This window comes from Abramis brama (genome assembly GCF_963993115.1).
Source record: "Abramis brama genome assembly, chromosome: 24".
In the NCBI taxonomy this organism is placed as follows: domain Eukaryota; kingdom Metazoa; phylum Chordata; class Actinopteri; order Cypriniformes; family Leuciscidae; genus Abramis; species Abramis brama.
In genome coordinates, this window is record NC_139986.1 from 16,745,123 (window position 1) to 16,889,301 (window position 144,179).

General features: G+C 37.3%; 2 protein-coding genes across 2 annotated transcripts; one reads left to right on the forward strand and one right to left on the reverse strand.

Annotated features, from left to right (window-relative positions):
• Positions 1-4,533: 4,533 nt before the first annotated feature.
• slco5a1 (solute carrier organic anion transporter family member 5A1) lies at positions 4,534-49,055 on the forward strand. Its single transcript, XM_084102457.1, has 10 exons — positions 4,534-4,610; positions 5,054-6,325; positions 29,751-29,883; positions 30,088-30,302; positions 33,392-33,556; positions 41,717-41,915; positions 43,472-43,631; positions 44,704-44,945; positions 45,430-45,494; positions 45,761-49,055. The coding sequence occupies exons 2-10, from the start codon at positions 5,371-5,373 to the stop codon at positions 46,204-46,206; spliced, it is 2,580 nt and encodes an 859-aa protein (XP_083958583.1). The 5' UTR covers positions 4,534-4,610; positions 5,054-5,370; the 3' UTR covers positions 46,207-49,055.
• A 5,657-nt stretch (positions 49,056-54,712) lies between these two features.
• On the reverse strand, positions 54,713-73,916 carry csrnp1b (cysteine-serine-rich nuclear protein 1b). The gene is made up of 5 exons (XM_084102606.1): positions 73,740-73,916; positions 61,634-61,836; positions 58,952-59,211; positions 58,564-58,860; positions 54,713-57,937 (listed from the first exon to the last, which is right to left on the reverse strand). The coding sequence occupies exons 2-5, from the start codon at positions 61,815-61,817 to the stop codon at positions 56,975-56,977; spliced, it is 1,704 nt and encodes a 567-aa protein (XP_083958732.1). The 5' UTR covers positions 61,818-61,836; positions 73,740-73,916; the 3' UTR covers positions 54,713-56,974.
• Between the last annotated feature and the right edge of the window lie 70,263 nt (positions 73,917-144,179).

Sequence of the window (144,179 nt, forward strand, 5' to 3'; positions counted from 1 at the left end):
AAGAATGATGAGTACCATCCCAAGAACACCATCCCTACTGTGAAGCATGGGGGTGGTAGCATCATGCTTTGGGGTGTTTTTCTGCACATGGGACAGGGCGACTGCACTGTATTAAGGAGAGGATGACCGGGGCCATGTATTGCGAGATTTTGGGGAACAACCTCCTTCCCTCAGTTAGAGCATTGAAGATGGGTCGAGGCTGGGTTTTCCAACATGACAATGACCCGAAGCACACAGCCAGGATAACCAAGGAGTGGCTCTGTAAGAAGCATATCAAGGTTCTGGCGTGGCCTAGCCAGTCTCCAGACCTAAACCCAATAGAGAATCTTTGGAGGGAGCTCAAACTCCGTGTTTCTCAGCGACAGCCCAGAAACCTGACTGATCTAGAGAAGATCTGTGTGGAGGAGTGGGCCAAAATCCCTCCTGCAGTGTGTGCAAACCTGGTGAAAAACTACAGGAAACGTTTGACCTCTGTAATTGCAAACAAAGGCTACTGTACCAAATATTAACATTGATTTTCTCAGGTGTTCAAATACTTATTTGCAGCTGTATCATACAAATAAATAGTTAAAAAATCATACATTGTGATGATTTTTTTTGATTATGTCTCTCACAGTGGACATGAACCTACGATGACAATTTCAGACCCCTCCATGATTTCTAAGTGGGAGAACTTGCAAAATAGCAGGGTGTTCAAATACTTATTTTCCTCACTGTATTCATATTATTTGTAATGAATTGATTGAGGAATACTAAAAAGTCTAACTTTAAAAAATGAACGAGGAGGAGGGTAGTGATTGACGTCCTGGGTCAAAAAGACCCGAGGTATGCATTTAAGGGTTAACTTTGAAGTGTTTTTTTTTTTATAAATTAAAATTTACAATGCAATGAATTTACATTAAAAAATATGTAGGACACTGCAAATTAAAGTTTTATAGCTTTTTGCAATGTACTGTAAAATAAACAATTGTATAGTTCATGTTTCTATCTGGTGTAATTTGGGTGTAGAAGGTGCTTTTCTGCCTTCCAGAATCCTACAATGATAAGAAAATTAAGTAAAGGTATGTCCATATGATGAAAATGCACTTTTTTTCTTTGTTCTTTCATATGTGTCATGCTTGTGGACTTCTTATGATTAGTTTTATCCTTTCTAGACAAAAGTTGTTTTTTCTCTCTCGGCATGCTCTTTATTAGGCCCTGCGTGTCCTGGGCTGAGTGCTTTGCTTGACAGCCATTAGTAATATTCTGTCAAGAAGTCCTGAACAGGCTGCTGGCATTACTCTACAAATGCCATTAATTTTCCCTATAAATATGTACACTCCAGAAAGGCAGCAGTAATTTTTGTATTATTATTATTATTGTTTAACCATAAACTCTGGCAATATACAATTTAAACAGTTGCAGTGGTAATAATTAATTTTAATATAGCTTATAAATTGTGTTAATTAAGATTGTAGTAGAAAGGATTCAATCTGCTTGATTCCAGGCACGTCCTGATTTTGCGAGTTACACACATTCCTGGGCGAACATATTTTGTTGATCCAGGAACAACATTCCTTTCTGAAAATTTAGTACCTCAAAACCCAACGCTACCAATAGGTTATCCCTACAATCAGATTTGATTGTACAGATCCCTACAATTATGTAACACAGTAAATAACACTGATGAAGCCTAAACTTGATATAAATTGTAAACTTGTCCCTTAAGTCTGATTGGTTGACTGGAATGTTGTTCCAGGAGCAACAGAGATGATGATCCAGGAACATGTTGCTGATGAAATCAGGTTCTGCTGATTGGCACAGTTTAAACCCTATGCCTAATTTGAGCTATTTTCAAATATTAGACATTAGGCCTTCCTGCAATTAGATTTTTTTACACGCTGATTTTAACGAGCTATGTTGCTCGTTCGTTTATTTTTTACAAATTCTGAGTGTTGTTGCTGAAGCGTTTTCTATAGTTGAAGTAATAGTAATCTACCATTAGAGGGCAGCACTTTAGTTTGTCTAAACCTGGAAATGATCTTGATTTGGGGTTTCATTACTCATTTTTTTCAAAGTATAGTTTTGCTGAAGGTGTAGGATGGTATGGTTTTAATAATTTTTTTAAAAAACAATGCAATGAAAAGTCTCGCCTACAAAAATAAAAAATAAAAGCCATTTTAATAACATCACGATGTTGAAAAATGAATTATTATCATAATCATATTTACAGCGTTCTGAGAAATGTCGATGTAGTAGACGAATCTGCCCACCAGGAGGAGCCACTGTAATTCTTCCACAAATTAATGAGAGAGCGGGGCACAACCTAACGCTTTTTGACTAAATCTATAGGCTACTTAGGGTTCGGAGTATTTATTTTTTCCCACATTTTTTTCCCACACGTATAGTACAATTATGTGGTATTGTTTTATTTATACAGTGTTTACTTTTTTCTTGATATACCCCGAAAGAATGGGAGTGAAATGTGACAACATGCCCCATAGGTGGGGTACATTGTAACATGACCATTATGACAGCTTAAAATGCTGATCTAATAAATAAAAAAATAAAATAAAAATATATATATATATATATATATATATGTATATATATATATAGCTTAATATTTAAATACAATTAAAATACAGTAAAATACAATTATTAACTTTTTCATATAAAATAATGGCATTTTTTTAATAATTAAAAATAAAATATTTTTTGAGTTTGACAACAAACACACCAGAAAACACAGCTATACAACATAGTTCAAAACATAATAATAATTAATAATTTCTGAACATTGACTCTCAGTGTTTATTCACATTTTTCCTCATGTTTTCTCAATATAATTCATAAAAGTATAGAATAGAATAGCATATTTCTAATAGGGGCTCATTGTAACGCAGTGTTACAACGTTCCCCACCTGCACAACTGGGATTTAAACTCTGCTAGTCTTCTGCTGTTAGCGAAGCATTAAAGAACCATATCAACTGTTATAACATATTGGAGATTAAAATAATATCAGATTTGTCTAATTTGAAATAAACACCAAAAATAGAGATGAAAAATTTGACTTTTGCTATAGTTAAATAAATGTTCAGTGATATCTTCCAGAGATTTCTGAATTTTGGTGCAATTTTTGCACTATATTAGTATATATATTTTCTCTATATAGTGTTGATATGGCTACTAATGGGAAAGTTATAAGGGGTGGTTTGCTTTCCTCATCGGAGGACACAAGACCGAGACATGACTCGGACAAAAAACATTCCTAGAAGAACAATTAAACAGTGATGCAAGATTTTTTGTATGAAGCTACAATATATTTTATGATAATAAACATGCTTCTCATAGACTTTCATTGAAAACTCCTTAAGCTGGACAAACACTGGCACATGCTCATTCTACGACTTTTTCGGTGAGTAGTGTGGTGATGAACACTAAAAAAGAGTGGCACTGTCTATAGACATGGGTCAAAGGTCAGCTGGACATCTGGGTAAGAGAGACCCCTGAGGAAGACCATAAAGTTTAGGTTTGCCTCTATTATTACACATTTGTCTAAGGGACAAACCATGTTTTAGAAGTTAGTTTTTATTATTTAATAATACATTCATTATAAACTTATATATTTGCAGACAAAGGTCTCCACTAATGAACCATGTAAGGGAACAGGTTTTTCTGAAAATGTTTTTTTCTAAAAATGTACATTTATTATAACTTAATTTGTGTCAACTCCGTCAGACGCATTAAAAAAAGCAAGCTATTTTAATTTGATTCGTCCAACAACAGTGTAAAGTCTTCAAATATGTAATAGCCTACTGGTGTTCAGTAAAGAAGCTAAGTGAAAAAAATACATTCTCTAAATTTTTCCTGGGTTAGGGTTATTATGAACAATCCAGTTCCTAAATTCCTTAAATCTCTACACTCCTTTTTAATATTAAACATGACCAACAACAAAACTTTCAGGACTATGTGCTGTGAGATCCACAATGAGCAGCAAATAGGAAAGGGGTCCTCGGAGTTAATGATGACCATGACATTGCCTGACTTATTCAGAATAAAAAAAAATCCTGACGGAGTTTGATAGCCATTTTTTATGGAAAATATAAGATACAAGATTTACTTTTTGTATTGTTTGATATATTACAGATCTCTGCCTTTCAATTTAAATGTAGGACTATATTTTTGAATTTGTTGCACTTTTAAACACTTTGTTTGGAAGTTTTACATTGTGACCTCAGCATGGACAGGTTAAATTGCATGTATTTAAAATAAAACGAAATTATTTAAAAAATAAAAAAGCAATAAATGTCCTGAGGTTGCAGATTAGATGTAACTTTAAGCATTTTTATTTTGATGAATTTCTTTATTTTTTATAATTATTAAAGCTTTTGTGTGACGTGTAGTCCCTTATCTCAAGAATCAGTGATATATATGTATAGGCTATGTATGAGCATGAAAAATAGAGACTGATGATTTTGTTTTAGAAACAATGGTATTTGGGAAATACATTTCCCAGAATGCACTTGGCGAGCTCCGTGATCACCCCCTTCATCAAATCCGCAATCTCACACTCACTGTCCGTGTCGAGGACAACAACTCACTACCTCTGTCTGCCTCTATCGCTCGTGTAAGTACACTACTCTTCATTCAATTCACTCTTCATGCTGTTCATTAATGTTATGTCTCGATATTTTAATTAGAGCTTAGAGTCGGGCTGAGAGAGATGTGTTGTGAATGAATTCAATGAAAGGATCAGTGTTTGGACTACTATATTTCTCTAAATTAAATTCATTTATGAAGTCGTAACTTCATAAACGTTAGGTCGATAATTAGTTATATTAGATAAACAAATAATTCTGGCAGGTTGACATGGTTTTAAAATGTTCTTGTAATGTTTTATCAGTGGTCTGTCGCACGTTAACTGATATTCTTTGTCTTCCTCGACCACTAATCTACCAGACAGCAACTCGACTTCACAAAACAAATGACAGGCTATGTAACGCTGTTTATGTTGCTTCTTTAACAGTTACTAAGTAAATACTAATACTAGTTTTCCCCCCTTGTTTTCAGGATTCAGTCTCTTGTGAATCATTCAACTACAAACAATAATTTCAGCACTATGACCAGAAATCAATTCTGCTTATTTATATTGACATGACATGAATTGAACTTTTTGCTGCTACACTTATAGGTGAGGCAGCATATGATATGACCACTTTCCGATTTATTATGATGATGAGGAATAAGTAGAAAAACAGTTGGACAGATACAGAGGGATCATGCTTGGAAATGTAGTCTTCTTTGACCTCTTTATTGTGTGTCTGTGTAGTCTAACTTAATTTATAATTAAATTATAGTTCTATTTGCATTGACTCAAAGCAGCCAAAATGACTTCATCGTATAACGACGAGACCAGAAGTGATATATCAGAGTCTCTGGAAGTCTGTGAATTCGAGGGACAGTACGGAGATCCGGGTGCTTCTTACAAATCCAAAAGCTTGCCTGTTCTTAATGGCAGCTGTCCGACCGTCAATGAGGCGTTGGAACCAAGGCTGGTTAGCACGACACAGACTTTAGTAAACACCGACCAGTGCTTGGTGTTCAACGAGCTGCGGCATAAAGGAGACTCAAGCGAACTGGATTCACCCACCAGGACTGATTTCTCCCCTTCCATGTCCAGTATGGTGGGTCTTAGTAGCTCTATGAAAACTGAGGCCAACCGAGCTGGTGGCAAAAAAATAGGCTTTTCATTGGCAAGATTCATCCGCTTTCCTGTGAGGAAGTACGTGAGGATGATTCTGTCAGACTCTAGGTGTTTTCTGTTCTGTATGTGTTACCTGACGTTCATCCAGTCGTTGATGGTCTCTGGCTACCTTAGTAGTGTCATCACCACTATAGAGAAGAGATACAGCCTTAGAAGCTCTGAATCAGGACTGCTGGTTAGCTGCTTTGACATTGGAAGTCTGCTGGTAGTGGTCTTCATCAGTTATTTCGGGGGTCGAGGCCAGAGGCCACGCTGGTTGGCGGTAGGTGGGGTGTTTATCGCTGTGGGAGCAGCTCTCTTCTCCCTTCCACATTTTATCTCTCCACCCTATCAAGTCCAAGAGGTCAACTCATCCACGGGGAATGAGGGCCTGTGCCTGAACGGGAACGGGAGCAGAAGGGACGGTCTGGACGTGTCGTCCTGTCCACGAGACCAAGAGGGCAACGATCACTCCATGTATGTTGCCCTTTTCGTCTGTGCCCAGGTCCTGGTGGGCATGGGATCCACTCCCATCTACACGCTGGGACCAACGTACCTGGATGATAACGTGAAAAAGGAGAACGCATCCCTCTACCTTGGTAAGAAACTTCTTTGTAGTTTTGTGCCATAACCTACTTACTGTGTACATTACCTAGCTACTACTTGTTGATCACAGGGTGACCTTTAATTTCTAATATCTTTTAACATTGCCATCAATCCTTTTTATATGTGTTATTTCTATTTTTTATAAAATTTCTTTAAACAAAAATAAATACATATTTTAGGAAGACACATCATGGCCATATCCACCTCTTGATGGAAATAAATGTTGTTAACTTGTGATTATTTCCATCAAGAGGTGCATACATTTTTGGTCAAGATCTTGAATTGACAATGCTTTTTTTTCTTTTTCTTTTTTTTTATTGACAAAGTTTACTCAAGCACATCCCAAATAATTGTTCCCATATGGTTGTTTAAGAAATAAAAAAATTACATACTCCATCATTTAGAGTTAGAAGAACTCTTGCCAAACATATAACATGCTAGAAACATGATAATCACTGCAATAATGATCCAATCAGTAGCTATGTTGGCATCCACACGTTTTTATCCGAATTAAGTGATATCGAATGAAAAATGCCTTATGGAAACAGTAAAATTCGATTGAATTTCATGAATATCGACTCAAATGAAATACGTTCGGTCTCATCGGATTTTATCTTGATCGATATACGGCTTATGTGATAAACGCTGATGGAAACGTTATTTGCCGAATAAATAATGAATTGCGATTAAGTTTTAGGTCATTTTATGGTTGCAACCCGCAACTCGTTGTTTTCTTATTATAGCTTGATATGTCGCTATCAGCTGGCACATAAGCACTATTACAACTTGTGCAATATTGATCATTTGTTGGTAGATGGCGCGATCCATTTTGTCTAGCAAAACTTTGTTCGCAAATGTTTGCTTGAATGTTGTGCGATTCAGTGCGAAAATGAATGGAAACACCTTAAAATGTCTCAAATCAATTCGATATACCAATTTGATCGCAAAACAGCATGTGAAGTCATTACGCACAGGTTTTTATTCGCTTTAAAGCCGTTGGATGGAAACACACTTTCACCAGCTTTATTCGCATGAGTTTTTTTACCGAACTTCAGATAATTCGATTGACAAGTGGATGGAAACTTAGCTAGTGACTCTTTGCATGTGTCTATTTAAATCCAAACAGTGACATTTTTGTTTTGGCCGGTCAGTATATAAATATACATACGCACACTTTTTTTAGTGATTTAATTGCTAGTCAAGGGGGTGTTTTACATGATCACATGACCCTTGTTCTTTCCTCTGTTATATATACCTTTATCCTTAATCTTTTCCAAATCCCATTCCTTCCACCCTGTGGATTTGAGCATGCCGATGAATTTGTATGAAGCCCCTTTGGCGTTTAAGCTCCTTTGTGTTTAAGGAGACTTTAGTGGAAGAAATGCTTGAAAACAAATGTGACATCCATGTTAAGTAATATTTTTGTTTTGGTTTTATTCAGCATCATGCAATTTTCAACGTCTTAAGTCATAACCATCGAAATATGCAGAGAGTGTGCACAGTGACAGGTTTTGACATAACAAAGCTGCTTTAGTTGTATGATTGATTGGGACGGACCAGTGATTTTGAATGTTATAGATAGACCCCTTTATCTACAGTTTGGTGAGTAAGTGGGGCAGTGACGGCCCTCTGTCTGTGGCACATCCCGTGTCTGACTATGTTTTCACAGCATCTTTTAAAGAAGCACAGGGCTGATCTAGGAACAGGGTGGGGCCTTTGTGATGGGTGATAATGCTTCAGTGAACATGCACACAGTCTTTAGAATAAAGAGCATCCCATTATAAAGTACACATGCTGCAGCCTTAAAGTCAATGTATTGATCACCGCTTGCATCACCTGAAGCTATTCCAGTGAGTGTGATGTGAGCTAGAGAGACAAAACAACTGGCTTTTCTTTGTATTTGCACACTAAATTCTTTTCATTCTCCCGTGAAGCTTTGCTTCATAGCTGAGAGAATTTTCTTTCACTATGCTGATGTCTTGGTCTTTCTGATCTTGTGTAAAGCATTAAATGGGTTGATTAAGATGATAAAAAGGCAGTTTGCAATAGTGCAATTTTTGTTTTTTCATTGCTGATTTGCTGTATGATTGCATTACCATGTGCTTTTCTTTCTTAGACTTTTGTTTGAGTCTCACTTCAGAGACTGCAACTAACTGACAGCTAAAAATAATATATGAATCATAAAACGAAGTACCATTATTGTGTCAAAATTTTGCCTACTTTCTTTCTGGCATCTCACTCTTCCAATTATTTCAAACCCCATCAGAATTTGTGAAAAGCACTTGGGGCAAGAAGACAAATTGAAATCTCCTGTACTTTGAGAGGAATTGGATTGGAATGTTTGCTTCGCCCTCAGCACTTGTTTGAGCTGCGCACACATTTGGATAGTGTCGCTTAGAGCCGTTATACTTCCCTCTTCACATGGTTCAGACAGGGTTTATCATTGCAAAACATGTTTATTCTCTTTTCTCTGCACACTTTCATCTGCCGCCTTTTACCTATATGGTGTCTGAGTTAGTTGCGCTCAACGGACAAGGAGTCCCAATGAAAACATTTACATACCCCAAAATCCCTCAGGCAAATTCATTTTAATGAGCTGAAGTTAACCAAATCCACCGCCTCCTTTTTCTGACACACTTTCACACACTAAAACCGACCCCTGTTCAGTTGGCAGAGACACTTAAATGAACAATGACTTGAGAATAACATTACACACTAACCTCTTTACTGAAAGACGTTGTTCATCCAAACATAATTATTTTTTTTTCATTTACATTTATGCCATTAGCAGATGCTTTTATGCAAAGCAACATAAAATAAAAGAACATAAGAAATTAGCCTAAGAGCCAACAATATTCATAGTTTACATATTTAAACAAATTTACAGTTACAATAAATAGTATACATAGTAAAACATATTTATCTACTCGCACACAAAAGATGAATTTTGAAGAATATCCTGAATATTCTTTTTAATATAATTAAAGTGAATTAAGACTGGGGCTGTCAATCTCTAATAATGAAAAAAAGAAAAAAACATCAGTTTATACCACTTTAGCATTTTATTCCAAGTCATTCAAAGTCATCTAGGCCAGAATATTCATCTAAAATATCAAATGTTGCTCTCTATAGAAAAAGACGTATACAGATTTGGAATGACATGAAGGTAAGTAAATAATGACAGAATTTCAATTTATGGCTGAACTATGCTTTTAATGGTCTTGTCCTTCATTTGAACAATGGATAGAACTTTGACCCTCAATTGGCAGCATGCAATTTCCTCTTAGGTGGCAATTCATTAATGAAGTGGGGGCCCAGGTGTTTCTTTGTCTGATTTACAGCTTATCGTTGCTTGTAGACTGCAGTCAGCCGAGGGGGTCAGTTTTGATTGGATTGGTTCTGTGTGTTTGAGTGTGTGTTGCCAAATGCAGAATGAAGTAATATTACTTCAGTAGGCAGCTCTGCAACTTTAAGCTCTGACACTATAATGACTAAGGGCCTGCATTATTTCTGTTTTGGCTGTTGCGCTTTTTGTCAGAGATAGTTAATGCGCTGGCGGCTCCCTGGTGGGTGAGCAGTTTTATTTGCGGTAGTAATTGAGGAATACTGCGAGATGGATAAAGGCTCTGTTATATTGGTGTGCACAATGACAGGACGCCCTGTGTAAAAACACCTACTCTGTCAGCCCGCTTCTGTTAAATTTAGAAGGGGGTAACAGCTGCTGCATGTTGTGTGTGTGTATGTGAGAAAGAGAGAGAGTCTGACTTTGTTGGGTGTTTCTTCAACAACAGGCGCTTTTGGTCCTGTGGCTTTAAAAAAATAAAATTATCTTAAAACATAATTTTCATACTCACTTTTTTCTTTTAATTTTTTAAGAAAAGTAATACAAATTCCCACTACACCATCACTATTTAATATAATATTTCAAAGATTGTGATTTTAATAATTTTATAAATTTTTGTCTTGTATGTCTTTGTTGTGGTTGAAAGGATGCTAAAACTCTGGAATTGTTTTTCAATTTTACGATGAATTATCATATTGGACAAGGGTAAAACAATATAGAATCTAGACATAAAAAAAAAAAAAAAGTATGCAAAAAAGTTTCTAAGCCTGTTGTAGTGTGATCTTCTAGTTGAAGTCTTTTAGTTCTAGTAAAAATCCTTCTGCTTTGTTAAAACGCCAAAAGTTGAAGAAACAACCTACTTTTTCATACTAATGCATTGCAGTTTCCTCTCTTTATGTGCTGAACAGTTCTTAAGACACACACACAGAGCCACATCCATTCGTCCTCTCTTGCTCCTGAGTTTAATATTTTCCTCAACACGCTCCATCCATTATGTGCGATCATGTTCCCAGGGCTGTGCTTGTGCTCTTGTGTGGCCTTACAGAACATCGGCACACGTATCACGGAACAGCCACTTCCCAACTCATCCACAGTTACACATTAAGGGTTACTCGGGTAGCCAGTAAGCTTTTTACTCTCCACCATTACTATCCCATACTCTCCTCCTCCTCCTTTAAACACATCATCGTCCTTGTAAATGCTTCACGTCACCGGACATGAACTGTATTATTAGAAAGTCTTCTATTTCAATACAAACTCTAATTGATTTTTTGCAGAAATGGATTCTAATTCTGGGTGTCCGAGTGAGCGAATTGCAGTGTTTGGTATTGTTAAAGGTCACATGAAAACGTGGTATTCAATTTCCATATGGTCTGAAACAGTTGGCTTGCTTTGTGGCGCATTTTATAGCAGTGCCGCTCAAAAATCCACATAGTCTATATCTGGACTGAGTGAATAATGTATGAATGTGTGTTAGTTTCGAATGACTTGAATGACACAATGATTGTACATTGGCATTTTATATGGCTTGAACATTATAAATGGGGCCATTACACCTATGTGCATGTGAGTTGCCAGATTGGCTCTGACAGATGTCACAGAGTTTCAAATGGGATCAGAGCACTTGTTATGACATTAATCGTAATTAGTGCCTGTCCGCAGGGGTTGCGAACAATGCATGTCAATTTGAACAACTCAGATTAAACAATCTTATTCTGCAAATTAACCCTAATTGCAGATCCGGGTTTTTCACTAAATGACAGCGGGTTGAGCTAAATTATTACAGATCACTTTATTCATTGCTTTATCCCTTGGAGAGTTACAGCCTTCTGCCTTTGAAATTAAATTGCTTAATTGTAAAATTTCATCTTGTTGAGTCCTTTAATCTTTGTCTTTGTAGTGTGCCGGTAGTCTTTTGTTGATGTTTACCTCAAAGCATTTTGAGATTACTGCATTCCAGGTATTTATCTTAATCTTATTTTAAGATGAGCCAAGCAGTTACTTAACACTTAAATAAGTGCTCTTGTGTGATTCTTGATGTTTGAATGCTTCTGACAGTATATTTCATTGATATACAGGTCTATATATCAGAGTAAACACTTGAATGGAAGACCGAAGGATTGAGTCGATTATTCCACACTTACTTGAGGGGAATTCACTCCTCTCACAAAGAATAAAGAACCTCTTTTAAAAGGATGTTTTCCAACGTCATTTGCTTTCTAACTGTTGAATTTTTAAAGGGAAAGTTCACTCAAAAATTCTGTTATCATTTACTCACCAGTTCCAATCCTCTATAACATTATTTCTTCTGTGGGACATGTTTGTCATTTTAGTACTTCATCAATAACATTTTCTAATGTACATTTCTAATTTTGTTAATTTTTATTTCAGCTTTATTTCTTTTAAAATTATTTCCCTGCAGTCAATAATTGTATCCCTCAAAACTCATCTTTGATCATCAAAGTCACTGGGGCGGTACTACACTTTTGTACCTTTGTCTCAATATATTGACTTGAATTTCTGTCCGTTTCTCACATAAAGCTGTTGTTGGAAAGTAGCGCACAAGTGAAAGCTTCAGTCCCCATTCAATGCAACCGCATGGAAAAGATCGACCAGTGCAGTCTTTGACCCAGGTGTTCCACCTGAAGAAAGTAAGTCTTACAGGTTCATTTTTTTGGGTGAACTATTCCTTTAAGAAGTGCAGTCGCCTCTAGCTTTGTGTGTACTGTGGACATTTAAATCTCTCCATTACATCGTTGGTCTGAAAGACACCTATTGTCTCTGCTGACCTCCGTTCTCAAAATACATCTTGTTGCTGCTTGTTGAAATGGCACGATATGCGGTTGGAATCATATTAAACCTGAACGAGAGGAAAAAAAGGTTATGCAAACCCTCATACCCTGTCCATCTTTTCACCGAACCCTGTTGTTTTGCTATAAATACATGGTAGGGTGATGATTTTCAGCTTCTCGGTGCATTTGCCATGGCTTATATCCCTTAATCACTCTTTGGTCTGTCTGGGGTTTTGGATGTGACTTTGTCTTATCTAATGACCTTCCCTCAGGATATAAGGCTCTCTGAAACACAGAATGTTCACCACGTCTCAGTCCCAGCTCAGAGGCTGCAGGAAAAATATATTTTCTGAGGTTCTTTGCTAGTTATGTATCCATGAAGTATGCCTGTACAGGGATTTAAAGGTTGAAATTTTGATTTGTTATTTAGAAAACAAAGTCAGGAATTTTGCATGAAATGTCATTTGTCTATGCCATGTGTGCGGAGTCATATAAAAGTAACAGCACTTTTGGCTCGCTGGTTGACTTTAGTTGTGCAGTCATTGCTATGTAAGACTTAATTAGCCCAAATTCTCAATTCTTATGCTAATCTCGTTTTGAAAACCTTGCCCCAGTTCAGAGCAGCATCTGAATGTTGATGTAACATCTGCTACTGAAGACTGCTGGAGTATTGATTTATTATAGGGCTTGCTTAGTTACTCTTTGCATGGATGGATCTGCATGGATGTTTTTGGCTATATGACTCTGAGGAATTCTACTGGGTTGTGTTCCTCAGAATCCTCACATTGCTGGTTTTAGGGTTTTAGGGTTTTGGGGACTTTGGAGATTTGTTTTGTAACATGCACCCACATGCTGCCAGTGCAGATGGCCATCCAGGGATTAAACTTTCAGTAAACCCCTGAATTACCTTGTCTTTCATAATTGGAGATGTATGTCACATAATAATAATAAACTTTCAGGGCAATTATGTTACTGTAAATCAGATGTAGTCTTACAAGCTGAAGAACATTTGCAGAACTTGTTATTCAGATTTCCCTCCATCTCGATCAGTAGTCATTGAATGTTTTAGGGATAAACTACTGTTTAAAAGTTTGTGATCCGTAAGATTATTATTATTATTATTATTATTATTATTATTATAGAAAGTGGTACTTTTATTGACTCATTAAATTAATCAAAAGCGACAGTAAAGACATAATGTTATAAGATTTCCAGTTAGAATAAATGCTGTTCTTTGGAATTTTCTATTCATCAAAGAGTCCTGAAAAAAAAAAAATGCATCACAGTTTTGACAAAAATATTAAGTAGCACTGTTTTCAACATTGATAATAATTGTTTCTTGGGCAGCAAATCATCATATTAGAATGAGATCTAAAGGATCATGTGACACTGAAGACTGGAGTAATGATGCTGAAAATTCACCTTTGCTACACGGGGTTAAATTACATTTTAAAATGTATTAAAATAGAAGTTATTTTAAATTGTAATAGATAATATTTCACAAAATTACTGTTTTACTATAGTTTTGATCAAATAAATACAGCCTTTCATGGTGAACATAAGAGACTTCTTTCAAAAAGCATATACAATCTTACCAACCCCAAACTTATTAATATTTAAATGATTAATATGATTGATATTTCAGAGACTGAAGAATAAACCATAATATTGTTGTGCCTGAAGAATTTACTATCTTTAAATCACAAGGATGGACATTTACAGTTCTTGCAAACCTCTTTTTGAAGGCTGTAATGGCATGATCTGCCAGTCAAATTTTTATGTAAAATCTACATCTGTCTATGGAAAGCCAGAAAGGTCAAAAATGTTTATCATACATCCAGAAATATAAATGCAGCACTTTTGAGTGAGTCTTAGGGTGAGTTTGTGTTAGTTGGACATTTAACTCCATTACTACTGAATTTATTTAATGATTATGAAAAATGGTTTCTAACCGATGTAACATTTCAACTTGTATTTCAAAATGTACCTATATTGAAGGATGAAGGATGGTCCCAGATACATCCACAGATGTCTGGTCTAAGCCCTGAACACCCACTGATCCCGACTACACCAACCTGTCACTGATGCTGCAGGTGTATGTGAGTTCATTATCTGACACCAATGCCCAGACGCACACAAAAGAGTGGGTACCCGTCTCACTGTCCCTTCCCCCATTGGGCCCTCATTGTCTCTGACCACTATGCAGATAAATACAGCGTGGACAAGCCAGTCGGTCCAGATGGCTCTTTTAGAAAGAATGTGCCGAGGGATCATCTGTCAGTTACCCAGAATACTGGGTCATGGCAAAGGCATTTCTAAAGCTCATGCAATCAGTTCAAAGCCAGTTTGTAATCCAGCGTGAGGAGGAAAACATAGGCATGCACTCTGATGGCCTGTGCATGTCTTCATTATAGACTTCCTCTGTGATTGTGAACCCGTCAGCCTATTCGACTATTATAGAGATGACATAATGTATGGCACATATATTATAGTGGCATCAAAAGTTACCAAACGCATCAACATTTAGGCAACCTGATTATATTGCCTCTTGGCCAAATTGTAAAGCATCATTGCATGTATCTTTCAAAATTGTATTTATTTATTTATTTATTTATTTAAGTATTGTTTTTTTACTTTTACATTTACATTTTATTTTATGCTATAATATGATCTTATGCTGTTTATTTTTATCTTGTGTTTTATGCTAAAACTTTATCTTATGCTGTTTATTGTTTTTTCATTTTATTTTATGATAGAATCTTATTTTAGGCTGTTTGTTTTTCATTTTATTTGATTTTATTCTGTATTATCTAAATCTGATTATTTTGTATTGTATGTTATAGCTTTATGCTATACAGTAGGTCAGCTATTTCAAACTGTTTCTTGTTCTGTCTTTACTTTCCCAATTAAAGCTTTCTGTAGTTTAGTACCACGTCGTCTTTTATTCTATGGTCAGGTGACAGAGAAAGAGTGAGTGAACACAAGAAAAAGGAAAGGAAATGCAGAAAGCGAAGATAGAGCTCCCAGAGTGGATGGGATTACAGATTTAGGAAACCAGAGTAAGCATCTGACCTCACGGTGAATGACCTGACGCAGTGGTTGGCAAGGGGAAAGGTACAAAGGGATTACCAACTATTTCTTTTGGGCAGTTCCACGTAATAACATTCCTGCGCTAAAGCCCTTTAATGAGTGCAGGGCGCCTTTGATCAGCAAGTCACATGGAGGTGGTGATTGCCAGAGTGTGTTGAGCCATATTGGGCTAGGACGGTCTTTAGCATCAGCCATCCCCTTTCTCAGGTGCTGTCAGAGGATGTGATGAAACATCAGCTCTGTTGATGCAATACATGTCTCTTCTGAAATGTAACTCTTTTTAGGTGTGCACTCACAGAATTCCACTAAAAGAATCACAGATTTCCACAGAATTTAAAGCCCTATTCAGATGGGACAAGTTTTCTAAATGATGTAGCCTACAAGTCATAATTCTTATCTCCCGACATCTGTGATTTCATACCGATTCGGGCGGGACTAACATCTCTGTGTTAATACAGAAGTGGGAGTGTGTGTTTACTAGTCGTGGCCGTTACAGAAGGTCATCTGCTGTGCTTGTGTGCATCACGTATGACATGTTTGTTTTTAATTAATTACTTATTAATATAACTTTTATTTATTATTAAAACCCTATTTAAATAAACTTCACATGAGTTTATAGAAGTGGCTGTTTATATCAGCGACGGAGACATCTAGACAAGTATCTGACACTTATTTTAAAATGGGCGTTCTTCGCAGTTTCCACGATTTGGATCTATTTATTAATTTTATAATTGAATTATTTCGTCCGACACCATACATATTGAAATGAAATAAAAACATGCGAAAGATTGGTGTTAAAACGGTAGCTCAGTTTGGTCAAAAAACACATGGAGAGAAGCGTTAGTATAATACAATATCGCACAGACATTTGCTTTCGGACAGGATTAGATTTCTCAGAGGACCGTTGGGTTTGCCGAAAAACTTAAAGTAAAAGGTTGTGTGAGGTAAAAACGCACATGGCAGATTCGGGCAGGATTAAAACAACAAAGTACACCTGTGAAACACAAATTTCTCTAACATCCTCCATTAAAAACTAGTTTTGTCTAAATACTGCTTAAGTTCTGCATCCCCACCCCCTGTGTGTTTTTGTTTTTGTTTTGTTTTTGTCTAAATATGTCTAAAAAAATTTGTTAGTGTTTTTTACAGACATCACTGTCATAAAAACTTGCCCTATATTTTTAGTCCTACTACAGATTCTGAAAGTTTCGTTTATGAACCCTAAATATTGCAATGAGATTTTTGTTAGTTAACGTGCATTACATGTACATGTCTTCCAAACACCATGTTCAGAAATGGAGAAAGCCAATTATAGCAGCAATGCTTTAATTGCCGTTTTTGCCTTGATGACATATCTAAAAAGAAAGCTGACATAAATGTCAGCAGAGCTTTCATTAGTCTCATCAACTGACCGTTCAATCGCATTGATTGAGGTGCTTTACATGAATGTTTTTCAGTCCAATTAAGCCACCAATGCGATTATCAGTGGATTATTTGACTTCACGTAAACGTATAGTTAAAGGAATAGTTCACCCCGAAATGAACATTTTTGCAGTGGAAAAAAAGCTTGGCACTGTCATTGATGTCAAAATGTCATTGGTTCTCGCTGAATACAACATTGCCAGTTTTACTACGGGTTGTTTTAATTGATAAGTCAGTTTATATTTGGTTAAATTAGTAGGTAACGTGTCCATTCAAAAGAGTTTTTCTCTTGCTTTGATGTCCTTTGATGTCTTAACTTACTGGAAACTGGTTCCAAGTGCATTTCTTGGCAGCCAATAAAACCAAAGCAGCAAATAACATTAAGGTGGCAATTAGTCTGTGGAACAGGAGGTCAGGTCCATGAGGAGCATATCAGCAGTTTTAGCGCTACCTCAGAATGTAGGAGGGTGATGGGAGTCCCCTGAAAGATTACCTAGTGATATCTCCAGCTGGAGGAGAGCGCATGGGGAATCTGGAGTAGATCACTGTGCTGCTCCCACACACCACTTTACATTGGGAAATCGTTGTCTTAAGATGAAGGCTTTGATCTTTCTTCTTTCAGTAAAAATAGCATACTTTGCTAAATTTCATTGTTGGGATTGTATGGACCACTTTTAATGGTGCTTTTACATTTTAAAGCATGAAATCATGCTGATACTCTCAAATATGGACAGTTTCTGGATCTGTCACTACTTAACTGTGCAGAACAAAAGGAACTAGACATGATTATTTTGTGTTTATTGAAAGCTTTTTTTTTTTTTTTTTCTCCTTCCACGTCCACTTAATGCAGTGAAAATGTTAGTTTGTAAAGTTACAGGTCCGCCATTCCTGTAACAGACCAAAGCATTTTTAATCAAGGCAATTCCTGCCATGGTCTTCTGTTTAGGATAGAGCTTGGAACATCAGCAGTAGTGTTTCAGATTTGTAGTGAATGTTGCTGTCAGCATCGGTCGGAGTTCCACGCGCTTGCATCAGAATCAGCAGAAACCGTTAAGGGAGTCAGCAATGTGCAGCAGAACCCCTGGAGAGACCCACCGGTTCAGCAAATAAAGTGCTCAGTCGCTTGTTGTGAGTGAAATGTTCATGGCTGGGTGCCCTGTCCTGATTATTTTTCTTTGACTTTTTTATGAAGGAATTAAAGAACCCAGAACAATCTTTGAGGTCTCATTTTGATAATGCCCTGTGCAAGTTTATCTAATGCATAACAGACAAGAGCATCAATTATTTCTAATAGCTATTATATAAAAGTGTTCTGTGCTTGCATATTGTGGCTCTAGTTTGACTTATAAATATTACAACCTAATGTCATAACCTATACACAAATTTAATTTATAGCTGAGCAGCAGAAGCGCATTAAGAACATTTGTTGGTGAAATGTTTAATACTCTCTTGATAGCTTGACTCCCTCAAAATTGATTCTGGTGCTGATTGAATATATTAATCAAGCAGCTGATCTAATGTGTGTCATCTCATTTTATACTATTTAAAAAAGTATTCATAAGCGGTTCCATTGGAGAAACAACAAAGTCTGTTTTTCGAACACCTCAACTCATTTGCTCTTAGAAATGTATCATGCTGTTAGTTGAAATCACATTTTTTGAGCATAAGCCAAGTTTGATTTTGGATAACCATAACTTTGACTTACAATTTAAAATAACTTTTTTTAATATTGAAATATATTTAAAAATTTAATTTATTCCTGTGATGACAAAGCTGAATTTTCAGCAGCCACTACTCCAGACATGATCTTTGAGAAATCTGCAGATTTTGTGCCCAAGTAACATTTCTTATTATTAACACATTGAAAACAGTTGTGCTGCTTTATTTTTGTGCTTAGTTTTTCAAAGTTTAAAAGAACAGCATTTATATGAAATGGAAATCTTTTTGTAACATTATAAAGGTCTTTACTGTCACATTTGTCTGATTTAATACATCCTTGCTCAATAAAAGTATTGAACTGTTAAAAAAACTGACCCCAAACCTTTGAACGGTAGTGTAGTTTGACATCAGATGTAGCCAGAGGGACTGACCATATGCATATGTGTACAAGTGGACAGCTTAACCAGCTTGCTTTGAAAAGGTTAGAATATATCTTAACATATCTTCAGGCAGAGCCTGCTGAAGGTGACAGCTTCTAGAATAAGATCTGGTCTTATGAGGAAACCTGTACGGTATTGACACATTACCCAGTTAACACATATCTGGCTGTAGCAAAAAAAAAAAATTAAAGGGGTAGTTCACCCAAAAATGAAAATTCTGTTATCTTGTACTCACCCTCATGTCATTTCAAATCTATGACTTTCTTTCTTTGGCAAAACTTAAAAGAATATATTTTGAAGAATGCTGGGGTCTGAACAACATTGATATTTTCCAAAATGCCTTTCTTTGTTACATAGAAAGGCACCGTTTTTCCTCAAACACCCTCTGAAGTTTTCAAAGGACATGGTAATAATGATTAAAAAAACAACAACACTGACAGTTAAGATTGAGGGCTGTCAATTTGATTATACATCAGCTTATCTGAAAGACATTGTTCACTTAAAAAATAAATTATGTCATTGTTTGCTCACCCTCATGTCATTCCAGACACCTACTGTATGACTCTTTCATTGGCAGAACACAAAAGGAAGTGTTTAGCCGAATTCAAATCACTTCCATTCATTTCACGGAGTGGAAGTGAATGGGGACGGACGCTGTTAAGCTCAACCTTTAACAACAAATGAATCGCCATAAAAGTACTATAAATTTAGTCCATAAAACTACTGCATTGTATTTTGAGTCTCATGAGGTTATATTTTAGATTTGGATGAGAAACAGACAGGTATTTAGAAGTGACAATTCATATTCTTAAATATTTTTGGAAGGATTCAAATGAGTTTTAGTTTTTATATATTGTGGGTGTGTATAGAATCACTCATTTCTCACATCCGAAACTCATAACCTCCCTGTTGACCATTCTGGGAAGTGCGTGTTAGTGCATGTCAAGAGTCAAGGCCCAGAGTCCAAAACAATTACAGCACATGAGCATTGCATCATTGTTTCACTAGTAACATCTCTACTCCCTAAAATGATGTCTTAGAGACCTGGAAGTTGCTCTGTCAGTATGGTTAAGATATTGTTAGTGGGTCAATGTCAATGAAAAGTTGTGAGATTTATCATTGGAGTCCTGCCAGTTGTTTGCTGAATGAAGCACAGAGTTCTTTCTCTCTCTCATTTTTCTCTTTCTGTCTCCTCTGTGTCAGCTACATTGCTCTTTTTGTCTGATGGATCATTGCTGCTCTGTGGCCTTTGAGGCCCCTGTGTCCTCTCTGCACCTCATTAGCCTCAAAGTCACACCTGCCCCAGGGACGCAAATGCCCTCCGAGAGGACTGTGGTTTCCTGCATTCACCGATTTGTGCTTGAGGTACAGCTTAGTGAAGGGAGTTATTGCTACTATGCCTTGTGAAGTTTCTGACCATAATTTTAGGAGTACCTCAAGGCTTTGTAGTCAGACCATTCCTATTCTTGCAGCTTCCTATACAAAAGGTGTTGTCTGTCCACTTATTTTGCTCTCTCGTGCTTCAGTTAATTTATTTCCAACGCCATTTCGTCTGAGGGGGACATTCACACCCCACCCCACAGAAACAACCTGCACCAGGGCACAGGATTCCCATAGCTATGGCCCTGGATGCAAACTACATATAATGACATTTTCTGGCATTAAAGCAAAAATGTATTATTAGTAATTATTTAAATGAATAGATTCAACTTCTGATTGGATGATATACATTTAAAGACATTTGAAGACTTTGTAAGATAGTTGTTGCTTAAAACACAGTATTTTGCATCCAGGGCCATAGCAATGGTAATCCTGGGCCCTGGTGCAGGTTGTTGCTGTGGGGTGGGGTGTGAATGTCCTCCTAGGTCGAAATGGCATTGGAAATCAATTAACTGAAGCACGAGAGAGCAAAATAAGTGGACAGACAACACCTTTTGTATAGGAAGCTGCAAGAATAGGAATTGGCTGACTACAAAGCCTTGAGGTACTCCTAAAATTATGGTCAGAAACTTCACTCTCATGGTTTCTTCTTCACTCTTGCTTGAGCCTCATTGATATACACACTATGTATAGCACATTTGCACGTCTCACAGTTTATAACATCAAAGCACCTGGCCCTAGTTCACACTTTATTCATAGCTCTTTTCCACCAGAATAGTTTGTGTTCTGGAGCCAGGGCCTGTTCTCGGCCAGGTGAACCGGAGCATTTTGCGACCTGGCCGCGTGTTTCCACTGACTTGAGGAACGAACGGTGACGTAATGCCGCTACGTGTTGTTTACCTGACTAAGAATTAGCGCTGATGAAAGCCGACTGTGTTGTTGCCTCGCGTCGCCTGCGTCAGGGTAAAAAATCTGTCCTTGAAAACACAGAAAGAACTACAGGCGACTGTCAACTAGCAAGCGCATTCTGCACCTGCGTGAAAGAAGATAACTGTCCATTTAAGCAGATATTTTTCATTCAAAATGGAAAGCGAAACTAAGACTGCAGGTATACAAACCATGATCAAAGTAGCACTTGCTTACAATTTTGAATATCAGTCATGCTGATCTTGTTCTTTATTGCACTCCATTTATGTTATTATGAAAATATTTGTGTAGTAGAATACTCAGGTAATATGATATAAAATTATAGCAGCATTCTGTCAGTGACATCATGACTTCTTTGCTTGCTTTCATCACTTTTGCTCGTATTCGCGTCCACTGACTCGTTCACTAAGCTGAACAGCCATTCAGAGTTCTCTCTCTCACTGACGGCCCGACACTGATTCTACATGTTGAATCAGCCCAAAAAAAAGGACACCGTCCGACTAGAGCCAACGGTGTGGAATGAAAAAAAACTAAGTCGGCTGGAAAAAAAACAACTAAAAACAGCCTGACGTTGCCCAACGGCCGACCAGCGGCTTGGTGTGTCCTTGGCTTAAATCAAACAGTGTACATCCCGGTGTTTGTGCAAGCAGTGTGGCACTTCTGTTTTGCTGTTCACAGTGCCGGACATGATTCTAGCTTATATCGGCATCTCACATTAACTCCTGGTCTTTTTTGGAGATCTATTGAAACTGAAACCGTTGATTTACTTGCTCTCTCGCATACTGGGTCTCTCTTCTATGTATTTAGATATATGGAGCAATGTAGTGCAATGTTATTGCATTGCTCAACGAGGCTGCCATTCAGTGGACAGTGACAAAATTTCTTCACCCCCCGCTCCCTGGCTCCGTTCGAAACCAGCAAGTTTTTAGGGCTGGAGTCTGAAAACTGATCTTTCTGGCCCGAAATCCCCTTTTCTGCAGTGGAAATGCGTGGAATAGTTCGAGAACGGAACTAAGGCCAGGAACCCGCACCGGAACAGTTTCAGTGGAAAATCAGTGGTGTAGTTCATATTACCCCATATGCTCTCTGAACTTTAATACAGTAAAACCACAGCTGTCCTTCAAAATCCTTATTTAGACACTTTCTCTGGGTAATGAGTGTTGTTGCTATCCTCTCAAAGCCACATCCAGCACTCTGACTGGATTGAACTGGCAGCACAGGCCGGTGAGGGGACAGCTGTGTCAGGCCATTCAGATGGGGCTCTCTGGGAGATATATATAAGGTTAGAACTTGTAAGAAGACACTGCTGCATCAGCAAATTGCCATGACAATGTCATTCCCCATTTCATTGTCTTTTACCCCTGTCTCCTAGCAAGGTTACAAGGTCGAACAACCACAGAGATTCAGTGCTATATACTTACAGTAGCTGGGAATTGTTCCCTGCCACCTCTACATTTAAATTACGCTATATTTTACACATACTGCTGCTTTTCATTGGTTACATCACTTCCTATCGTGACAATAAAAAGGTTGAAAGGCTTTCTCTGAATTCCTCTTCTGAGATATGTTTGGGCTTCACCCCACTGAACACTGTGTGATGAATTGCTGCATATTATGCTGTTGTTGTGCTCAAGCACAATTCTCTCGGGGTACAAGGCTTCATTAGAGCCCAGTGTGAGATTATACAACTCATGCCCATATTTAATCAGCTTCATGCTCATAACAGGACAGAAGTCCTGCAATGAATCCCCCATAGGGCACAATCAGTGACATTGGGGGATGTTGCAATGCTTTATTTCATCATATGCTTTATGCTCCGTTGTTTAAAGGCTGTTAAGGGCCATTAATTATTTCTAGCACTATGGAATTCACCTTGCGCAACCTTTTGCTCCCTTTCGCAGCAACGTCAGTGTGCACATTCTGGCTTTAATTTTTCGGTATGTAATGAAATCAATTTATTAATCTTCCCTAATTATTTTTGCCACTGGGGACACAGCTCATTTAGCATGAAAGGTGCCCGCTTCAGACTTCATCTTCTTCTGTAGAGATAACAAATCCTCAAGGAGTCAGTCGGGGTTGGGAGTGTTTCAGTCAACCTCTGTGAGCAGCAACGTGTCTGATGCCGAAAGTAAAGTGAAAAAACAGCAGTTCCTTGCACCATGTTACTAGCCATATCTACATCCATCAAACATGGGAAAAGAGAACACACACAGCTGCACTTCACTAAAGCGACCAGTGGTGCGTGGTGGAGTTGTTTTAATCTTTTAATCTAACATAAATTAATGTTTCAGTTATATTTGATGTTTAAAAGTCATAGGGACACCTTTAATCTCACACTATTACACTCAAATTATGTAATTTATTATATTATAATGTTATTAATTTTATTTTATTTTGTTTATTTATATATTATGTATATATAATATATAAATAATTATGTAAGTTCAATTAGGATATTTAAGTAGCTTTTATAAAAATAAAATAAAAACATTACTGGTGTGCATCTTGAGACAAAACAATGATGCTGACATATTTTAAGATATGTCAGTGCAAGTTGCTTTCAGTTAAAAAAGCTTAAGCCTTGTCTGTGAAACCGGTGGATAGTGTCCTCTATGACATTTCTGCTGAGAAGGTCTGTTGTGTACGTTTCATTGCAAAGGTTGATTTGAAATTCATGGAGCATGCTTTTGTGACGTCAGTTGTTGACGTTGGTTATGACAGTAGGGTATTGCATAGCCAGCATGTTTTTCTCCTCAGCAAACACCTCCTCTTTCCTTCCCAGGAAGAAGGAGAAAAAGCACATCTATGCTGGTATTCTGCCAGGCAACAGGCAACCTTGAAGTATCTCCAATTAAATGACCCTCCTTCACCCTCCGTTCACGCATAACATTATTAACATGATGAATTGAGCCAAACAAAGCCTTTACACAATTAGGAATGAAATATGTTCAAGCTCAACTGTCACATTTGAGGTGAGCTCTTTCAGTTATGTAGTGGAGACCAGTAATGATGAATAATATATTGAATTCTGGTATGTTGACTACTGAGTGATCAATTGCTGTTGGACTTTTGTTAATGATTATGGATTGGCTCTGTGGGCTCGAAATCTGCTTTTCTGTATGTGTGTCATGATGATTATGAGTTAATGAAATTGTAAATTACTTTTTTTATATTATTATATTAAATTTATATTAATTAGTATAAAGTATCAAGCATATACATTTTTGCCTTCATGTTGGTTTAAAAAATAATCGATTTTTTACATAGATTTAAAAAACGATAACTATTGTTACCTAAAAAAAACAATAGTAAAGTTATTAGAATATTTTGTATATCTTTAATATTTTTATATTTTTTCCTTTTTTTTATTATTATTAAAACACTGCAGATTTATTGATGGTGGTGACCGAACATCGTCCATTTTGATTGTGATGACAAAAAAAAGAGTGAGTCAGTTGTTTACTTGGTAATTAGACCATCCAGTTTTAGTAATGTGTGGCACTTCCTCCTCTCATGTGAATTATTTTATTTATTTATTTTTTGAGCAATTTTTTATTTAGGATAAATATACAAACCTGGTTATTGTTTATTTTAAACACGTTCAGTTTACTAGTACTATTACAGAAATGTTTGCTGTTTCTCACCCGTTTATGTATGACTGACAAATATGCATCACATTAAGTTTATTAGTTTATGTTAAAAAACTATGTAATCCAATTGAATGGAAACCTTATATGCAATTCAAATACATAAATCTTAAATTTAGGCCTAAATATTTTTGGAGTGTGCTGTTAAGGATAGGGTTAGGACTGTATTTCTATGTTCCAGGGGGTAAAAAAGTATATTTTTTCATGAGATTGCAACTATATCTAACAATGTGACTTTATATCTCTCAGTATTTCATGTAAATGTGACTTTTTATCTCACAATGCGACTTTATTTCTTACTTGAACCTCATCTCGCAATTTCCTGTTACCTGTATATATATATTTCTTTTTACACTGAGGCTAAAACTGGCTTTCAAGCATTCAGGACATCAAACAAAGTCTATTTCTGTGATGTTTGCTATGCCAAAAAATTCAAAACTGGCTCACCTCAAACGCTCTCGACACCTACTGATAAACTGAAATGCTGGGTATGTTTTTACGCAATAGAAATGCACCACATATTTGCGTCTCTATATCAAGGCTATATCTGGCATTTCATGACCACATTTCACCCCACAAAAATGTTATTGGACTGATTTAGTCGGTATGTTTATCCAGGGACATTAGCTCTGTTTCCTGTCTCTTCTGTTCAGTAAGGAGATAAAATTACACATAATTTGTAGTTTCTCAATTACCTGACTTTGAAATCAAGATAATAACTTTATTAAGTGAGAGACTTACTAGTCTTTACCAATATTCATTATGTGCTCAGTGTGAGCACTTGTTATTGTTAAAGTGGATTAGTATTGAAGCTTTAATGTAATGACATGCCACTCTGATTTCAGATGCTTTACACAGACTTCCCATCTCCCATTTCCATCTGCTTATGCAGTGTAGTAGGAGGCCTGCTACCACAGAAGCACTAATAAAATGGCTTGGACTGTTGATGAATTCATGATGAATTAATTGATGACTTTAATGCTTCAGACAAAGGCAGTTTATTACTTTATATCGGACTGTCTGGTGAAGGCTGTGCATGTTTGTTAGATGTTGGATGGCTGTTTGGTTCTGTCTGCTGGGCATTTCTGCTTTGGGCTGATAAGAACATTTTATCAGCAGCTTTTGTGTTTTTTAGGAATAATTTCTCTCCCCTGCCATAGTCTCCAGGGGTATTTTAAAGGAACCTGTTATTTAATTAGGCTGTAGATAAGGCTGATTGAATGTTTAAGAAGTCAAAACTAAACGAGACCTTGGTGTTCCAGAGTTTGCAAAGAAAGCCACCCATGTGAATAGATGAATAGCATTATGGGAAAAGCCTGTGGCATTATTTTCTTGGCTCACACTTTATAGTCCACAAGAAAATTATGGGTGATATGTTTCAGACTCTATGCCATTTTATTTTTCAGCTGTGCACACTAAAGTGTATAAGTGACTTCACACTGACACAGCTTTCTTTTTAAACTGATTTATTGTGGATTTGTTGAAGGCAAAGGCCAGGATGAAAGTGTGTGTGATTGAGATCAATCATGGGTGCTTCTCAAATGGAAGGCTGCGTCCTAGTGAGGCTGTGTCCTTCCTAGTCCAGTCCTTCGGAGGCTTGTAGGCTAGAGTCCTCCTCAAAATTAAAAGCTAGAATCAGACGGTTTAGTAAGTGGTTACGTTAAAAATGTTTCTGCCCCCGCGTTTAAGATGCGAAAATACTAATTTGAAAAATACTTTTTTATTAAAGCAGTACAGGTAATGACAACCATCTGTGGTCTCCCAGTGGTTTACATTTCGCATTATGCGATTAATTTACAACAAAACAAAAGAACATATAATTCCTTTGTGGCAAGCAGGGCGGGGCCGAGAGCTGTGGGAACGGAACGAGGCCGTTGGTGTGAGTGTTAATGAGCCGGTCTCTAGTCCCACGGAGGAGCTCCAGAAGGATAAAAGCAGTGATGACAGTGGAAGATGAGAGAGGACCAGGCCTAGACTTTGTGGTGTTGTGTTGTTTTGTTTTAGTTTATGCGGTAGTCGTCGTGAGGGGCTTCTGCTTTACTTTAGTTTTGTAGTTTGTTTATTTTGTGATTAAATTTACTTTTACTGTGATTTAAGGTTCCTGCCTCCTCCTTCCCTGAGCCTTTAACATTGTTACAGCCTTCATCTTCAAAATCATTTTTTTGTCTTGCAATACATAGTGAAACTGAATGAGCTCAGTGCCGATTCAGTTTCCGATCTTTTTTTTTTTTTTGTGAATTAGAATGTGTGCAAATCCTGAATCCTGGACACAAAGGATACACTTGATGCATCCTTTAAAATAGGCTGAATGAAGTATATGAAACGAAGGTTGCCTTCAAAGGATCCTTCAAACTGAGACGTCCTTTGACTGAGCTTCATGACGTGGCAGCTGAGATATGTGGCCTTACTAGTCTAGGACGCAACTTTCCGATTGAGAAGCACCCCACTTAACCAGTGTACCATATCTTGACAGAATTCAGCCGTTAGTTCTTCTGAAGTGCACATTGTTTTATGTATATATGCATTTTTTGCGATTTAATGCTTAAGTTTGAAAGGTTTGTGGCATTAAATGTTCTTTACTTTAAATATTCCAATTATTAGACAGTCAACTGTTAAACAGAGACAAATGAAGTCACCTAATGATGAAAATTAGAGCTGCTGGGCATCTACACTAAGGCACTGTTCTCAGCACTGTCAAAATAAGTCTTGCTTCTGACACTAATCAGTCACCAAACAGAAAAACTTGTTGGCCAATCATTTAAAAATATCACAATTAGAAAATTCTGAATATTGGCCATGACATCTCTTGATAAGTGCTGTCCCATTAAGAGTAAATGCTTGAGTGAATTGCTGTATCGTCATGTTGTTATGCCTTAAATTTACTTTACCTCTATTTATTTATTTTGTGGGTGTTTTTAGTGCATTTAGAATATCAACCGTTAATTGGATACCAACCATCAAGTTAAAATAATTCACATCATTATTGGTCAGAATTTTATTATCAGCTCATCCAAAAGAAAAGAAACAATTAAATTGTTCTCATTTGTAAGTCGCTTTGGATAGAAGCGTCTGCTAAATGAGTAAATGTAAATGTAAGTTGCCAAACACACCCATTTTATTCTGTCAAGAATCAACTCAATTGTATTGGTGGTGTCTGAACCAGGAGGAACCAAGCAGATTATATCAAACAGACAAAAGTCAGCCTGTCTCATATCGCAGTGTGATCATCACCCATTGCTAAATATGGTTCAGAGTGTGAAATATCTGTGCCCGCATGTCATGCCTCTCTGCCCAGTGTGACTGTGTGTGTGCATATTAGATTTGGCTCATTCTCTCTGCTCTGGCTTTAGAGGTCTCACGTAAGGACAGGAGACAAGAGTCTAAGCCAGTGTAGTCCTGTTTACATCAAATAGAACGTGACTTATCTGTCTCCCTCAACATGTTTGTACTTGTGTTATATAACCTGGCAGGCCTTTGGCCAAACCTTCTCCTATATTGAGTCAGATTAGAGATTAGGCCTAGTCGTGCACCTGTCTCAGTTCTGTGTGAACTTCTGGCTGGATCAGAACCAGCTTGGCAGCCGCATTGGCCATGTGGAAGTGGAGAGAGTCCACTGCTGCTTTCTGTGAACAGGCGTAAACAGATGACTGTAGGGATAATGCTCTCCCCACAGTACACACATCCCTCCAGCCTCGAAAGCAACAACATAAAGCAATCGAGCCTTGCATGCATCTGTCGAGGATTAGGAAACGCTACCGAAGTCCTTTTTTAAAGAAAGTCAGTGCTCTCGGCAGTCAATGGACTATTTCCAGTCATGCAGTTATAGCTTCAGTTTACTTTAATGGATGATGGCAGAAATCTCCAAAACTGCTTGCTTATCTTGTTGCAGTGTCAAATAAAATTGGCTTACATTGGTCACACTTCTTTTTTTTTTTCTTTTTTTTACCTAAGAAAAATGGCTCATAAGAGTCATTTGTTGGGAGTCAGTCATATTACATTGGTTGTGCTGTGTGTGTTTGATTCACTAAAAAGCACATGCTTATAAGAGTTATTTGTTGGGAGGTCACCCTGTATGTTTTTGATTTTAATAAGTAGATCCAGCTCCGAAGAGTCATTCATTCGAAAATCGAACTACACTGATCATGCTGTTTGTTGTTGATTCACCAAAAAAATTATTGGAATTGGTTAATTACACTGGTGGCACTTTTATGCGGCACGCATGTGTCTTTTAATTTCTAAAAATAACTCGTAAGAGTCATAAGAACTAATAATAGTTATTTGTTCTGGAATCAGACTGCACAGGTCATGCAGTTTCTTTTTGATTCTCTAAAAAGAATCGCTTGGAAGAGTCATTTGTCTAGAAGCAGACTACACTGGTCGCACTGCATGTTTTTGATTCACTAAAAAGACCGGCTTCATACGTTTTTCTCTTATTTGTTTTTCAGCAGGTCTTCTCCGTATACTGGTGTATAAACAGAGCTGTGTATCAGTTAGAAAACTGCTACTATACATGATGCTCCTCAACTGAGTGGAAGCATGACGCACTATTAATGATTAGCCCGTCGTCTCAGTGTGGCTGACTCATTCGCCCAATGAGTCAAGAGTCGGACTAAAAGTGGAGAGAACATTACCTGCCTTAATCAGACATGCTTTGATATTTAAAAAAAAAGTTATTATGTGGATGTTGTTTTGTAACGTGTTTTTTTTTTGGTGTCTTTTAGCTATTATGTATGTGATGGGTGCTCTGGGACCAGCTGCGGGGTACCTCCTGGGAGGCGTTCTGATTGGCTTCTACGTGGATCCCAAAACAATTGCCAACATTGATCAAAGTGATCCACGCTTTGTTGGCAACTGGTAAGATCTGTTCTGCATTTAGGTGTGTGTAGCTTCATTCCAACCTATGAAAGAATAACAAATAAAAAATGTATCACTTTTTGAGCACATTTTGCCAAAAAATAACGCTAGAATTTCTCATTATAGTTCATTTATTTAGATTTTTGGTCACACTTTATATAAGCCGTCTATAATTACTATGTACTGTTTAATGTAATTTCTTAGGTGGAGTGGTTTCCTGCTATGTGCTTTTGCGATGCTGTTGGTCATCTTCCCCATGTTCACTTTCCCCAAAAAACTGCCCCCTCGTCACAAGAAGAAGAAGAAGAAAATGCACGGGTCGGACAGCACCTCGAATGATGACGATGTCCTGAAAGAGAAATCCAACAGCAAAGGCCAGACCGTGGCGTCCTCCATGGGCTTTGGGAAGGACATCAAAGGTGTGTGTCTGATAAAGGTCATGTGATGATGCACACTACAGGAAGCGTGCATCTACATATTACAGTGTCACCTTGAAAATGTGGCTATTTTTGTCCCTCTAGCTCTCAACACATTCTAAGAAACATCAGATTAGCAGAGATTAGCGCTTCAGTCATCATATTGAGAAGCCTTTGGCCAATGTAAATCTGCTTCTCTGCAGATTAGTTATTTTATTTAGCGTAATTGTGTTATATAAAGTAGTGACTTGATGCTTTTGTCCAAAGCATTACGGTGCAGATATAATAAAGACAGGATTTGAACCTGCAGTCTTTCAGTTATAAGCCCAGATCTTTAACCATTAGGCTCCACCTCTCTCTCATTTAATTATACCACGCTGCTGACCACTAGTGTCAGGAGATTTTCAAATGGGGCTGCTGATATGAACAAGAAGATTGATGATCAAGCTCAAAAAGTTATAACTAAAGACTGCGCAAGCTTGCAGAAGTTGCCTTTCATTATTCATCTGGGAAAAGCATTAATGACAATTCTGCCACCCTCATCACTAATATGGTCCTTTTCATTACCAAACCGCAGCTGCTGAGGAAAATTTTTTGCTGAAACTTTATCTAATAGACAATAAATAACCTGCTTCTGCCTTACAATGATAAATAAAGTGGGTAACTAAATGAGATTAATGTATAAAATACGAATTAAAGTCACGTTGTGAATATAAAGCAATTTAAGAGAAATAAAGTCGGAATTGTAAGATTTAAAGCAGCATTATGTAAGATATAATGTGCTTTTTTTTGCCTTTCACTTTTATGCACTGGTGTGTGTGTGTGTGTGTGTGTATATATTTATATATATATATATATATATATATATATATATATATATATATATATATATATATATATATATATATATATATATATATATATATATATGCAGTACACCATGAATTTTCATTGATTCAAGCAACTGTAGTAGCACAATATTTATAATATTACATAAGATTTTTTTTTTTTATTATTATTATTTTTGTATATTCATCAAAGAATCCTAATAAAAAAAGGTATCACAGTTTCCACAAAAATATTGACCTTTTTTAACAATAATAAATGTTTCTTGAGCACCCAGTCAGCATATTAGAATGATTTCTGAAGGATCATGTGACATTGAAGACTGGAGTAATGATGCTGAAAATTCAGCTTTGCCATCACAGGAATAAATTACATTTTAAAATAAATTCAAATAGAAAATAATTTTAATTGTAAGAAAAAAATTGTATCAAGTAAATGCAGTCTTGGTGAACATAAGACACTTCTTTCAAAAGCATTAAAAAAAAATCTTACTGACCCCAAAATTTGAACAGTAGTGTATATTGAGTGATATAAATCTCATTTCTGTTCTCGTCACACTGTGTCTAAACTATAACCAGATTAATGGCAACTTTTATCCTGCCTTGAAACAAGGCAGTGACTACAATCAAGACAAGCCCTGTTCTATAAACCCACTGTAACCCACTTCCATTCCCTCCTGGCCTGCATGTGTTTGCACAAGTAGGCTTTCAACATAACTGGAATGCTTACAGTAGGATAGCGTAGTTTCTGGGACTTTGATGTAGAGACAGACAGACAAGCTGTTTTGTTCATTAATAGGTTTAAGCATTTAATATGGTTGCTTTGTACCAACTCCTGTGTCTCTCCTGTCAGTCCCATAGATGCTTTGAGGGGTTAAGAGTTCAACATTCGGAAGCAAATTAAAGTTTGATTATAGTCGGTTACCATGGAAACAATGCTACAGCGATAACTTGCTAATTAAAAGAATTGGCTTTGTTGGACATGATGAAGCATTAGCTAAAACCTATGGGATTTAAACGGATTGAATTTAGAAGAGCTGTGGAGACACCATGTTTAGGTTTAGCTGTCTTTACTCTGTTAGGACAGTAATTATCTGTTAGTATGGATTACGACTGCTTTGAGAGCTGGTAGAAGAAAGCATGTTGCGTCGTGACTAAAAGCAGTTCATGAAGACTATAGAAATTAGCACATTTTTAGTGGTCAACCGATAAGCTTAAGGGTTTTTTATATATGTATCACCTTGCTCTCTGCTATTTTTTTATTTTATTTTATTGATAACCAATTTTATAGATACCAATATATTGTGAATCAGTCTATATTAGTTTTTTTATGAGTATCTTTCATATGATAAATTATGTTTTGGTGCCTAAATTCACTTGTTAACTGTTTTTAGTCTTTAGTGTTTTATTTTAAATGTTTTAATATAAATATTAAAAAAAATATATATTTAAAATATATTATTAGTCAAGTCAAGTTTATTTATACAGCGCTTTTCACAATACAGATTGTATCAAAGCAGCTTCACAGTATTAGTAATAGTGGCCATTTAACGGTTATCAACCATAACATGAAAATAATTTTCATCTTATTGATATTGGCCTGAATTATAATAACGATGCAGAGATAGTTTACACAAAAACTGTCAATTACTCACCCTCATGTCGCTTCAAAAAGTTAATAAAGAGATCATAAAATTAATCTATATGAATCCAGTCAATCGTTTTAGATGATGAACAGATTGAATTTAGGTTTTTTACACTTATAAAAAAATATAAAAATCAGTGAACATAAACAGAAGCTCAACCATCCTTGATGTGCGAGAACAAACCTCATTGGTTCTTGCAGAAGCTCAAACATGCTGCGTAACACGAGAATGAACCTCATTGGTTCCCGTACGTCTATTTACCATATCTGGTGTGTCCTTTGATGAATGTTTATATGTGAATTAAAGCCTGTTCATCATATAAAGCGATCGTGTCTATTCAGAAAAGTCTCTTTATGAAATTTTTGAAGCGTCAAAATGGTAGTTGCGTAGACTGTCAATGGAGGGACAGAAATCTCTCAGATTACATTAAAATATCTTCATTTGTGTCTCGAAGATGAACAATTGTCTTAAGGTTTTGGGGTGAGTAATTGACATTTTTGGGTGAACTAATCCTTTAATGTAATCTATAGCCAGGGTATGTGAGCCAGTGTATTTATAGTTGCTGATGCTGTTTTTGTTTTTTGGTTATTTCATTGAACAGAGCTCCCCAAGGCTGCCATAAGGATCCTCAGCAACATGACGTTTCTATTTGTGAGTCTGTCCTACACGGCTGAGAGCGCTATTGTCACTGCCTTCATCACCTTCATCCCCAAGTTCATCGAGTCGCAGTTTGGAATCCCTGCCTCCAATGCCAGCATATACACAGGTACACGATTATCCCGTTTTCAGGGTATAAGTAATTAAATCTCTCATTCTATATTCCCTTTTTTTTCTCCCTAACACTTTTACGTATAGTTTCCTTTCTTGTCATATCACACATTTCACATGATTCACACTCTGTTCATCACATTAAAGAACATGTGTTAAAAATAACGCGTGAAAACGTGTTTTTTTTTTCACTGCTGTTCCCACTTATTTTATAGAGGCATATTTGATTGCTGCTATATAAAGCTGTACTACCTTCTTTGAGCGTTTATCACTGGGTTTCAAGATGCCCTTTCTCTCTATTTTATGTTCTTGCTCATCTAAATAAGCCCTCAAAAACATCTTGCCCTCCATCTCAGACTCAAGATCATTATTAAGCCATGCATATGTCCAAATATCTCAGCACAGATGCTCTCTCATAAGGTAACTGGAGACTGGCCAGTGGCCATCCACTTCTGTCAGCACGGGTCACTGCTACTTTGTTCCAGTTTATTTACTACATAAATACTAATGTATATTCCTATAGTATTATATACTAAAGTATCAAAGTATCAAAAAAAAAAAAAAAAAAAAAAAAAAATGAAATTGAAAAATAATCTCTGTTCGTACAGTAGTGGGTAAAAGTGAAGCCCGGAGGGAACTGGTTTGGGTATTTGTTTTTAATGACCTTACATGTTTGATTAAACCATCGAAATATTACAATATTTTAAATGTTTTCATATTTTAAATATGAGAACAACAAAACATTACACTTGGTTAAGGTATTTATCTGACAAAATTCTTGGCAAAAAAAGGCAAACTTCAGCTACAGGTTTAATTTTACTATGAAAAAAATGCATAGAAAAACAAAAATCTATCAGGAAAAAGCATACACTGATTACAACATAATCAGTTACTAATATTTTGTTGGTTCTCTTCTGTTTTTGCATGTGTTCATAATTTCTTTGTATGACAGCCTGGGTTAAAATTACAGATTTCATTTCGTTATTACAAATAAAACAACTGACTCCAAGCACAACTACCCAATATGCTTTCAAAAGCTTTAATAAATTTGCAATAATTTGAACAAAGGGTGAAGATGTCAATTTTCCTAGGCCAGACATCAATTTTGGCTTCTACTGTACATGTAATTTATAAGGCTCTGTAGCAGAAATAAATGCGAACTCAACACCACAATGCTAGATGTTCTTGTCGTGTTTTAAAAAATTTGTACTTTTGAGAATAAGCAGCTCACAGCAGCGTGTTGTGTGTGTGTGTGTGTATTGGCAGTAGCAAGTCCCATACTTGCTTTGCAGCAACAATTAACAACAACAGCATAGCAGATCTATTCCACTAAGACCAAACATATCAACATTGTCAGACAAACACTCTGAGAGTTGTCATGACAGAATTTATTATTAGTTAAGCTTTTGTTCATATATGAATAATAATAATGATGGCTTTGTTCAAATATGAGCAATAATAATAATGATCCTTGCCTTAGGAACCCTATTAACATCTCCGTGAGTGTCTGTATATAAACTAGCAGAATTCTGATTCTGAGTCATTATTGTGGCCCCAAGCTTGTTGCCAGGATACAGGGAGAGAAACGAATTAATGGTATGCTCGCTATGTTGACTCTTAACTATGCTTGTGTGTTCTTAGATTATAACAGGAAAACAACTTGTTGGCTAACCTCTGATAAACTGGGTAGAAATGTATGACATCCCAACAGTCCCTCATGGATAAGGAAGAAAGTAAAACATGTTCTCTGATTTAAACCCGTGCTATAGTAACAGCAGATTGATATGCCTGCTGAAGTCAGAGCTTTCACAAAGGCCTGGATGTTTTACACATCAATAGATGCAAGCAGTTTGTCGTTTTATGCTGTTTCCTCAGTTATGGCTGCCAAGATTCCCGTCACCCTAAAAGACTGCAGCTGCAGAAACTAGAGACGGACAGAAGACAGATGGTGTACTATAAAACTGAGGCCAGGGAGCATCAGAACTACATTTACTCTCCATCTTTCCTACAAATTAATTACAGGAATTTAAGGTGCTATAAATCAAAGAATGATTCAACTGTTCCTAGATCTCCTATAATCCTATGATTAACATTTATTTAATTGGCCATAAAGGTGCAAACACATTAGTGGAATTGCAGTTAAATTTCACTAGCAAAAAATGTCCACTGTTTATTGTCAATAGCACAGATATATGTGTGAAGCATTGGTCACACAGAATTCACTTTCAAATCAAGCAGTTTTCTGTTGGTCAACTTGGCAAATTTACGCGACCAACTTGAAAATGAGCCTGTGTTTTCACAATCACTTAAAACTCCTTCAATATCAAACAGTGTAGTGTTCATTTCGTCTATTTTTTAATGTAGTCCTTTTCATTTTTAGCATATTTAGTCAACCTTCTCCTGGTTTTGTTTAGTCAAGTTTTAGTCGACTAAATTTCAGGGAATTTTAGTCTAGTTTTAGGGGCTGTTTGCACAACACCTTTTCAACTAAAAAAATGTATGCGTTTGGCCATTTATTTACATGACAACAGCGTTTTGAGGGCCTGAAAACGCAAAACGATACCTTTGTTATCGTTATCGTCTCCATTTAAACTACAAAAACGTGAATTTGTGAAAACGGTGACGTCATGCGCATTTTGGCGAGTAGTGTTTATTTTCAAAGTGGCATCGCCATCTACTGGCCTTGCATGCATAATACAGCGTTTTTAGTCGATTTTGCGGATAAGTGTGAACGGGAATCTTTTTGACAACTTTGTCGTCTGTACGGAAAACTTTTCTGTTTTTAGTACATCGCTGATGTGCAAACATACCCTTAGTCAGTGAAAACTGTTAAATTGATGATCATAAATTTATTTTGCTCAAAATTATAATTGCAGTGATTTTTATTTGAGAATATATCTGAATTTTTGCACTTTCACTTATAAACACAAATTAAGAAAATGTCATCTCTTTCGCATGGTTTATTTTACCTCATCTAGTGTACTGATTTATTATAGGCTGTTTATCATATAAGTTAACGCATTCTCTACATCATGAAAGCTGGTAAAACAATCTGAATTGGTGAAATTCCCAATAGTAATTCCAATAATTCCAAATTACAATAATGTTTTTCTATTAAAACAACAGCAAAAAAGACTATATTGCCACACAGAGGTTATGTAAGTGCATTTATTCAGCAACCACAATCGCAAACAATATAGTTAAGATCCATTTCTGGATTTATTACAGTTCATCACAGAAGGTTTGGTTGCAAATTTAGTCACAGCAGACAGCACAAGCGGCTTGTGAAGGAATACAGACTTGACTGTATTACACTTTCATTTGAGCAAATTATTTCAATGGAGATCACTAAACTGTAGCTTACTTGTTTATCGGTGTCTCAGATCATCGACGCATCTTCCATGGTTTAGAGAGAGTAAAACACCAGGCAGAAAAATGGATCCTTTTTTAAGAGAAAAGTTCTGATTAGGGGATTTAAACTCTTGACATCTGGCAACCCCAAGCATGAAAGCTTGTAGAGGCTTGTTTAAAACAGTCTGGAATATTTTGTCTCCTATTTTTCAACAGTTTTTGTTTTATTAAAGTATATTTTAGTCGCTTTTTTTTTGTCAACGATATTGCATGTTGAAATAGTCACCATGATCATTTAATGACATTGGTGTCGCCTTGTCATCGTTTTGTCGTTAGATATTGAAAAAGGTTGTCAACTAACTTTTTTTGTTAAAGTATTCGTTATTGAAATTAACACTAAAACAGTGGCTTGATGTTAAAAAAAAAAAAAAAAAAAATTCATTCTCTTGCATCTCACTGTGGTTCTGTCCAAAATCGCCCCCTATACCCTCATTCACTATTCCTTCCTCCACTAATATAGTTCACTTGAGGGAGTGAATAAAAATGAGTGAGTGACTTTGGAAACTGAGTGTTCCGGAAAGGCTGCTGCTTTTGCATAGTTTGTGCTTGCTGTTTAATAATCATTTGAAACTTAACTACTGGAAGCTCCATTAGTAATGAAATTATTTTTCTCCAACTCTGTCATGAAATATACTTTATTGTCCCTGATAGGGAAATTTGTAATGGACAAAGCCAGCATTTTGCCAAAACCTGATACATTAAAAAATGACACAAAATATTCATACACATAAAAATAAATAGACTTCACTAATTCATGTTCAACAGTCTAATTGATACCGGTACAAAAGAGTTTTTGAACCTATTCCGTTTATAACGGAGAGTTCTGTACCTTCTTCCAGACGGTAAGAGTTCATAAAAGCGGTAGAGTACATGAGATGGGTCGCTTAAAATCCTTTAATGTGCATTGCTCATACAGAGTCTAAATACTAGGATAGTCTTTCAGTCCAATCATTTTCATCGAAGATTTAACAATGTATAGTATCTTTGATTGTCATGTAAAACTCTGTATAAACATTGATTAAACAATTTAATGATCAATTGAAAAGTAATTTATTATGTAGCCACATTAGACCAGCTGTTTAGAAAATGGATGGATGTATGATTCAGCTGCAAACTTCATCTTCTGGTCACATGTAGGAATTAATTCGGCATGTGACTCTTATAGTGCATTATGGTATTTTCTAGCCGTTGAGCATATATTGTTTGTACACTCGTTATTGCGGTGCATTGTGGGATTGAATGAGTGCACTCGATCCACTATGGTTTCGGACACCACTACAAATGGCTGTCCCCTCAAATAGTGCCCTATTTAAGAGTATGGGGGTGATATCAGACAGCCTGTGCAAGTCCACATGACCTCAGACGGCACTAATGAGAGCGATGTGTGAGAGAGAGTGTGTGTGTGTGTGCGTGCAAGAGGGATCTGTCAGTAGGCTGTGGTCATTAACACCCTGCTTTGCTCCAGCTTGTGGCCTACAGGAATTGTTGTGCATGTCCCACGCTCCCCTCCTCCTCAACATACACACGCAGCTCTATGCCAGCTGTGCACGCAGTCTCCCAGGACATCCTCTCAAACTCTCCCTGCTCGAGGGTTTGTGTGAATAGTGCTTGTTTCTTCTTCTCTCATGATAGGGAGGTGTTCCTGACGCACTCCTGGCTAAATATAGCCCAAAGGAACGTTGTATTGGCTTCACACAGCCGTGGTTGTCTCGTGAATGGGTGTTTTTACCACCTTGTCAGGTTGGAAGGGTATGTGTGTTTATCCATGTGTGGGTGTACGAACATGTCGGAGTGTAATGAAGTTAGGTCTAATCAGCTTGAAGCTGAGTGGCATGGGTTTTCATGCTTGTTTATGCTGGTTACTTCCTGATGAAGTTGGCTGATCAAGTAAAGCCCCGCTGGTTTAGCTTTGAGGTCAAAGTTTATCAGGTTAGCACCATCCAGTTAGCACCTGATGTCGCATCTACACCATCTGGGAAATGTATTCATTGAAAACCTTTCAAAAGTAGCTGTGCATTCTGACCGTTTTTATATAAATACCATTATATACCATTTTAGATTTTTACCAGTGCAGTGTTTTATCTGTTATCACTATGCTAAGATAGTAGGTTAAAGTCACCGTGAAATCAAATTTGACAATTCTTTTTTTTATTTTATGGAATGGAATATTGCAGCATTTGTTATAAATGATTTATCTGTGCACATCATTGTTAATAAATGTGCCCTCGCAATCTTTAATCAAACTAACTTCCCCTCCTCATGCAGTGACATCTATTTTATTTTGTGTTTACTGGAGCGAGGGCTGGTCAACCTGTCACTCACATCAGATCGACCAATGATCACCACAATGATCCAACGATCCAATCAATGCACGATGGATAAAATCAAGTCCCGTCCTATATTGTTTTGTTGTTTGAGAACCCGTTTCACTCTGATATGTCACAATAGGGAAGGAAAAACTATCGCAACTTCCGTTTCACGCCGACTTTAAACCGTTAGCTAAGGAATATATAAATAGCTAATATTTAATTACATTGTACTTTTAAGGTAGCGCTATAATCAGCTGTTAACTTACTAACTGAAATCAACATATTTTAATTTGACCATTTTTAGCTTCTGTAATGTATGTAATAAAAAAAATGTTAATTTTCATTGTTTCAGCATGAACATGATCAAATACACTCCCTTTCGCCATTATATAAGTGCTTTTATGAGGAGCTCGCTCTTGACCGTGCTGAAAGCAGGCATGTGCTTGCCTTGCCCACCCAATGGATTTACACAGTGACCTCAGACTGCCAGCAGTCAGCTTTGACTTTCAAATCCCAAGCTGTGATGCCAGCACGTGTGCCACGCTGATGGAAGCTGCTCTGCCTCACTGTTATTCTGCCAGCCTGTGATGTCTATCTTTGGTTCTTAGTCACTCAGTCTTTTTTTGCAAGGTTTTTTTTCTGCTTCAGTCTTCAGTCTAAAGGAGCTTTTCCACTACACAGTACCAGCTCGACTCGACTCGGCTCTGTTTGGTTTTCCACTGTGTAAAAGTTGTACCTGTACCTGCTTCCAGGTACTTTTTTTCGTACCACCAGAGAATGTCTAATAGGAAGAGAATTGGCACTCTCTGCTTACTTCCGGTTTCTGGACTGGCTGCAGTAACACGTCTCTGTCCATGCGGGGGCGCTCGCAGGCGAGTGCAGAATGAATGGAGGTCTATGGCGAAAAACCCTCAAAATCCACTTTTCTCAGGATATAATCTTTTGTCTAGTAATTTGAATGTTGTATTCGAAAGGAGATGCAAAGAAATTACACATTGCTGGGTGTTAGATTTTTTAGAGTCACTTATTTGGTTTAAAAAGTCTTTTAAAATGTCAATGACGTCAGAATGCTGACGTCATTAGCAGAATGCTAGCATGTTATGGGCAAAAACAACTCAACCTGTAAGAAATCGAAAAGAAATAAGTACTCGTTCATTCAACTTTCGACCTATAACCCATGTTGAACTTGCAAAACCTACAATAAAATCTGAGATTTCTCAACGGCAATCGGGTGAAAGAGACACATTTAGCCGTCTAGCCCCATAGACTCCCATTCAGTCTGCACTCGCCCGCGATCACCTCCAGTGGAATTCTAATGGAACTGCAACCAAGATCTATACAATGGGGCTAATAGGAAGTGCCAAGGCTCTCCGTAGACGGGCTCTGGTACCACCTCCGGCGAGGTTCTAAGCGAGCTGAGGCGATACTAAAATGTGACGTGAAAACACGGCAGACTGCTGATTGGTCAGAGAGAATCGTCACTATTCACTGCGTCATCATTGCACGCGCCAGACGGAGTATACTGAATAAAAAACAGCAAAAACAAAAACATCCAAAAACAGCATACACTCGATTTCCTCCATTGTCCTGTGTGTGTGGGTAGCGGGTGTGTCTCGCGCATCTCGCGTAAAAGATTAAGTCACGGCAGTTTCCTGCGGCGTCGCTATGACGACCAGGTACTATTGTGGAGGTACTATCTGCAATGGAAAACGGAGCGAAAAGCGAGTCGAGTTGAGCTGGTACTGGTAATGGAAAAGCGCCATAACATGTACAGCCACATGATAGTAGTATTTTTGTTCTTTTTCATGATGTTCCTGTGAACCCTGCTCAGGATGTTCACATTCCTTCAGGTCTTTGTGTCAACTTCCACCAATAGAAATGTTGACATTCCTTTTTTGAGGTGCATTGTCACATTTTGCTTCTCTACTTATGAAGATTTTTTTTTTGTCTTCTCCATTTATAATGATAGACTATGTTTATTCCACCCAAAATATGATATATACACACTACTGTTCAAAAGTTTGGCGTCATAAGTGGCAGTAAAGACTTTAATAATGTTAGAAAAAATGTCAAAAAATGTCATGGTTTGCACAAAAAAGAAGCAGCACAACTGTTTTCAACATTGGTAAGAAATAATAAAATGTTTCTTGAGCACCAAATCTGCATATTAGAATGAGTTCTGAAGGATCATGTGACTGGAGTAATGATGCTGAAAATTCAGCTTTGCCATCACCGGAATAAATTACATTTTAAAATATTATTACTAAATATATGTATATATATGTATGTATGTGTGTGTGTGTGTATGTACTGTGCATTTAAGACTTCTGTTCTGATAAACATGGACATATTGATGTGTTCATTCAAGTGTGATATTTATTGTGATATGTGGCTTTCTGGACAAGCATTACGACTGATCTCTCTTCTTTTTCTTTCAGGGGTCATTATTGTGCCCAGTGCAGGCGTGGGCATTGTACTGGGCGGCTACATCATAAAGAAACTTAAGCTTGGAGCTCGCGAGTCAGCCAAGCTGGCCATGATCTGCAGTGGGGTTTCTCTTCTGTGCTTCTCCACCCTCTTCATTGTGGGCTGTGAGAGCATAAACCTGGGTGGCATCAATATCCCTTATACCACAGGGTAAGTGAACGCACAGGGGTTTGAGGTATACTGCATGGATATGGGTATCCGATTTATGTGTTGTGGTTTCAATTATATTGGGGTTTTACAAACATTAAAATACTATAAACAATGTAAGAGGCATATGCTGAACAGCAGGTGCAAGGGCAGTTTCTTGCATCGTTGCACATTTCAATGCCCTTACATATGTCTACACGTATGGTCTGAAAAGACATTTTTTCAGCCAACAAATCCTACACAACTTTTTCCCTCCTTAAAATCGTATATTTTTTATTTATTTGAAGAAACTATAACAAATTTTTAATCATCCATCTGAAAGCGAATTCTTTTAACTAAGAAAACGATATATATGAAAAAATTGTGCCGTGTGTTTGACATTCCTGCTCTATGAGGTCCATTGTCTATTTCCTTTCGTCCACCTGACAAGGCTCTATTGAGTGACACGAGTTGGTTTCTAGGGCTGAAGTCTGCAGTGGGTTTGCACGGCCCTGACTAGTGGGACAGCGTGTTTGAGGAACACATGGCACTAAAGTGTGAGGCTCTTTCAACAGATAGAGCTGCTCTGTGAGACACAGGTGTAGAAATACAAAGCATCTGTGCTCAGTCAACGCTCACATTCCACATCCGTCCAAACACTGTTTCTCTTTTCGCTAATCTTCTCAAGGTTAGCCATTCTCAAAGTGACAGTATTTCCTATGGTTAAAGGAGACACACATGCACATTCAGAAGTGCTTATTTATTATTTATTCATTTATTAAGCACAGCTACTTCAGCTCGGGTGGCCTTGACGAGAAAACTGCCTCCGTTAACTGAAGCTCAAAGGAATCATTTTCCCACATATTTAATTAAATCATGTCTATGTCAATGTCATTTTGAACCCATATGACTTTCTTTCTTCTATGGAACACAAAATGTAGAAGAACTGGCCATACTTATCCATTTAATATAAAATGAAAGAGGATCTGAGCTGCCAAGCTTTAAAATGACAAACAAAAGCACCATGTTATCCCTTTAAATCCTGTACGGATGAGAGCTGACTATTATGGTGTCTAGTTTTGTCGCAGAGAGGTCCGTCTCATTTAGTGTTTAAAGACTGGATTCCATTCCGTCCATCCTGCTGGCTGTGTTATGCCATGATTCATCCCCTCATTCTGCTGTAGATCTGTGAGGATAATGTAAAGTCAACCAAAGCTGTTGCTGTGTTTAATGTGGGAAAGAGCTGTTTGAATTTGCCTGACATTCCCACAGCATTAAAATAACTGTTTATACAGTATCTCTATTTATTTAACTGTCTGTCTGTCTCTTTCCTTCTCACTCTCTTTACACACACACATACATATATATATATATATATATATATATATAGACACACACATAGTTTATACATTCTATCATTGACTTATGCATGAATACAATGCCTAGGGTTGTCACAAAGATTTCTCAGAACACAAGGTGTTGTGTTGTACGTTATTCCAAACATTGCCTACAGCAGCTAATATTATGCATTTTATTCCCAAACTAACAGCTCTGTCCGTCCTCTGCTTGTTTTTCTTCAGGCCGACACTGACTCTGACCCATAGAAACCTGACGGGAGGCTGTAATGTGAACTGTGGCTGTCGGATCAACGAGTACGCTCCTGTTTGTGGCTCCGATGGCATCACATATTTCAACCCCTGTCTGGCGGGATGCAGCACGGTTGGCAATGACAGCACTGGGGTGAGCCAGACTTCATGTCTTTCTGGAGGTGGTCTGTATTTTAAGGACAGCACAAACCTTTTTAGGTCAAGATTTAAAACCACAAACATTGAACTAGAATAAATGATTAAGATTTATTATCAGTCTGTATAGATGTTCTGTAGTCTTCCATTGCAGCTATTTCTATAAACATGTAAATATCTAATCTCATTATCCTTGCCTCTTGATCTGGATCATTGATACAGCGTCCCTTTTATGGACCCTTTTCACATTTCCAGGTTTCTCAGAAGCGAAAAGTCATCATAGTTGGCTAAACTTCTATAGTGGTGAATGAAAGACTACATTAAACATTTTTTTGTGTTCCCATTTGCTCAAATAGCAAAAAAAACCTCCATAATAGTGTTTTCACAACTTTCAAAAAGAGGGGAAAAATAGAGAGATTGATCACGGCAGTCAGAAGAGAGAAAGACGTCAATTTGTCCGTCACTCCGACAGCCGCTGTATTAGAAACACCCTCAACTAGGTTTTTTTAATTTGATGCAAAGGTAATATAATACATAATATAGCGTTGTAATGTACATAAAATAATCTTTTAAATGAAAGTATAAAAAACATTGTATTAAAAAAAAGAAAACAGATTTGAAAGCTAAGTTGGCGTCAGCATTTGCAATTTTAATGCATAAAAAACCTTTTAAATTGCGGATTCAATGTTTGAATTTTAAATTGTTATATTTGTGAAATGAAGGTGTTTAACATTGTTTTCCTTAAGTAATCTCAGAAATTAATATCTGTGGTAATGTCGTGGTCACCATGATTTTGCCAAAGTAGACAAGTTCATGGATCAACATTTCTGACTGAAAATGTTGTCCTATCCATACCCATAACCCTAAAATCAGAGGGAAATGATTGGTGAATAACACTGATGTAGAAGCACCTTATCCTGGTTGTAAGTCTGAACTTGACAAACTGTAAACTTGTCCCTCAAATCTGATTAGTTGATTGGAATGTTGTTCCAGGATCAACAAAGATGATGATGATGATGTACTTGGTTAAATCTCATTCACCAATGTGTCATGTGTTTTTTTGAATGTAGATCAGAAACTACACGGACTGTGCATGCGTGCAGAGCAGACAGGTCATCACCCCCCCCACCAGCGGCCAGGGCAACCAGCTGCAGCTGGTCATAGTGAAGACCTACCTGAACGAGAACGGGTTCGCTGTGTCAGGGAAGTGTGATCGCACCTGCAACACGCTCATCCCCTTCCTCATCTTCCTCTTCATCGTTACGCTCATCACAGCTTGTGCACAGCCCTCCGCCATTATCGTCACGCTCAGGTAGGAAACAGTAACTATTGTATATAGTTACTAAAGAAATAGAAATCATTTGGGCACTTTTTGACATGTTTAAATATATATTATTCAACTGTCTGAGAAAGAAAGAAGTCTCTTATGCTCACCAAGGCTTTTATTTGATCAAAAATAATGGTTTTCTACTTTAATTTTAAAATTGTAATTTATTTCAGGGATGTCAAAGCTTTTAGCATAATTCAGTCACATGATCCTTCAGAATTAATTCTAATATTATGATTTGCTGCTCAAGAAATATTTCTTATCAATATTGAAAATGGTTGTCCTGCTTAATACTTTCGTGGAAACTGATACATTTTATTTAAAGGTAATATCAACTACATGTACTTACTATAGATTTAATTATGCATTATTTTATAGTTCATACTATAGTAATCTATACATAAGGGATTTGAATATAACACTATGCAATTAAGAGTACCTGACAGAATAAAATCATTTTCTGTTGCAGGTCAGTAGAAGAGCAAGAAAGACCGTTTGCTTTAGGAATGCAGTTTGTGCTGCTAAGAACTCTGGGTAAGTCAAAATGTTTTTTCAAGGAATGCAAAGATTTCAATATTAACTTTGTCATGAAATCCATCAGCCTTGTTTATCCCTGCAGCAGAGCTGTTCACATAGCACCTCCTAATCTAAACTTTCTTAAATTACAGCTCAGTACTAAGCATTATACATTTCAATTAGTTAAGATGAAGGGAAAAAAACAGCATAAAATTGAAAGCTTAAGTGAATCCACAAGGAAAAACCTATTTAATTTAAACTCCCCTCTTCTTCCATGTCTGCAGCCTACATTCCCACGCCCATCTACTTTGGGGCGGTGATCGACACCACCTGTATGCTCTGGCAGCAGGACTGCGGCGTTCACGGCTCTTGCTGGGAGTACGACGTCACTTCCTTCCGCTTCGTCTACTTCGGCCTGGCCGCCAGCCTCAAGTTTGTGGGCTTCGTGTTCATCTTCCTCACCTGGTACTCCATTAAATACAAAGAGGATCGGCTGAAGCGCTGGCAGCAGCATCTGCCTCCTCTGGGCACCGTCAGTGAGCTCATCTGTCACGCGGGTGGCCACAAGAGCCACGCTCGCACCCGCTCCTGCCCCGTTTTCACACCCCGTCCCGAACCCCTCGAGCAGCCCGCTCTTAACCGCGGACACTGCAGCCAGAGCTGTCCCGGAAACAGCCTCAAAGCAATAACCCCACCCGCCCGCTCAATGCAGGAAATTAATCGCATTTGAGGACGCGTGCCCCGACATCTGCCTCCATGTGCCTTCCTGTCGGGTGTCCTCCTCCTGCAAAAAGGCAGGGCCAACGTACGCTCGTTTTTTCCTCCCGCGCGGCTTTCAGGGGCTTGCTGCGCTCACCGATCTCAATGTCACAGCAGATACACATCACGTAAAAATCATAGAGTATTTGCTGTAGAAGCGTATGGAAGACATCTCATCATGGTGCTAAATGGGGAAGAGGGAGGACATTTCTCTGTCTCCAGTCTTGGATGACAAGATGATTATATCAAAGACGTACCACAAGCACAAATAGAAATCAGTTCTATGCAACACCGTATAGCATTAAAGCCTGCAGGCAGTGTATTATCATCATTCCCAACAGCAGAACATCGCATATGGTCTTTCGGAACAAATCTTTGGCAAATTCACATCGCAATGGTGTTAACTCCCTTCTGGCTGGTTATCATCAATAAGGAGCTGTACTGGAACATTCAGCCTCCTCCAGACAGATCACACAGCGCTGTATGCGAGTTCAGTGCCTCAAATTGCCCTGTCAGCAGTGAGGTCTGCTGGATAACAGGCTGAGCACTGTGTGGACTGCTAATATGCCTTTGGAGAAGGACTGAAACCTCATCTTCTCATTCTTCATCTTCATAATCATTGTATGTTCAGTGATTGACTCTCAATGGCGATATGTGTTTTGATGCATACTGTGGGATAGCATGATTTAGCAGACATGTTGTTCAGTGGTCCAATATCAGGTCTCAAAAATGTCAGGCTTTGTTTAGACCAATTTGATGGATTTTTTTGGTGAATCCGTATTTGAATTTTTTGTTTTTTGTAGTGTGAATGGCAAAAAACACATGAGATCTGATGTTTACGAACCCCATCTAAACCACATTCACATCTAGTTTGAAAACTAGTTTGATTTGTTTTCCACAGTCTGAACGGTAAGATCAGACATGGAATGACAAATCGAATGTTTTTGCTCTCTTAGAATAATCGAAATAACTTTTTTCAACTATAAAAGAACCTTTAGTTCAATGGAAATTAGTCTTTAAAATCCATAGAAAATTTTCATTGAACTAAAGGTTCTCTCTTCCCACTAAGAAATTGGGCTTTGAAGAACTGTTCGCTGAAAGGTTATTTTGGGAAACTTAATTTTTAAGAGTGTGTAGCGAACTATGTGACATTCACTATGTAGTGAATTAGTGAACAACTCAGTGGTTTTCAAGCGTAAATGTCATGACAGACAACTTTTTAGGTTTTATTTGTCGTCTTTCCACTCTTAAGGCCTGTACACTCCAAGAACAACAACTATAAAGATAACAATAACTGTATTAGCATTCACACCAACGGATGATAATCTGTTGTTGTTGTTTTTACTAAGCGTGAGCTGCAATTATGTATTTAGAAAAAAAAAAAAAGTATTCTGAAAGTGATTGTGTCATTATCATTGTGGTGTGGAATTAAAATGCTTATCAAAATTTTACAGTATTAAAGCTATAGTTGTCATCCTTGGTGTGAACGGCCCTTTGCACTCAGTAGGAGAGTTTCGTGTTGACATCATTATGTAGATACACCAAACATTGACTACAAATCAAACGCGTCATTCCTAAAGTTTCGATTTGAAACCAAAACTGAATTTGTGTGAACAAAGCGAGTCAAATTCAGATTGAAACGAGAAAGACTCCGTCGACCGCTCATGCCGCTGCTGCGTTCGAGTACCTAAGCATGTCTGAGCAGTTTTAGCGATAGCATTCATAAAGCCATAGCGGAATCAGAATGGATTCTCAGCTTTGGTTCGGGAGCTGCCGACTGACGTGAGCATGTGCTCCGGCTGAAGCGTGGTCCTCAAGCACTAGCTATATTCTTATGCACCAACTATATACACAGTTCAACTTCTGCCTAATAATATGCAAATCAGATTTCAGTACTCTGTGATGGGTTTATAATGCTAGTTTGGCAGTTCATTAGAAATATAGCATTTAGATCAATAGGACAGAAGTCATGAATTATTTAGCCATGTGCAATGATTTACATAGGCTAGATATTATTGGGTTCAGTTATGATTTATGAGGGACTAACATGGTAGTTAAATAATGCTTAGCATGCAAACAACAAAAACCCAGAAAAATTTAGACTATGCTGTATTAATTCCATCCTTTCACAAATCTCCACTTTAAAATGATTTTGTAAGCTGTTCTGCATTATGATCACAATCTCAGAAACGCATTACGAGTACGTGCTTTTCCGAGACCTCTAGAATGTTTATTGTCAGTTTTTCATAAATTGTATTTCAGATGCTGACTTCAGTGTTAGAATGTGACATTTAAGACTAAGATGGTTAAATCAAGCCCTGCTATTATTTGAATTTGAAATGGCTTGCTTTTTTATGTTAGTGAAATAGGTGTACAGTGGTGAGAGAAAGTCTGAGCGCTTTAAAATAATCAGGAGCTCTCTACAATAATCATGAAATAAGTAATTCTACAAATAAACCGACTGCAACCTTGTAATGTGTAAGTTGGTCATGTAGTGGCTCCAAGACAGCCTAAAATATCAATGAATGAGATCAAGTATAAAAATAAAAAATACTACATTTTTACTACATTGCAGGACTCCCTTAATATCCTGTAATTATTTTCTGCTGTGTAATCACAAATATTGAATGTGTTGGTGTCTCTGCAGGGCTGATTTCAGATCAGTGTAAAGGCCAGCTGTGTTTGTCTATCTCCATATGGACACAGATGATCTGAACTCCCACATGTGAACTCTTCATCTAGACAGTTACTTTAATTCTGTCTTTCTTCAATATTTTGACATGTATTTATTGAAATAAAAGATTTTAAGAGAAGTGGCAATATCTATCTGTCTGTCTGTCTGTCATGTATAAGGAAGTACACAGAATGTACAAGGAAATGTGTTTTTCTTGATACACTAGGCTTTGTCTTCCAGTAGACAGTGGCGCCACCAACAGTACAGTTCACCCTACGACCACAGACTTAACACTTTATAATGCTGAGAAATATCAAGAGTTAGAAAAAGACGGAGCGTGAAAAGAGTTAAAGGTATAGTTCACCCAAAAATAAAAATTCATTATTTCCTCACCCTCATGTTGTTCTAAACCTGTACAAGTTTCTTTCCTGTTGAACATTAAAAAAAAGAGATATTTAAAAAAAAAATGTTGGTAACCACACAGTTGACGGTAGCCACTGACTTTCATAGTTTTTTTTTTTTTTTCTTCTATGGAAGTCAATGGCTACCGTCAATTGTTTGATTACCAACATTCATCAAAATATATTCTTTTGTGTTCAACAGAAAAAGGTTGTGTTCAACAACTTGAGGGTAAATGATAACAAAACTTTAATTTTTGGGTGAACTATACCTTTAATCTTTCTTTACATCTTTTCATTTGAAGGGGAGGGGGGTGCCACACACACACACACACACACACACACACACACACACACACACACACACACACACACACACACACACACACACACACACATATATATATATATATATATATATATATATATAATTTGTGCTGTCAATCGATTTAAAACATTTTACTAATTAATCACACATTTTTCTGTGATTAATCGCACCTAACTTGGACTTATAACGCGAAGATCGCACGTTCGAGTCTCAGTACCGTGTAAGTGGGGCAGTGAATGAACAGATCTCTCTTCCACTCACATTACCCACAACTGAGGTGCCATTGGAGCAAGACACCCAGCCCCCAATCACTCCCCGTGCACCACAGAAAAAATGACTTCCCACTGCTCCGGGTGTGTGTTCACAGTGTTCAGTGTTCGCTGCTGTGTGTGTGTGTTTGTGTGAGTGTGTGCACTTGGATGGGTAAAATGCACCATACACCATGGGACACCATACTTGGCTATACGTCACGGTCAGTACCAATGATAATACTGCTAACTGATGTCTTTATATGAAATTGATTTTCTCTCAATTTCAGCTATTAATTATATCCATTCAGCAAGCATTACAGTATAATTTAAAGCTATCGATTTTAACATTTATTAGGCTTCAAATAATATAACAACTTTTAATTTAAGTGAACTTAAAAGTCTTCACATAAACCCATTATATTAAATGTCACATTCACCTGTGGCCTTCAATATATATCAGAGCTCAATTTGTTCTATTGGCCCAGTCAGACCAGTTCAGATTTTTACTTGCCCTGTCAAAATGCACAAAAAGTTATTGTATTTTCATGCAAATAATTAATTTATGCTCTTATTTATTTGCATGATTAAGAGCGTAGTCATATAATGTAACGCTAGCCCAAGGATGACGGGTAAGAAAACGGATGATGCATTAATTGCATTAAATATTTTTAACGCGATAAACTGAAAAAATGTATCACATGCATTAACACGTGAATTTTGACAGCACTAAAACATACAAAGGATCTTTCAAACAAAAAACAAGTTATGGCTCAATAGTTAACAAGTGAAATTATATAAAGAAGCCTTAAACATAGCACAAATTCTAGATGTTTTATTGCCTTAAAGGTACAATATAAGATTCTAGTTTGCGCTTGTAGAAACCATAGATAAATACACACAGATTCCTGATTAGGGCATATACGTAAGACGCTAATGAGGGATCTATGTATACAATATCTCACACGTCGCTGTTGTGACTGACATCATGGTTCAAGATTATTGATTGGCGACTGGCGAGTACAGAAAATCCCAAAAAAACTTAAACGTAGATCAACTGAGGCAAGCAGGGGAAAACAGAGAAATAAAACAAGAATCAATAACGGCGTGGTGTTTTCGAGATGTAGAGAGCTTCGCGATAAACTTGGACTTGATCTGTTGACAGAGACTCTGCTCTCGCATGTAAGCAAATATATATTATTTATTGTACACATACAGTTAGCCTATATTGCACTTTGTTTGTACTTTAATAATGCTTTATCAAGTCTGGTGACCAAGTCTATGGCAGTGAAATTAAATACAGTAGCCTGTGTGTTGCACAAAAATATTTAGCCATTACTTGCAAATACTGTGGGTTTGTTCAAATGTACTTTTAGTAAAATTGTTTTAAACGTGTAAAACTGCGCAGCATTAGGCTAACCCACAAGAACATTTGACAAATAGTCACATATCAGTAACAGGCTAACATAGCATTACATTTCACATCCCTTGCAGCCAATTCATTACAAAGACAAAGTAGTGATCAACTGTACAAGGTAATACAAAAACTAACTTATTAGATGATATATAATTTTAATGATTTGTGAATTCCATACATCTCTGGATTGTGAAAACGACATCTCCCATCGTTCCACTTCTTTATAGCGTCATCAAGCTTCGTCTTCGTTATTATGAAAATGCGACCTCTGGGGGCTAATAAATTACAGATTGTACCTTTAATTAATAGCCATTGAGTTTGTATTTAGATACAAATTCAAAGCAGGGTTTACTTTTTGTATATTTACATTTATGGATATAAAACTTTACCTTATCAGTGCTTTGAAACGGTTTACTGAAACCTGCACACTGAAAATCCCATAGGCATAGGTGTCTAGGGAACAGATTTACTAAACAGGACAAATTAGCGTGAGAGCGCAATCCCATTAGAAGCGCCGATGGCAGTGAAAGTTCTGCACGTGATCTACTGACGACGCGCAAATTAAAAAAAATTAAAAAATACAGAGCAGGATAATTTCCATAATGGCCAACGGAATCTACCAAGTGCAGTGCAAATTAGCGTCTGGCCATTAACAAGATGAAGAAAGAAACTCCTAAAAATGTCAGCCGCAAAATAACCCTGTCCACGCCTTTTAGTAAATCCTGACAGTATTTGTATTTAACGTCAAAACAGGATTTGCAATGGCGCAAGCTGTTAGTAAATCTAGCCTTATTTATTTATTATGTATGGACAGTCCCATCTACTGTCCGGAACAGGTAATGGGGCTTTAAAACTGCAGTGAGCTAAATGAAGGAACACGTTTATGCTTTAAAAAATTCAAACAAAATGGAAAAGAGGGCAGTATTTATCAAAAACAACATTTTCATCACTACTAGCCTAGGGCGAATAATTTGTATTAAGTGCAAGAATTTATAATATCTATAAATCTATATTATGCATATTTGAAGTTTATAACGAGAGTTAAAAACACAAGGACAGTGTTGCACCTCACAGGGAAAATATGAAGATGCGAACTCAATGCTGTTGTCTGCCTTGATAGTATCTCACATGAACAACAGAGAATTATGCATTATAATACCAGCAAATTGAAAACATATGCATCCATCTATCCATATATTCTTCTAGTTCAAATCAATTCAGGTTAATTACACCAGAAAATAAGAAAATAATACAAAGAAAAGAAAATAATACATAAGGTAAATTAAAGGAATAGTTCACTTAAAAATGAAAAATTTATATTTTAAAGAATGTCGGTAACCAGACATTTGATGGGCCTAAAAAAAAAAAAAAAAAAAAAAAAAAAAAAACACAATGGAAGTCAATGGGGTCCATCAACTCTCTGGTTACCAACATTCTTCAAAGTATCTTCTTTTGTGTTCAACTTAAGAAAGAAATTCATACAGGTTTGAAACAACTTGAGGGCGAGTAAATGACAGAATTTTCATTTTTAAGTGAACTATTTATTTAATCATACTGTACTATGACTTTGACTGTATTTTGTATCTATAACATAAATGTATCAACAATTAATAAATCCTTTAATTTATCCTCTGGTATCAGTAGGCCTACACTTCAACAGTCTCCTTTTATGAACTAGATTTCTTTAACACAAAAATGCATGAAACAAACACTTGGAAAGTTAACTCCCATCTGATAATAAACCATTCATTTTGCTATTATTAATCAGAAAATGTACAACACAAAAAGCACGTTCAATATGAAACATCGTACACTCAACACGTGCGTTTATCTTAATATTAATCATAATATATTGAGTTGATACACTTGAATATAATCAGAAACTAACAATAACAATGCCAGCGAACAGTTTCATCCACGCTTTCCTCGTTAGCATATGTCGGACATGACGATTGGCACAGTTAAAAACGTCGCCAAAAATAAAACTTTCGCAAATATACAATCTAAACTCACAACAAATTAGAATATATAATTTCACTTTACATACCTGGAAAAAGAGACAAAACCCCAGTGCTGTTCTCAACGCGTGGAGTTGTGTTAGCACTCAGTCAGTCAGCAGCACAGGTGAGGTGAGAGTATTTAGGGTGAGGCACGTCATTTACTACCCGCCCGCACCCCAGGTCTCCCCCTACTGGATACTCACAGAATGACACCTCAGACATATGACCATTTCATTTGATTAATAGAACTCGACATAAAAATCAAACACTCTCCTCCTATATCATAATGATTACACATTAATTGCATGAATCATATTGATTTTATCTTATTTGAATCAAATTGATTCCGTATCTTTTCATGGAGATCATCTTTTTGATCTTTTTAATCACTAGTAGGCTAGGCCTACTTCCCCTCCTCCTGACATCTGGATATTTTAGTTGTGAACTTTTTTATGTTTTCCAGTTGGACTGTTACTTTTACTAAATCAGTGTTTTCTTAGCCTGTAATATGCCACAGTCTATCTCTGGTATCCATATGCGAGAGAGAAAGAGCAAAGAGCGGAGCAAAAATCACGGCTCGGGCTTCCTGCACGTAGGCCTACGTTTCAACTGTACACAATTGAACACAAGTCCCAAATGTACTCAGTCTACCCTACATGAGCGTGGCCTCATCCCATTGTTTATAGGTAGGTTACTAATGTGATGTTTATTAAATCTCATTTAATTTCGTTTTTTTTTTTTTTTTTTTTTTTATGACTTTATTTTGAATGAAAATTACAGAAAATGACAGGTGCTATGCTATTATTATTATTTTTTATCTCTAATTTCGTCAGCTAGGAATCCACCCAAATTATAAAAAGTTTAGGTTTTTTTCCCCCTTATGAGGAAAGGAATAAAATATTTTAGTATTTATTTTTAAGTTTCAAGGCAAAATGAAAATCTTGGTTTTGGTTTCAATGGATTTTTGTATTATTTATGGTAACACTTTACAAGAAGGTCCAATTAGTTAGTTAACTAATATTAACTAACAATGAGCAATTGCAATATTTGTTCATAAAAAATACAATGTAACATTGTTAGTTCATGTTAACTCAGGTCAGCTATTAACAGATAGGCAACATTTGATTTTAATGTATTAATAAACATTAAAAAGAACGAACTAAGATGAATAAATGCCTTTGAAGTGTTTTTCAATGTTAGTTCATGTTGACTAATGTTGACAAATGTAAAATGTTCCCATTTGTTATTTGTTTGCAAAAATTCAAAGATTGACCGTTAAGGGATTTTCCTCAACTTATTTAAAATATATTTTAAAATGATAGGTATCTGTGGTGCTGTTTTTTTAATATAAAAACAATTTGAATATTTTCACCCATGCACTCACATGCACAAAAGACGACAAACAATGGCAGTTGTATGAAAAAGCTGGACTTTTATTTTGTAGGGACAAACTACTGTCAAATGACTTGAATGAAATGAATAGCTTTAAACTGTTAAGCGTGAAAATATATAATATAAAAGAACTGCTTGGTTTTGTCTTTAGTTTCATTGAAGCAGAAAATATATACAACAAAAAGGCAGAAGTAAGAAACACTTTGAAAAGCATCAGAGATCAAAACATACATCAATCATGACTAATAAATACCAATCATTTCCATTTCATTGCGATGAGGTGATACATCTTTACAAGGGAATAGTAAGCTGGACTCAAATGAATGAAGCCGTGCCCACATCCTAATCAGCTTCAAGAACAGCACGTGAAGGCAAAAATAAAGCAAGTACATTTCTGATTGTGCATTTTTGCTCTAAAAGCATGTAGTACTGAGACAAATGAACGGGTCTTGCATGCAAACGCTCCTATCGGGTCAAATGATGATGTGCCGACAGTTGAAGTCTAGATGGTCAGATATGTACATCGATTTATTTCCTCAAAGCTCATTCAGAAACATACAAACTTAAAACGTCTTCACTGTGAAGTGGAAACAATATGGGCAACACAAATTTGCATAACATGATAGTGCATAATATATGCAGGTTTTATCAACGAAACGTTTTTGAAACTACTAAATTTATACCCACAATTCGTGTCGGAGTACAATCAAATGGAGCTTGGTAAATTCGTTTAGGTAGTTACATCGTAGTAAACACCAACTTTATGCCTGTCCAGAATACTTTTTTCTTTTTTTTTCTCTCCAAGCATAGATTTAGCTCTATTTATATATTACAAATGTTTCAATATTTGAAGAACAATGTGGATTTCATTTCTTAATAAAATAATTTGTCAATAAACAGATTAGAATTCTCTGAAATCTACATAGTTACAAAATGTTAATTCTCTATATGATAGGCAACGTTATCGGCGGTCACATTACAGGCCGGAAACTCTGATTTTTAATCAATAGGTAGGTTATATAGAAGTTCGTTAGACAGGAAACAGTGGCTCCTCGTGTTAACAGGCACAAACACCAACCTTTCTTTTGTTAAACACATTGTTCTCTTTATTGCCCAAACCATGAATAAATACTAAATAGTCCTAATGCTGAAATGCTAAATGTGAAATAATTTAACTGAAAGTGTTACTTCATAGTAATAGAATAGATTATTAAATACTTTGCAGTTGGTGCCCTTCCTCCACAGCTGAAACATAAAGATGTGCTTCACACAGGTTAATGTAGGTGGGAAACGTGAACAAGTTGCATTATTTCCACTTCTCCAGAGCACAGTGTGGCTCAGATAATATTCAGCTGGCATTCGGAGAAAAACAAAATAAATAACTCGGTAAGAATAAATAAAAGCCATTCGAAATAATGGTCAACAGATATCATGATCATATTACGCGATATCTGCGGCGTATAAAATAAATTAAAAGGAAATCGCTCGCTTTTCTCCACCTTGTGCTGATGATCCAACACCATAAAATGGCATGAAAACAATCTTAGATTCAGAGACAACGGGGCAGGCGTGAGGCCGACCCATCTGCTCTCTGATTGGTTCATTTTTTTCACAGATAAAGTGCTAACTGAGGAGCCTCTGGGGGATTTGTGTACCGTTAGAAAATCCCAAGGAGCCGTTTTGTGGAACAGGAGTCCTTCCTCTAGCTTTGCAAACAAAAGTACAGACCACCATCTCGAGTCGAAAAAGCGACCGAGACAGAAGGCCCTCCAAAAGAGGCCGTTTAAATGCTGTTTGTTTAGGTGGAAATTCTCCGAAAAACGCCAAATAACAACAGCGATGGTCAAAATGCATTGCTTCTGAAAGCTAGAAAAAGTCCCTGAGATACATAATCAGCATTATGACTCCCATTGGTGCCCCTTCTCAATTCATATAAATAACCTTCGCAATAATAATAATTATAATGGTAAATGTTGACGATAATACCACCAATGTGGGTGAGAAGTTCTTCACCTTCCTGGCCATATGTACAAGTATTCAAAAATCAGTCGGCCAGACTTGTTTTTGAACTGAAATGTTAGCTGCCACTGCGATGGCAATAATGATAATAAAGATTGTTATAATAACTTAATGCTTCGCTAACATCATAAAGGCAGATAATGCAAATATTGATATCCTGGGATGGAGGGTCTCCATTCATAAAATAAAGAAAAAACAAAACAAAATGGCATTCATTTACAATCCCATAGTTCATTTGTACAGTGATCATACAAGAGCCCTCATTAGACTTTTACAGACTCCATCACTGACAGCTTCATGGCGTCTTCTAGCATTTGATTGTCCGTGAAGGTGGCCGGAGGTTCCGGGACAGAATCTGACAAGCCGATCAGAGACTCCAGGAGACAAGTTCCCGGGTCGGCCGCCTGCGGAAGGCTAGGGTAAGTAGGCAACTGGAACTGAAAGAAGTTGTCCATGTGCTCGTACTCCTTCAGGGAGTTGTACAGCGAGCTCGGTCCCAGACAAGGAAAGCCGTCGAAGAACTCCAGGTCTGACTCGGATGACAGGCTCAGGTCCATGTAGCTGGCGGAGTGATCGATGGATGGTGAGGGCGTGTGAGGGACGGAGCCATTGTGGAACAGAGCGATACCTTGATTTGCGTTCTCGTCTAAGAGCTCAGACATGGCCGTGCGGCCGTTGTCCGTTTGTGACGCGCTGAGCTTGTCGTCCGCCGCGCTGAAGATGCCGTAGCCCATCGACTCGCTCTTTTTCTGCTGGTAGTCGCAGTTGTTGTTACACTCCCTGACAGAACAGTCCTCATTGTCCGCGTCACTAAAGCTTAGGATTCTCGTAAGTCCGTTTTCGTCGACGTCTAGAGGCGACTGCTCGCTCTGAGCGTTCCCGGCGGATTCGGAGTCCTCGCTCTGGCCTGAAGAGCTGGATGAATCGGTCATGTCGCTGCTGCAGCTGTTCTCTCCCGCAGATACTAGCTCCGAGCTGAAGTGAAATGTGGGCGTCTCTGGCGTGGTGCTGCTCTCTGCTGGACGGCTGGGGGAACTGCAGTCTGGCTGATTCTCAGACGGTGACTCGGTCTCCGGCGTGTGCTCCTCCAAACGCTTTTCCAGCTCCAGCTTCATGATGGTGTGGATGTAGTGGGTCTGAACTCGGCTGGAGTTGAACTCGATGCGGCCCTGCGTGTTTCCACAGCCGTCTTTAGTGCAGCCGCATGGAAAGGATGAGTGGTCCATCTGTAAAGCCAGGAAACATTACATTAATATATACAAAAATATACATTTAAAATATTAAGTAAATTTTTAAATGGACTATTAAATTAATACAATTTATTTTTTGTGTATTATATACACTCACTACCATTCAAAAGTTTGCGGTTGGGAAGATTTTTTTATATTTTCAAAAGAAGTCTCTTATGCTCCCAAAGGGCTGCATTTATTTGATCAAAAATACAATGAAAACTGTAATATTGTGAAATTTTACCATTTAAAATATATATTAAAATGTCCATGTTTCTGTGATGGCTGAATTTTCATCAGCCATTAGTCCAGTCCTCAGTCATGTGATCCTTCAGGAATTATTCTAACATGCAGTTCAGTGCTGCTTTATTTGGTGAAACCCGTAATACATCTTTTTCAAGATTATTTAATGAATAGAAAGTTATTTATTTTATTTTATCTTGCTGAATTTTTTTTTAATGTTTTGTCTTTTCAAAGAAAACAAAATTACTGACCCCACAATTTTAAATGATATTGTATGCAACGAATTTAGACAATTGGCACATTCTCTCCAGTTGGAGCAACAGGAATGATACCTGTAAATATTACGGATAACCTTGTGTTCTCAAAACTCAAGTGCTCACCTGACATTTGATCCCAGCCAAACTACAGCTGCAGCTCTCCGGCTCGCAGAAGCCCTGGCAATCACATCCGCAGTCTTCTCTCGATGTACGCAGCTCATGCAGTTGACGCTTCTCCTCTTTATCGATTTTTTTGATGCCGGCGGCTTTGAGGATGGCATGCCTTCTCTTAGATGGGTAAGGATGAAGGAAGGAGCCATCATCCAAATTCACTCCGCTGAGGTCGATTTCATCCTCGGGGATGTCATCGACAGTCAACCTTTCAGCCTCTTCGGACACTTGGGTACCATTTTTGGTAAGCTGCCACAAGAAAAAGATATTTACATGATGCTGATGTTTGGATTTAAATACAGCTTGTTTGACCTCAATGTGTGAAAATTTAAATCGCTACCTTCAGCTTAAGAGCTTCCAGTTTCTCCTCCCTCATTCGGTTTTTGAGTTTCTCTCGCCGTAGGTGGCGCTGTGCTATGGCAAACTCGGCTAACGTGTAGCGGCGCTGTGCGCTGTGTCTCTGCACCATGCCAAGGGTGCAACCTCCCCGGCTGGGCACGCTGGTGAAGCCCTGGCAGCGAGGGAAGAAGAACACCGTAACCTGGTCAAACTGCACGTTGCCTCGCCGTGTGCGCTTGGCTTTCTTCAGGATAGATGTGGCTGGAAAAAAGAAGGACAGAAAGAAAGAGAGGATATATATAAGACGTTCCAGCTTGTGGTGGACTTGAAAAGAAAACATTAAGTGGAAAACAGCGGGTGAAACATTCACAGGAATTTATGCTTGAAATTCCTTAAATGAAAATTAAGAGCACATGTCTGAGAGAGTGGTGGAAAAAAAGAAAGTTCTGTTCCTAGTATCACATTGGGGAGTATTTGAGTAGGAAGTGTGCCAAGCCTAATGGGAAGACTTGGAGAGTCTCTTGTGTAAACATCACAATCACATTAACATTGTTGCGAGTGCACTACATCGCCACTAGATGGCAGTCCACACATAGCAAATTAGCATATTGTAAATGCTAGAGCTACAATCATTCCATCATACTACACTATACAAAAATATATATATATTTCACGAATCAACATCAGAACAGATGTGCAAATAGTTCAGCTAATAGTTTGATCAAATCCAGACACGTGCAAAGACAACTGTATTCCTCTTCGCTCGTGTCTGACAAACAATCCACCCAGGAATTTCCCCTTTGGCGCTGAAATGTGCAGGAGGAGCAAAGCGTCCAAAATCACAACCCAGCGGCTGGATGATCTGGAGGTTTGAGGTTTCTGGAAGTGGAGAGGGCACTCAAGACATTTAATAAAATACACTCCATCTTTACATAAGACAGGCCATCTGTCCACACTTTCCTTGCTAATTATTCCTACAACCAGTCAGAAATCAGTCAATGTCAGTGGTCGAAAGCATTTCAAAGGGAGGAATTTCTTCTTGAAACAAAACCACCATATTTTTTTAATTGTAAATCCCATATCCTTTGCACAAGAATATTTAATGTTGAATTGTTAAACTCTGTGAGAGAGAAGCTCATTTTCCCTCAGGGCCTGAAGCTGACTGATTGTTATCTGAAGGGAATGGAGGGGATGGATCTCACTGTCCCCACAGCTGGTTTATATTAGACTTGCAATGGTGGGAACTCAAACTCACACAAGCCTATCTAGAAGCCTGTGCAAATATGTTTTGTTCATCTAACAGAAAAGATATGATGGACAAGTCTAAAAGTACAGCGTGGTCTCACATGAACCTGATAGGCAGCAGCAGCACCTCAGAAACAATGACATGTTAAAAGAACAGAGCAGCTTTATGCATTATCAAGTTTATATTGGTGATATTATGAATTAGAGTAAACAAGCTCTCAGTTATGCAAGGAGTCAGATTCTGGAGACTTCATCTAATAATGCTGAAATTGATAATATATGGATATTAGTCAGGGAAGACAGCATGGTTTATTTTAAGTGAATGAAAAGTAGGCGGTGAGGGATAGACAAACAGAGTGTTCAGTGGTTTGTACTGTTAAGTGTGTTGGTGCCAATCATTATGCAACTCTGAAAACGCATCCAAAATAACATGGGTTGTGAATATATTAGTCATGCGCAAGCTACTGAACAGACTGTACACTACTGTTCAAAAGTTTAGGGTCAGCTATCTATTCATCAAAGAATCCTGAAAAAATGTGTCACACCAAAACTGCTTTGAGCACTGATGATAAAAAAAATAAAAAAAATAATCGGTTTAAAAGCACCAAATCAACACATTAGAATGATTTCTGAAGGATCATGTGACACTGAAGACTGGAGTAATTATGCTGAAAATTCAGCTTTTCCATCACAGGAATAAATTACATTTTAAAATATATTCAATAATAATAATAATAATAATAATAATACTAATAATAACAATATTTCACATTATTACTGTTTTTTCTGTATTTTTACCAAATAATTGCAGCCTTGGTGATATAAGAGAGTTCTGTTCAAAACAAAAATCTTGCTGTCCATTTGAAAGCCTTTATATGTCTGCCGCTCACGTCTTAGTTTCAATTCACATTAAACTAAATATGCCGTCTAACCTGACTGAGCTCTGTTCTCTGACTTTGTTTCATAAACACAAGCAGACAGCCATATCGTTTCCCTTCCTCTTCTCTTCATGCCTGTCTTCCTGCTCCGTGCCCCTTCGGTCTTTCTCAGCACCTGTTCTGGGTTCATGCCCGGTGCTCAGACAAAGCTCTGCGTTCATTCTGCCTCCCTCCGTCACATGGCACACTCACTGGCTTCCTGCCCAGCCATCCTGGGAAACTCACAACTGTTTGCTTTCCCTTGCCTGACTCACCCCAAAAACCTGGATGAACGGCCTGCAGGAGGTGACCTGGTGAATGTGGCATGCATCAAAACATCCTGTGTAATTAGCTGCATCCATGCAATTAATCCTGTATCTCAATAACACCTTATCAGGTAGGACACAGAAAGGCAGAGATAAGCCCTGCAGACCTTATGCATGAATAAAGAGCCATGGAAATGGGAGTTTGACCATCCACCCTAATCAGAGAATGAATGATTCGATCAAGGGGAAACTCACTGTTTAAGGACGTTGCTGGGGAGCTGGGGTTGCTGGGGGTTGAATCCAGGGTGTCGGAGTAGCAGCTCTCCCCATCCGAGTCCCATTCGGAGTAGGCGGAGGAGGAGAGAGAGGAAGGTGAGGAGGAAGAGTAGCACGGGTCCTCCTCCACCTCCTCGTACTTCCTCTTGAGAACCCCGCTCATGGCGCTAGCGTTTGGTGATCTGTGGGAAACAAGCAAAGACAGAAAAGCATTATAGGAGGGATGTGTCTACACGAATTTAAAAATGAACTCCATTCACACTAGCATATTCCAAAAGATTCCAAGTTCCACCTAATAAAAGCTCACTAAGATGATACCAAGAGACCGGACATAATAAAGTTCTCACACTATTCTTATGGCATGATCATTTTATTAGCAAAATATCTCACAATTTACTGGTGCGGCCATTTCATGTTTGGTCTAAAAATCAATTGCCCTCATGTTTTGCCGCAGAACAGCAATTGCAAATAAATTCTCTCATCTTTGCAAGAATGTAAAATGAAGATTGTACAAAGTAGCATTTATCTTTAGTAACACTGTGAAAGTGAAAATCACATAGCAGGACATACGGGTAAGGTATGTCACATGACTATACAAATACTTAAATTTTCACAGTCCACACTACAATGCAAATCTCAGCGTGGATGGAAGGCCAAAACGCAGAGAACAGATGCAATTTCAAGAGTATCTGGATTAGTGTAGACGTAACCAAAGGGGCAAAAATTAAAGTTGCAATTCCAAGCAATCTGGCTTTGACCAACAGCTAATTTGTTTTGCTATGAATTGTTTCTATATCGCAAGAAGTGCTTAGATGTTATCAGCCAGTGTAGCGTTCTTATTGTCCTAATAGCAGTTAAATGTCCAGTGAGGTTTTTAAATACAGGCTATGAGCATTACACTCCAAACAAGCAGCTGACGGCGCTTTATGCTGCCTCTGGGCGGCCAGGAAAACAGGAAGTAATCAATCACGTCCCTCCGGTGCAAGTCAACAATTACCAGACCCTTCACCCACTTCCAAATCCAATCGCATAGACAAATACATTGATTAGGACGGGGGTTGATTACAAAGCCACATTAGTGAGGAGGGTAAATTTCGGTTACCCCGCTCAAAAAGCACACATCACTGAGCCAGTAGCGGCAATTACACTTTACACAGCTGCTAAATGCATTATACGAGACTCCGTAGTAAATGTGTGTACAGCTTGGCACAGTAAACGTGTTTATGTAAGACTAGGCTGCATTTGTCGCTGCTCCCGTGGAGGGGTTGCTTATTGGGCAATAAAAGCAATCAATCCTTTGGCAGGAAGAGTCTAGCCGGTGCCCATCAGCTTTTAAGGGTCAGAGCCGGTGCAGTGCAGCGGCGTTTACACAAAACCATAATTTGATACTGGCGGCTGTGGACTCGTTTGTTTCTCCGCCCTGAGATGAACCTCGGTCAGCTAGTTCACCTCAGGCTCGGCCTCTCGCTGCACTCCACAGCTCAGACACATTCGTGCTGATACACGCAGAATGGAAGGAAGGAAGTGGGGAAGGAAGGAAAAGGTTTGATTTAGAGATAGAGATAGTTTTTACTGCAGCTTGAGTCAAGTGGAAATTTTTTTTAACTTGGTGTGACAGCCAGTCGTCATAAGTCAAATCTGGAGTTATATCCTATGATAACTACACTAAAACATGGCCATTTTTTCCCTAGAAGTGATGAGCAGTAAATAAGTGTTTCATAATAAGGCTTGTTCCCAGCAAGACAGCCACTTCAGAGAAAAAGTGACAGATGGTTGTGACTGGCAGATCATACAGCTCATGATGTTGGTCTATGGTGTGTCATCGACAAAAAATTTAAGAGCGTGTGACTAACACAATATGACTCAATAGTAGTCTACTATTCGTCTAATAATCAATCCTTGGAACTTAGCCAAACTTTACTAAAGTGTACAAATACTTTTTGGTTTGAGTTCAAATTGAGCACTTTAACTGACTTTGAGTGTTAGCAGTCAACGATGCATTTGCGTAACAATACATTGACTAATGTTGTTTCATTTGGCCTAATTTTCCCTCGGGATGCACGATATAACCAACATTAGATATTTTCTAATAATATGTTAGATATTATATGTTGGACTTTTAACTTAATTTTATTTACAATATGTAATTACATATTGAATGTATATGTGTGTGCATTTATTTAATATTGACAGTTGAATAATTCCACAATTTCTACATTTAGATTGCCTTTGCCATCACCTCTCATTTTAAGTTATTCTTTAATAACACTATTTTAATGCTGATAAATCTTTAGCAAATTGAAAATGTAAATTTTTTTTACACATTATAATGATGTGATGCCTAAATTCACTTTAAATTGATTTTAGTTTTAAGTGTTTTATTTTTAATTTATATGAAGCACAGTACAGAATAGTGTAGAATTTTACATACTGGTGATTTATCGATATTGGTGCGTCCCTAATCTTCAGACAAGATTGTGTAGACTTCCATTTCCCACAGGTTGCTCTGTTTACAAGCTGAACTTCTCTCTCTCTCTCTCTCTCTCTCTCTCTCTCTCTCTCTCTCTCTCTCTCTGTGCATCATGTGCGCTTCACACATTAGTGCTGCCGTCGTGAATGTGCCAGACATTGGGGTGAGTCTGTGCCGTCTGCACATTCAGCCGCGTCTCCTCGGCTGCCAAATGTCGCTGCCAGGAAGCACAAGGTGAGTCTTATCTGCATCTGAACTGTACAATATCTTCCATGAGTCAAACTTATCTGCTCGTGCAACACTGGCTGAAAGCAAACAATGCTTGAACCTTGACTAGAGGAATTCTACAGGAAAGTTATGCAATAGTTTGTGCCACGTGTTAATACTCGGACACGGGTTTTAAATGGACAAATGAAACCGCAAACAGCTGACTTGCCTGAAAACGGCAGTACAGGCTAAGGACATAATCTATTTTTATTGCAAACAGTATGTGTCCAGATCTGTCCTCATTTGCATGTAAACAGAGCCAGCGCAGGGTGCGTGAACCCGTACATGCTACGTCTTGATTTGAAACAAGCACAAACCTTGGCAGGAAAAACTCTTAGTTTTTATATATAAATCGCAGAGAACTTGACACTTGCCTCTCACCACTCAAGAGGAGAAGACTGCAAAACAACGAAGAATTCATCCTCATCTGCTCATTTGACTAGTAAATTGGCCGTCACATTTCTAGATGCAATCCACTCACTCTTAGTTTGTACAAGAAACCACCTGAACACGGTATCTGGTGATCACCACACCCTCGTTCTTATCAGAGTCTCAGACACGTTTATCTTCACATTCAACCATCATCACTACTCTACTCCTCAATTGCCAGAGAAAAAGAGAGAATTCCCTGAGGACGGCATGAATGCCTACCAAGCAGAGGAGTTTTAATGAAGGACTCTGGACAGTGAGGAGAGGGGGAGGACGGCACGGGAGATGTGGAGATAGAGGGGGAGAGAGTGCAAAACCTGGGTGTTAGAAGTGGGTCATTGTCTCTTGACTGCAGACTACCTGACACATTGATTTGTTAATCTTGCTTAACGGGCAGAAACAATGACGACGAGCTAATCCCAGGAACAGGAGAGGAGGGGATGCGGGGGGCTCAGCTGTAGGTCAATCTGGAGCTTGTCCTGTTGCACTCCAACATCAGCAGAGACTAGAAATACGAGCAAGAATCTCACAAATGAAAAACGAGAAGTCAAAACGCACCATTCACCCATAAATCCGCCACAGAGCAGCTCTGGATTTCACATCCAAGCAAAAGCTGTCACCGCCGAGGTATCCCAGACTTTCAGAGCAGGTGAGACGTTCGCACTGGAGCATAAATTATGCAGGACTGCCATTCCAATAAAGGCACTGATGAGGAATTCTCAATGCTGTTGTCACCAAGGACGGCGGATATAAATCTCGCACAGAAAGCGAGAATGGCCACAAAAGCAGTAGATTGCTGAAATCTGGCTCACTGCAGTTTAACGTATAGCATGAGTTAAACAAAAAAAAGCTTCATTAAAAATTATTTAACTCACCGCCCTGCTTCCAAATTTTTTTTAAAACAGCCAACACTATGAAGCAGGCCGTCTGAACTGCAAACAGTGGAATCCCATCCTCATCTTATGCAAGAGAGTTGACTTCCCCTGCAGCTCACGGCTTCCATCCAGATAATGTAATAATGAGCAGCATGTACCTCACCTAAACTAAAAATATACAAAAGTGTGGCTATAAAACCTGTCTGCTAAAGATGTTGTAAAATCACTTGCAAGATAACTGGAATCAAAACCAGATTCCACAATTTCACCAGAATAAAAGAAAACGCTCCCCCTGCTGGCCAGCTCTGAAGAACTGCAGGCAGGAGGGAGCCGTGTGATTTCCCGATCACTCTAGATGTTCAACTACGCCAGAGACATTCTGTTCCTGAGCTTCAACCCATGCAGAGTACACATTCATCCCAAATAGGAGTGTGCACCGACGTGGGAGGAGGGTAGCGGGCGAGAACTTTAAACATATAAATAATGCAATGTCTCCAGCCCACAGGAATTCTCCTCTGGCACGGCGACACATTCTATCTATCCCAGATGTGTCTGTGTAGTCCAGACCACTATTACCCAAGAGGAATCACCTCACAGAAAAAAAACATCTATAAAAACACCTGATGGGACATCACAAGTCAAAGATTATGTTATTGAGGTGGAGATGAAGATTTGTTTAAGCATAGCTGTATGGTAAGATTTATAAAACACCACATATTGTGCTGCAGATTACAAGTTTACTTTACTGATATCCAAAGTGATATTTAGTATCTAAATAACTGGACAATCAAACTGGGGTCCGTGGAAAAGTTTAGAGAAAAAGAATTAAGTAAAAATACATTTTTGAAAAAAGAAACTAAAAAAATAAATAAATGTGATTAAAAAGATTAATATAAATAAAATATTTAAATAAATAAAATAAAAATGTAAATCCTAATTTATATCTAAACTACTTTTTCACAGTCTTTAGACATGAAAATATATAGCTGCCTTTTCAATTTTAGAATGGGTTTCCTCACATGAGTATGATTGGGGATTCGTGTCATCTAAAACACTGGAAATCCCTGACTTAGATTATTAAGAGGAATTACAAAATAAGCCATCTCAAAACACCCTCTGAAAGTTATTTAACAGTTATGAGCGAATAGTTCCTCACGTTTTAAGTCAACGAGTGGAAAATATGACCGCTCAGGAAATTGCCAAAAATGAAAGGAGATATTTCCATTGAACAGGGAACAATTTGCATCAATATCCAAAATGCAAACTTCCAACAGAGTGTGCAAAGTGTAGCTTCCCTGAGAAGTCATCAGCATGAATAACTTAATGATGACTAAACAAATATCAGCCATCTTTACCAGTCTCTTAAGACTCTCAAGGGAGAGCATGTGTGTCTAGGGTGGAGGAGCTCAGGGGTCAGCGGCTCATGTCTGGGGCGCACACTGGTACCTCACAAGCTGGGAGGAATGCTTCAGAGTGACAAAACAGATGGGATCCCTCTGCTTCTCTGTTTTTGAGACATCAGGACCTCCACCTCCCCCAATACCAGTGCACAAAAGCCACACACTGAACTAGCCCAAATAGTAACACCCAGTCTGTGGGTGGGATCTTAATAAAAAAGGATGACATGTTGTGATATACATATACACTAATGATGCCTACATCATCTTGGTTAAAAAAAGCATGTCTGGTTTAAATGGGACATGTGAAGACTCATTTGAAAATAGGGAAGGAAACTACCCAGACAAGGGCTGATTTCACAGACCATGGTACACGTGCAAGTTCGCACCTCATCAACCCAGTAGCCTACTTATAAATAATGCTTATCTTTTATGAGTCCTTTTTGATAAGTTTAGCGTGCACTCCAATTCAAAACAACACTGTTGTTTCATAGAAAACAACTCACTTGTGACCAGTGGACCACCTTGAGTGACAAAGACATATTAAAAGACATAAAAACACAATAAAAAAAAACCGTACTTACACTGTTAGACAGTTCTTGTAATTTTACAGGAAATTCCTGGCTAATAGTTGCCGTAAATTTACTGTAAACAGTATACAGGACTGTTATTGTAATACTTAATACAACATCCCTACTGTAATTAATTACAATAATCATGTAAATTTACTGGTATTTGCCAGGAATTTCCTGTAATTTCACAGGATAGAATACTGTAAATATTACAGCAAAATGTTATATTTACGGCAACTCAGTAGCCAGGAATTTCCTGTAATTTCACAGGACAAATCAATATACTGTAAAACATTACAAGTATAAATATTACAAGTAAAAAGCTGTCATTTTCCGTATTGGCCAATTAAAAACACAACAATGGTATATTTTCTTTTTTTTTAATTAACAAACTGTGCAAAAATACATATTACAAAAGTATCCACTTTATCACACATAAAACAAAATTTTACTTTTAAAGAGATACTCCACTTTTTTTGGAAATAGGCTCATTTTACAACTCCCCCAGAGTTAAACAGTTGAGTTTTACCGTTTTCGAATCCATTCAGCCGATCTCCGGGTCTTTAGAAGAATGTCAGAGTTTTTGGTCCCATTGACTTCCATAGTATATATTTTTTCCTACTATGGAAGTCAATGGGACCAAAAACTGTCTGGTTACTGACATTCTTCTAAAGACCCGGAGATCGGCTGAATGGATTCGAAAACGGTAAAACTCAACTGTTTAACTCTGGGGGAGTTGTAAAATGAGCCTATTTCCAAAAAAAGTGGAGTATCCCTTTAATGAAGAAGCTCACTTCCAGACATCCAGGCAGCCAATCATCAGGGGGAACATGATGATATGGAACAAAGGTGTCCAGCCAGACTTGAACTGCATAGGGGAAGTTGTTCATGTTACTATCCCATCAACTCAAAGTCCAGTTTTCTTAGGAGGGTGCAAACAGGTGCGTTGAGCCTGTGTCTCTTCTCGGCTTTACTGCCCGTCTGGGAGTGGATTCCACAAAAAGCTCTGAAAACCGAGAGAGAGGAAAAAAGTTAAAGTTTTCATATCTGTTAAATAATGACAAATACTGTGTAAAAAACATAAGTAACCTACTTGCTCATAAAATAAAATGACTTTGATGTATTTATTTAACATTAACAACTTTAACCATACAATTTAATTTAATGAATTAATGAAAGTTGTAATGTTAAATTGTTGTCCGTCAGTCTCTTCTGTTTACACAAATTATGTCCTGCAGGGGAAAACCAACTCTACTATAGAACAGACACTTAACAGCAATAGCTGGGTCTCCATCCAACTTTTTAATGCACATTTTAACCATTTGAAAAAGAAATCCTGACTGGAAACGGTTAAAATTCACATAAAATATTCTAATGTGAACAAAAACTTCTATGTGGATTGACAAATTTGCATTTTTTGCAATTATATCAGGTGTTTCAAGTTGCCCTGTCAACCTTACGTTTTGATCCCACAGCTGTTCACGACTCCTAGGTGCGTGACCATTTATAATTCGCATAACAGAGTTGATTGAAATGCTCTCCAATTAGAGGGTTTTTTTGCCAAATTTTTACGAATGCGTTTAAAAGTTATGTTTTAATTGGATGGAAACCTATCTATTGACATCATTGCATAGAATATATCAAAGAACCTAACAATACTGGTAATAAGGTAATAATTCATGGGACGCTACATATGAGAATGATGGATTCACTTTACAGTAAGAATTATCATGAATTCATGTATAAATTCATGCATGAATTATGCATTCATATCTCATGAATCATCAGGAACTAACACGAGTTCAACGTTTTTCATTCATGACTTCATGAGTGAACAACACCTTAATTAAAACATTAACTAAGATGGGTAAATCATCATGAATTATGATTTATTACGCATGATCATGATGTTTTCTTTGTTCACAGTTATACCACTGTTCATCAGTGTTTCTAAGGACCAGTCACCACTTTAGTTGAGGGGCCACACACATGAAGTCATTGATAGATAATGCTTAGTTAATGATGACTACTGTATTTGAATGTCAACAGTTCATGTCTTCTTCAAAGCCTGCAGGTGATGATGATGATGATGATGATGATGATGATGATGTTTATTTCAAACCTGCATTCTAATTTTCTCACAATCAACATAACAGGCAACATAGCAGACAAATTATACAAGTGCATGGTTTGAAAAGGAGGTGGACGAAGCAAACGCTTGTGGTAGTTGGACAGACCCCAAAATAGACCAATCACAGCTCAGAGCACACAGATTCTGTTGACATTCAAATACAGTAGTCATCATTAACTAAGCATCATCTATCAATGACTTCATGTGTGTGGCCCCTCAACTAAAGTGGTGACTGGTCCTTAGAAACACTGATGAACAATGTGCTAATGGTCGCATATGTGAACAAAGAAAAGCATCACGATCATGCATAATAAATCATAATTCATGATGATGTACTCATCTTAGTTAATTTTTTTATTAAGGTGTTGTTCACTCATGAAGTCATGAATGAAAAACGTTGAACTTGTGTTATTTCCTGATGATTCATGAGATATTAATGCATGAATGAATGCGTAATTCATGCATGAATTTATACATGAATTCATGATAATTAATGTACCCATACTGTAAAGTGTTACCTCATTTTCTTTATTAGTGTGTAAACAGTTTAAACATACCTTTGTATAAAGTGCCTGAGGCGTCTTTAGGATACTGCATGTTGAACACATAGTAAGCAGCGAAGGTTTCAGCCACTCCATTCAAAAGACTGTTTTGGGCCCCATCACAACTGTTCCTTCTATGAACACTTGTTGCGATTAGTGTCTCTCCTGAAATGCATTAACACAATATGATAATAAAAGGTGAGTAAATCATGGGGTAATTTTCATTTAAAAGTGAACTACTCTATAAAATAAGGGAAGAATTTACCTTGCACAATTAAGCAAGGTGTGCTGGATAGGTCTCTCTCTCTCTCTCTCTGGATATCAGCAGCTGTGGCAGAGGGCTAGGCTAGGGAATAAAAAACGTAAACATTACCAAATGTATTACCAATTACACAAATGCCAAATTAAAAATCTATTATTATTTTAGTCCATATAGTCTGCCAGGCAGCCACATGTAATTTGAGACAAACAAAATGGTTAACTTAATTTTAATACTACTGATAATTTGCTGCCTTTTCTGAAGACAAAGAGAGCATTGAAAGCTTTTCAACAGAACCCAGGCTCCGGAAAAAAAAATATTTTATGACGATGCTGGTTGGATTTAGTTGCGCACGCGCAGTTTATTTTAGATACAGACAGTTACATGACTGCTCTTCCAACCTGGTTTGCCAAGCACAAAGTAATGTTATAACATATGAGCATACCAGATGCTATATTCAGCTTATCTCACAGTTATAGCTGACTCACATAATTAAAGATACCAGCATTGTCGTTTAATTAAAGCCCATATTTCAACTAAAATTTGCTTGTGTTTATTCAGTGGCCGTAAAATCTAACGTTACAAACTTCGTTTATGCTAGTGTGCAAACCACGGCTTCAAGACCCCCGATTACAAGACAGCAAAGCCCTAATAATGTTACGATAGCCTGTCCAGTAGCACGTGTAATCAATGCAATAATAACCTGAGCTTACTGATCGGGCTAACGTTAATGCTTATTTTTAACAGTCTGGGCTAACGTTATTTGAGCTATCGTCATTGTGGTGGTTTTCCATTAACGTTAGGCTACGTTACAAGCTCAGCTCTACTCGATTCTACTCACCATGTTTGTTTTTCCATTGAAAATAGTGCCGTGTATCTGCATGTGGTAACGTTACTATTTTCTTTATGGATTGAGTAACTTAAAGAAGACGCCGCTTCACCGCAGTCAGTTCAGGTTTATAACGTCGTTACCCGGGAGTGAGCGGGGCGAGTTGAGCTAACGTTATATCTAACATTACTCTAGCTAATGTTACTGAAATATACCAAGCGGAAAATTGTGAATATCTCGTACCTTGTAGCTGCATGTGGTAACTTTTTTCCGTATGGGTTGAGTAAGAAGACGCCACTTCACCGCGGTCAGTTCATGGTGTTGTTTTACCGGGAGTGAGCGAGTCGAGTCGGGGCGAACGTCACAGAAGCTAATGTCACTGAAATATACCAAACGAAACAATCACCACTCATATGACCGGTATTAATATATCCATAGACTTATAAAAATAGATGGCATGTTAACGTTTCATACCTGAGATGTGTTCCTTCCAAAAGCTGCTTCTTCCAAAAGTGTTTGATTCTGGTGCCGTTGGCCGCCGCGGTACCGCGCAATTTCAAAATTCAAATCGCAGCAATCCCACAATGCTATGCGGTGGCTGTAAAATAATGCTTCTACAGTGTAGTTACAACAAAATTACAGGACTGTCCATAAATTTCCCATCATGCATTTGTATTTACAATAAAAACATGAATACAATATGTTGTTGTAAATTTTATTGTAAAAATTACATCAATTGCTAACAGTGTAGGTCAATTAAGATATAAACGCGAGCATGTAAGTGATATATATATATATATATATATATATATATATATATATATATATATATATATATATATATATATATATATATATGATTGCGTATTAAGTGTAGCCTACCCACAAACAAAGTCGCGCGAAAGACCGACCACGACTCGCTCAACATAGAAGCACGCGCAACATAAATAGCCTCAAACTTACGAAAAAGGCACAAAAACACAAAGAAGATAATAACAAGTGCTGCTGGTTGGTATTTTAACAATATACCGAGACACTTGAACTAAAGTTTACATAAAGCTTATAAGTGAACAATAACTTCCCTTTTCAAACATTCAACCTGCTTACAGACAGGGACTGTGAATTATCTCACAAAAGAAGCCAATGAATATGCAAATAACAAACTGTGTAACAAGTTAGCAACTAACAAACCCGTGTGAAATGAGAACATTAATTCCCGTCAGTTATTCCAATCACGCCGTGCACAACGTGTCAGTGATTGTTGCCTCTTCTCTCGCGATTGACTGATGTCAATCATAGCAATCAGCGAATTACTGAAAAGCGTCTGGGACTTTTTTGCGACTTTTTGAGCTTCTGTCATATAGCCTACAATATTAAAAATAACATCGAATATTCAATTATTTAAGTAACAAAAAAGTCAGGGGACTGATTTATATATTGGTTTTAACAGTGACAGAATGTAGCTAGGTGTAAAAGGATTATTTACATTTGTGAATATGGATCTTTGCTAAAAGTGATAAAAACAAATATTAAATATATTTACATTGGTCAACAAACTGAAGTTTGGTTCGGATCAAGTAAGGTCTCCCTCAGACCTGCATTCAGCCTCGCATGCACCCCCGGTGACGTCACTGAGGACTGGAAGAGCATATGAGGCTGAGCGCAGATCTGATTCTGCAGGCACACTATTGAAATGATGCGGTGTGGCACCTTAAGGAGTCGCTCGCGCTTCAGAAGACACACCAACACTACAAACGTGAACGGGGAATGCACTCAACACATGAACACAGATCCAAACCAGCAATTACGACTTATCGGGGACACACACACACACACACACACACGGTTCACTATGCTGGAATTCTGCCAATGGATCCGATCAGAACCGCCAACAGCTGCTTATGAGAGTTATCTATTAATCAAACCCAGCCATTTAAAATCTGACAGAGAAAACGCTTATATTTACTCCGAACAATACACATTTAACATAGCCTACACTTAAGCATCAGGGTTTAAATAATAAATCGTTTATGAGTTTATTAGTGAAATAAAACGTAGGCTATACATTCATTAACACTGAAAACGCCAGACAATGGTAAATTATGTAAAGTTAAGTTAGTTTTTTCCATGTCATGGCAGCACACAACAATTTCCCCTGCTTTAGCTACTTGAAATAGTTACACAACACATTTTATCTGTTCACACCGGCCGACAAAAGAACATTGAAACTATCTGGCTGGACTCCAGCACCGAGCTTTGCCTATTAGACACATTACAAGTGCAGTGTATAACAGCGCGGACCTCCGCTACTCACCAATAAGGTGTCCGATCAGCATTAGTAGGCTATACCACAATATAGAAAAATATGAAGCGGTAATAATCCAAGTGCCACGACCGAGCGTTTATCGAGCGTGTATAGATCCCGTTGTGTTCGTGTGGCTATTGTGCGCTCGGCGTACTGAAGCAGCAGCTGAAGCTGTTCCTCTTGTCTGAAGCAGACGCCGATCAGCGCAGTCTTTTCGTCAGTGGAAAACTCCCTCCTGGCGTGTGACGCAGGCGGTGACACTGCCCACGCGCCGCTTCCTGCCTTCCGCGCGGAGCGACACTCCTCCTGGCGCGCTCGCATCCTGACACAAAATCACTATAGTAACATGATAAAGAAAGGACCGGAACACAACTACCTGAGGGTTATGGGAAACAGTAAATCTTTCATTACCCTGAAAAAAATTACTATGGTAACCATATAGGTTCTGCCAAAATACCGTAGTACGCAGTAAAATACATTTCCTTAAAACACTGAAAGGCATTGTACTATGTTTACAATGGTTTTATACTCATACAACCAGTAGCCTACCGGTCAGAAATTTGAAAACATTTTAATGTTTTTCAAAGTAGTTTCTTAATCTCACCAAGGCTGCATTTATTTGATCATTAATATAGTAAAAACAGTAGCAATATGAAATATTATTACAATTTAAAATAACTGGTTTCGGTTTTGCTGTGATGGCAAAGCTGAATTTTCCAGTCTTCAGTGTCACATGATCCTTTAGAAATCATTCTAATATGCTGATTTGGTGCTAAAGAAACATTTATTATTATTATTATTGATAAACAGTTATAGGCTACTGATTGATATTTTTGTGGATTTTTTTTCAGGAATCTTTGATGAAAATAAAGTTTTTTTAAAGAACAGCATTTATTATGAATATCATTTTTTAATATATTTATTAACTTCATAAATCTATACTTTATACTGCCTTTTTGATCAATTTAATGTGCCTTTGCTAAATTATATATATATATATATATATATATATATATATATATATATATCTTACAATGTTTTAAGGAAATGTAATGTATTTATTTATTTTATATATATATACATACATACATACACAGTATACACACACACACACACACACATATATTATATACTTAATCTATATTTTAATATTTATTCAGCACTCTTGATATTGCTGAATTATAGCCAAATAAATTAAGATACACAGTTTGATGTTGTCTGGTTGGTTATTATTCATAATTTCCTGAGTCAGCCTCCACTGAATTAATGAGTCATAAATCTTCTCCATAATTTAGTAAATCCTGTAATACTCTTGCATCATTCAGTAGAAAAACATGCAATACTATTGCCTTATTTATTGGTCATATCGTTGCAGACGTGCAGTATTGACACGAAAACAACTCTCAGACATACTGAATAAGTAATTAAAAGTAATTTTTTACATGTGGCAATTATAAAAAAAAAAAAAAAAAGTCAGGCTGGGGTTGATGGCAAGTTCAAGATGGGTCACGTGATTTCAGGTATGACTGAACATTATGTCTCCTTCTATCTAAACCATCAGTGTCACCCTTGTCATCATTAACTGCGCACGCCTGCATGTCACAGGATTCCACTGCAGGATTTATCAGAATGGTACGCAGCACGTTCGTGTTTAGGTGGAGTAAACTTTCATTTTTCTAGAGAAAAAGGGAGTGCTGCCAGTGTCAACACAGGTGTAAAATGCAGCCAATGTGTCTGGGTGGAGCCACCAGAAGACAACTAGTGTTTGTGTACAGACTGAACATACGATCACGGATCTCATTTAAGAGGGCTTCGGTCCTCGGGGTTGTGTAAAGAGCATTATCTTTCTCCATCCCAAAACTAAATACGCAGGTCTGTTGGCATGCTGAGAATCACAGGTCTGCTGTTGCTGCAATACACAAATCAAACTGTTAGGCTAAGCTGTGCTCAAATCACTTCTCTAGAGCACTTTTTCAATTCATGTTGTTGTTTACAGGGGTAATTCGGTGTTCATGTTGCTAAAGGGTGTTTACTTATAATTGTTGGTGTGATTCATCAGTGTTGGATTACTTAGTGCACGTGTTGAGACAACAAAACCATAAGAAGTACTTGTTAAAGTCTCTGGAATGTAGATAGTCTCTTCCTGATTAACTTGGCTGTCGCTTTCATGTTTTAGACACTGTTCAGGCGTATCTAGATAGTCAGACTTTTGGTACTTTGTCACTTCTCTATTAAACTCTCGCCAGCAAAACCACTTATCTTTTAGTCAAAGACATGTCTTTTGTTGTGGTCTTGCTGAAAAACTTGTTAAAGAGAGAAACAGAAACTCAGTGTGCTTCCAACATTAAGGCATTATTGTTACATGCAATAATATTGATAAAAGATCAGGACATGAAAGAACTCATCACAAATTCCTAAAGTGGAAAATGTTGAGGGGATGAACACTGATACTCACAAATGTTTGTCTTCTCTTCCAAGAAAAGAAGTCTCGGGAGGGGGAGGGGAATGCTTTTGCCAGGGCCACTGGCTCAGGCCTGCATATATTACCCACTATGTCTTTAAAAGTGTGCCAGAGACTTTACCGCAGAGGACGCCCCACATCGAGAACAATAATGGCCCTCAATGCTTACCATCTGCAGAGAGGAAAAAAAGCCATCGCTGCACGTGTTCATGGGAGCACCTCACATGAACCGACTCGTATAACACACATTGCTGAGCTGGCCTCATATTCCTTAGTTAGCATACGTTAGAAAACAAGTGTATATTGAAGTCTCACATTCAGGTTTTAAAGGGAAAGTTCACCCAATTAAAAAGTTCACCCAAATGACAATTCTGACCATATTTATTCAACTTCATGTTGTTCCAAACTGGATTTTTTAAGAATATCCCCTTTTGTCAAGGCATAAAATAAAATAAAATAAATAAAATAAAATGACATATCATTCTCATAAAAATGACTATAGTGCACTAAAATCTTGAAAATCCCCAGAGAAGTAACAATATCTGATCAATATTGAACAAATTGAGTCTGAGGTTTTTAGTGAATCTGTTTCAGTTCATGAACCCATTGTGGAAGACTGAACCATTTCTCATTGATTCCATGATTTGTTTGCAACAGTTAACAGCCCACTGGAGGGGTTGATAATCAGTGAATAATGACTTCAATATCACTTTGTCTGCTACATAAAGCGACTGTATCTCTTCACATGACTTGAAATATAGTGCATATATGACTCTTATGGTGCTTTTTCATCTATAGCTCAAACAACAGAGCACTGTATCGCTAGCAACACAAAAGTATGGGTTCGAATCCCAGGGAAAGCAACAAATGATAAAAATGTGTACCTTGAATCCAATGTAGGTTGCTTTGAATAAAAGCTTTTAAATGCATTTAAAAGCTCGACATCTCCAGTTTTTGATCATTTTTATTGACTCTAAAGTGGCAAGGATATTCAATAAAAAGTCGACCTTTTGTGTTCCACAGAATAAAGAAAGTCAGAACTTTCATTTTTTGGGGTGAACAAGTTAGTTTAAATATTTAATATCTCCGAAATGCCTTTAGAAAAGAGTTTGCACATACAGTGGAAAAACAGTGATAGATTCTCAGGACAAAGCCTTCAAGAGAGTGTTGAGAAAGAGAGGGGTTGTCAGGGGTCAGGGTGAAGTGCAGGTTTTTTTGGGAACAGATTGATGGCCCCAGCTGTCCCTAAGGGGTGGGGAGAAACAAAGCTGGGCAGCTGGTCACCTGTGAATGAGACAAGAGCTGATACTGCACTTCTGGATCTGCTATTTAGTAGCACGCCAATTATTACCCTACAGTCTTCCTGTATTCTCACCAGTAGCAACAAGATGTGTGCTGGCAGCAGAATAAAAAGAAGCAGATTATACACATCATTTTTAAGACAACTTGTGCGGAATCTTCAGAGGTGAGCAGCAAATTCGACGGGTCACTACAGCAGTAGCACATGTCTAATCTAAAAGTCCTCAACACAAAACACATAAAATAAGCTTTACAGAAGCAATACAGTTACTCTTTTGAGTAATTAAGCATATCAATTGGAGATTAAAAAGACACCCGACTCAGAGAAGCCAAAGCTGAGTTAGACACAGGGGTTAATCTGCAGGCGGAGGAGAGCGGAGACACCCTTCCCCCAAACTCACCGCCAACCAATTACTACACAGAGCTTCTGCCTCACTCGGAGACACACGGATCCAGCCAGTGATATGACATCATCAGATGCCCATTAAAGGAGAGTTTACTTGTTTTCTCCCTCTCGCTCTCTCTCTCTCTAAAGACAAGCTCAGAAACGTGAAGCCTGTTTTCCCTCTGGAACTCTGTCACAGGGTGCAAAGACAAAGAACTGTTTGTTTTTCACATTAGAACTTTCTTTAAATCTCATATATGGAAAGAGTTAAATCATTGTATTGGCTTCTTTTATGTGTAGAATCCAGTGCGAGCACTTTATACTATTGATTTAATTAGTGACAATAAAATCCTATTCAATAAACTTTTTATATTTGTAAACTATAGCCGACTATAAAATAATAGGTGTTCACTGATAGCAGTTCTTGTGCTGGTATTTTCTCAGTTGCATCTGCACCGTGACTAGATACTCACTGTTTCCAATAGTCCCTTTCAGTCCCAACAAGCACTCATTATACTGACCCTGCCCTCAATGTGTATGTGTGTTTTTCTCCTCCACAGACTCTCTGTGCATGTCTTTGGCAGCTGAGAAGGAGAAAAAAAGAGAGAGAAAAAAAGACTCAACTGGCTTTGTTTGCTTAGCTACATTGCGAGGCTGTAAACTATGCCTGTCCTGGAGGGATTTTATTTACTATTGCTTACATTGATTTGCCGTTTGTTATAAACTAAGTCAATCATGATTTGCTGATTAGAGCAGGAAAGATGTCGGGTTATATTAAGAATAGACTCTTGTGAGTTTAATACAGGTTAGGGGATGTAACAAGTTGTGGCATGCAAAAAAACAGAGAGCACGTTCATTTTAATGATTAGGAACCAAATAGCAGGTTCATTTCTCATAGCGTAATGCTTCAGACAAACCTCTTTCACGACGCAGCCCCCGTCTTCACACTGGAACACAGTAGAAAGTGAACAGAGGGTCATGAATTTAAAGCTGCAAAGGTTAATGATGAGTGACAAGTGGATTAAAATGGCCGTAGATCCCAGAAAGCGGCTGACTCTGACCGACCCCCCCTACCAGCGTTAAAAATCTGTCTGCGTTAAAAAAAGTCTGATCTCCTCGCTGATCATTCATCAATGTTCAACATCTCACTAAAAACAACAGAGTTCAAGCCTATACTCTCAGTGTGTGGTCAGATGGTCTCTGTTCTCTATAGTTTTTGTAACACGCCGACAGAATTTTATAGATAATTACAGTGTTTGCAAGATGAACCTTCAAGCATTTAAAAAAAAAAAAAATCTTTCTCTCATGCTTTTCTAATAAATATAGAGCATTTAAAATCTGGTAATATGTTACACATTAGCAGCCTTGTATATTTTGATACACACATATGCAACGTGCAAGATTCCAGTTTGAAATGCAATAATGTGTAAAAAATATATATTTTTGTATTTGAGTTTACTGACATAATGAGCAATAATTGGGGCAAAATGTAAATTCAAATTCAATAACTCACTCAACCGTACAAATGTTTGGGGTCAGTACAGCAGTGATGCAGTTAAATGGTTAAAAGTGACATGCTACAACCGCTTTCTATTTCAAATGTTATTTAGATATTCATCAAAAAATCCTGAAATAAAATATTCATGGCTTCCACGAAAATATTAAACAGCACAAACATTGATGTGAGGATCACGTGACGCCGAAGACTGGTGTAATGGCTGCTGAATATAAAGCTATATGTACACTACACTTATATACACATATATTGTACCCTTCAAAAATGCATATTGACTGTACTGATATACTGTTGTGTTGATGAAGCACCTGAGCAATGGGCATATCTTTAAGAGCACTCAGATAAGCCAGCAGAAGTCAATACACAGTTGAGTGTGTGTCAGCTCATGTCAGCAGGACTGCAGCACTTCCTTATTGCCGTGTTTACATGCAGCACACGTGCTCTCAGTCTCTCTTTCCTTGAGCGCTGCTGCGGCTTCATTTCAAAGAAGTCTGCTGTCAGTTGAATCACTGTACAGCTACCCCTCTGCTTGCATATTTGTTTATGAAAACTCCCGAAATAACAGGGGAGAATGATATTAGATTGTTTTACATGTACTCCTATTTCACAAACAGACACAGTTTTGTTGCTTTACTTCTGAAACTAAATATTGATTATGATCTGCTGGATGAAACAGTCATGTATTACATTAATCTGTAGGCCTACACTGTATCAAATTCTGTTTATGTAACTTGTGATTTCAAGACTTTAGCTTTTCTTTTCCTCTTTCTCATAAACAAGTCTTTGTGCTTCCTTACTGCACACAGAAGGTTTTTTCCAAATAACTTTCCCAGGGCTAAATATCAGTTTCCACCTCAATAGGCGGAGATAACAGACAGTGACGGAAACCCCTTTTAAGACGTCACTCTGCCTCTGAGAAAGGGAAACCAAACACACAGCAACGTTTCCCGTTAAAGCAGGGCACTTCCTTATTACTGAACTGACACGCTTGCAAAGTATGTTTTTCCCTTTAAATAGACTCTAAAACAACAAGCTATGTTTGAAGTAGCCATGCCTCCATTCCAGAACAGCAGAAGCTGTTCAACAGGAATATTAGTTGGGTTTTAGTTATCATTTTCTGATATATTTAGCATGACCGGTGTGACTAACACAAATGACATGATTCACACCCATTAGAAAAAATGAGCTAAGGCAGGGATTTCTATTTTATTTTATTTTATTTTGATGACAATTTCCTCTTTCTATCTCAGTATCTTGGTAGATGTGAGATATATAAACATGATAGTTTGATAGTTGGGTAGTTCACCCAAAAATAAACATTTTGTCATCACTTACTCTGTTCCAAACCTGTATGAGTTTCATTCTTCTGTTGAACACAAAAGAAGATATTTTAAAGAATGTTAGCAATCAAGCAGTTGATGGTAGCCATTGACTTCCATAGTAGGAAAAAAACTTAATCAACTTTCAACTTCTGGTTACTGTCTGGATCTTCTTTTGTGTTAAACTGAAGACAGAAACTCATACAGGTTTGGAACAACTTGAGGGTGAGTAAATGATGACAAAATGTTATATTTTGGGTGTACTATCCCTTTAATGCATAAGGACTGGTTGTGAACAGATTTTAAATGGATTAAATAGAGATTTTAACATTTCAGATTCTGGTTCCTTAATGGTTCAGTAAACAATTATTTTAGTACTTTTAAGCAAAAAATCTAATTTCATAGCTAAATGACGAGATAATAATTAAATTCAAAACAAAAATGGCAAAGGTGTGTTTACAGTCTTTTTAAAGTCCCCCTGTAGTCAATAATTATATCCCTTAAAACTCATTTTTGATCACCAAAATTACATATTTAAACATTTTTTTCCTTGAAAGAAATTTTTAATTTCTTCATGCCTTAAAATAGCTTGAATGTAACTCTACACCCTTGATTCATTCAGTATACACGGTTCTATGAATATGCAAATTAGCCCCGCCTCCACTCACTCACACCAGCTCAGATATCCACTCTTTGACGATCACATTTTGAGACTGTCTTTGGTTCACTGCAGTTTTAAGGAGAAAATACTCAACAATGGTGTTGACGAATTTGCACATGTTTTGTCTTAAAGCATTTTAAAAAAACACAAAGACATATAAACAAAATTAAAAGCTTGATTTTCACCACAGGGGGACTTTAAAGGCAGCATAAATGCATTCCAATAACTGGCCTGAATTTTATTAAACAACAATATTAAACAAACAAAATATGTTCCAAACCTGTATGAAAACATATTTCATCCATTAGCCTATTTTTGTCTGAAATACTGACAAAACACATAATCTGTATCTTTAGGTAAATATTGTTATATAAGTCAGTAACTATTCAATTAAGTCAATTAAGTCAGTAGTTGTTCGGGAATTGGACAACACTGGTTTGCGTGTATGAGTTTGACTCACTAAAAAGAGCTGGTTTATTAGAGTTATTAGTTTGGGGATCAAACAACACAGGTTGCACTGTATGCGTTTGATTCATTAAAACAAGTTTAAACAAGTAAATTAGTTCTGGAACAACCCTGGTCACGTTGCATGTTTTTGACTGGACTCATAACAGTCATATGTGCTGTTATCAAACTGCTGTATATATTCAGTAGAGTTATTGTGGAGTATTTTAAGTATGGTGTTCTGTTCGCAGTAGGGGAAGAATGCATGTGCAAGAACTCTTAACGGAACTGAACGTAATTTGGTTCTGGTGTGTTTTTTGCAGCTAATGCTCTAAGGATTGTGCACATAAAGAAATTGACTTAAAAAAATACACTTTGAAATGAGTAAACAGTGTGACAACTTGCCCCAGTTTCTCCTATACAACAACACCATTAGCTTTGAACATGCAAACTTGACAACAAATACAGCTCACCGGGGGACAACTACATTCTAGTTTCATTGCGCCTTAAGTTCTCCCTTTACACTGGGACTTTGGGGAATGTTTATAACACACTAGTGTGTGAGAGGGGGGGGGGAGTTTGGCAGGACCTCAGCACTGTGTTGTTACCAAGGCTACAACAACGTGCGGGCCAACCGCAGGTGCCGAAGCAACAACAGCGTTTCCCAATTAGGGACCCTGAGAGAGGCCCAATAATGAAATGTGGCCCCGGGCTGCACTGGGTTAACTAAATGGATCCACAGTCATTTAAAGTTAACAAAAGGCTGACTCGGGAGGCATTTGAATGCTCACCCCTTTCTCTGTGTCCCACTCTCATTCATATCACAGTTAAGGATGTGGTTTAATTCAGGGGGGCTGATTTAAAAATAAGGGATCCCCCCCGACAGGGCAAATCTATCATTGCCCGTTAACAGTTTTCAATAAGACACCAACACCACGGCGAGATAAAACATATCCATAGGGAAGACACTGTGGCTCTCATAAAAGTTTAAGCGACAAAAGTACACAAGTGAAGAAACTCAAACAACTAATCCCATTCTTGCAGCCAAAGTGCTTACAAATACGCTCAAACGCACTCAGACCAGCTCTGCCCTCAGAGCCTGAGAAAGGAACCAAGTCGCCCTGTTTGCCGAGTGCTAGTGTCCACACATCCGCCTCCACAAAGACCCCATTGAAAGTGCGCCCAGGTTAAAGTGTGTTTGAAAACCCTGTTTAACAGCACAGAAAAGGAGGCACAACCCCGACTGAGAGCAGAACCAGCAGGCCTCACACTGTCAGCCTCAACACACATACTGGCTGTTGTGCTGACACTTACTTTTTTCTGTCTCCCTCTCCCTTCCTGGTGAACAATATGAAGGGAGGAGCAGGAGAGGAAGTAGCCAGGCTGGGTGGTGAGCGGGAGGGAGGAGCGGGCCCTCTCTTTCCCATGTGAAGGACAAGTCTGTTGGAGCGTCAGTCTGGGGCCGTGATTGTGTTCGGCGCCTGGCTGCGTCTCACAGAAGACCCCCATTAATCACTGAAGCAGATCTCTCTCGCTCTCTCTTTCTCTGCCCTTATGCAATGCACCACCTACATCCAGGACCCCACACACAGAAGAGGCATGTGCGCACACATTTAGCACTTCTTAAATGCAAACACGCAGAATACATGGCACTTTTCATGAAATAAGGGTCGAAACTTACGTTTTTTTCTATTTGAACAACTGTGAGGCTCTAAGGGATAGCTCACCAAAAATGACAAATTGACTTCATTTACTCACCCTGATGTCATTCAAACACCCAAACATTCGAGTACAAAAGGGGATATTTTGAAAGATGTCTCAGTGTTATTTTGGCCATGCAATAAAAGTCAATGGGGTCCAGTGTTGTTTTGTGTTGCCATGTTATAAGTACAGTTCATAACCCTAATCATAACCAGTTCATAAGTACAGTTCATAACCTACACACACACACACACACACACACACACACACACACACACACACACACACACAGTCATTAATTTACTGAACATGTGGGTGAGCAGCATGTAAAAACATTTCATGAACGCAATAAAAACCAAGCGTACTGTAAATACCACTATTTGGAAAAGCTGCAATGTTCTTTTAATCCTCTTGCACTGAAGTGGAGAATGTCAAATAGCTGGCAATCCAACCTGATGAGAGCAGTGGAATTGTTGGCGTGTTCACATGAGGATTGTGTACCTAAACTGCTAAAGCTGGATACAGACTCTCAGCGCAGCTCGATCTGAACGTTAGTGAATGCTCACCAATTGACATATTTCCTATATATACTGTATGTCCTACATATCTATTATATCTCCTTAAGTCTTACAATATCATTTCGCCAGACGACAACTGAATTCGCTAACAAATTGTTTTCCATATTGCATGCATTTCTTTATAATTCAATAATATTTTTTTTATTATTTTTTTTATTAATTGAGGCATAGCATGCCATCAGATTATTTTGATCAATATCCACATTGAATGTTACAATTTATATTATATATATTATATGGTGGGCCCTTAAAGGGATAGTTCGGCCAAAAATTTAAATTAGCCCATGATTTACTCACACTGAAGCCAGGTGTATAAGACATTCTTCTTTCAGACGAATACAATCGGAGTTATATTAAAAAATGTCCCCATTTAATATTTAATAATTATATTAAAGGTATATTTTTTTGGAAGTCCATCAAAGCGCATCAATCCGTGATAAAAGTGCTCGAAACGGCTCTACGGGGGTTAATAAAGGCCTTCTGAAGCGAAGCGATGAGTTTGTGTAAGAAAAATATCCATATTTAAAACTTTATCGACTAAAATAAATAACTAGCTTCCGGCAGACGGCTGTATGCAAGTCGACTAACGCAAAAAGAGTAACCCTTGAACTTGACGCACAACGTAATGATGAATGCGGTTGCCCAGTCCTGTTTGTTTGAACCGTGAGAGGCGTCAGAGCTTACGCTACTCCTAAGTCACACATCGTCAAGGGTTACTCTTTTGGTGTAGGTCGACTTGCGTACGGCCGTCTGCCGGAAGCCTTTATTAACCCCCGCAGAGCTGTTTTTAAGCACTTTTATCATGGATTGATGCGCTTTGATGGACTTCCAAAAAAATATACCCATTGACTCTCACTATAAAGCTTGGAAGAGCCAGGACATTTTTTTACATAACTCCGATTGTATTCGTCTGAAAGAAGAATGTCATATACACCCACCTAGGATGGCTTCAGGGTGAGTATATCATGGGCTAATTTACATTTTTGGCTGAACTATCCCTTTAACACAGCTGAGGATATTTACAGTGTTAACATTTCAATGGCTGGTTACCATTTACTATAGCAGTTTGAAGAGCGCCTCCACCTTCCCCAGCTCCACCTGTATAGATCTGCTACGGGTAATTGATGATATTTGTGCAGCAGCATATATACAGTATATATATATATATATATATATATATATATATACACATTTTTGTCTTCACTAGTTCATTTTAAAAGTGTTATTCTATTCCATTCTATTCTATTCTGTTTTCTTTTTGTCAATTCAGTGGAGATAAGAACTGAAACATGAACTGAACTTTCTGTCACTCAGATCCTTACACCCTCATCTCCTCCAGCTCTCTAATGCCAATTTAAAGAGCAGCGGAGAGCAGAGAAACAGAGAGGCGGATAGAGCAGCAGGTCAGTGGCGTCTTCAGCACATATACCCTCCTGTAATGAGTAATATTTGTGAAGCATCAAGATGACAGAGTCTCTAGAGTTGAGTGTCACGTGAGCACACAGTTCATTCACCTCCAGCATTTCTTCATGTCCTACAGTGCTTACACTGCACACACAAGCTTTCTGTGATGCACTCATGTATCATGGATGGAAATTAATACTTCTGGACAAACATAAGATCACATTCTTCTATTGCTCATATTTGAGACTTTTAGAGCAGTGGTTCTTAGTGGTTGTCACTTCTGCTATCATTTAATTCTCTAACAATTCATTAGTAGTAGTATATACATACATATATATATATATATATATATATATATATATATATATATATATATATATATATATATATATATAAATATATATATATAAATATATATATATATGTGTGTGTATATATATACACACACACAGTATCTCACAAAAATACGTGAAATACAAAATGAGTACACCCCTCACATTTCCGCAAACATTTTAGTATATCTACTTAAGGGACAATACTTTAGAAATTAAACTTGGATATATTTTAGAGTAGTCAATGTGTCAATGTGTAGTCAATGTGCTGCTTGTATAGCAGTATATATTTACTGTATATATATATATATATATATATATATATATATATATATATATATATATATATATGTATATATATATATATATATATATATATATATGTATATATATATATATATATATATATATATATATATATATATATATATATATATATGTATATGTGTATATATATATATATATATATACATTATATATATACACACAAAATCTTACAGAATTACAGAAAATGTAATCACATTAAGCATTAATAGTGTTGCTGTGATCAATCATTTCATATAATTACAGTCATTGCAGCTACAGCATTTGGTATAAATAACAAATGAAATTATGCAGATTTTGATGATAGTATCATAACATAGAGATAAATCCATTAAACAACAAACAAAAACACATCAGCGGCAAAAACAAGACAGAGAGGCTGATGTCTCTCCATTGTTCCAGTATACATGATAAACATGTTTATCACTGAACCCAGATTATGTGAACTGGGATTATAACCCATCAGTATTCCCAATCCCAGCACTGAAATCTCATTATGTCTCTTTTCAAAACATTATATGCTAGAAAAACAACAGTTTCATAAAACACCATTCTGAAATATGTGGACAGATCGTCATTTAGTCTGATCAAAACACACTCAACAAGGAAAAATGGCCCTTTTGATTGGCAGAGACTGAGTGAATGGAACAATAACATTGTAAGCAAGCCTGTGGGTTGTGTGTGTGCTTTCTGGGTGTCTATGCGAGGTCACTAATGGGTGTGAGGATGTATTGCTGTGTCAGCTTGATGAAGCACTGCCTCTGGAAGCTTCCCATCCATCGGCAGTGATTAATCAACCCATCAGAGGCTGTTAATCATGGAAACAATACACAGATTACAGACACACACACGTATCCTAAACAGCTCATACACATGCAATGAGATCAGATAGCAGACAGTGATTTGTATTTCATTTTACAATAACAAATCATCAAACACTTGATTGGCTTTTTGCAAGTTTGCTTGCTTTTTAATACATTTTGCATGAAATAGTTTTATGTAAATGTGTAAAAGCGGTCTATAAATGCAGTTTACACTGCCGATAAACTTGTTTTCTGAATATCTAAACCTCATTAAAACTTTGCTTCTAGAGCAAAATGTGATCAAATATTAAGACTTAGTTTATTTTTCTTACCCATTTGGCAAATGTTCTAAGCTAATTTAATGATGTTTATATTTAGATTATCAGAAGCGTGCATAGATTAACTTGTATTATCAAAAGTGTATTCATTTGCCAGTAGATTAGCAATCAGTAACTGTAACATTGTTAAGACACAATCTGACACCTGAGAGGTGTAAATTATTCACTTAAAATATGAAAGTCATTCCTTAACGGAGCAGTACAACCACCTCACACAGTAATTTGCATGTAGCCTAAGTGTTGTGTAAATGACTGCCCTCACATCTACACTGTAAGCTGAATTTGACAACAAGAAAGCTTTGTGCTCCTTAGAAATCCTGACGAATGCCTCTTAAGTAAGCCATTAGCAAATAACATCTTTCCTTTTTATCTGATTAATGTATTCCCAACAGATGTGGAGCAGATTATCTCGATTATTCCTTTCTTTAGGCCCTGTTTTGCTGCATCTAAATCTACCAGACCAGCCTCTTTAATAAACTACACCAAATCTCAATATTTTTCCTAGATGCGTTTGACAAAGGCATTCCCTTCTTTTTGGAATGGAACTGAGATTATCACAATTCCCAGAATTCCCTGAAAGCCACTTCACATAACTTTTCTACTGTAAACCTGAATGAGTTTGCCAAACTCAAAAGATTTGAGGTAATCAGTAACATAAAACAAGTTAAGAAATTCAATGTTTAAGCAGAACTTGCATATTTTTATTTTGTACTCAGACATTTTAATTGCTCTTAAATTGAAATATTTGAGTAAGCTAATTCATTCATTTAACTTAAAATTATCATGTATACTTAAATTATGTAACTTAAATATTTTTAGTAGAGGAAACTTGGCTAGCTTTAACAAATTTAGTAAATGCTAACTTGCTAATTAGAAATGCAATGCTTTGATAGCATTAGCAAAGCATGACAATTGATGAATGAGTACGGCAATATAAATGATTTAACATATCCGATCTCAAACTAAGCATGCTCCACTTGTCACTCGCTTCCTGTCCACTCAATATTGTCCTATATAATAAAGGCAAAAAACGGCAAAAATAAATCTTAAAAAAAGCAAAGCATTAAACACTACTAAATCTCCAACTTAACATTAATCTTGCACAAAAAAAAACATTAAATAACACTTAATTTTAGTATTTACTCTTCCTTTCGAGTGAAACGGCAAAGCATGCTGGGAAATAGAAATCCCAGCCCAGTTTCAGTTAAATTTAAGTTTGTCAAAATTAAAAGATACAAGTTCATAAAACTCAAAACAAAATAAAAAGAAAGTTCTAAAAACTCTAAATAAACTAAAAATAAAAAATAAAAGTGCATTTGATTGAACTCATTTGTTTATTTTAAGTTTGCCCTACTCAAACCAGTTAATTATTTTGAGCATTAGGGTTTACAGTATGCAGCTGTTCCCATACAGACTCCGATCCTGTATTTTCATTTCAGTAATTAGACCCATTGATTTACCCGACACTGGCCGCTTTCCATGAGAGACTGGAACCTGCTATTTTCCGTCTCCCTTAACCACATGTTTGATATCAAAGATGACTCATCATTTGAATAGTCATTTCACATCCCTGACTCTGTGTTTTTACTGGCACCTCTCAGTTGTATGGAAGGGGAGTTTTATTTTTCTCTGTTACTTGTTATCTCCCGATCCTATTCTCACCTAGACCACGAGATGATTAGATATGAGAGTCGGGTGGTAAATTAGAACAACGGGCAGTTTTCCACTGCATATACAAGATGTGCTAATTTAGGAAATGTGGTCAGAGTACGTCCTCACCCCTCATAACCGTCACCCCGCGCGCGCTCTACGTGGAAGTTACGCGCTCTAGCAGATGGCTGTTCGCAGGGCAGCTAGATAATGACGGAGGATTAAACGCCTGACTCCCTCGCCACATTCCCCTCCTGCATGTGTTTGTGTTCCCTCTTTAGTGAGAATTTATGGGTTCTGCGGCACAAAGATAGATTGCCACAAAAAAAGCCTCTGAGAAAACTGCACTAATCTGCAAACGATAATTCCCATTCAAGTGAGTGATTCTGGATTAATAAAAATGCTAATTCATAGAAACGCCACGGAATGGCTCCCATTGAGGAGGATTCGTGGCATGTTTGCCCTCGACTCTATTAAAAAGAAAGACACAGGGATCATAAATATGGATCCAGTTTTGTCGGAATGTGTGGGTGGTTTGTGCCAAGCAGCTACAACTATCAAAAATATGATTCACTTGAATACCACAGGCAAAGGGACACAACGACATTGGAGTAATTGAAAGAGATGTGATTAAAACCTAGAAGGCCATGTTTGCACCTATTAAACATCTTGGGTGATTCAATCACTAGTTGTCAACCAAGTTGACGTTGTTTACACCTATTAACATGCATCTTAAATGCATCATCTTTGAGGTCCTTGGACACATTACGGTTAATTCCGACTACCTACAAGATGTGGTCAACAGAATCGAAGGGCGCGAAGAACAGAATATTTTGCAACATATTAAAACACAAAATGTTTTGTGGGTGAAATAATTTCTATATGAATGCCAGGAGGCAGTCATCTAGCAGGACAGAGTTTAAATGTTGTAAATATTGAAGCATTTACTTAATAAACGCTCACTGCTGGAGCATTTGTCCAGCAAATGTGTTGTAAGTGGCTTATTTTTTTTCCCTTTGTGATATGTTTGAGCACCTTAAGAAATATGTGTGTGTGTGTGTGTGGTGAAACGGTTTCAAAATAACTTGAATTCAGACTGACTTTTGCCTCAAATTCTGGGTGAGAGGCAGAAGTCAGCAGAAGATCTACAAACAGCATTATAACCAGGGCTTAAAGCAAAAACGCCATGAAAGTGACAAAAATAAAAACTTAAAATGTGGGGGTGTAATGTTTTCTGCTGTGCTTGTAAAACTGTAGTGACTTTCAATTGACTGATTGAACTGAATTTATGGGTCAATGACAAATAACAATAACCGAGAAGATGAAAAGGAGAAATCTGTTAAAAATATGGTTTGTATTTAGTGTGTGGTACAATTTATACCATTGCAGCACACAATTTAGATTTAATGAAATAATGTGTAATCAAAAATGTCTAATTGTCAGGTAAAAAGTACCTAAATCCAGCAGTGAAACTACTAAAATGCTTTTTTTTGCACCCTTTCAAAATTAATAATAAAAAAAACAAAACATGTATCAAGGATTTTTTACAAAAAGTTTCTGTAGAGTTACTCAATTTAAATGAAAGTATAACTGCCAAAATGTCAAAATGACTTCCTGTGGTTACACCACACTCACTATATCACTATAATTTGACAGACAAAAGTTTTTATATTTTTCAAATATTAGCCTAAATAACATTTTTACTTACTTTTTTTTTTTAATAAATAAATATGAATTATTGGACTTTTTTTTTCAAGAATTACTGCATTATAATGAGCCTTTTTTCTTTTTTATCTAATTGTGTAATTGAAATGTGACACTATCATATGCCTGCTTTAAAAAAAATCCTAAAATGTATATTAAATATTAATTTATGACACTGCTACCAGCAGAACCACCATAATCAGAACGAAATGCCCTCGCTAAAATTAACTTCACTTTCCACCAACTTGTCCTACTTGACCCAGGTTTTCCATTATAACCTGAGGAATCCTTGATCTCACCAGTGTGTTCAACAGAAACATTATTCCATGACCAGCAGCCAAAGGTGATCCTTCACAGACAACATAGTAGCGATTGAAATTGCTCAAATTAAATATTAAGATGGCAGAGGATTCATATGGTCCAGACTGCGCACACACACACACACAATGGGTTTCCATATTTTATGAGGATATTCCATAGACATAATGATTTTTATACTGTGCAAACTGTATATTCTATCCCCTAAACATACCCATCAGAGAAAACTTTCTGCATTTTTACATTTTCAAAAACATCACAGAATAATTTATAAGCTGTTTTCATCATGGGGAGCAAAACATGTCCCCGCAAGGTCAAGGATTTCGGATATTGCCATCTTTATGAGGACATTTTGTCCCTATAACGTAGGGTTTACCTGAACCACACACACACACACACACACACACTCAGTATTCCAAAAATAAAGCAGGCTGGATCATTAGTCTCGGCACATAACCACATAACTCACTCATTGCCCCCATGAATATTCCTAGAACATGATTTGTGATCCAAACTGTCTGCCCAAGTTCTGTTTATTTAGAGTCAGTCTGACTGAGACGGTACAGAGTATCACTTAAAATAACACACGCACAGCCTATAATTTAAGGACAGTGTTAGTACGTGATAGGAGCCAGCTCGAGATCACACAATGAACGCTCTGGCATATTCAGCCCCATCGGTTTTCTCTTCGGAAAGGGAGCTGGAATGAGCTGCATTCCATTTTATTTCACCACATTTATTTGGCTCCGGTGTTGTTTTATCGTTAGTGTTTTGTGAGCAGGAGTTTAAACGAGGACAATCGGCTCTGTAGTTGCTTTAACATGCACAACTTCCGTGGAACATATGGCATCGGTGACATTTAAAGCCAAGCTATAAGTCTGGTTCACGTTCATGTTAGTCACATGCATACACAATCAAGTTGTGTTTCTTATCTGTTGCGATTCTGCAAATGGCTCTCAGAGGAAAGCTTTATTATGATGGATCACGGTGATGTCACAAGTAGTTTTAGTGTCAAAGACAAATGTGGCCTTTGTTTCTCGTGAACCGCCGTCCTCACCTGGAACCAGACCGGGGCTGGAAAGCTGCCATGTGCGTACTTGGCGGAGGATACGGCGAAGCGGGCCCTGTGTTCCTGGGAGATGAGGCCCCAGCGGAGGATTTGAGGGCCTGATAGGATTAGACTCTCTTTCTTTACACAACATTGATGAGGATAAGGAATCCGTAGAGCGCTCAAGCACTCCAAAGCTTTCCTAATGCAAAGCATCAGATGGCTTCACTGCTACACTTACACACACCATCAAACCTCTGCAGAGATGATTTCTCCAGCAGCTGGTCTGGTTGCATGCGCTTTGCTTTGATTATTCAACCACAAAGCAATAGTGGTGTTTATTACCTCATGGGGAATTCGCTCACTTCGCTCCACATGTCTTCACATACCTTGATCTTATGATAAATATTAGTAATCTTTTCCTAGCCAAGAGAAATATATGTAAACAGTCATGTAAGGACAGTTGAGTGTCAGAGTGAAAGTTCACCAGCAGGATGAGGTGTTACATGAGATGTTTAAGAAAATAACTGACGCAATAAAAGACTTTATAACAGATTACTCTTCACTGAAACGTAGAAACATTTTCTGTAAAGCTGCTTTGAAACAATATGCATTGTGAAATGCGCTATACAAATAATTGTGAATTGAATTAAATTGATGTATAAAACTCAATGAGTTGAAGTTGTTGGATGACTACATGCACTAACAGTCATTAACAGTCGACTATCAACATTTTGGAGAATGAAAATGAAAATTTTGAACAAATAATGACAGAATTTTCAGTTTTGGGTGAACTAACACTTTAATATATTAACGCTTACTGATGTCAATGATTATTCACTGAATCATGACAGTACAGTTTATGTGATTTAACTAAATGATATAAACTATGCTATGCCTAATCCAATGCGTCATATAAATTCAAAGTACATTAAAGAATGTCAATGTCAATTTTATTTCTATAGCACTACTAAACACAACACCAGTTGACCAGAGTGCTTTACATCAATACAAAAGACAAATATAAATACAATACAAAAAACAGTACATTTCATCCTTAGCCATATGCTAAATCAAAAAGATAGGTTTTTAGCCTAGATTTAAAAACAGACAAGGATGGAGCAAATCTAATACTAAAAGGTAACGCATTCCACAGTCTTGGAGCCGCCGCTGAAAACGCGCGATCACCCCCCTACTTTTCAACTTTGATTTCGGTATACACAATAATCTCTGATTTGACGACCGGAGAGACATAACTGGACGATGTTCTACCAGTAGATCCGAAAGGTAAGTAGGGGCCAAACCATTTAAGGATTTAAAAACCAAAAGAAGAATTTTAAAATCCACACGGTATCGTACAGGCAACCAGTGCAAATGACGTAGTACTGGAGTAATATGGTCCCGTTTTCTATACCTGTTAGAAGTCTCGCCGCCGCATTTTGTACCATCTGCAACCGGGATAAAGCTGATTGGCTGATCCCATAATACAGTGAGTTGCAATAGTCAAGCCTCGATGTCAGAAATGCATGAATTAGTCTTTCAAAGTTATTAAAAGATAAAATTGGTTTTACTCTGGCTAAAAGACGGAGCTGGAAAAAGCAGGATTTGACCACTGAGCTTATCTGCTTGTCAAATTTCAAACCATCATCAAACACAACACCCAAGTTCTTTACCCAAGTCTTTGCAGACAGTGTTACATTACCTAGGGTTATTTGACTAAGAGTATTTGATGAGCCAAACACTACAATTTCGGTTTTATTTTCATTAAAATTAAGAAAATTTAGAGATAACCAAGCTTTCACATCAGATATACAGGCCCTAATTTTTTCCAGTCCATCACAATTTGGTTTTAGGGGTAAATAAACTTGAGTGTCGTCCGCATAGCAGAGGAACGACAACCCATGTTTCCTGAAAATAGACCCTAATGGAAGCATGTATAGCAAAATAAGAATTGGAGCTAAAATGGATCCCTGCGGAACACCACAAGACAGAAAAGCAGCCTTTGACGAATATTCCCCAATGTTAACGCTAAACTTCCTATTTGACAAATAAGACCTAAACCATTCTAAGGCAGGACCTTTGATACCCACCCAATGCTCCAGACGAGCAAGAAGAATAGAATGATCTACCGTATCAAAGGCCGCACTCAGATCTAGTAGTAATAGTACAGTAGAAACCCCAGAGTCGGCAGCTATTAAAACATCGTTTAGGACTTTCAAGAGTGCAGTCTCTGTCGAGTGGTATTTTTTTAAACCTGACTGAAAAAGCTCAAATACCTTATTTTCATCCAGGAAACTCTGCAATTGTTTCAGAACTATCTTCTCTAAAATCTTAGAAATAAAAGGCAAATTTGAAACTGGTCTAAAATTGTCCATAACATTTAAGTCTAGGTTGGGTTTCTTTAACAGCGGCCGAACTATAGCATGTTTCAATGCTTCTGGTACCATGGAGGTTTCCAGACATCGATTTATAATGTTTAACAAGTAAGGCCCCACAGCATCAGTAACTTTTTTCAACAGAAAAGGAGGGATGGCATCCATAGAGGAGCCCGACAGCTTTAAATGACCCACTATTTCTAGAAACTATTTAATATCACTATTAAATAAAACACATTAGTCTTCATTAGAGCTTGTCTTTGCAAGAAAAAAAACCCTAACAAAGGTCAATATAAGGCCAGGCTAACACAGAGTTGAATCATATACTGTAGGTGGATCTCTTAGTGACACATATCCACTCTGTGTTAAAAATGCAAAAAGGAAGCTCCCTTTCCATCGTTTATGGCCAAAGGTGAAACTTCTGTCCCAACTGCACGGTTGAATTAGATGGCATATTTTAGAGCAGTTCTTCAAAGGTTCAAAGAGCCAGAAAAAGGGCTGTAATCAGGTCAGAACGGGGCCATTTGAGGCCCAGACATCCTCAGCCCAGACTTCAGATCGGTGTTGAGGAGCACGGAGCTGTTTAAGACAGTTATGTACTCTTGTCAGATAAGGTATGTGTTCCTTTTTGATCTTTTCCCTAAGCTTTGATCAGTGGCTTTGAGTCGGAGTGTGTGGAGTTCATTTGGGCATTAGGCAGTGGGGCAGATGGGAAGACTTGCTACGGAAAGTTGAGAACATGACACACACATTTTGCCTTTGGTCTCTTACGCTGTGGGGTCTTTAATTCTGAGCGATGGGGATTTTTTTCAGTCTCTCTGTAATGCACTGATCCTAGCGCTAAAGCAACCACAAATGTGTCACTTATTGGTGCAATATCCAATTATCCATAAATTATTGCTGCAGAGAGAAAAGTCAAAACTGGTATTTTAAAACCAGAAGAAAATGTTATTACAGATTTAACACATTAATTTTGATTTTTTTAATTAAAGTTTTATGATCATTTTAAACATTAGCACAATTAATCATAGCACACACCTGTAAAAAAATGTTTTACCATCGAAGCATTTTAAGGTGATCAATTCAAGTTGCATCAACACAGCTCACCTGCAATGATTTTTGTACAAATAGTTTTAATCTTTTATTAATAATACAATTCATAATAATTAATATTTATTTGTGTTAATAAATAATAATTAATAAATTAATTAATATAAATAAAATTTAAAGACTCTCTCTCTCTCTCTCTCTCTCTATATATATATATATACACACACACACACACACACATACACATATGTACATATATAATGCATATATATATATATATATATATATATATATATATAGTAGAAATCATGTAAGATAAATAGTACAATTATTAATTATATTATTTATTAATTTATTAACCTTCATTTTGGGTCAAAATAACACAGATGATTTTCAATGCTTTAAGCTCACGGCAATGTACCACCATGTGAACTGGTAATAAATTGCCCCCCAAAATTCCTCATGTCCATTACAAATTCCGATGTTCATGCCACCGATGCAGCTGTCGGATACATACTGCTGATCTGTTGCATCCCTTTGAAACAGATTTTGGAAATTGCAAGCAAACTCCACTGAGCTAAATCTTCTGATTAAGTGTGGCTGTCTGCCTCCTCTGATAAAAAAAGCTCTCTCCTTCACTTCTGCCCAGCCCCCATCATCCCTTACCAGCAGAACACAAAGAACACTTCTAACATTTTTCTTCGGAGTAAGAAAAGAGAGATACCTATACTGTCTTAATCCATTTGGATTTAAACTCTTTTTAATCCAAAATAAACCTGGATTGTAACGTATGAGAAGCAGTCGTTGCAGTTTGCACATTTTTTTCTGAGTTTGAGCTTGTAGCCACAGCCAATCTCTAAATGGCCTTTCTCTAAGGGAGGTTGTAAGATCACATTAAGAGCTGGACTGCTTAAAGTCTTTATCTTACAGGCAATAGGTTGAGCCCTGGTTATGGGTTTCCAGATTAGCCAGAGAAATTAAGCGTCTTAAAACAAAGAGTGGCAACAAAGCCAGATCTGCAGGAAGAGCCCATAAAAGCACACAAACCAGAGCATTGACTTAATAAAGTAAATACATACATACAGTAAATACAGTACATACAGTAAATACAGTACATACAGCACAGACAGACAGACAGACAGACATACATACATACATACATACATACATACATACATACATACATACAATACATACATAAAGTAAATACATACATACAGTACATACACATACACATACACAAACACTACATACATACAAACATACATACAGTAAATACACACATACATAGGTACATACAGTACATGCATGTGTACGTGCATACATAGTAAACACATACGGTACATACACGCATAGTACATACATAATTACATACGTAGTTTACGTACACACAGTACAAGCATGCGTACGTACGTACGTACGTACATACAGTACATACATACATGCAGTACATACATTTATACATAGTACATACATACATACGTACATACAGTACATACACACATACAGTACATACATACGTACGTACGCAGTACATACATACATACATATATACATACATAGTACATACATACATACAGTGCATACATACATACATGTATATATGCATAGTACATACATATACATGGTACATACATACATGCATTCATTCATATTCCAAAATAAACCTGCCTCTAAACAGCATGAAAAACAAAATTAACTGACTGGTTGCTTTACATGTCATTCAGCTGTCAACAGCTCTTTCTGGTAGAGTCAGTTTTTACTAACCATGTTCTGTCATTCCTCTCTCCTACCATATCTAAACATATTCCTCAATATCTCTCAGCTTCTTTTCTTTTGGTCCTACACACCTGTCTGTGCACTTCCTGTCTTTGATCCTAACCAGCAGGTCAGGGGTACTGACATTTCCTCACATTCAGAAAAACACTAATCATTATTTCCTGCATGGCTCCGGAGTAAATAAGCTCTCACATTATGCAACACAGTTTATAGACACAACGGAAAATGTATTCAACTGTCTGTGTGGTCTTCATCTGAACAGAAAAGACATTATATGACATTTCAAACACTATCAGAAACACTATTCGATGCGAACATCTAGCAATCTGAGTGCTGAGTGTGACATCTTTTCTTTTACGTTATCCAAAGGGTTGATGATCCACAACTAAACAATCTAAGAGAAAAAGCTGCTTAACAGTCTTAGAAAAGGCCCACATAATGAACCTTAGAGAGCATGGACAATGACAAGTGTTGTGCAAATGAGTGGAATCGCCATCATTCCTTGTGTGCACTTAGAAGAGGTTCAAGCACTCCATCAAACGCTTTCAAACCACAGATCTTATCAGGTGTTAAAAGGGACTACAGAACAAAAGCTTCCAGTCTCTCATGTTGCTCTAAAAAGCTAACCTGAAAAAGGGACTGGGAAGATAGATTAAAGAGAGTGTTTGTTGCAGGCTTACAGGATCACCGAGCTACCAAACTCAATATGAAGCAGTTTGTTGTTGCTCAGCAGCTTCATTAAGACAGTTGTGGGGTGTCCCCAACAGCGCTGCTTGTGTTGCATCCCTGGAGGATTATTGAAAGCCATTTAAAAAATGTTATTACATTCACAAAATGTTTACATAATTATAAAGTCAATGTTTGAATACCTAATATATAACGCTTGTGGCGAGAACAAAGAGAGAAAATTGAATCATGTGATTTACTGGGCAAGCATGGTTTGAATTATAATATAATATAATATAATATAATATAATATAATATAATATAATATAATATAATATAATATAATATAATATAATAAATTGAGATTTTAGGCTCAGCGTACAATGACCTTGTAAAGCTGTTGATAGTGGTTCTCTATTCAGCTCCTACTGACCCAATGACCGGGTTATTACCTAGTAGCCATCTCAAACTTCAGAGGCACCGCAGGACACTCAACTCACAGGACGTGTAATGGAGGCTGGGTCCCTCCCTGTGGAGGTGAGGAGTAAGTGATGACGCCTTGCTGGAGTCTGTCTGCTTTTTTATTGTTATTAACAGGGAGGAGGAAGCTCTAAATCAATCCAGCTCAGAGGTTCTTTAGAAGAGGAACCGGACCTGCCAGCTAGAGGAAGTGAGTCTGTCATGATCAATAAGATCCAGGGTCTGAATGTTGCAGTGGTTGAGTGGTGTCTATTTTGTGCATCTTGGTTGACCACTAGTTAAATTCTTAATAGAATAGAATAGAATAGAATAGAACCCAAGCATCACTATTACTATTGCTGTATTTGCTTTTACCGTTTTCCTAACCGTTCATTGGTTTCTTGATGTCATGCTTGATTTTGATATCAGGGAGGATGCTACCATTTGCTGTGACACCAATAATAGATTACATTAGTTGAACATTAAAGCATTAAAAGCATTAAAGATCCAACCAATCAGATCCAAACCACTGAGTCTTACCTACATTGGTCACCAATGGACCTGTGATAAGGGTGGTAGTGGTGGAGATGGTTGTGGGGTGTTACTAATTACCTCACATGAACTAACAAGCACATAAACAGCAGTTATCTGTCCGTCCCTGAGCAACTTAAGTGCTGCTTTAAAGCATGGAGTGGCTGAGAAGAGTTATTCAGTTCAACTCCCAGAGCTCCTCCTGAGTGAGGGTGCTTTTTGCTTCACCGGTCTTCTCTTGTAGGGACAAATCAGTTCGTCAGTTGACTCGGCAGATTGCCAGGTCAGAGAGATAGAGAGAAAGAAGACTAAATAGACATAACCACCGCAGGCTGTCTTATATTTAGGTGTATCTTATGAAACCGGTCAAGAAATATCCAGGTCACATTTCACCCAAGTAAATCTTTAGAAATCATATTTTCCATAAGGATAAGCACATTTTACCTCCAATATGTATTACTGAAATGTGTCTGAGGTTTTTTTTAATTACTGTTTTCTCATTTTTGTATTAGAGTACAATTTTCAATTATTTAATTAAATTAATAATAAAAAATTAAATGTATAAAATAAATTAATTAAATGCAGTATAATAAATGCTACCGTGGTGTATAAATACTTAAATAGTATAAATAGTATTTTTTTCATGTTACAGTAATGAGAATGAGAATTTTTGGTTAAAATAATTGGTTAATTGGTAAATTGGTTAATACTCTTGAAAATGTGGCAATTAAAAAAAAAAAAATCTTAAGGTTCCCAACAGTAGACTTTATTTCTCTATATGCGCTTTTTGTCTTTTGGGTTAAAATATATTAATATACAAGTCAGATTATAAATCATTATATATATATATATATATATATATATATAATGAAATATATGATTAAATGTAATTAATAATAACATAAATATTAATAAATAATGTTATTAAGTGGTCATGCATTACTGTAAGACAACTTTTGTCAAGATCACAAAAACAAGTCAGAAAGAAGTCCCAGCCAATTGTAAATTTAGTGATCACTAATTAAAGGGTTGATTCTTAAACTTTAAAATGTGGTTTACCCAATCTTGAATATTCAGTTACATCCTTAAAAAAACACTTGTTCATAACTTTAACTCAAGAAATCTATAACTTTTCCCCACATATTTTTGAGTATGAGAGAGAAGTGTCTGTCAAAAGTCATACATCCATCCAAAAATGATACAATAGCGTTTAATAGGCTCTCTTTCATTAGTCACAACATTTCAGAGCATACACGACTGCACCTGCACTGGAAATGTAAGTGAAAAGACTCACTCGTCTACCAGCTCAGGAAGCACCATCAAACGTGACACTGGTCTTGTGTAAATCCGACTGCCAACTTGGACGTCCACTGACCGGACACGACCATCCCTCCCGGTCGTGACGGTGGTGACACGCCCGGTTGGCCAAGAAGCCCGAGGCAGTTGTGGGTCAAAGATTAGAACAGTCTTCCCTACTTCGAGATTCTGGACCTCCCTCAGCCACTTTCCTCTAGGTTGCAGGTTAGGCAAATAGTCACGAATGAATCGTGTCCAAAAGTGGTCAGCTAAAATCTGGCTGTGACGCCACTTCCTTCGCCCAAGGAGCTTACTGCTGACAAACATGGCTTGTGGCAGAGAGGCATCACGCCGCCCCATCAAGAGCAAATTGGGAGTGACCGGATCAGGATCCGCAGCATTGGAGGAAAGATAACCTAAAGGCTTGGAATTCATGATGCCTTCTACTTCGATCAGGACAGTTTGAAGGACAACTTCGGAGATGGTTTGCTTCCCAAGAATCACTCGCAGGGCATTCTTAACTGATCTGATTTCACGTTCCCAGACTCCACCGAAGTGTGGAGCCCCTGGTGGATTGAAGTTAAATGAAATCTGCTGATCGGCTAAGTGTTCCTGGAGCTTAGGTTCCATCTCCTGGAAGCATTTACTCAGTTCTCTGTCTCCAGCACGAAAGTTTGTTCCTCTGTCTGCCCAGATCTCCAAGGGCTTGCCACGACGGGATATAAAGCGACGGAGAGCTAGGAGAAAGGCGTCAACATCCAAACTTCCGAGCAAGTCGAGATGTAAACAACGAGTCGTTAAGCACTTAAAGATAATTCCCCATCGCTTTTCTGTTCTACGGCCCTGGTGGATAACAAAGGGTCCAAAGCAATCTACCCCGGTGGACCAGAATGGTGGTTTAAAGAGACGCAGCCTCGCTGGGGGCAGATCAGCCATCTTCGGTACTTCAGGAGAGGATTTCCATCTCTGACACTCCCGACAGCCGTGCTGATGTTTACGGATAGCCGGTCTTCCTCCCATGATCCAATACTTGCGTCTCAATTCTCCAAAGACCCTCTCTGGGCCCGGATGCAGCAGAGACTCATCATAGTCCTTAATGATGAGCTGCGTAGTAGAATGCTTCGGGTCTAGAATAATTGGGTGAATGATGTCGGGATCCAAGTCCTGGGATCGACGGAGTCTTCCTCCTACTCTCATCAGCCCCACATCTGGATCCAGTTCAGGAGACAATGAGAGGAGACGACTCTGCCTAGGGAGAGATTTCCCTTTCTGGAGAGCGTCAAGTTCTTCAGGGAAACATGACGCCTGAGCTTGCTGTAAGATTAAGGTCTCGGCTGCTGCTCCTTTGGAGACTTGGTCTGACTGAGTTCGTGCCTGCTCAATGGCGACGATTAAGTCACTCCAGTTTCGATACTGGGAGACATCTGGTAAGGTACAGGTAGCAGAAACATTCAAACACAGAACAGCTTTCTTCAATTCAGTACTGTCTGCGAGTGGTGATGGTTGGGCAACAGTAGGGACAACTGGCCAGCAATTTTCAGGCTTCTGCAAGAAGAGTGGCCCGGTCATCCAGCAGTTGGGTTGAACCAAATCACTCAGTTTCTTGCCTCGGGTCAGGGCATCCGCTGGGTTGTTTGAGCTATCGACATATCTCCAGTCATCACTGTCGGTGAGTTCCTGGATTTCTGCGATCCGGGTGCCGACGAAGACCTTATAGTGGCACGACTCGGATTTCAACCAGGTCAGCACCGTTGTGGAGTCACTCCAGAGGATAGTTTGAGCTAACGACAAGGTAAGTTCCGACCTCAAGGTCGTGGCTAACTGTGCCCCTAATAAGGCAGCACTCAGTTCAAGTCGGGGTATTGACAACTGTCTCTTCGGTGACACTCTGGAACGGGCCATGATGAAGGCCACATGAATGTGATTTTGATTGTCCTGGACACGCAAATAAGCCACAGCACCATAGGCCCGTTCCGCGGCATCACAGAAGACATGAAGCTCTCGGTATATACCCGACTGGTCCGCACAAGGGGGCACATAACAGCGGGGCAGTCTGATGCTGGGGAGCTCCGACAGTTCCTGTTCCCACTTTAGCCATTGATCCGCTAGTTCGGACGGAGTGATGGGGTCATCCCAACCTTGTTTGAGTTTCCACAAGTCCTGCACCAGCACTTTAGCCCGGGTGGTATAAGGTAAGATGTACCCTAATGGGTCATATTGACTGGCAAGAGTGCGGTAGATGAGACGGAGTGTGGGAATCCTGATTGGCGTCACCCTGTGTTTGTATCCCAGGCTATCAGGAAGGCAGCACCAACACAAGCCTAGGGTGGATTCTTGAGGATCAACACCCAATTGAGAGAGCCACAAGTCAGTGCTCACAGATCTTGCCTCAGGGGAAAGATGTTCTACCACACTGGAGTCATTACTCGCCCACTGACGGATTTCGAATCCTCCTCGAGACAGTGTAGCGCGAAGTTTGTCCAACAGAGCTTTGGCGGTGGCTGATGAATCAAAGCTCTGCAGACAATTGTCAACATAGAAAGCTCTTAGCACTGAGTTCAACACTTCATGGTCACTCTCAGGGTGCTCCTTCACGTGACGTTGCAGGGCGTAAATGGCACAGCAAGGACTGCAAGCTGTGCCAAAAGGTAACACTTGCCACTCATAGGTTTTTGGGGGAGTTGTCTTAGCCATAGCTCGCCAGAGAAACCTGAGTAATGGCCGGTCAGCAGGGAGTAGATGCACTTGGTGGAACATAGATTTTATATCACCACTGATGGCCACACTATGCTCACGGAAACGGAGGAGCACACCAAGAAGAGAGGGACCGAGAGTTGGACCAGGAAGAAGACTACAATTCAGGCTGAGACTATGAAGCTGGAAAGAGCAGTTGAACACCAGTCGGTGTTTCCCACTGGCTTGTTTGATAACATGATGTGGGACTAGCCAAGATTCTGACCCTGGCTGGTCATCTTTAGGATCCACCTCCTTCACATACTCCATATCAACGAGCTTCTGAATCTCCTGGTGGTAAATCTCAATTAGCTCTGGGTCCTTATTCAGTCTGCGCTCGGTTCCCCGGAGCCATGGCAACAAAGTATGGGCTGAGGAGGATAACCTAGGACTGTTGGGTGCTCTGAGCAATGGGGTAGCATACCGCAAGACCTCACCTACTTCTTTGACGGCAGTCTTAGTCTCAAGCAGTTCCAAGCAATAATGGTCTTGTTTAGATCGGGTTACATCCTTCTCCTTACGGTGTGGGAAGGAATCCAGTCTCCACAGTCTCTCCACATTCTCCATCAACTCCGCAGTAGCGGGGCAGGATACACGATCACAAATAGTAAACAAAGCTTGTGCATCTGAAGGAGGAGATCGAGGTAAGGCATTGGATGGGCCTTGAACAGCCCATCCCAGGGCAGTATGAATGGCGATAGGTCCCCCATAAAGTCCAATACGGACAGGCTCTTTGGGCACCAACAAGTGGGAATGATCTGAGCCTATTAGGATTAATGGCCGAGCATGGACAAAGTCCGGTAAGGGTAAGCCTCGCAAGTGGGAATATTCCCTCTGCAGGTCAGAGGCACAACAAGAATGCTCAGCCAAATTGAGGACTGGGGCAGTAAAGGCATTGGCTATATGAAACCTAATCTTCTTCCTCTGGCTCACAGGGGAGATATAACAGGAGATGGTCTCACCACTCATGGGAATTACTTCATGTCGCACAGTTCTCAATTTGGCTGAGCATTCTTGTTGCAGTCTTTTTATCAGGAGGAATTGATCCCAATTCCGGGGCGGCTATGAAAAGACTCCGGCCATTCCATTCCATTCCCTTTCTACTCCATTTCGCTCTTTCCAAGATACTTTCCCACTTGCCACCTGACCACGCCCGCCTCACCTGTTGTCTATAAATTGTTTCTGCACCTCTTTGTTCACTCTTTGCACTTTCTCCTGGCACTTTGATGTATACTGTGTGTGTCTTCATCAGTTAACGTGAGTTAATTTGTTTTCATTTGATTGTCTTTTTTATGATTTACTGTTAACATGTACACTGTTGGTTGATTTCTTTGTTTGCCAGACATGTGCTATGAACCATGTGGGACGATTGTTTGTTTGATTTATGTTTTAACAGCCTGTTTAGTTGTGATTAGTAAACTCATATCTTTTTTGTTTATTTGTATTGTTTAATTTATGTGGATTGACAATTGTCAATTAATTGTTATTAATTGTTATCTCTTTTTATATTTAATTCTGCAGCACACAAACCATGCATCTCAATCAAAGACAACCGTAACAATAAATAAACTACTGCTGGTGTTGCAATAAACCTCGCCTTCTCCTTGCTTCCATCATCACTCCATATCATTTGACGTCTCCTGGCCGAGACTCTGTTTGCTCACCAAACCCTCACTTCACCTGAACCATTTCCATTATAGTACAGTTCCTTCAGTAAGCAAACAAGTGCACTCAAATATTTCATTTTCCAGAACCTCTTATGGTCCAAGGCCATTTCACGTGGTATGTTTGGCTTGCTGGTTTACTGAAAATACAGAACATGTGCCTCTTTTCTCAGCCGCCCCATTAGCCGAAAGGAGAGAGAGCAATAGAGAGAGAGAGAGAGAGAGAGAGAGAGAGAGAGAGAGAGAGAGAGAGGAGAGAGAGAGAGAGAGAGATAGGGGCCAATGCTGGAGGAAGCTGGTGCGTCGAGTCTGCATATTGATTGTGGGGCTGCTTTGCCAATGTTCCCTTAATATGTAGGTCAGCAAAGCTCCAGACTCACTCAAGAGCATGTTAAATTCTCTTATTTGGGTCGCACCTCAATTACCACTGCTCTGGTCCTGATAAGCTGCTCAAAGATGATGTGTAAGGAAAATTCCTTTGGAGTAATTCAAGAATTGATGCTCAGAGGCTATTTCGTGAGAATCGCAGCGCAACAGGCACGCATGACGGCTGATAGAGAGGCAGACGGAATAAACAGCTCTGTGTGTCGCTTATGCAAATGACAAGACCACCCATGTCCAACCTTCCCAGTCATTCAAACTTATTTACAAGGTTCAGCATCATCTCAGGAAAGAGAAGAGCAGTGCCCCCTGAAACAATAGCATTATGGTGTAACAAGCAAGTCTTTTCAAATCTTTTGCAAAGAGATGTAGCAACCGAGGTCGGCTGCAGTGCGCGATTGGCCTCAGCGCAACCAATGGTGAGATTCCGGTGCAAACCTCCAATCAGAATTAGACGCTTTCGAACAAAGGAATGTTGCACTGCATTTGATTATACGAGAGCTGAGAGACTTCAAGAAAAAGATGCTCCCAGGGTATGTGTTGGAAACTATTCAACATGCACACTTCCAGTAGCAGGAAAAAGGCAACTATGCTGCTATCTTTGTTTTAATATGAAAGCTTTAATGGATTAATCATGTGCTTTACTACTTTAAGGGATGTTCCATAGGGATAAACAAGCTACACATTCAATTAATACTCGACACACTCTCGGCATGGGGTCAGTGTTAAGCCTCAACCCTAAAGTCCTTTTCTCCGTATTGGGGGAGGGAGGATGACAAGCTCAGGGATTCTACCCTCCACACACACATTGCCAGAGAGATTAATGAAATGAATTTCAGAGATATAATAAACGGCAAGGAGCAGAAATATTCTTCAGCCAGGAGAGAACATGACAGGAGCTGTCAGTCATTTCAGAAGGAAGGAAAAGTCTTTATTCTCATAAGGGTGATTAGTGTTACATATTTAGCATATTGTGATTAGTGGGAATGTTCTGTAATTGAGCATCTTGTTTTGCATGTTATTCCCATTTATTTGAGATGGTGAATATGTTCTCTCCATGCATGTAATCTTGTGCTCTTTTGTACAGCATTATAAATACTAAAAACAGGCTGAGGCTGCTAAACTGCTTTTTACCACTTTATACTGAGACGGTAAGAGACAGAATGAGAAATGGACAAGCTTGAATTATTGTATTCCGCGTAAGTTGCACAACTTAAAGTTAACACAAACAAAATTACCCCCATTTACTTTCTTAATAGACAATCCTAGTCTTTTATGCACAATTTATCCGTGGTGCACATTATTGTAATTTACATGCAATCTGCAAGCAATCATATCATTACCGCATGGCACAAGCTGATTGGCCTCTGCTGATCCTGCAGCCAATGAGACTACTTGCTCAACATTTAAATAGTCGGTTCATTGTTTGCTGTAAGGCAGTCTGCAGCACACTATCAGAGCTTCTCTGAAACCCTCCACCTCCCCCAGCTCCACCTGCTATGGGATTTATGTATGCCTATTTATGCAGCAGCATCATGTCTTACATGCTCACAGCAGCGTGTCTGTGTATCTATTAGCAGTAACAGCAGCAGCAGCAACAAGAATCAACAGCAGCAAAGCAGATAAGCCAACGCTATCTCACGACCAATTCGTATGAATTCGTACGAGTGATAAAAAGGTGGCTAATTCGTATGAATTTGTATGATTTGTCTAAACCCACGTGATGGGTAGGTTTAGGGGCGGGGTCAGGGGTAGGTCATTCGTATGAATGAATACGAATTGGCCAATTCGTAAAATATGTACGATTTAGCAAAAATCATACTAATTCGTACGAGTGAGGTCACCTCGTAGAATTCGTACGATTTGCCGTGAGATCAGGCTGGATAAGCAGATCTAGTCCGCCAAGACCAAATACATTAACATTGCCAATTTGCCATATTCAATAACATGCTAAAAGTAATCTGAGTTTTCATGATTGAAATATATCGTTTTATTGGTTTTCTTATTAATTTGAATGTTCTTAAATATTTTTACACAGTTATACTTTTATTTCTCAATGATGTAAAGCACTTTGAATTTATATCTATGCATTTGGCAGATACTTTTAACCAAAGTGACTTGCATTGCGTTCAACATACAGTTTTCAGTTCACTCATTTGCTGGGAATCGAACTCACACCCTGGGGATGTGAGCTACATAAACAGAATGAACTTTTGTGTATAAAAAGCGATTTATTCATCAAGATATAACTTGCTTGACCTTTGAAACAACTTTACATTTTGGCTTTGTTTTAGGCTACTGCTGGAGTAAAAACACCTTTCTAAAAGAGTGCTATAGTTAATAGTAATTTAATGCCAGTTAACTTTCGTGTAATAGATGTTTTGGCAATACTAGTGAATAACAATAGATTTGAAAAGAAAGCGTTACCACTGGGATATGTCAAGATTATTTTGAAGGTGAAATTCCACATCCTGATTCTGTATCCTGTAAAGTCTTTTCATTAATGATTTAAATGTGTCCAATTAAGCAACAAGTTGCTGTAATAATTGGTAGAGCATGGTGCTAGCAACACCAATGTCATGTGTTTGACACTCATAAAAAATATATATATATAATAATACATTAATTGCACTTTTAGACCCTTTTAGGTGTGAGCCAATTGTATAAATATAAAAGTGTCTGCTAGACCTGCTAACTGAATTTGTTTTTTAGATGCATTATGCGAATGTACACTGATTCAGCATTTCCCCTTCTCACTCCATCTCGCTGTCTTAATGCAATGAATTTTTTCAAACGTTGCAAAAGAAACTGAGCTAAAGGACACACATGTGATCCAGGTAGCGTGTAGGTGTGGCTCTGCTGTGCTTCTCAATAGGGTGCACTGACAGTAATGGTAGGGGTCCTCTAAAGCATCCTAACATGAGTGATGCCGGTACACACCTCCGTAACCAAAAAGCCAGCCACATCTGTCACCAGAACCTGTTGGAGCTCCCTAATTATCACACTAATTACCTGAGAAGGTGTATGATTACAATCACCTCCTGGACTAAATGAACACAGGCTGGGATGCTGCTGTCTTCTCTATTGTAAAGAAGAGAATGTGTTAAATGTATGTCATAATTAAGCTGCCAAACTTCATTATACAGGATTACACTTTATCTGCTGTGAGGCTGTAAATGCATTTACATCTTAAGTCATTGTTTGAATAATGTTGCGCTTTGTTTAAGCTTATCATCCTTATGTAAGTGCTGTGAATAAACTTTCAAAGAGCAAGTGGGAGGACTTTAAATGTATCTATTATATTTCCTTGCATTTTGAAACATATGTTGTCCTATTTGTAATTGTACAAATGAATTTGTACACAAATACTAATTTTTGTATGTTTGCATAAACACATTAAAGGGATAATTCACCCAAAAATTTAAATTAGCCCATGATTTACTCACCCTGAAGCCATCCAAGGTGTATATGACATTCTTCTTTCAGACAAAAACAGCAATGCAGGTTTGAGAGGTGGCGCCCCGCCAAATCTCGCGAGAATCACGACTTGCTTTACGGCACGACGTCACGTACATCAACAACATATGAAGCAGCCTCTATGGAAGACACTAGCACGCATTTCAGACGTGAATCATGGCAGAGTCGACGAAGAAAACGAAGAAAGCGTGGGTGGTATTTACGACAGTAACATTAAATACAAGTACTCCACAGCGACTCTAGGGGTCGCTGTGTGACAAAAACGGAAACTGCATAGTATGCCTTTAAAGCGCATCTACTCATGATTAAAGTGCTTGAAACGGCTCTGCGGGGGTTAATAAAGGCCTTCTGAAGTGAAGCGATGCGTTCGTGTAAGAAAAATATCCATATTTAAAACTTTATCGACTAAAACTAGCTTCCGGCAGACGGCCGTACGCATCGTAACGTAACCCTTGAACTTGACGCACAACGTAATGACGAACGCGGTTGCCCAGCCCTGTTTGTTTGAAACGCGAGAGGCGTCAATTACGTTGTGCGTCAAGTTCAAGGGCCATTCACTCTCATTATCAAGCTTGGAAGAGCCAGGAAATTTTTTAATATAACTCCGATTATAGATTGGGTGAACTATCCATTTAACACGTGAACATTTTACACGAACTTTAGAGACGTAGGCCTACTAACTTTTACAAATCCTTTTAGGTTAATGACATTGAATCACCAATTAGATTTTATTGTATTTAATCAATAACAGAAAATTGAAAATGTTCAAGGCCATCACATTAACACATTTACAGACAAAGTAATTATATGAACTTATAATGAGTAATTATAAGAGTTTCATTCTGTTCTGTGACTTATGCATAATTCAGACTTTAAACTGTTAAGTTTAGACTAAACTTTAACATTTTCAGATAAAAAATAATTAAAAATAATGAATTATATAATTATTAATTATATTATAATTATAATTAGCTTAAACTAAAATTTGTAACAAATTATTGAGACTGTAAATTATATATATAATACAGTATATATAATATACAGTGTATATAATACAGTAAATATAATTTATTACATCTACTATATTATATAATTTATTATCACTCCAAAAAGTAATTCAGGGGACCTCTTACTAAAGCTTAAATAAATTCATGGCTGCAAGTTAAAAATGTATTGATTTAATTAAACCTTTTAAGTTGCAAACATTATTTTGTTGAGTTCTATTGACATAATAATGTTGATCATTCAATAATTTAATATTGTGCCTAATTTAAACTCAAATTACTTTTTTAGAATTTTTTTTTAAATTAAGTTGTCGTAAATTGTCTTGATAACTTAAAATTCGGTATTGTGGCTTTATATTTCCCAGCATGCTTTGCATAGGACTGGATAAAGAGACTTATTTTTTTTTTTAAAAAATTTATTTTTATTTTTAGTAAAGGGAAAGACCTGTTAATGTTCAACGCCATTATGTTTGACATGTTGAAGTTTTTGTGGTTACCATTGTACTGAAGAGTATAGACTACATGAACGTAAACACAACATTGAATCTATAAGCAATGACTGTGCTAATACCAGTGACAAGTAATATCTTATTTGTTCATTAAATACACATGCTAAATAAGTTACATTTAGCATGTGCTGTGATAGCTGTGTGTTTTTAATTAAATAGATTAATTGGTTCCAGGACTACAACTCAAGCAGTTGGAGCGACTTCATTTTTTTTGAGTAATCAACTTAAAAAATTGTGTATATGTTATAAATCTAACTCAATATAGTAAAATAATTTCATTCGAAGTTGTTATAACTAAAAACTGTAAGTGGTATGCTGCATATAGTAGGTCAATAATTCTATATTGTACATTTTAGCATATATACAAATATACACAAATATAAATGTAAAAGTTATGTACGAATACTAATGAGATCAGGCAAGTTCAAAGGAGAGATTTCATTGCAAATGTATTTTTGGGATATGGTGTACAGGGGCAAATCCTTTGATTCAACACAATAGACTTCCCTGTACACATGGCAATCCTATTATTTTTTCCCAACATTACATCCTACACAAAATATGCCACAAATGCACAGAGATTTCCCAGCCTTCCTCCAAAAGTCCCTCAGTACACCCAACAGGGATCATCTTACCATGAGAACCAGGCCTTTCTACAGCCTCAACCTATGACACATCCCGGCCCTCATCCATGCATTTCCTTTACAAAAACCTTCTAAAAAGATGAAGGTGATCATATATGAGGCTCTCAATCAAAACTTGTGAAGGTTGTGCCCTTGAAGTAAGAAAAAGGTTTCTTACCAATTTCCCATTAAATCCATCTGGTTATTATTACTAGATCTAGGTTATTATTATATGTATTCAGTGCTGCTGGTGTATCAAAGTAATAGATAAGATTATATCCCCCAGGAATTCTTGGGAGATGGTGAGAAATGTCTTTTCGGCGGTGCAATTATCTAAAAGTGACGTTTAAGCCTATTGCAGTTCCTGAAAGTACAACGATTAATGATGCATTCGATGTGATCCGTCCAAATCAATATAGAAACATTTGAATAAATTCATAAATTATGCTGATTTTTACATGTGGAAAGTTCCCTGTCAGGAGTAGACATGGAGAGTCTCTGGAAATGGAAAATGTGAGTTGGACCTTACAGGCTGAAGAAGGGTGGAAGTGTGCAGGACGAGAGGGTGGGGTTGCCTCAGGATCGCTCACATGCTTTTACTGTTGCAGTGTGGAAACTTCAAAGAACTCTGTGGCTGAAGACGGAAAGAAATTTTTTTTGTTTTTTTTTCTCTTTCCCGCTTGCAACTAGGCAACATGCCTGTAGGCTAAAGCAGTTGCTGCAAAAAGGAGAAATCCTCAGGTTTTTACATGAACTCTGTAAAGTCACACCTCTCACTCCTTTTCCAACAAAATGAAATTCTTATACCAGAGAACAGAGTGATGACATAATTGACTGTTACTACATAACCTGCACACAAAGAAATATCATGAATTACACATTTTGAAAATCCAGTGCTTTATATAAAGTCATATGGGCGATATAAGCGATTATATGGGCGATTATTGTTGCAAAATGTAAACTATATTATCGCATATTAAGATATTATAAACATTAACATCATGATTTTCATAAAGCTGCTTTGAATCAGTGTATTATGAAAAATGCTATATAAATAAATAGGACTTGACTTGAAAACACATTCTAACATCTAAAGTCATTTAATTCATCATATTTATGCCATCACAAGCTGCTTTAGTAAAACAGTCTGAAGTTAACAAAAAAATACAAGAAATAAAGGTACCCACTTTATAATAAGTATACAGTAATAAAGTATTTACAAATCAGTTGCAAACTATTAGTTTATTGTTATAGTTTATAAACTGTTGTTAATATATTAATAGACTACATACAAACAGTTCTTCATTTATTGTCACTGTAATTAAACAAGTTATTATAGTTTAATTAGCTCATATGTAAAGAGTTCGATAATGCTTTGTTAACAACTTATTAACCGTAAATTGTTCTCACTTTAGATTAGGTCACGGGATATCGGAAAATGTCATTAATTAACTGTTTTAAACCAACTTTTATTGGACATTAATTACAAATACATTAAGCCTATCTCCAAAGCTAAACATAACCACTTAAAAAAATAACATAATGCTGTCCATATGAAATATATACAAATACTCATTAGGTAACATTGTTAAAATACATCAGTTAGGATTAGGGAAAGGTTTAGGGTATAAAATATACAGTTTGTACAGTATAAAAATCATTATTTCTATGGAAAGTCCCCATAAAACATGGAAACCCCCCCAACATACTGTACTTATTATAAAGTGTTACCGCAACATAAGGTCTCATTTGTTTACATTAGTTAATGCATTAACTAACACTAACAATAAACAAATTATTCTTACAGTATTTATAAACCTTTGTTAATGTTAGTTAATAAAAAAAATTCATGTTCATGTTAGTTCATAGTGCGTTATCTAATGTTAACAGATATCATTTTTTTAACATTTACTAAGATTAATAAATGCTATAGACGTATTGTTCATTGTTTGCTCATGTTAATAATGTAGTTAACAAATGAAAATCTATTGTAAAGTTTTACTGAAATAAAATTATAGCATTTAATTAGTATATATTACAAAAACAAGAATTGATTGGTATCATTTGATTCCTAATATATTCGGTGGAAAAGTCACAAATGACACCTGAGAGGCTCTTGAGTTTCAACAGCGGCCACAAAAGCCACTGAAAGGACGATCATTGTCAAATATCAAAGCTTCAAGAGAGGAACGACCTGCCACCTTGCGCAAAGTACTATCCCGCTGTTTTATGTCAAGAACAAGAGGTCCTAAAAAAAAAATCCTGGCAGATTCTCGTGCGTGTCACAGAATCCAAACTGCGAGAAGTGGGGGAGGTTTACTCCCGTCTGCCAAGTGCTTAAGTCCAAAGTACATAGAGTGAAATGACTAATTCCCTCTATTATTTCATAGTTATGAGAGAATTTATTCTACTGTTCGTGTCAGCAGAACTAAATACAGAACAGAGCTTTAGTTTTGCACTTTAGTTTTGTTAGCCAAAAACTTTCTGTATGCACTTTTACTTCTAATACACAAAAGTAGTGACCACAAAGCTATGTCAGAGGAATTCAGATAAAAAGATCATGCAAATAAGACCTCACCTGGGCGAAGTGTTTAAATGACTGCATTCAAATATCAGGTACGTGAATGATAGGTGAAAATGAACAACAGTTTAAATTCACACTCACTATCTCTGCAATGTGGCTTTAAGTTAATATATGCAAAACCCGTTCTTTCACAGGATATCTCGCAACCTTCAACGCCGTCTGCCTTCTTTGAAGCTGCTCTCTTCATATGATCAAAGAACACATATCACTGCCAGAATGTCTTGTTGTAGATGAGGGTACAGACACCTGCTTTATGGCTCTCAACGGAAATTACTGCCATCCCTTCCTTCATTACACGTCTCTGACTCTTCTATTATTCGCATGTTCTTGTCTCAAAATAAGCCTTTCCTTGCCAAATAGCTATTCCTTGGAGGAAATGAACTGGATCATCACTTTTTTTATATAGGATCAAAAATAGTCATTATATTTCTATGTACAATAGCACAAATCTTATGTGAGACAAATGTTTGGCCTTCCTCTCACTTCCTCTTCCTTTAAACTTTTTTATTGTTTGGATGCAATGGAATCAACTGTGACCAGTTTTATACATCTGACTGGTGTGTGAACGGTTTTGCTTACTAGTGTTCACATGGTGAATTGTGTGTTAGCTGGTTGTGGTAGCTTTTGAATTCTAGTGCTTTCTATATGAACATCCTATTGTAAAATGATGCATTTGTATTTAGTATTGGAAAAACAGATTTTAAACTGATATTAATCAAAAGTAAACTGCAGTTCACAGTTCAATAGCAATTTTCCCTATTGAATTGTTTATAGTAAAAAACACTTAAAATCAACATATTTACTTTTAAGCAACACTGCATAAAATATTAATACTTGTTTTTATAGACATTTTGAGGGATCATAGAAGAAGCCTGGAGTAATAGCTGCTGAAAATTCAGCTTTAAAATGACATTTTAAAAAATATTAATTAAATTGTAATAATATTTAATAATATTACTGTTTTTACTGTATTCTTGATCAAATAAATGCAGCTTTGGTGAGAAAAGTTCAAACTTCTTTCAAAAACATAAAAAAATACTACCAAGCCCAAAGTTGAGCAGCAGTGTTTTTTTATTTTATTTTGAGAAATTAGTTTGAAATATTAATTTCTTTTTACAAATGACAAACGATTAAAAAAAACTGTAGCCCACTAAACCCATCATTATAAAGTTAACAATATTCATAACGTGGAATTTTAAATATGTATTAGTACGTCATGCAGTTTGTGAGGGACTAATTAACAATCAAGGAAACTATCTAGAAACTCAGGCAGGTAAAACAGGAACAGAACACAGTGAAACTAAAACCAAAACTGAACATTCACAGTACATGCAATAGGCTACAAGGTTACCATTATAACCAATATGAATAAATGCTGTAAAGGTATAGTTCATGACACCTAATACATTCACTAATGTTAAACCTTATTGTAAACTGTTACTGAAAAACCTTAATATGTGATTTACTTTGACAGTCCAGCCAATTCACATCATAGAGAAATATCTGCTGTGCACTCAACCATGGCCAACATCAAAACTCCAAGCGTACAGAAACAAAGGTGACTGCTTCAAAATGACACAATCCTGTGCTATTGGAGGGCTTACGTAACAATTATCAGAAAAAAGAGGCATGTTTCCACATGGTCTTTTGGTTATATAATATCATCTAAATAAATGTAAGCTGCCCCTCAGCATTTATCCAATCAGGTATCAGGATCTAATTTGACAAATCACTCAAACATCTGTTAAATGAGTTTAACTTGCTGTGACTTTTGAGTGTATCTCAGACCGGTGTGTGATACATCTCACTCTCACCGTCTCAAACTACAGGTCCTTGCGGCTCAAGTGTGGACAGGACGGGTGTGTGTCCGTGTCCGGGGACTGGGCTGGCCGCACCGCTACCCTTTTCCTGTTTGACAGGACTTTGACATTCCGGAGAGGCGTCACACATAGGCCTCCTTTTCATGCCGCTGTATGAGAATGTTTTGTACTCAGACCCTTCCTAGGAATACCGGTAGTCACCGGGTGTCATCAGGAAAGGGACATGTGCGGGTTCTGTCCAACAAAAGGACACAATGTTCACAAATGTATAAGCAAGGGATTACGTACACCCATAATAATATACACTGTCAGGCCAAAAAAAAAAAAAAGTCGCTGTTTGGATTAAAAAAGTAAAATGCCTAAGAGTCAATGATTGGAACATTATTGCAGTGATTATTAGCATGTTATGTTTGGCAACAGTTCTTCTAACTCTAATTGACGGAATGTGCAACTATTAATTTCTTAAACAACCATATGGGAAGACACATCATGACACTACAGGATGTCAATGTCAAGATTCATCAGGCTCAAATTGTGAAAGAATGGTTGGAAGGGAGCATGAAAAATCTCTGAATCCAGACCTTAAATTCATTGAAAGTCTTTGGGATGTCCTGGAGTAAACTTTACAGAGTGCTTGACTCTTGCATTGTCAATACAAGATCTTGACCAAAAATGTATACACCTCTTGATAGAAATAAATGTTGTGATGGATCTTGTCCACGGTGTGATACGATAAGAAGCGCTTGTCTCAGATACCCGGATGAGCGGTCATTTTCCATTGCATCTATTGACAACGGTCATTATCAGGGAATAACTGACCTCGAAATGTCCCGACTGACCAATCAGAATCAAGCATTTCAGAGAGCTGTGTAACAATGCTCTTCAATTTCCACAAAAGAACCACGTCGAGAAGCAAATCTAAGCAAAAACATGAAAGCACAACCATTTAATTTCTTTATTTTTCTATTTCTTTGAGCCATCCTGAAGAAGAACAAAATGCTTCCAGTGAATCAGAGATGCAGCAGGTCTGTCGAGCCCCTCTGTGTGCATGTAATGTCTTTAGGGGAGAGCTCTTTGAAGCCTGGAGCTCCGCGGCAATCCCCGATGGCCTCATCTTTGTTTCTGCGCCTCCCCGGCGTTGGCGCAAAGCGCAGGGCAAGAGGGAGCCCCACTTGGCACAGGAGGATGAAACGCGGCAGCCTGTCGGCGCTCGAGCCTGCCCCACTAACTGAGTTTTTAATAAATAATGAGGCGCGGTATAAATAAACTACGAAGCTCTGCTACTGCCGAAGGGCTGCAAGATACCAAGGTAACAGCACAGAGAGAGAGATAAATAAGTAAACAGAAACTCGTTATCACTCGTTGGTGTTTCTATGTTTGTCAAAAAAAAACAAAAAAAAACCACACACACACACACACACATTAACCGACACCTCAGATTGGGCAAGATGAGTTTTTTTAGATTTATTTATTTTTTGTCTGGGAAAACAGAGAGAGCAAAACATTGAGGATTTTAATTACCATGTCAGGATCACAGCAGCAGAAGTTCCTCGAACTAGGGGGTCGCGTCTGATGTCTGAATGTTGCTTCAAATGAGCTGGAATATAGGTGTAATGTGCCAGTGTGCATACATTACTTCAAAGTGGCACTTTTTAAGCATATTATTAGGGGTATTATATCATTTATATATAATAATAATTATACATTATAATTTAAAATTATATAAAATGCAAATTTGCACAATTTACATTCATATAGATGTATATAAATACAGATATATTACCTGTTGTAGAACATTTGATGATAAAGAAATCCCATAAATAAATAAATCAAATTAAAAAAAGTGACCTTTAGAGATAGCCCAGCAGATGCATCATGTTCTGATATCTGTGCTCTTTTCTCAGCACCCCTGCATCACACACACCTATGGGTGATACATCACCACCAAACTCTACTGACAGCAGACGGAGGAAGAAAATAGGTCTCCAACAACCAAACAACTCAACATCACACTGGATTCATTCTCAAGACGCTCTTTTATGCAACCCAGTATTGAGGTTATATATTCCTTAATCTTTGTCCCACTCTTATGAACTTGCAGCCAGGTTGCATAACATGGTATTAACATGTGTTATGGCTGTTTTTTTTACTGCTCCAGTTGAGACGCTGCAGGTGAATAACCTACAAGCTCATTTTCAAAGGTCTGTTATGGCTGGAAGTGTGTCAAAGTGACGAGTTCCACTTTTGTGGAATTAATGCCAAAACAAATATAGGGCAAATGATATAAAGACAAACCTAAGCAGCTTGTTTTAATTCAATTTTACGTATTACTTTACTTATTTTACAACAGACAGACACGATAGATAGATAGATAGATAGATAGATAGATAGATAGATAGATAGATAGATAGATAGATAGATAGATAGATAGATAGATAGATAGATAGATAGATAGATAGATAGATAGATAGATGACAGACAGACAGACGATAGATAGATAGACAGACAGACGACTGATATACAGATAAAGATAAATTGTCAATAGGAAAATAGTAAATAAAATAAATTATAATTTCATGTGGAGCTATTAAAAGGATTTTGAGTATATAGCTAAGAATATACAAACACATCTTTAATATAGCTGTATGTCATTGAAGTAGCGTATTAAGTTCATAATGTTGGCTTTAATGACAGAATACACAATTAAGCAATGCCGTTGAGGTATGGTTTATGTGATGATCATTGTATTTAGCAAGCTCCGTTAGAACCAAATGAGGTGTTGACTAATTATTCATTAAACTTCTCAGATGCAGAGAGATAGACAGCTTCAATGAATCTCCTGATCTCAGAGAAGTAGCAAGCAGATTTAGGTAAGAACTGGAGTGTTGCAGTGCTTAAGACTCAGAAACTGGATCTGAACAAGAGATGAAGAGACAGACAGGGGCTGATAAAAAAAAATAAAAAAAACAGAGGTCAGAGGAGAGATAATAGATGGCAAATGAGAACCAGTGTAAGGGATCTGGGACAAGCAAAGGATGAAAAATCATGAAAGGATGATAAAAAAGAATGAATGAAAAGTTGGCTGGGTGGAAGCCTCTTTAAATGTTCTCCATTTCATCAAAGTGACTGTTGGAGGCACTTAACAGCTTTCATATTAAAATGATTAAGCACCTTTTGAAGCAGTGAGGGGTGGAACGGGCATCGCTCAGTTGGAGAGCAGGAGTGAGGAGACCTCAGAGACTGGATCTGAATGATGTCTGAATGTCATAACAGACGTCACCAACAGAACTGCAGATACACACAAACCAATCATCTGTTACACAGGCTTTAATTAAGCTATAGGTAATCAAGATGGCTCTCATGTCAGAAAGAACATGATTTTCTCCACAAAATAAGAGGACAAACTGCATTTAGACTTGAATTTTGGGCAAAACCTGAATAAAAAAAAATGGCTGCTGGATGTTTTATTGTTCCAAAGTCATTCCTGTTGTTAAAAAAAAAAAAAAAACAGTTCTGCTGCTTACTATTGTGGAAACTGTGATATATTCTTTCAGGATTATTTGATGAATAGAAAGTTCAAAAGAACAGCATTAATTTGAAATACATTGTTTACTTTCTTTACTGTCACTTTTGATCAATTTAATATAGCCCTGCTGATTAAAAGTATTAATTTCTTTTAAAAAAACTTACTGACCCCAAACGTCATATTTAATACATTATTCTAAACAAGTATGATTATTGAGGTTGATGACAATATTATTTATTATTATAAAAATATGAATAATATTAATAATCTATTAGTTGATGATTTATAAGTTTATATATATGTAAGTAAATATGAATGATTAAAACTACAGTAAATAAATTATAAATATTAACCTGATTATGTTTATTACCTATCTAGCAATGTATGTTTATGCTGAAATGTAATAAAATAATGGTTTTAAAAACATCTATCGCTTGTTGTTATATGTAGTGAGTTGGCTCACGTGATTCAAGTTTCGCGTTAAGGGAACATAGTGAGCATCGATGCTCCCTGGTTTTCACGGTGCATTGTGGGACTTTTTAAGGAGCGAGCGTTTCAGTGCACTGGAAGGTTTCTGCGATTGAAACACCCCTTAAAATGGCCGACTCCCTGATCAGTGCCCTGCCTGCTGAACAAGGGAGATGATTGAGACTCACCCTCTGTTTCTTTTCCTGTTTCATTGGCTCCTATCTTCCCGCTCTTCTTTGGTTGCTATAGTTTTTGATTGTCTAGTTAATCTTGTTCAGTCTCAGTGTATTTAACCACTCTGGTTAGTTAGGTGTCTTCAATGTCAACGTTGGTTTGTGTTGCTCCTGTGTACTACACCTGTACCACAGTGTTTAGTTTAGTTTATTTAGTTTAATAAAGTTAGACTGCTGCAAACGGATTCTCTACTTGCTTCATTGTGGAACCAACCCGTGACAAGTACAGTATCATACCACAATGCATAATGACCTTCGACAAAGTTGTTAGAAGAGCCTAAAACATTAACCAACAGAAAATGTATGATCTGAACATGTATAAATAAAGCTGTTGAACATTAAACTGCAGTAGAAATGAGACCAGCGGTCCTCAATCACTCCAGTCAAGAGCTGCCAGCATCAGCCCTCACTCTCCTCTCTCACGGGCCTGTATTGTTCAAAATAACTCCAAACAGATGGTCTACAGGCTGGAAACAGGTGAGACCTCTCAGCCAGAGCATCTATAGAGTCAAGAGCAACTCTCAGGCACAACCGCCTCATTCCCTTCAACAGCACAGCAGTTCATTTTTATCCCTGATGCCTGAAAACAGCCGTTGCTCATTTCTAGATTTGAAATCGATAAGATTTGTAGATCGATCACAGTACAAAGCGCTGTATTGTATCCAAACTGGGATATTCAAGATATCCCTGCTGTAAAAGCAACAGAAAGTATTGATCAGCTAATCATTAAGTGAATTTTACTCTGTGGAATCATTCAATGTAAAATGCAGTAAACAGATGCTGGGACAATCTGCGCTACTTTTTCTCCCTGGCCCCAGGGGAATGTTGTCACATGATCTGTGACTAAAGAGAATATAAAAGGGATTGTGACCTCTAGAGAGGGCAAACTAGTTTGGGTCCTTGCAACAAGAGAGTGCATTGAAACGCAGTCTGAGGTGCCATTAGTCAGACTTATCTTCCTGTTCCTTCGCTTGCATGTCTCCCGGTGCACGTTTTAGCGGGAGATATCTGGTCGAATTCTTGGACTACTTAACCTCTTGACCTCGTCTTTTGAATCTGAATGCTGACGCCGGACAAAGCTGAGCTTCTTAAACAGCAAGTGACAATAAAAACAAAGCTCTTGAGGAAAACATCACCAGTGTGCAGATTCCCACTTTTTTTATTGAATTAAACAGTCTTTAAACACACTTAAAGGAAGGTAAATTATTGTTAGATGCTTAATTGCTCATGCAAAAAAAAAAAAAGGAAAAAAAAAAGGGAGATGATAAATACACTACAAGTTTAACAGATTGCTGACACGTTCTCCAGACTGAGACCTTGCCCATGGCAGCAGTGTCGTGTCGTAACCCTATGTGTACTTCACACATGAAAGTTGTTCTGTACTCGAAAGTAGCGATGTACAGCAAAGCAGCTGGCATTAAATTTGGCTCCATATGTCTAACTAGTGGCCCGTGGCCCAGTTTTATCCGAGCATAAGGCTGCAGTTCTGCTGCAACAGTGTATCTGAGGATTGAGTCTTTGTGGAGATTTTATCCTAACGCTGAGTGTAAACAGAGCAAATGAGTTTCACCACATGTTTAAATGCAGAAACGCACTCCACCGATGAGACCGTCTGCTAAATAAAATGAGAATTGCAACATGTTTGCACTTTGGCACAACTGCTTTATCTAATTCTATAGACGGAGAGATGAAACTCTCATATACACTCTTAGGAATAAAGGTTTTCTGGAGAACCACAGAATTGAAAGAAATTGAAATGTTGTGGCATTCTTGCATCCAAATTTTCACAACTCTGTTACACTAAATGCAAAATGAAGAATGCCATAGGTCAAAGAACGTATAGGTCCGAGGTCAATTACTCAGTACGCATGTGAATGCACTTATACAACACCCTGCATACCTACAGAACATACTTCATGAATGGCAGAGAAGTAATGCAGTACATACTCTACCGTTCAAAGTTTTGGGGTCAGTAAGATTTTATTTTTAATTTAAAAAAAAAACTTGAGCAAGGATTCTCTAAATTGATTAAAAGTAACAGTAGATACGCTTAACAAAAAATTTTTTTAAGCAGCACAACTGTTTTCAACATTGATAATAACACAAAATGTTTCTTTAGCAGCAAATCGACATTAGAATGATTTCTGAAGGATCATGATTCAGAATTCAGTGATTTCAGCTTTGTAATAATTAACATTTTAAAAAACTTTATTTTAGATTGTAATAACTGTAATAATATTTCCCATTATTACAGTTTACTTTTGAGCAAATAATTGCAGCCTTAGTGAGCATAAGATACTTACCGACCCCAAACTTGAACGGTAGTGTACACTGACTGAAAGTTTGGTAATTCAAATGCAGCCCAAATGTCTTGCACATAAAATAGACAAAAAATGCATGATGGGCATATATAAATTGTTGTCCAAGCATCCTAATGTGACCTGCAAGGCTACAGGCCATGTAAAAAAGGGACAAAAATGCATTTCAAGGGGTTTCTAAAAAAAGGTTCTCCAAAAAACATCAGGCAGTAAAACCCTTTTTAGTCTTTTTTGCAAGAGCGTGTCATTTACTATTTTCCCTCTTTCTCACCCTACTTTTTTGCAGATTGAGAAACACATACTTAATGCTTTCTACAGCGCTGCTAACAAAAGCTCAACACGTCTGCAGCTCTGTGGATGTTCCACAGCAGATCTGCCAGTCTTGAGGCGATGTGAGGATCCTCTAACGTACCTTATTAATTCTCTGTTCTTATCTCCTGAAGCTGGCTATCATTACAGCTCTATATATAGAGTCTCAGTGGTACTAAGGGAAGATGCACACACACATTAACATTAATGGCTCTGGGCTTTTCTCTGCTCAGGCGTAATGTACAAGTCGACACCACACAAAGATACAGTAGCTACACATAGATAACACAAAAGGCACGATACACTCCTAACTGTTCTGGCAAAATCATCCTCAATTACTTTCAAATTAAATATGCTAATTACGGCAAGAAAAAAATGAAAAGGTCACTTGTGTTTTCAAAATAGAGCAACAATGTTGATATGTCAGCAAAATTTCGGAGGGGTATTTTTTTTCTCTCATTCTTTTGTTTTATGTTCAAATATTTCATGCATATTAAATAGCCAGTTTTGCTATTCTCTGGTAAATGAATGGGCATCTACAGAGATTGTGAAGTGCTTTTTTTGCAAATGACTCCCACTGAGTTTGCTAATGAACAATCACCAGGGACTCCCTGATGGGTATTGTGTGGGAGCCACTCCTGACAGTAATGTGAAAGCTGGATTACTTTTTGTTGGGCCCTTTGCAGCATTATTTCCTCTGTCTCCTCGGTGGGCATCTTAACCCTCCATTACATTTTTAATATTTACTAATCGTGTACCACTTTTCACTTTTATCATCCACAGTCCATCTAGAAGCATACTTTGTACTTATCAGACGTCTGCCAAACAAAAGCCAAAGTGTTTTAATGAGCCGCTCAGAGGGGCTCTTTGCTCACTCAGCTATCTAATTGAAAACTCCCCTCTTGTCACTGGCCCTCCCTCTGGGTGACTCCGTAAAGGGGCCGGCATACGGAGCCCGAGGGCTAGGAAAGCCGGAGGTCATTTCAGTGCAGAGCGGACTAGTGTCAGAATGTGACCTCTCTTGCTGCCCCTGGGGCTGGACATGCTCGTCCATGTGGAAAGCAAAGACAAGTCCAATGCCATTTCTCCAGCCTTCATTTCTCCAGGCTGCTGGACAGAGTGGTCGATCGAGGGCAATTTAGCACATGCAACTTGGCTGCAGCTCTGATCGATTGAGTATGTACGCGTGCATTAAGGTTCAGTCATTACATGTGCATGTGAGGGATGGGGTGCCTGTGGTGGATCAGCTCAGATGATGTGCAATAAATCTCAGGTGATTTTTAACTCTGAAAATCTCATATCGTCTCACTTTACATCGAGACGGTGTTGCAAAGATTTGGAAAGATAGAGCGAGAGAATAAGGAACATTTATCTAGCATCTTTTGTCATCCATCTTTATGTTTTTTTAATTATTAATAATAATAAAAACATAAATATACACTATAGTTCAAAAGGGTCAGTAATATTGAATTCATACCTTTATTCTGCAAAGGTGCATTAAGTTGAATTAAAGTGAGATTACAGACTTTTACATTGTTACACAAGATTTTGTTTACCTTTCTATTGATCAAAGAAAGGTTAAAAAAACAGCACAGTTGTTTTTAACATTGATAATGATAAGAAATGTTTTTTGAGCAGAAAATCAGCATCATCACGTGACACTGATTTCTGGATCATGTGACACTGATTTCTGGATCACGTGACACTGATTGGAGTAATGATGCTGAAAATTGAGCTTTGCCACCAGGAATAAATTACATTTTAAAAGATATTCAAATAAAAACTTACTTAGTTACTTGAAATTATAATAATATTTCACAATATTACTGTTTTTACTATTACTATAATATTAATATTACAGTATTTTTATCAAATAAATGCAGCATTGGTAAGCATAAGAGACTTACCAAAAACTTACCAACCCCAAACTTTTGAACCATAGTGTAAAAATAATATAATAAAATAAATAAAAATATATATATATAAAAAGGTAAATAATTAAAAAATAGTTTTCTATAATGTTAAAAATGGAAGTAAACTTTTCATTGGTTGATTCCCTAAAAAACGTTTGGCTCTCTCAACATAACACTACTGTAGTAAGTAAAAAATATCACAATCACACCAAACCAGCTTCTTTATACAAACAGAAATTATCTGAGCTCATAAACAACACGGTTGTGCAATTGTCTATGATGTAAACATCTGAAATCGTTGCATGCGGAATTGCTGCATTTTCACCGACACAAACGTTGAGCATTTCCGAACCCTCAAAATTAAATTCTAAGGCACTGCCTGAGCCCTGAGGCTATTGGGAAACTAGAAAATGCCTGCTTTCCTGCAATTACTGGTGTAATAATCTCAGAGGACCAAAGCTATACTAGCATTGTGACAAATATGATCATTTAAGCTATTTGCATGCAGGGATAATTAGAAAATATGCAGTGATTAGCCTCAAATAGCCACATCTCATGTACAGCCCCACAATAAGGAAGACTCATTAGGTGACATGACTAATTGGCATTAAAATGATTTAGACATGTAGCAGCACAAGGTTGCACCATGACGCTGTGTATTAATAGTTAGCGCTAAACCTAAAACACCGGCAGCAGAAACTGAAGAGTAGAGAACAGCCGACCTGGAGGCGTGCTGGATGTGGCGATGTCAGCTGCGCTCTGCGTCTGCGATCACCAAATCTGCAATGACAGACAAGTAGGTAACAAAGCACAACACAAAGCAAACACATCTCCCTTGAATATCATCATGCATTAGCCAAAATAGCTATGCTAGGAGGGTAACATATATGGAAACACTCTCAGAGGCCGTATCAGTTCTGCTCTCATTCAGATTAAACTAAAAAGGCGTTTTTGAAATTGAAGTCCACCGATCAAGGCGTTTTTTGAGGCAATTCCTTAAACGAGAAGTAGATTAGAGACCGCATGGAGATTAAGCTCATTGGAACTATAGAAGAACCATCTGGGCATTCATAGGACCCTGGGTTTAATTAATCTCGTTGTGGGGGAGGGTAATAAGCACTCTTACCCAAATCAGCATTTTAGCACGAGAGAGAGTGAGAGAGATATGAGGGAAGAAGAAACCAGCGGTGGCTGTTGTGAAGACAGCAGCAAGGTTGAAATAGAGCATATTGCCTACAGGGAAATTAGCACTGTGTGCGCCATGATGAATGCCCCATTGTATCTTCTGAGTGCATGGGGGGGGAGAGAGAGAGAAAGAAAAATGTCTGGCTGAAATTATGAAGTGCTCCCCTTTTTATCATCCTCGTGCCCTTGTCCAGGAGTTTTCCCTGGAAACAGGGAGCAGGGGAATGTTTTAATGAATGTTGTTGAGCTGGTCATTATCAGTACACTGTGTGTGTGTGTGTGTGTGTCTGTGTATTGAACTAGAATCAGGAACCACCAGTTCCTATTGCTCATCATTATAAATTAATGAGCAAAGCTTCTTCTGGTGCTATGTGTAAAATTGCATTGAACCAGCACTGCCTGTGGTCTATTTACAGGTCAAATTTCTTTGACGTCAGTTTAGGAAAATTGTAAAAATTCGAAATAAATTGTGCAACATCGCAAACGTATGAATTACAAATATAGCATACTTCTGCCTTCTAAAATAAGGTTGGTCATGAGGAACTGAGCGGTTTTCTGGCTACATAACTTAAGACAGCTTTCATTTAGTCATAAGTTATGCGTCATCAGATTGAAGAGTCACATTTTTGGTGATACATTTTCCCAGTGCTTTAGCACATGTGATTGTAGTCAGTCACTGTATATTATGTTTGACATATAGACATTTTGAGTATGTTTATGTGTGCTTGTGTGTTATAATCAATATGTTGGAAATTAAAAATTTTGGTAACACTTTATTTTGATGGTTTGAACATTCTGTTGACTAAGCAACTTTGCAACTACATGTCAACTAACTCTCATTAGAGTATTAGACTGTCTGCTTAATATCTGTTAACTCTTTATTGTGATGATCCTCCGACAGACATTATACTGACTAAGTAACTTTGCAACTACATGTCAACTTATTCTAACCCTAACCCACCAGTTTACTAATACTCTACTAACACTCTAATGAGAGATAGTAGACATGTAGGTGCAACGTTACTTATAGTCAACAGAATGTGTTAAAGGGACCATCAAAACAAAGTAAAAAAAATAAAATAATAATAATTTTAGTTATTAAATACTGCTCTGCCAATTTTTGTAGGATGATTGCACTGAAAAGTGTACATAATGTTACTCTTTTGTTTGTTTGACGATCACAATCTGCCTGACAACAGCAACTTGGGCTCAACCAATGGCGTGAGTTTGGGGCATGACTATCTGTTTGTACAGCCAATAGAAGACAAAGAAAGTGTTCAGAAAACCTGTTTGAAAAGTGTCATTTCTACATTTATTAAATTGGTGATACATAATTTTACCAGGGCTTTAGCACATGCGATTGTATTCAAACACTCTACATTATGCATGAAGTCAATATGTTTAATTAAAAGTCATTTTTAAATGTTAAAATACTGCCGTAAGTGTGCCATTTTTTTATGATGATTCACCTGAAAAGTGTAAATAATGTAATGTCATTTGTTTGTTTGACCATCACAATCTGTCTGACAACAACTTTGGCTCAACCAATGGCGTGAGTTTGGGGTGGGACTATCTGTCTATTCTACCAATAGAAGACAAAGTGTTTAGGAAACCTGTGTCAAAAAGTGTCATTGTTTTTGCAACTCCCTTTCAAGATGTATGAAATGTAACTGTGATTAAATTGTAAATATCTTAACTTTGTGAGCATTTTTGTTTAATTAAATGACATAGGGCTATTTCCCAATGTCATTTTCTGACAATATGACTGCATGATTTTGCTAGAAATGGTTTAATATAGTGTACAATATTGCGTTTGTGTGTTTGTACATGTCAAGATAATTCCCACAGTGCTTCCCAAAGCAAGCCAGGACTTGTTAAATAATTTAACCCCCAGAGTCAGGCATTGGAACAGCTTGAGTGAGTTTTGGAGGGAACTGTGCTAAAGCCTGCATGGTGGTCCCCATCTGTGGCTGTGGAGGGTCCCCAGACGACCTGTCGCTTTAGAGTGTCCAGAAACAGACTCTCTTCAGATAATTGGGCTTATGCTGCTTCAACATTTAATTACAACCACAAGGATCTAATAATGAATACACCTAATCCAATGCAAAATGGTGGGATTTGACAAAAGATTAAGAAGATTATGCAACAAAAGACCCATTCCTTCAACATTACTGTATCTTCAAAAATCTGGATTATTATCAAATGATCAGCGTGTTGTTTAAAACTAGTACACAAGTAGTACATAAAAGTGTCAAATTAATCATGTCATCCCTTGACAACACTAATACGTGTCTTTACAAGGTCATCAGCATATTAGAATGATTTTTGAAGGATCATGTGACACTGAAAACTTGAGTAATGATGCTGAAAATACAGCTTTGAATCACAGAAATAAATTATATTTATAAGTATATTAAAGTAGAAAACCATTATTTTAAATTGTAATAATAATAATTCATAATATTACTGCTTTTTCTGTATTCTGATCAAATAAATGCAAGCTTGATGAGCATAAGAGACTTCTTTCAAAAACATTACAAATAGTAATGTTTCCAAACTTTTGACCGGTACTGTACTTCACTCACAACAGCTGTAGCTACTGAAATTCTATGACTTTGCTATTATATGTAGGTATATTTATGTATATCTAATATATGTATTTAAAGTTATAGAATTTTAGTAGCTTTAGCTGTTTAGAACCAGAACCAGCAATATCAGTGAATGAATGCCTCATTTGAGTCCGTTCGTTTTAATTGTTCGAACATTTCACTCACAACAAAAATCATTTGGTGAAACTGTAAGATACTTTTGATCAAAGAGAACAACAACAAAAAATGCACACATGCAAAATATAATATTAGTAGTTAAAAAGCCTCAAAAATATGAACTTCCTAAGAGGACTTTTATTACATTATTTGACAAACCTTCAAAATACATTTATTAAAAAGTACCTTAAATGTAGCAAGCTAATGTAACTAGCTACTTATTCTAAATATATTTATAAAAAATCTGAAGTACTTTAAATGTAGCAAGCTAATGTAACTAGCTACTTACTCTAAAGGATAGTGCAACTTTGCTAGCAGCATTTTTTGAGTAGCTTGTCCAACACTGAATATTTGTTATTAGTGACTGAAACAATGTAGCAGTTCTACTTGTAAAGTATATAAATCTTGCAGTGAGCCAAATAAGGTAGAGGTCAAGACAGAGCACCGCTAACAGCTTTTTCAAACTGTAGGAATGTCCAAGTCTCTTTCTTTCAAGACTTCCTTCTTTGCACAAAAATGTGGAGCAAATTTCTTCCTGGTGTTCCACTGAAGCTAATCTGCCCTCCGAAGGAGACAGCAGTCTGCCGCAGCTGTTTACACAAACATTTGAAACCCATCGCAGGGACACGTGTAGGGAGTGAAAACAGAGAGTCTTGCTACACGACATTTATATTTATACAGTCAGAGACTTGCAAGGGTTAATGTGGGATGTCAGAAATCACCCTGCTATGTATTATGAGCCGTCAGCGCTCATTTTCACCCACACATATCCACTGACCGTCACGCAGTGGTCGTTGGCTTCACTCCCTCCCACCTTGATGGCTAAAACAGATAATGCTTGGGTACTTTTACTGCAGACCATAATAAGAAATTATGTCTTGTCTTCTTAAGCTGAAGTGAGTGTTTGCTCCGGGGCTTGTGTTTTGCATCACAACAAACACAAAATGAGCCATTCCCTATAATAAAAGGATTTTTAAAGACTTTTAAAACATGCAGTTCCAGGTGTTTCTTCACAAAAACGTTTATGTCCCTGGTGATTTGAATCAAAATATTAAAATAAAAAAATATTAAATATTAAAATATGAATGTTATATGAAGGTCACATTAAAACTGTTTAGATTTTTTTCATAATTTTTGCTTCTTTTGAATAGGATTTTATCTAGTTTTACCCTTGTCCTAGACCTAGACTTTCAGTCTGAACTATAATCGGGAAAAAAACTGTGAAATAAACATTTAGATAATTACTGTGTAAAAATAAATATACTTTTGTGATGTCAGCAATTTTGCTAAAAAGTAAAAGTTAATAAAAAAAACAAAAAAAATTAATAAAGTTTTATCAAAAGTTAGGATACTTGATTCAGTGTTATTCACTAACCAAAATATATAAAACAAAATTTTTAAAATATATATATGTTAAAACAAATATATATTTTAAGAACATTTTGCTAATGTTCTTATGTTATGAAAGCATTATTAATGAATGTTCTCTGAATGTTCAAAACGTGCAGTTTTGCAAAATGGTGGTTACATTTGAATGCTCTCTGAACATTCTGAAACGAGTAGTAAAAAAAACATTAGATGAACATCCAACTAAAAGTTTCAGGTAAAAACACTGCATGAACGATGTATAAATAACATTTTTGTGATAACTTTTTAAGAATATTATTAAAGACTAGTTAACATTGAACTAGTTTTGTTAATGTTACTGGAAGAATGTTCCAGAATAACTTTGAGAGAACCATGCCAGATCGTTCTGAGAGCGTTTCATGTTAGCTGGGACACTGTCAAGCACACTTACTACAGTCAGTCAGTCATATTTATTTATAGAGCACATTTAAAAACAGCTGTTGGCCAAAGTGCTGTACAAAGTGTAAACAGGTCTCCTAATGAGTAAACATAAAACACAAATTAACAACACACCACAATTTATACCACTATTTATACAGTAACATGCTTAAGATGAGTAATTATAATAGATTATTTTTACAGAATATAATTATATATAATTATAATAGACATAATATAGTACAGAAAATGTATTTTAATTTGCAAATACTTTAGTTTGGTTTAGATGTCTTATCGTTTCATTTTCCACAACCACCATTTCTATCACAGATTACTGTTAAAAATAAAACATCAAAACGATAGTGACATTTTAGGGGGGAAAAAGGCAAAAAAAAAAAAATGCATTCCACATTGCTCGCAGACAAATGAAATGAACAGGTGAGAGTGTGAAAGAAGAGCTTTAGAAGTAGTTAAAACTGCCCATAGTTGAAGAAACACCTTCCACTGACTATATTACACCATTCCATGATATATGAGGGTGTCTTTTCAATCCCAATTACACTAAGACAATAAAGCACACTAATATTGCGAGCTTATATTGAAAAGTGGCTTGTTCTTATAGGCAGACAAGGTCAATGTAGAGCCTGACCTCTGCTGAGTCAATCAAACGGCTCTACGGCTGACAGATGAATGGATTAGCACAGCTGACCCGCTATACGGCAGTAAACAGCACCATCCTCCTCAGAGCGTATATCTGTAACCCCCCGTACGACACTGAACAGATGAGCCTGATTTCTTATAGACGGATGCAGCACAAACCTGAGAACAGAAACTCAATTGAGCCTTTTCATAAAGAGAGCACAGAAACATTTACCTTTTACGATAACATGGTATATTAAGGTAAATAAATGTGATTCTGGTCAAAAACAGAGTCAGATTTTCATGAATAAATAATCAGTCCTCAAACACAACTACAATAAATTTTTAAATCTGCCACCCGGCTTTATGAGATCATGAATTTATTATTAGACAAGATAAAGGGGTGCCAAGATCTGTTTAAATCTGTGTCTAAACAATCAGCGGATTACAGTTTCCTTTATTTACAGCTGCATTACAAGTGCACAGATGGGACGAGTCCCAGCAGAGCGTTACCTGGGTACCTGACGTCCATATTTCTCATGATCAAGCCTCTCTCATGGTTTAAAACCAGCTATTTTTGACATCTCGCTATTCTTAGCGCTGCAGTCTCTTCCTGTCCTGCTGTTCAAATGGCGTTTAATAATTTAGCGAAACGAGAACTGCTGTTTATCAGTTGACCACAGGGCCTACTGTAAGTGCACTACAAAACACTGCAGAGAACGAGAGCTGGAGGTGAAGAGACCTGTATAACGGCACACTTCCTGTCTATCTGACCTCGATGACAGCATCTTTGATGTGTGAAATAGACACAGTCAAGCACTATGGAAATAGCCTATTGTGGAAGCCCAGCTGAGTACACCCACACAGCCCATCTGTAGTGGAGGTGATACACAGCACTGAGCTTCCTCAATAGCATTTACGCACACACGCACACCCACACACACAGTTAATCAAGTATGTATCCATATATAGCATTCAAAAGTTGGAGGTCAGAACGATTTTTTTATTGTATTAATTAAATTAATAGTTTTACTCAGCAAGGATGCATTACAGTACATTGATCACAAGTGTCAGTAAAGTCATAATGCTACAATAAAATCTATTTTAAATAAATGCTGTTCTTTTAAACTTTCTATTCATCCAGAAATCCTGATATTAAGCAGCACAACTGCTGTCAACATTGATACATGTTTCTTGAGCAGTAAATCAGCATATTAGAATGATTTCTGAATGATCATGTGACATTGAAGACTGGAGTAATGATGCTGGAAATTCAGCTTTGTCATCACAGGAATAATGACATTTTAAAATAATGAAATATAACAGTTATTATAAATGGTAATAATATTGAATATATGAACGGTAGTGTATGCTCATCTACGACCAAAAGTTTCTCATTTTTAAGTAATAAAAGGCCATCTTTGTTTATTAAGAACATCAAGTCACTATGATGCATATATTATTTTGTTCACTGTGCAACCAACTTAAGTCACTACAGATCACTCCTACTTTAGCAACCACTGCCGTCTGCCATTTTCCCAAATTGTTTTTTTTTTTTTCCTCTTTTCTAATTTAGTTCTATGGAGAATCTTGAGAATGCAAGCTTTATAATTCTAAGAAGAATCTTTAAATGTGTGTCAAATGATATTTCACGAATTGATCCAAAATATTTTTAAATGTTGCTGATGGGTCGCTTATAATAGGATAAATATTTTATTATTGTTAAATAAATGTTGTGATTTTCTTCCCTCTGTTGAACACAAAATAAGATATTTTGAAGAATGTCAGTAACTAAACAGTTTCTGGTACCCATTGACTTCCATAATATGAAAAAAACACTATGGAATTAGTTACCGACATTCTTCAAAATATTTTCTTTTGTGTTCAACAGAGAGAAAAAAATCATACAGGCTTAGAACAACATGAGGGTGAGTAAATGATGACATAATTTTCAATTTGGGGTGAACAATCACTTAAACTTAATTTCACTGTAGTGTTGATAGTAACTAAAGAGCTGGGAATTACTCTTATGTTATCACTTGCATTCAGATGAGGCTTTTTCTGTAGAGCTGCTTATAGCTGAATTGAACTTGTTTCATAATTGATACACTTTGCATCACTGACACAGTTAAAACTGAATTGAGCTGTATAATGACGCTACTATCTTCTGTAGAGCTGCTTTAATGCTGAAGTTGAATCTGCTTCATAATTGATGAATTTCAAAACATTAACAGTTATTTTCCTGTTAATTTATTGAATTAATCTGTATTGTATAATGTGCTATCCACAACTTTCCTGCGAGTCTTAGTGGGCGTCGCCATGACACTCGATACTTCCTGTTGCCGGTATCTCAGTTCCGGTTTAGCCTAACGCTTAATGAAGCTAGCACACAAGGGATACTCGCGTCGCGGTACAAATGGGTGAAACTGATTACTGACAAGTAGTAATGCTGACAGATAAGCAATGGCTCCTTGTGGCTCAACTTGTACCGTTGTGGGGTGCACAAGCACAACCAACACGCGAAAACTGAAGGATTTTATGAATGGGAGCTGTTTCCAACATAAACGGACCCTCTACGCAGAAAGAGTGTTTCTTGTAACGCTACTTAGAAAAAACTGCAGTACAACTGTATATATATATTTAAGTGGTATGTTTATTGTTTTCAATAATTTTAAAATTAATTCGAGAATTAACTTGAATGTGCAGCAATTTGTACAAATAGAGAGGCCTACTATATTTGTTGTAGCCATTAAATAAGAGCATTTAGTTTCATATTTGTTCAAATATTGTAATGTAATATTTTCCATCTATATTGATTATGAAAAGTGAACACCATGATAGGATGCATCGGGAGACATAGAGTGGGTCAGACATGATTTTGTTAATGGGTCAGACATGATTAAACTTAATTTTCTTCATTAAGTTTTGTTTTGCCTTTCTTTAAAGTGAATTTCGTTTTGTATAAATTGTATCTTAATTTTAATAATTTTTTCATCAACCAATTGCCTGGATTTAATAAATAAGAAGCATATATATAGCAGACAATATAAATCAAGACATTGAGGCACGGGCGCGGTCACTTGCATTGCACGTGAACAGGAGCGCATCTCTCATCGTAAATTAACTGAAACTCAAACTCAGAAACTCAGAAATATAGCCTATCTAAAGAAAGCTTTAAATGTCTTTAAACGAAACAATTCGAAATTAAAAGAAATAGGCTCTCTGATTTTGTAATCCAACATGTGCATTTCTCTCTAGGCTACGGAGATGGCGATCGTCAACTTCATCTTTGCAACAGACACTGTCAAAGACTAGTTTATTAATAAAAATCAATGCACGCGTGTCACCGGATTTACAAATGCACATCTTGCTTGTTGCACGCACACTCGGCTCACATATATGATGTCCAAACCACGAGATATTGTGTTGAAATAACATTATAATAATAATAAATCTTTAATAATATTTGATTTGTGCTTGTTCAATTTAATACAATTAATACTTTAATTGTGATCATTAAAATAATTGAATATTAAATATTAAGTGGCCAATTTTTGCTCATTTATTAAAGTATTTATATATAATATATCTAGCACCCCCTCAGCACATGTAAAAAAAATTATCTGGCGCCGCACCTGGTTATAACGGCCGACGTATTAAAAATGGTTGGGTCTAAATTGGGCTCGGGCTCATAATTACAGTTAATGTGTCGGGCTCGGACTCAACGGGCTCAGGTGGGGTCGGGGCTTGATTTTTTGGGCCCGATCTAAGCTCTACTCGTCATTACCCAAGCAAGTTGTTTGGGCTTGTTGAGGCTCTCTGATAGCAGAAACTTCAGGCTAACGTAAACCGGAAGTTCGTTACCGGCTTGTTCTACGTTGCCATAGCGATCACGGGAAAGGTCAGAGTTCGGGAAAGTTGTGGATATAAATAAATGTAACTTGACTTTTCCCACTGTTTTAACTAGTAATACATTGCAGATAACAATTCTTTGCAGTGTAAAAATTCATTATAGCCACTTTAGAATAATATAAAATGTTTTTTAGCGCTTTATTGGCACATTTTATTGAGAAACACGTTTTTCATAGAAACCGCCAGTTCATGTATGTTCTATAAAGCTGAATTACAACAGTAACCAAGGGAGGCGGAGCTTATAGCGAATCGTCAATTCCGACTGTTGTTCCTAATGCTGCCTGTAACTGCTGGCCTGTGATCAGTTTTCAAATCCAAACCATAATTACAAGTGGGAGAGGCAAATCTGACGCTAGATCAGTGACTGCAGGCAACTACAACTTCATACATACAATTTACTGAAATTACAACCATATTTAAATCAATAACTCAAACCACTCTCTAACAAGCAATGTGCAACTAGCACTGAGATGACTGCGATGAACCCATAAGATTATGACATTTCATTAAAAAATTGTTTTTGCATTTATTTAATCAAAATACAGTAAAAACAGGAATATTGTGAAATATTATTACTATCTAAAATAACTGCTTTCTATTTTAATATTAATATTAATTTATGTAATGGCAAATCTGAATTTACGGTGTCACATGATCCTTCAGAAATCATTCTAATTTGCTGATTTGATGCTCAAGAAACATTTCCTTTTATTATCAATGTTGAAAAAAAAAAATCAGGATTCTTTAATGAATAGAAAGTTCAAAAGAACAGCATTTATTTGAAATAGAAATATTTTGTTTTTACATTATAAATTTAAACATTATAAATGTCTTGCTTCACTTTTGATCAAATTTTAATGCATCCTATACTGAATGAAAGTATCAATGACCCAAATCATGCTGATAAATATATGCTCTTGAGTCACTAAAATAATAATAAATATGATGAAAGTACTAGTGATCGTAGCCTATATCAATAACAACAAACAAATAATCTGTTTTGGTGAATGTTGTACAGTAGCATAACTTGAAGACCTATGGCTCCGTATGATGTGAAATTTACTCCAAATGTGTTTTTAAAAGAAAAAGAGGACTCTCTAGAGATTTTACCATGTTTGCTTCACTCTCTGTCTTAAGAATAAGAAGCTCACATCACTCAGTTTTTACTCTGTTAACTAGCTATGTGTCACTAGAACATGAAAGGGCTCTCCATCACAAGCCCCATAATGCGTTTTCTTTGTGTGTACATATGTATGTGCGTGCATGTGTGCCAAACGAGCATTCCAGAGACTTGATGTGACAATGTGTCTTGATGTGTAAATTACCACCACTTGTGTGAGAACCCAATCTCTGATCACTTCCTTTACATACTAAATGTGTTCCTATAGCGACCGGATGACTGGCACAATGAGCCCAGTGGGTGGACTGCTACAATAGGCCCTCTGTTTTTCATGAGAGAGCGCGCAAGTATGAAGTCATAAACCGACAAAGAAAAACTAAAACATCAGATTACTCAATATTCACTTTGTAAACTCTAGTAGTCAGGTAAAAAGTAAAAATGTTCCTAAGCATTTTTGTCTTGACCTCTAAGTCACATACAGTAACATCAACTTTGACCCCATTCTCTTTCCTGGTCTTAGTTTAACAATTCATCTGTTTTTGTCTATGTAATATATCAATCAGCTCTCTCCTTTTTCAACTACTTCCCTCCAACACATAATCCAATCAATGCCCAGTGAATAATACAAAAAAAAGTTTGAAAAAGTTGTCAGGTGGTTGGAGGGAAACCGATAAGCCAATAATTATTTTCATGTTATGGCCAATAACCTATAAATACATTTCAAATAAAAACAATTAAATCCATCTAAGTGAATTTAAGAATCTGAAAATTGTAAATGTACAGCATACAACTTGGTATTCATTTTTAGATTTGCTGAAGATTATATAACAGTGTTATGTTCAAGTTTTTTAAGATGGGTTTAAGCAAATTAATTGGTCCTGTGCAAATGTCACCAGACAGAAGTCCGTCGTTTTCACCAAAATAACCAATTATGACGTGTATGGATGGACGGATGGATTCCACCTGTTTCCCAGGCCATATCACAGCTCTACAGTCCTGTGGAGATGTCTGGTGTCTCTCCTATAAGAGCGACCTCTTGACCTAGCCTCGGCGTTTAATGGGTGGTAAAGAACAGTGGCGAGGGGTGGGGGAAGTGTGTAGCACCATTGTGTCACCGGCAATCAGCTCTCTGCAGGCCTTTCACAGTCTGTGTGTGACACACACCAGCTCCGGCATTTACTCCACTTAAGACTCATCATTAAACCGTCAGTACCGACAACACTAACAACACATTTACACAGGTGTCAACCAATCTTCAAAACCTAGTGGCTGCTTTTACTGCACAGAAAAATATCTTGAGCTCTAGCGCTAGCCGCTGATTAACGCATTATACAGTGTGATACTGCTAATAACGCCATTCTTCATTAGGACCAGAGTATTTTGTTTATGTTATGATTGTGCTAATTAATGGTGTTTTGACTGACAGCTGATACCAATTACAGTGCCTGCACTTCTATGAGTTGTTGCAGGCCATATCATGAAATATTCATGCAGCATCGACACGCGCCAAGAGCAGCACATGGAGCCGGCCACGTTTTATGCACCGCGACCATATTTTCCATAAATGCAAATGGTCTGTAATTGTTTTCATGAGAAAGGAGATACTACGATCTACAGATGGGGGCATTCATGCAGTACTGTCTCAATGGCAACATTTGGTTAATGATGCACACATATCATCCTCGCAAAAGGGAAAGAGAGAAAGAGGCTGATTTCAGACTGTAATAAATGCTGGAGTATCTGCTGCAATTAACAACTGTTTTACACAGCAAGGGTTTTTTTAGTTGAGAATTGCTTCTCAGCATAGGCAGATATAATAAACTGTGATGAGCCCCCAGGGCATTTTCCTGGGCTGTTGCCATGTGATCTGAACTGACTTGGAGTCGGGTTACCTCACATTAACGGCTGACTCCAAACCAGTGCAGAAAGCACACATGCAGCAAAATGAGCATGTAGCCCTGATCTTACAAAGACATTAAATGTGGTTACTGTGCCTGTAATAATTGTATAATGTGCGCTACTGTTCAAAAGTTTGGGGCAGTATGATTTTTTATATGAAAGAAATTAATACTTTTATTTAGCAATGACGCATTAAATTGATAAATACATTTATTACAGTTACAAAATATTTCTATTTCAAATAAATGCTGTTCTTTTAGACTTTAAATTGATCAAAGAATCTTGAAAAATGGTTTCCACAAAAATGTTAAGCAGCTGCTTTCAACATAATAAATGTTTCTTGAGCAGCAAATCAGGATATTAGAATGATTTCTGAATGATCGTGTGACACTGAAGACTGGAGTAATGATGCTGAAAATTCAGCTTTGCCATCACAGGAATAAATTACATTTTAAAATCAATTCAAATAGAAAACAGTTATTTTAAATTGTAATACTATTTCACAATTTTACTGTTTTTTCTGTATTCTTAATCAAATAAAGGCGGCCTTGATGAGCATGAGAGACATAATAGACATTTAAAGAATCTATCCAACCCTAAACTTTTAATAATTCTTAAGTAATTTAAATAAATAAAAACTGTTTTTTATAATACACGTGTGATATGTGAACCAGTATTAATGTGAAAAATAGTCACAGAAATCTTTTGCTGGATAAAGCCTTGATTGGGGAGGGGGGAAGGAGGGAAGGAGAGGGGGTCAAACCCTTATAATTGACACCCTCACTCACCCTCAAAAAACGCTGGGTTGTTTCAACCCATGTTTGGGTCAAAATATGGACAAACCCAACCGTTGGTTTAAATTTTTACATTGTAATTGGACAGTATAAAATGTAATCATTTATAAATTAGCCATTGGGAAAATCAACATTGGTCAATTGCAAATCTGAATACTGAATATGCCAAACATGCCAAACATGTCAAAGTATAAAATAAATAAAAAGCGGCAGCACAGGGCACTTATTCAATTTCAACTGCTACTGAAAAAATATGTAGAATTAAATGTTTAAAAGTACTTTGTAAGTACTTTAGGGGGTTAAAGCCTTAATTCGTCCGACCAACCTGAAGTCTCTTTTTTTTTTGCACTTTATTGGCCTTTTCTTATCAATGTAACCACATTCTATTAATTGAAAGTGACAAAATTGAATGATTTAAGAATCATCCGTTGGAAAAACACAAATTGGTCAACGTTGCAGATTTTGAATCAGTAGAGCAGCATTCTTACTGTGAAAGGATCACTTGCGAGAAATATGCTAGAAAGAAGTGAATGCAAGCGGGTAGGTGGTCTCATTCCTTTTTATGACCTCATAGGTCATTGTCCATTTGCTTGAGATTCATCTGTTTGACCTATGAGGAGTGACACTTTTTGAGACATGGTACATTTTGAAAAGTGCACTTACTGTGCACTCTTCAGTTATGGTTATGCACAGTATGACAAATGATCACTAGAGGCAATCATAAAAGCAATTAATGTACAGCGACAAGAACATCTCATCACAAAGGCTATGTTGGGAAGCAGAGTGAACACATAAGGACAAAAACACATAATTGCTCACACATACACACCCTAGTTGTACCTGTACGGATTAAGTGGACACGTGGGAGAGTTCAGACAACACCTGTTCAACTCCTCAAATCATAGCTGTGCTCTCTTCATACCCAGGTGGCCACAAAGAGACACACACATCCATGTGGGGAGTGTCCTAAAAATAACATGTCCCTCTCACTAGTTATTAAAGTCGGATTTCAAAGTCATTCATAGAGCACGATACTGGGTGTTCACTACAGTAATTGCTGTCAAAAATGCAATTAAGCTGAGAGGAGTGTGTATTTATTTGTTTCCTAGTAAATAACTCACCTAACCAGTTACGTAATGAGAGCTGAAGAGGCAAAGTTCGACTAACTGCCTGAGTCAGCAAACACATCTGAAAAGGACCCTGGAACACATTAATCATGTATGGTTTTCAACTCAGAGGCCGTCCCTCTCTCAAGTAATCATTTATTAAGCATCACATTTTCAATAATAGCTATAATTAATTTTTAGATTAACTTTTTTTGAGAAGTTCATGAATTTATAGCTGCCATTATTGAAAATGTAAAGCCTTACACATTATTTATGACCCATTTAACTGATACTGTTTATGTGATAGAGAATGAATATATTATAATATATGAAAGAATATTTGCCGATTTCTTATATAACTATGCTAGTTTCTTAGTGGACCACTTTAAGTTTTCTACAAGTATTCGAATAAAAGACGAAGATAAAAGTGAACACCAAACTGAACTAAAGCATTAACGTGAACTGACAAATGAGAACTAAAACACAGGCATATATATATATATTAAGTGAAAACAAAGATGATTGGATTAATTGATGAGTAACCATAGAAATAAACTAGAATGCAATGAGTAACCTAGGAAACAAACAAGTGGCGGGAAACTGAGATCAAAGGAGACATGTGACTGAAGGATACAAACTAAAAGAAACTAAGAATAATCGTGACATTCATTATCACTAGAAAAAATGTAATAACACGTTAAACATAAAAAAGTATTACGCAATTATTTAAGAAGTTTTTCCTTAATGTCTTAGGTGGTGGTCAAGTGAGGTGAAGTGACGCAACTGGCGCTGGTAGGTCACATTATAATGACAACATGACGGATGTAGTACGTCCGGATTACATTCATACTATATAACATACTTTTTTAATGGTCACAAAGTAAGTTAAAATTCAAATGTAGTATTCAGACTATTCCCTCTCTCATGCAGGACACACACATGGACTCATATAATCATATATACACACTCTTCATTTGACCACGTTCATTAACCGGAGCCGACAGCTGTGTGTACTCTGACTTGTGTGGCTCTCAGGGTAGAAAGAACTTTGACCTTAAACACACGTCACACTTTACGCCACTCTAATGCTCATATACACACAGGCACCCTGTATATGACCCCTGTATTACAACACTGTCATCCACTTAACCCACTGAACTGTTTTAAAGTACCAGAGAGAGTGACATGGCTTGATCTGGGCCCACACTTCAATCTATTCTTGACTACACTAACATTTTTATAGTGTATACTTTTTATAATCTAGTTTAAGCACAAGCTCCACAGCTCAAGAAAAATGTTGTGCTGATGACAGGGCTCAAATATATAGAGCTTTTGTGGAGAATTTAGCTCAGGTGTATATTTAACAAAATAAGTTGCAACTAATAATTTATTAGGTACAACATTTTCAATGATAGCTATAAAAAATGTTATATTAACTTTTTTTTAACGTTTATGAATTTATTGCTGTCATTATTGAAAACGTAAAGCCTTATAAATTATTTATGAACCATTACCTGATACTTTTAAGAATGATAAATGAATATAAAAGAATAAATGAAAGAATATATGCTGATTTATGCTAATATATTAGTGGATCACTTTAAGCTCATCTACAAGTAATCTAATACAAATAAAAAATACTAATAATTTAGGGTTTATTTTGCAATAATAACAAAATTATTGTACTTTGTCCATTCCTTAACTATAAAGAAATATACTACATTGTAAAGAAATTTCTGCTCTGTGTTGTAAACTAAAACTAAAAATACTGAAATTAAATAAAAGATAAATATTAGATGGAAAAAAACCTAAATGAACATTTTAAATGTTGTTTTGGCAACAAACTGAAATAAGTGAAGTATAAAAAAAACTAAAACTGAAGAGTAAATTAAAAATGATTTAAAACAAAAACTAATAAAAATGACAAGCACATACAATTACTAAAAATTAAACTCATTAAAATGAAAACCAAAAAAAGCTCATTCAAAATATTAAAACTATAATAGTCAAAATAGTCAATAATAGTCAACACTCAAATATAGTATAAACAATACACTGTATAAATTCATATATTTGTCATATATTTGTCACATTATCTAGTCATATAATCATATAGGCTACTCTTTAAATGCCAAACCCTGTTATCACCATCAAACACGCCCCCACCAAACAGCTCAGTTGCTATGACATCACCTTAAACAATAGCAACACTATGATTCCAGTCCAATCTATAATGTGGAAAAAATGGACAATGCACACTAAGCTCAGGATGACTCAGGATCTTGCACGCCAACTTTTACAGAACTGATTGACAATTGATGACTAGCACAATTCACAGAGCCCACTCTTATGACATCAGCGCAGGTGAATAAAGGGGGCGGAGTCTGCAGGCTGGGTGATCATGTAACAGCTGAGTCATTCTCCAGCAGCGCTGCAAGTGAACACTGCACACAATGCTGAGGTGGGTGTACAGATGACTCACTCGCAGGAGAAGACTGACAGTTTAACTTCACCACTGAGTTACAGTAAAAAAACGCTGAGTTCATATACAGAATTAAGCACAGATAGTTATGAGAGAATAGAAAAGAAAGGCTGTAAAATGTTCATGCCTGGTCTATAATATCATAAAACAGAGGCATTGATGTTTTCCAGTAATACACAGCCTTTAAATCATCGAGTCAGTGTGGTCTAATGCAGGGTAATAATCTCAGAGTGGCTGCCCAGAGGCTGTACATAAAACATCTCTGTATAGTTATTTCTCATCAGTCTACTGTAAGACTAGGAGGAGTTTCAGGCATTTCAGTTCAGTACCGCCCATGTAGTTCTTTTTTTTTCTTTTTTTTTTTTGGATTACTGGAACTGGGTAAAATAACCCACAGCGGAACAAAACAACAGCTTTACCTTAACTACATGAACTTTCAGAACAAGATGAATCACAGGCATGTGTGCCAAAACACACTTTGAGTGATTATTCCGCTGCTGTTTTGACACACGGTCAGGAGAGAGATGTGATGAAGTCATGCGTGTTTACGTAAAAGTCACGTTAAACAGATCCAAACCTATTACACCACAGCATTGTTGATCTTCAACTTAACCATACCAGAGTTTAATGGTGTCTGGCAGACAGCGGTTACATTTTTCCATTGTTTTTGTGTGATATAATAGGTTTATATTGTCAACTTGCCAATTAACAAGGTAGATTTCTAAATACTCAAAGGGATTGAAGACTAATGAGCCCTTAAAACATAATCAGGCTTTAAAAAAAAAAAACTTTGATTGTCCATACTGAGACAAATGTTTGCATCATATTTAACCCTAAAGTCAAAATGACAATGATGGCTATTTTTGTACCAATGTGATATTTTGCAGTGTGAAATTATTTTCATGACAATTAAAGGTACGCTATTTAACTTTATTTTTTTGTTCAGAGTCAATTTTTTGTTGAGTCAATGCATCATCTATTCTTCTTCCAAAATGTGTCTTTGTATTACCCTTATTCCCTATGATAAGCCTATTATAATTGTTTATAATTTAGACCTGACTAGATGGTTTCAGCTGGAAATTGTACATGCTTCGCTTGCCCGTGCTCGTCTCATCATATCCATAAATAGAGAAAAGCCGCTCTGACTTTGTCACGTGTATGTGGTGGAAGTGTCATTGGTTAAACTGTAAAAAACGTCTAACCTCCCCAACTCAAAATGTTCTAGTGACTGGTCACATCTAAATTTTTCAATTGGCCCAAGTGAAATTCTGTAAATTTAATTCTATCAATTGTTGCAATAGTCCAGGGGTGGCCAACGTCGGTCCTGGAGAGCCACAGTCCAGCAGAGTTTTGCTCCAACCCTGATAACTAAACTCTGCAGGACTGTGGCTCTCCAGGACCGACGTTGGCCCCACCTGCAATAGTCTGTTAACATTGGCTCAATGAGAAATGATACGTTGAACCAATTGAAAAAAAATTAAGTTTACCAAATCATGTTATTGGCCCAATTATATATTTTAAATTGTAGTAGCATTCTTTTTTTGTTTTACCAAAACTAAAAATGTATATCGGTAAATTTATATTAGGTACTTTGAGCTCATGAAACTGCATCTTAACAGTTTAAACATTAAACATCTAAAACATTTACAAATATTTTGTAAGACTGCAAAAGTCACACAAAAAAAGGAAAAACGGGAAGTACTTCAGGGTTACTTCACTCAGTGTTTAGTGTAATTTCATCTGAATTTTAGTATTCTCACGGGAGGTACTTTGAGCTCATGGTGTCCTCTTAAATGGTGAAGAAATGTTGATTGAGAGCAGATGTCCTTAAAATCAAAGTTGTCACAAGAAAATGTGGCATTCTCCTTAATGCCAGTCTTTGGATGTACCCTCCACAGATGTGTTTTTAAAGCCCTAATTCTTTTGAAAATACAAACACATTCTGGGTGTAAACAGGGAAAGGAAGTTGCATTAACTGACCAATGGCAAGTTCTGTAGAGCTTGAAAAGGATGTCTTGGTGATGTGATGAAAACTTGCAGAAGCGGCACCGCATGGACTTCTTATGCTGAAAACCTGCAAAATAAATAAATGACAAAGCCTCCTTGCATCAAATAGCTGACGACAAGTGACAGAAAATTAGTTTTTTACATAACACTGCCAAATTTGATTAATTTATGTCTTTAAATCACATGCAGCAATATTTTTAACCTTAAAACATCTTAATGAATTTTAAATTCATGAGGATGTCTAGTGTCGGAACACTCTGGGCAGCAAATTTGAAATTTGGAAGTCTTGCATATTCACGTAAAATAGCTTACTTCTGCATTGATAATAAGGTGGATACATTAGAGGATTACAGCAAACACATTTGTTCCTCGTTCATTAAATTCATTAAATTAGTCAATTTTACTTTTACTTTTTTCCACTTTTATTTTTATTGATATTCTTATTGTATTTGACCTGAAATAATAACATTTATTCAATAAATTTAAAATGTTTTGAAAATTTCGGTTTATAGTTCTGTATTAATAATGTATTAATATCTAATCTTTCCTAGGGCACTAAGTAAGCCAGAACCAACTGAGGATGTCAGGTTACCTAAAATGATATCATGGCCACGTTGTGTCCTCAACAAGCTAATACTAGGAGTTCCCCCCAGACTAACACATAATGGCAGACATCAACTTCGTAACTTATGCAGCCTGAATTGCACTGTCATGTTTTAGCGGTCTCATGGCGGCTCTCAATAAAGCAACTT

Excerpts from the sequence above, each read along its gene's own strand:
- slco5a1 (XM_084102457.1), top strand. The coding sequence starts at position 5,371 with ATGACTTCATCGTATAACGACGAGACCAGAAGTGATATATCAGAGTCT. Across the intron at positions 29,884-30,087 it reads CCACGCTTTGTTGGCAACTG|GTGGAGTGGTTTCCTGCTAT; the intron begins GTAAGATCTGTT and ends GTAATTTCTTAG. Across the intron at positions 45,495-45,760 it reads TGTGCTGCTAAGAACTCTGG|CCTACATTCCCACGCCCATC; the intron begins GTAAGTCAAAAT and ends CCATGTCTGCAG.
- csrnp1b (XM_084102606.1), bottom strand. The coding sequence starts at position 61,817 with ATGAGCGGGGTTCTCAAGAGGAAGTACGAGGAGGTGGAGGAGGACCCG. Across the intron at positions 58,861-58,951 it reads TGGAAGCTCTTAAGCTGAAG|CTTACCAAAAATGGTACCCA; the intron begins GTAGCGATTTAA and ends TTCTTGTGGCAG. Across the intron at positions 57,938-58,563 it reads TGGCTGGGATCAAATGTCAG|ATGGACCACTCATCCTTTCC; the intron begins GTGAGCACTTGA and ends CTGGCTTTACAG.